This window comes from Lacerta agilis, chromosome 11 (assembly GCF_009819535.1).
Source record: "Lacerta agilis isolate rLacAgi1 chromosome 11, rLacAgi1.pri, whole genome shotgun sequence".
NCBI classification, from domain to species: Eukaryota; Metazoa; Chordata; class Lepidosauria; order Squamata; family Lacertidae; genus Lacerta; species Lacerta agilis.
The window spans coordinates 29,465,802-29,597,705 of NC_046322.1; the positions used below are offsets into that span (position 1 = coordinate 29,465,802).

Sequence of the window (131,904 nt, forward strand, 5' to 3'; positions counted from 1 at the left end):
TCCCTTCACCTATTTTTTTTTCTTTGCAATTTTCCTGTAAACAAAACTTCTGTTTAAAAATTCATCTATTAAAAGTTCGCACCTAGCTAAAAAAAAAAAATCTGTACATTTGTTCCCATATTCGCTCTTAAATTAACAGTCAAAATAATGTGAGGCAAGGCTCCAAAAGACTGTACAGAGTGCAGAGAACCTTTTGCAACATTCTGTATGTGTTAATTTCTGGTACCGGGCACCCTTTCTTTCACAAGGGAAAAGGGGGAGGAGGAGAAAAAACAGACTTTCCAAAAAAAAAAAAAAAAAAAAAGGCTTGCTGTTCAGGTGCACAAATGAAGTGCTCAACTTACATGCATAATTCATAGCACCAAGCTTTTTGACCAATCAGAGAGGTTTCCAGTAGCACACATGCACACGCATACTTCTGTACTGGTGTAACTATAATCCTACACAGATGTTTTATAAACTTGCTATCTTGCATTTAAAAAATAAGTGCATCAAGTATTTTTGTACATTCAAGTCACATTCTAAGGCAAATTGTCTACCATAGGTACTCCCAACTGCTTTGGTATGTTGCTTCAGTAAACTTGAGTGTGACTTGGGTGTTTCAGCATGCAAGTTTGTCGAATTTAAGAGTAGACTAGATGTATTTTTCACTGGGAGCATGCCTTAGACCAACATGTTCACATGTTAAACCGAATGGGGTTCAAACTACTTGCATATATTGCCTAGGAGAGTTCTGTGACGCGAATATGACATGTTCAAAGTGAAGTTGCCAACAGCAAGTGAGTGTTTTGTATCTTACGTCCCTTCAAAGCCACATTCAGTTTCACGTAATTTTCTAGCTAATTTGTCACTAAATTAAAAACGCCCGCTCTTGCAGTAATTCAGACTAATGCAAACCTACATCTTTCTTTTTATGTGATGACAGACTGCAGGAAGCAATATATCGATTGCTTTGAGAGTAATGCAAAACTAATGATTTTATTCTCCTCTACTCCTCTCTCTCGCTTTCTCTCCCTGTCTTTCTCTCAAGGGCAAATGCCCCCATACCTGGCAGAAGTCAGCAGTGTTTGCTAGTGCATGGTTTCCAACTGTTCAGCGGAGATGAACCGGAATCTGCAGTTTTTGCAGTAATTTGAACCCTATGGTGGGAATACTGTTATTTCCCTTAGCAATCAGCAAAAGACTGGAAAAAAAGGATTAGTGACTTGCATCACTGTGATACAGTATAGCATTTGGCAGGTATATATATATATATATATATATAGTTCGGCAGCTGAATTAGATGGGTTACATTAGAAAAGGTGTTTTCAAATTGAAGAATTTCTGGAAACAAAGTTTAAGGTTGTGATGCATTGCTTTTTTTTCGTTTTCTACAGTTCAATCTTGCATGCAGGGAAAGATTCATCTTGCATAACAACAGTGCTGCTGCTCGCCAATACCATGATGTTAAGGTCCTGTTGTTTCTCATGGGTCTCTTGATACCATTCCCTCATCACCTCCGAATCATGGGTAGGGATTAAGGTCACCTGCAATATAAGAATACGAGAACAGTGGACACATTAAGATCAAACAAAGGGCGGTATTAATGTGTGAGCAAGTCCTGAGAATACTGGCCCCCATTTTGAAAGAATACTTCTACGGCTAACACGAGTAGCAACTAGGTGCAACAAAAACAGAGACAGAGACTACTTGGGGTACATTATAGAACTTCATCCTCCACAATTGTGAAATGGGAGCCTCTGACATCTTAGGTACTAAGTTCTGCATATCCACATTTTTCAAAATACTGAACACGTGATGTGCAACACTATGGCATTTTTGTATGACTGAGGGCATCTTTAGCCCCATCCACAGAAGAGCTGCTTTTCCATAACTGGCCTCAGCCCATTGTAATTGTTAATTAATTATCTTCTGCGTGTGTGTCTTGAGGCAATCTACACAACATAGTAAAAATAGTTAAAGCAGAAAATAACAGCAAATGAACTAAAAATAAAATAACATAGAAGGAGACACTCATGGCAGAGGCCAATTAATCCAGTTGAGAAGGCTTGACCATGGTGCTGGGTGATTGAAATGTTGCCACAAAACGGTTCACAGAAAACCAGTTTCCAAGCATTTAGCACAATGTTTAAAGATGTACTTACACCATACGCAAAATCTTAGATATAGAACATGAAACCAGTAATATAAAATATATAGTAGACACACAAAATTGGGTGTGCCTTGCATTTGAAGACATGGGACTACCACATTGCATCTAGTTCTGCACTTAAAACATCATTCAAAATCTGAAAAAGGCACCTACAGTAAGGTTTTGGTAATATGCAAATAGTCAATTAAAATGTATGATCGGTAATTAACGCAAACTGTGGAAGATTAAGAGAAAAAACAATTTTCAATTGTTGTTGGGTTTTGCCCATTTAATATAGCTCTAGTTGTTGTTTTAAATCATGAGCTTATGAGAACACTTCCCCCCCCCCTGGCTGCATTCACATGCCATGGTAAACCATAATGATTTACAGTGAACACACAGACGATTGCTAACTTGATCCTCTCCTAGCAGGGTCGGAGCAGCAAAGCAGAAGTCCTGATTTAGGATTACAACTCAACCAAAGACTGCTTTGTTTTCCTCCAAATGAATTGTCATGTGAAGCCAAGGTTTGTTCTTGATTTGCCAACCATGGTTTGTTTGGGTGAAATAAATAACGATTCCTGACTCAGAAGCAATGCTAAGTCCTTGCTTGCTTTTCCATGGGAGTGCTCTTTATAGTAATGATAAACCATGCATTCTGGTTTTACCATGGTATGCAAGAGGGTGACTGTGACCAGAAAAAGCTTGAAGAAACTTGTTATCAAATATGAGGCACCTCTCAGCATCTTGGTTTAAGAGATTTCTCAAAGTTCCTTGTAGCTTTTTTATCTCTTCAGATTTTAATTCACAAATACTGGAGAACCTACCTGCATGTTGCTTCCCCACTGAGCCTTGCCCTCCAGCAGAGAATCCAGGACAGCCCTGCTCGGTTCTTCAGCAGCAGGATCATTCCCACTCACCACGTAGTAGGATGACCTCACCCTCTTGAAAAACTCTACATCAACATTCTTGCTGTTGCTGTGGTTGGGAATATAGACCAGATCCAAATACACAGGAGGTCCTGGAGGCACAGCTATAGATTTTGTTGGTTTTACATTTCCAGGTCCTTAAAAAAAGCACACAAACACACAGAAGGGTCTTGTCTGAGTTATTGATGAGAAAATGTCAATGCATCTTGCTTCTACTGTGACCTTAGAAAACGCGTAATTTAAAGTTGGACAGAGCTGGCTTGTCACACTTTGAATGTGGAACACATATTCCCCAATGAATACTACTGACTCTTAAAAGATTCGCTAAAATATGACAGTTAAAGAATCAAAGACTGCTTAGTGAGGAGAACAAGAGGGGAAAATATACCTGATCAGTTCTTGTATAGTTTTGTTTTAAACCCTCATCATCAGGTACTTTATATCAAGTAATAGGATTGGTTAAGTCAATAATTGTCATGCAGAAACTGTGATTATTAAATTGTCATTCAAAAAATAGGATTCTTCAAGAGAATTTATGGGAACATCAACAGAATTTTTGGGAAATTCCTGAAGGAGGTCCTTCTATCATACAGTTTTCAAGTTGGAAGAACTACTGTCCCAAATGCCAGCTCAAAGGTCACTCAGGTGTTGGAACCAGGAAAAGGTTGACCCAGACCATGGCAGAACAGTGGCACCTTGCAAGATATATAAGAGCAGCAATGCAATTGCTTTTAGGAACTGAAAGTAAGATATTCTAAAAAGGTGATGAAGAACTTATGGGAAAGGGGCCAGGAAGAAATCAGAAGATCAGTTGCTCAACTTGTTCAAAAGATGTAGGTTGTGTTTACATTCAGCACCTTCCAAGTTTGTGAGGTCAAGTACTCATTCTCACCAGCCACAATTCAATAATTTTGCACTTTCTCATGCTATTCATCTTTGTTTATTATTATTATTATTATTATTATTATTATTATTATTATTATTATTATATTTATACCCCGCCCATCTGGCTGGGTTTCCCCAGCCACTCTGGGCGGCTTCCAACAGAATGTTAAAATACAATAATCTATTAAACATTAAATCTTCCCTAAACAGGGCTGCCTTCAGATGTCTTCTAAAAGTCTGGTAGTTGTTTCTCTCTTTGACATCCGGTGGGAGGGTGTTCCACAGGGTGGGTGCCACTACCGAGAAGGCCCTCTTCCTGGTTCCTTGTAACTTGGCTTCTTACAGCGAGGGAACCGCCAGAAGGCCCTCGGCACTGGACCTCAGTGTCCAGGCAGAACGATGGGTGTGGAGATGCTCCTTCAGGTATACTGAAGCCCGTTTAGGGCTTTAAAGGTCAGCACCAACACTTTGAATTGTGCTCGGAAACGTACTGGGAGCCAATGTAGGTCTCACAGGACCAGTGTTATGTGGTCTTGGCGGCTGCTCCGAGTCACCAGTCTAGCTGCCGCATTCTGGATTAGTTGTAGTTTCCGGGTCACCTTCAAAGGTAGCCCCACATAGAGTGCATTGCAGTAATCCAAGGGAGAGATAACTAGAGCATGCACCACTCTGGCAAGACAGTCCGCGGGCAGGTAGGGTCTCAGCCTGCATTCCAGATGGAGCTGGTAGACAGCTGCCCTGGATACAGAATTAACCTGTGCCTCCATGGACAGCTGTGAGTCCAAAATGACTCCCAGGCTGCGCACCTGGTCCTTCAGAGGCACAGTTACCCTATTCAGGACCAGGAAGTCCTCTAAACCTGCCCTCCCCCTGTCCCCCAAGAGCAGTACTTCTGTCTTGTCAGGATTCAACCTCAATCTGTTAGCCACCATCCATCCTCCAACCGCCTCCAGACACTCACACAGGACCTTCACCGCCTTCACTGGTTCTGATTTAAATGAGAGGTAGAGCTGGGTATCATCTGCATACTGATGAACACCCAGCCCAAACCCCCTGATGATCTCTCCCGGCGGCTGCATGTAGATGTTGAAAAGCATGGGGGAGAGAACAGAACCCTGAGGTACCCCACAAGTGAACACTCATCCCCCACCACCACTTTCTGAACACAGCCCAGGAGGAAGGAGCGGAACCACTGTATAACAGTGCCCCCAGCTCCCAACCCCTTTAGATGGTCCAGAAGGATGTTATGGTCGATGGTGTCAAAAGCCGCTGAGAGATCCAGCAGAACTAGGAAACAGCTGTCACCTTTGTCCCTAGCCCGCTGGAGATCATCCACCAGTGTGACCAAGGCAGTTTCAGTCCCATGATGAGGCCTGAATCCCGACTGGAAGGGATCCAAATGGTCCACTGCTTCCAGGCGTGCCTGGAGTTGTTCAGCAAACACTCGCTCAATCACCTTGCACAAGAATGGAAGATTTGAGACTGGGCGATAGTTGGCCATATTGGCTGCATCTAAAGATGGTTTTTTAAGAAGCGGTTTAATAACTGTCTCTTTCAGCGGGTCTGGGAAGTCTCCCTCACAGAGAGAAGCATTCACCACCCCACGAAGCCCATTTCCCAGCCCTTCCCGGCTAGCTTTTATAAGCCAGCATGGGCAAGGATCAAGGGGACAGGTGGTCCCTCAGCACTGGACCTCAGTGTCCGGGCTGAATGATGGGGGTGGAGATGCTCCTTCAGGTATACAGGACCGAGGCTGTTTGGGGCTTTAAAGGTCAGCACCAACACTTTGAATTGTGCTCGGAAACGTACTGGGAGCCAATGTAGATCCCTCAGGACTGGTGTTATGTGGTCCCGGCGGCCACTCCCAGTCACCAGTCTAGCTGCCACACCTGGTCCTTCAGGAGCACAGTTACCCCATTCAGGACCAGGGAGTCCTCCACACCTGCCCTTCTCCTGTATGCATTAGGAATGTGCATTGACCACAACATTCAACTTCTATCACTATTTTGGGAAGCAGCCCTGTCTGCTTTTGAGCCACTGTGTGTCTTCCCAGTCCAACTTGTTATTCAGGACTGAATTAAAACTATTGGAAAAAAGCTATGCCCCTCCCATTTACTATAAAGGGGAATATAAAAGCGGCTATAATGTAATTCCCTTTTCACAGAGGTGGGTGTAATTTGCAAACATAGGAGCCTACACGGATGTTAAATGCAGTAGCACATTGTCCAAACTCTATGGCATTACACAATAAGTAAATAAGTAATAATAATAATAATAATAATAATAATAATAATAATAATACAAAATATCCACAGCAAGCATTTCTGCCATGTTAAATCTGGATCCATTCTCAGTCATTGTTCAATAACAAATGGATAAACAAATATCCATGAATAATTAACATTTGATCAAAATGCTGTTTTGTATAATGGATGTCATCAAAATTATGGAAAGCAAAACCAGGCACTTATGTTGGTTTATGGTTGGTTTATGGTTGCATATGTGAAATGATTGTTTTTAATAACCAATTTGTAAGCATAGGTACAAAAAAAACAGGCAACAGAATTCATTGATCTCATTCATAATTAAAACTAAGCCAAACCATAGATAACTGTGAACAATCAAGCATGTCTGGGCCCAGAGGTAAAATCCTGTAACAGTCACTTTGCTCTTCCCTGCTGCTTCACTACCTGAAATCAACCCATGGTTTCACTTAGCATTACATGCAAATCTGAGCTCATGCTATGTCTCTGCAAAACAATTCATGAATGGTAAGCAAAGAGCCAATCTTGGCTACAACTTGTGGTTTGTTCGGAGTGGATGACATATCGCTCACACATATCGCTAAGCCAAATCATGGTTTAGCTCGGGGTAACATGGCAGCAGCAGGACTGGGAGAAAAGTGAAAAAGCCATGATTTTTGCTCCAAGATGCCTCATGATTGCAGTTTGCCTTAGTTTGCCTTAGCATTACTGTATGTGCAAACTGGCCCACTATCATAGCTACATTCTCTTTAGATGATTGTTTCACAACATAGGCCAGATCCTTCTCTGCTCCTAGCTTCGCAAGGCCATATTTGACAGGTGGGGCTGCCCACCTGTCAGTCACAGTGAAAACAAACGATTGGGTGTTTTGAAGTTCTGGAGTTGAGGCTTCAAAGCACGATGCAGGGCTTGCAAAGAGCCCTGTGTCATGCTTTGAAGTATCGGAGGCTTTACCAGTGGCTGATGGGAAGAAGAGCTGAAGTCTGCTGCCTGCAGCCATCAACTGTGTCAGAGAGTTCCCCACAGGGATTGTGCTAGCACAGACGACCCATTAGCAGATGAGAAGCAGAGCCAAAGCATACTTTCTGCTTGAAAGCACACAATTAGGAGTGCACTTTGAGGCTCCTGATTTTGCACTTAGCAGCCACATCTCTGCCTGCATATGACGTCAGGTGTGGGGCAGATGGGTGGGGCTGGCTGCCCAATGTATGGCCCAAGGGCTGGAGACTCCCCCTCCCCTGCTATTTGGAATTAACCTTGCAATTTCTTCTTACCTGCAGTTGCGGTCTTTGCTGACTTCGATGTTGTAGAGTTGGCTGCATTCTTTGTTTCCTTATCTTTCTCCTCATTACGGGAAGATTTTATCTCTGGAGTAGAGACATTTTTGGCAGCTTTCTCCACGGACTCCTTCTTCTTTGGGGAAGCTGTTCTGGAAACTTTATCCAGCGAATCCTTCAAGCCAGCAGGCTTTGGTGAAGCCACCTGTTTAGATTTGCCATCACTCTTCTTGGAAGGAGAGGAAGACTTGGTCTTAGTGCCCTGCTTTTTCGTCTTTGCCTTTTCTTTTAGATCCTTCCTCAATGGTTTGCCTAAGTTCTGATCGATAGGCAAGGCTTCTGGGTCTACCATGGAGACGTCAGGGTGTCTAGGCGATGGACTGCGATCTTGCATGGGGACTGGCGGAGGGTCAATGTGTTCATATGTAATGGTTTTATCTGTTGGAATAGTTTCAGATTCATCTTCCGAGTCAATGTTAGCATCTGCTGTAATAGAAGGACACTCTTCCGTTTCGGGTGGCACGTCTGAATCCGTCTGTGATGGGGCAGATTCGCTGACGGAGGTTGGGGGAGTTTCTCCACACAGGCGTGCTTGCTGTTTCCCCCCTGAAGGCGGCTGTGCTCCTCCAGACTGAGTCAACGGCTTCTCTTGCTCTTGAGTCTGTTCTTCACTAGCAAACCATTCCAAGGGGTTAGGGTTGATAAAGGAGGGAGAAAGTTCTGTTTTGGGATGCTTGTATTCGCAAGATGTAACGAGGCACAAATCAACATCCTGACGGGTTTCTGGTTTTTCTGAAATAAAGTATTTATCAGCCTCATGGTGGTAGCTAGCAGTGTCTGGGGAACTCATGGCTTTCCCACTCACTTCGTAAGAGTAACTGACAGTCTCAGATGACTTGCTAGTTTTCCCAGGGGTCTCATAAGAATAGCTGACTGCCTCAGGAGATATGTGTGTTTTTCCAGTGGTCTCATAAGAATAGCTGACAGACTCAGATGATCTGGTGGATTTTTCATAGGAGTAATCAAAGGCTTCTGGTGACTTGGTGGCTTTCTCTGTTGTTTCATAGGAGTAACTATCAGCTTCAGGTGATCTGGTGGTTTTCCCTGTCGCAACATAGGAATAATCAAGAGCTTCAGGGGATCCAGTGGTGTGCTCTGTTTTGTCATAGGAATAACTAACAGCCTCAGGTGATCTGGTGGTTTTTCCAGTTCCATTATAAGAATATTTAAGAGCTTCAGGCGATCTGGTCGTTTCCTCAACGTCTTCCTGGTCCGTAAAGGCTAAGAGCTCTTGGCTATGTTTTGTCAGAGAGTCTTCAACTACTGAGGTATGATAACCAAATGATTTGTCGGGGGACATGTGCAATGATAATGGTGGTGAGTGGCAAGCGGCAGTAGTTGTTTTCATTACAGGAGGTGAATCTGAAAAACCAGGTGAGTATAGAGGAGAAGATTCCCGTGGTGTTAATGGAGATAAATCAGATTTTGGTGAAAGTTTTTCTCCAAGGCTGTTCACTTTTTCTGATGGAAATGCAGAATGTAAGGGCATATCACTAGGCTGAGTGACACCTGATATAGTTTCTTCTTGTAGTGGAGAACTTGCCTGTGATGGTGTATGAGCAGAGGAGGAAGAGGGTGAAGCTTCTATCTGAGATACTGAAATAATCTCAGAAATATCCTTGTCATTGCCAAAACATGCTTGTTCCACTGGTGATATTTTATTTGCAAAAGAGTGCTCCTGCATGTCTGTAGGGCTATAATCGACTTCAGTTGGACCATTTTCAGATATATGGTGCATAGTAGCACCTACTATTGGATGTTCAGGAGACTGTCTGCTGAAGTCCATTGCCAAAGACTGCTCAGGAGAATCTTGCCCAAATTCTACTGACATAGTTGATTGTTCAGGAGACCTATGATCTTGAACTGGTGTCCTTGATTTTGCTGTTTTAGGGGAGAAATCTGGGGGAGAAATGGACATAGGTCTTGGGCACTCTTCTTTAGATGGAGACATTTCAGTTTCCTGAAATGTTGTTGGTGTCTGAACAACAGATACAGAAAGAGAATCATCTACTTCAGTAGAATGTGGGGATCCAACTTCAGCATGCAGTGAAGGAGATACATCATCAGTGGTTGGTTCTGGGAATGAACTAGTAGCAACAGATGCTGTGGAAACAGAGGCAACTCCTTCAATATGTGAATAAGTGTCTTCTGCTACAACTTCATCAACAGGTGTTGCAGATTTATCAGAGACTGTACCTTCAGAGATTGACATCTTGGTGTCTTCTTTGAAACAACTAAAATGACTAATATCTACCTGTGTAGGAGAAATCTCTCCTAGTTTCCTTTCATCCAAAACCAATGAAGGCTGAGTTTCTGAAGTTTCTAAGTCATCCTTTTTCTTTTCTAGGACAAAGTCCAATTTTGTTGGTGAAAGCTGTACATCATTTTCAACTTGCTGTTCTTGGAAAAGGTTTTTAGAAGCAACATCAGAAACTGGGCTCTTCTGCGAAGGAGAACCATCTCCTTCGCTCTTCTTTTCAAAGGGACTGTCAGTTTCTCTAGCAGAAGATTTTACATCACCACTCAAAAATGCATCATAGGAAGACTCTGAACCAATCAGTGGGGGGCTCCGTAAAGGTGAGAGCACTTTTTCAGAAGGCAATTCAGAGTCAGGCACTGGTTCATCCATTGGGCTTAGTCTGTGTTTTGTAATATTATCTTTGGCATCACTAACTTCAAAGCTGAATGAAGCATCTGCTTTTCCAGTAGTTTCAGAAGGAAGTTGACTTGATTTTTCATCTGTCGGAGATTGATAATATGGTGTGTGTCCAGCACTACCAGCAGCTGATTGTGATGGGGACACCACTTCTAATGTTTTATCATCGGGGCTGGGGCAGTGCTCTTCATGGGTTTCATGTTTTTCAGAGAGTGCTGTGAGAGCTGCAGGTTCCGGTGTCACTTTAATCTCATTGGGAGTCAGTGAAAAGTTCACACTGCGTTCACTTAGGGGTGTTTTAGCAACAGGTGACAGAGGGGTTGGACTTTCATCTAGACTCTTAGTTGGGCTATGCTTGTCATCCAAAGCTTCTGAAATTTCTAGTTTAGTAGTACTCTTGACTTCACTTTCTCGTTGGCGGTACAGATCTTGGAAGGAAGATTTGCCAAATTTGTCTTCCTCTAAGGAAGAAGACGGTGAAATTGTAGAAGCTGAAACATTATAGTCTTTGCCCTCAGTAGCATCTGTTTTAGATCCTTCAGATAGCCCATTGAAAGGATCAGGAAGGGGAGAAAGTTTAGTCCTAGTAACTTCTTGAGAGTAGTGTGTTGATTCATACTTGGTAATGTTAACATATTCTTGGGAAGGGGAGTCACTTTCCTCATTATTAGTCTCATCACTCATCACATCCCTTGGAGTTGACATTTCATCCATTGGAGTTGGCTCACTGGATATTTCAATGGTGGACTGGGTATAACCTGAAGTAGCAGTAAATTCCTCAGGCTGGTCTTCTCTGTTTTCTTCATCTGAAACAGTTGCTTCACTTTCTGAACCACCAGGTAACGTTTCATCATGGATTGAAGATGCTGGTTCTTTAGCAGGAGATGAAGGTTCTGAGTACTTAGCTGGAGTGGTTAGGTGCATGCCATATTTATCATCAATCTCACCAGCTTCTGCTGCTTTGTCCACCACAGCCATAACATAATCCTCTTCAGCTTCTACTTTTTCAGTTTCATCTTCTTCATCTCTGATATCCTCAGTTTTGTCTTCCTCCTCATTCTCTTCTGTTTCTGCCTTTTCAACCATTTCATCTACATGTTCTTCATCTCGCTCTTCACCCTCTGCTCTAAATTCTGCTTTTTCGTCATATCTCAAATCTTTAGCTTTTTCATGCTCAAACGCTCCAGCCATTTCTTTTTCAGTCTCCCCAGTTTCTATTTTATCCTTCAGGTCTTGTTTTCTGAGGCCTAGTGGTGCCTCTTCTTCCTCATTGACAACTTGTTCTTCGGCTTCCTCTGTCTCAGCCTTTTCTTCATAGTCCCCTGCCTCAGAAGATTCCTCAAGACCTGTTCCTTCATCCTCAAACTTTTCATTGTCATCAACCCTGTCCTTTTCTACAGGCTCCAGCTCTTCAGGAGTTTGTTCACATTCACCCTCGGGTTCAGTGGTAGTTATGCCTTCATCAGGAGAATCAGCAGGCCCTTCTGTTTTTTCTTTCTGAACTTCATAATCCTTTTGTTCTATATCAGTCAACTTGCCTTCTTTTTCTATTATATCTACCTGAGGCTTTGTTTCCTTTACTACTTCAACTTCTTCAGCTTTTAGTTCTTCAAAGTCTCTGGTTAAATCTTCTGGTGAAGACATAAGGGACCTCTCCGCTTCGAGTTCTTTTCCAGCAGCTGCAACACCTACAGCTGCTACCGTTGCAGCGACAGCTCCCAAAGCAGCCACTGCAGCAGGCGTTTCGGTAACCTTGATCTCTTTCTTTGCTGTCTTGCTTTTAACTTTTTCTTTTGGTTTCCCAACAAGCCCACTTTCTTTTCTGACAGACTCTTCCTTCTTTTGTGGCTTTGGCTTTGTTGTAGTCTTTTTCGACTCCAGCAGAGAGGCAGATGTTTTCTTTGTTTCTTTGAGAAGCTTTTTGGGCTCCTTCTTTTCTTCTTTTTTGCTCTCCTTTTTCTCTTCCTTTTTAGATTCTTTTGGGGGAGCTTCTTTCTTTGATTCTTTTTTAGATTCTTTCTTCACATCTTTCTTGGTATCTTCCTTTTTAGGCTTTTCCTCTTTCTTAGCCACTATCCTTTCTTCTCTCTTGGGCACCTCTTTCTTTGGCTTTTCTTTCTCCTCCTGCTTTTCCTCAGATTTTCCTTTCACTTCCTTTCTCACGTGCTTCTCCTTTACTACTTTTGGTTTGACATCTGCTGCTTGTTTTTCAGTTGTTTCAGATTTTGCCAGCTGCTGTTCCTTAGCTGTCAGATCCTTTTCTGTCACAGAAAGCCTAGTCTCAGCTTTTGCTGGTTTGTCCTTTTTTGTGTTTTTTTCTTTACTTTCTACCCTTTGAGTCTTTTCAGGTGGGCTAGTCTTCCCTGTGTCAGATGCCTCCTCTCTTGATTCTTTTCTGACTGTCTTGCTAGACACGGATTTTGCAGCAGGCTTAAGACTTTCCTTACTGTCTGCTCGCTGCTTCAGTTTAGTTTGTTTTACTGGTGGGCTTACCATGTTACCAGTTAGGTCTTTCTGTGTAACTGTTGGTTGCTTAAGAAAGTCTAAATGTTTGAGCTTTTCTAGTCCATCTAGTATGCTATATTGGGTACTGTTTCCTGGGAAAAGAACTCTGATTATTTTTTCAGCAGGGTTTGCAGGATGCCATACAATCAAGGATGAGATGGAAGTCAAATAGGAAACTGGGATGTCTACCTCCTGACCATTTGGTAGCACCAGCTCAGCTTTATCTTTGCTTGTACCTGTCCACTGATGCATAAAATATTGCATCTCTTTGCTGCTTTTGACTGGGTTGAGCACATACATCTCAAGCTTCCCTACTCCCATTTTTTGAAAGAGGATAATAGGTTCAGTGCTGTTTGCCACATTTCTAAAAAGAGGCTCTGGTTTCACAGACAGCTTATTTAAGTACTGCAGGGTAAAGCAAGCCTCCTCTACACTTCTTTTTAACTGAAAATTAGGATCGGGGTTTCCTAGGCTTTCAGGGGCATTGAGGAATACAACTCCTAAATCAGGTGAAATTAGATTTTTCATCCAATCACTGTTGGTAGTGGAGCCTTGAGACTGTTCCTCTTCTAATTCAGCTATTTTCCGTTGCAACATGCTATTAATCCCTGGCAGGTTGTCATCTCCAATGTGGGTGAGCAGAATTGAATCCACTCTGTCCAAATGTCGAATGAGTTTCCAGAAACAAGATTTTCTTTCTGACCCCCCGTTGATGAGCATGTTGAATCCGTTGACTGCAAATAATGCAGAATCTCCTCTTCCACCAGGGAAAATGTAACAGCAAGGTTTTGAAAGCTTCAGGAAACCTCCTGATGTTGGTGGCTCCAAGATATCAAAAGGTGATGGCACTTCCACTGATTCTGACAGATACTCTGTGAATTCAGAAAGTCCTTCCATTTCAGGCAAGATAGAGGCAGAGTTTAGCTTAATGTTGATGAAATCTTGAAGGTTGTGTCTGTCAAGGTTTGAATTCTTCCAATCCCCTTCCTCAGGGCAGAAAAGTGTTAAGCTGGCTTTGTTGGCAGGATGAGTCGTGCTCAATAACTCTCCAATCTGGGGTTGCAAAACATAAAGGGGAATGTTATGTGTCAATTTACACTAAACTGTAGTCACTTTTCATAAAACTAAAAGGCTTCTTAGTGTACTCTATTGGCAGAAGAAAGGCAGGATCATGCTCAAATATTTTTTTAAAAATACATTTCTCTTATCCATTCAGATTCTAGTATACGTAGTGAATTCTCCCCCAACGGATTCTCCATTTACTTCAACAGAGGAAACACTTGGACATACATACCTGTGCATACACTGCTGTTCTCTTCATTTAAATGAATGAGTAAACTTGCATCTCAGGGTTGTGTGTGTAGTGCACACAAGGAACTGGATTCAAGAGACAGTTTAGAGAAGGCTATGATTCAGATGACTGGCAGGTGGCAAGAGACACAGATAGTTGCAGTTGGTGGGGCAGGGCTGTGGCACTTACCTGATCTCCTGCCACCAGTATTGCTGTGATTTAGTGGGAGAGAGAGGTACAATTGTGCAAGTAGGAATACAGGATTGGCTCTGTGTTCTTGCACCATGAAGACCTCATCACCGCCTTGCCCTTTTCTACCCCAGTAAGCCATGGTGCTGTTGACAGGTCAGGTGAGCATCGCTGCCCCATCCCAGAGGTATGCCTGTCCCAAGGCTTGCTTGCTTTTAGAGGAGCAGTAAAACTGGCATTAGTCTAGTGGGCATTGGGGGGTATTTATATTTCTTTTATTGCTGGTTGCTGCTTTTAGTATTTTTTCATAACTTTTTTTTGATCACAATAACACTCTCCCCTCTCCTGTGACGTCCAGCGACTGAAAATCAGAAGCATAATGCTTGTTTCTTTATTGCATTAAAAAATTGCTTGTTGTTTCATTGCTGTTTGATTATTGTTTTATGGTTATAAGCTGCTCTGTTTATGTGTATAGAAAGGCAGGAGACAAATGCCATAAAATAAAATAAAAATTCAGTACACTAAAGGGATGGTTTAGATCAAGGAATTAATTGGTCATGCCAAGAATCCTGGCCCACAAATTTAATTAGCTAGCAGAATGGAAAAGGACTATAAATAACCATAAGCACATATTTATTTCCTTTGGAGATTCAAGCATTTGTTATGTATTTTAATATATAAACAGTATTTTTCTATATTTGTTTTGAAAGTAACTGTTATGAAAGTCATAGAGCAGATGTTTTGCTCCTGAGAAATAATCCACCCAACATCTATATAAAAATAAAACAGTAACAAAAGAAATAAAATAAAGAAGACCGAACAGCTGTTTTGTCTTCATATGTCACTAAAACTGTGTATATTACCATCTTATGGGATATAAATAGATCTTATCCAAATGTCAAGCAGAGAAACCAAAGCACTATTATTTAATAAGGTAGCAAACACCCAGGAGAGTAATCACTGCAAGATACAAGAGAAAAGCCAATAAAAGGCACCAGGTTTTCAAGAATATAATCAAACAGAAGCGTTTATAAGACATGATCTAGGTTTTTTCTTTAAATGTTAAGAAATATTGATAATGGAAGCCATCCTCATTTTTTTGTATGCAAAACTGGGGTATCAGCAGACCAGCAACTTTATCAAATTTCATTTTCTTTCAGTGTTGTCTCTCATTTTTTCCAAAACAAATACAGGTATGTGTATGTCCTTGAGACAGAATCCTGAAGTAGCCTGCCTCAAGGACTGCAAAGTAGACATCTGATAAAAGAAATTAGCATATTAAATTAGCAAAAACTGGCCAGGCTCATAAAATGGAGGCTGAGTTGTTTGTTGCTAAGAAGAGAAACAATGCGAGATTTCATTGTCAAAGCAATCAGTTTATCTCTTTAATAAGGTATATTTTCGTGGGCAATATTCCAGTAAGTAGCAGCAGATTGTCCACTATGCATGAAAAACTGCAAGTCTAGATACATATTTATAGTCTGCATGAAGCTATTTCTTTAAAAATGTTCTAGGAACTGTTAGGAATGAAGAAGCATGATGCAACTGGTTTGTTTCTTTTAAAACTAACTTTGCAAGTTAACTTATATAGAAATCAGGCAAGGGTATTTATTTATTTATTTGGTCTGTTTCCTACAACCAAACCAGAAATCTTGAAGAGCATGCTGCCTTAGTTGAACTCATACAAACACACGGTGGGGACACAGGAGAGGGCCTTCTCGGTGGCTGCTCCCATACTTTGGAACTCCCTCTCTAGAGAAGCTAAACTAGCTCCTTCCTTGCTGTCCTTCAACTGGCAAGTGAAGACTTCCTTGTTCCAGCAGGCTATTGGGAACTTACTGCTTTTAATGAAAGGTCTGGTGCCGTGCTGTTTTTATTGTAATTATTGGTATGTTTTAAACAGATTTAATATGTGTATATAGTATTAATTCTATCAATGTTTAATTGTATTTTAATGATTGAGTTTTCTGTATTTTTAGTGGTTCTTGTTTTTATCTGCAAGCCGCCTTGAGTCCCGTCATGGAAAAAGGCAAGGTATAAATATAATTATGATTATGATCATTTCCTAAAGTACCCCATATGTTCCATAAGTATCCCAGGGACAAGATTGCTCTTAATATTGATATGACTGAGGCTTAGATCTGTTAAACTTCCCTTGGATTCATTCTGTGCCTGTGTATCAGTGCTATAAAAATACATAATTCAGCTTGACAGTCTGTTTACGATGTGTTCCTTGCCTTTCAGGAATTTGCAGACACTGTACATTAATTGCAAGCCAACATAATGTCTAGAGAAACAAAAAGAATTAAGTACAGCCCTAGTGACTCCTTGACAGATATTCCATCTCTGTGGATAGCAGATATGGATTCTGTCAGTTTTTGAATGTTGCTGTTTTGAATATTAGGCAGCAAAACTCACAAATCGTGTATACTGTTGTCCATAGAACAAGATTAACAACGATGTATAGTGGGCCCAAGGTCCAGGCCATCACCATATTAGGTGATACCCTTTTGATTTAATTTATAATGTATTTCAATCCCTCCTGGTTTCAAACAAAAACTCTGGAAATATATGTGGTGTATTTGTTGAAATCCCAGTGATTTGGGTTCAATTCCATTTTGATACATCAGTGTTTAAAGTGTAGAATAAACCTGCAATCCAATCAATTGTGAATGATGCAAATCATTTTTAAAGATAAATTTCCCTACAATATACACAGAAGTGGGGGCGGGGGGGAGGAACTGGGAAAGAATTACTTTGACATCCACCTTTTAGCTTTGTTTCAAACGACTTCCTGGGATGCCTAGAGAAAAATGCTTGAAAAAGGACCACTGTGTGTGGGTCATAGAACCTCGGTTGAGTGTCTATAAAGGGCTATGATATAACAATACCTTGGGGGAAATGCTTGGGGAAAGCACCAACATATCCTGACTCTCTCCGACTTTTTATTTATTGAACTTATTATTCCCCACCCCCTTTCCCCAGAAGTAATTCAAAGCTACTTACAATAGTAATTAAACAATATACGGTAAAACCAGCATAAAACAAAACACGGGGAAATCTAAAACGCATTCATATTTCTTAAAAGGCGGGACCAAAAGATCCCACCTACTGAAGGCCACAGATAATTAAACACCAAAGGTGTGCCAGAATAGCAATAGTTTTGTCTGGTACCTAAATATAAGTAATGATGACATCAGGTGAGTTTCCCTGGGGAGAGCATTTCAAACATAGGAGCCTACTCCTAGGGGACAAGGTCCCTTTAGCACCACCTCCGAAAATATTCGAGCCCTCCCTCACCATTGATGGGTATTGCCATTCAAATAGTATGTATGTATATGTCGCATCTTGAAATTGATTGTGCAGGTGGGGCTTACCTGGCCCTCCATATTACATTCAAGTTGGCACCCCTGATTCCACAAGAGGGGAGACACCACTGAAAAGGCCCATGTTCCTATTGCCATCCTCTAGAATTGTATTTAGTATCATATAATGAGCTGGTTCCCCTGATCACTGTGATGTGCCCCCAACAAGGGAAGGGAAATATGCGAGTCCTGGAGTAGGTAAACTCGTCTCCTCTCCGGCACCCCCTGCCCCTATTTCATGCCCTGGCCAGCGTGAGTTTGGTAGGGCACAGGAAACAACAGCTGCTATGCCCCTGACTCCTCTGCCCACCACAGGTTTGCTTTGTTAGTATGTTTGTTATTGTTATTTTATTGCCAACTTCTTTGAGAATGTTCAGCACATAAATCTACAAATTAAACGTGCAAATAACTAACATTGAAGAAGACATTAGAATAGAGAGTAGTGAAATACAAACCTCCTGGTCAGTGAAGATCTCAATAAAATTCTGAAATGAGAAGGAGCCCGATTGAAGAATGAGCTCGCCTGTATTTTCAAAACTCTGCCCAGTTAGTACCAGGAGTTTGTGTCTTGCAGCATCTGTGATCATTAAGCGCACCTGTAGAAAAGGATTAAAACAAAAAATGCCCTTAAAATATCTCCTGCTTTCTACAGGGACTATCACTTCTACTTGACCTAAATAAACACGCATGCAACTGGCTTTGCATTTTATTTATCCCCAAACAGAGGAACACTAGAGATGGGGGAAGAGGGTTTGTAAAATATGGTGCACAACAGGACAGAACTCCTTAAGCTCAGCTTTCAAGGCAGCTTAAACTTGAACAAAAATCTTAAAAATCTATCCCAAAATGAACTATAACCCAAAAAATAGAAGCAGTAGCACCGTGAAAACGACCAAGTTAAACCTATCAGGTTGAAGCAGCAGAAAAACAAATGCAGCCTATAAAATGAAATCATTTAACATTTAGAAGGCCTGGGGAAATTAAAACAAAAACATATTCAAAGCTGATTACTTAACAAGCAGAATGACTTTCTTTAGATCAAAAGCAAACACCATCAAAAATAGGTTTTCTCAGTTGCTCGTCACTATTACTATCCCACATGCTCTGCCATTATTTCTGAAGTGTATTCAACAGACTCACTTTGTCATACATGAACTATTTCTGCTAGGTGAATCAACTGAATTCTCTCAAAATACTTTCTCAGCAAGCTATCTTTATCTGTATATAAAAATCAAACAATCAAATGCTTTTTTTAAAAAAAAAAAAGCATGCCATGAAAAAAATCAGGACTGCCCTGAATTTCTGTTCAAGGACTCGCCTTCCACAGATAATTCAAGGGCATTCACTAAAACACATGGAACAGCAGAGAAAAGAAATCCCATTATGGTTTGTCACTAATTGTATTGGGATATAAAAATGTAACATTACCCTTGATGGGGTCAAGTCCATTTTCTGTATGCATTTTTTTAAACAAAAATAGATAGCACTCAACAATCAGATGAGTGCCACTTAAATCTCACCTGTTTTAATTGCATTAAAACTATTAAAAATTGAATTAGCTTGTTTTATTGTTTCCTGTGTTTGGCTGTTAGCTTTTGTACAAAGCCATTAGCTTTTTCAGCAAAAAAAAAAGGACCCCCACTTTGCTTATATTCCTGCACCCTGTTTATTTATTGATGGCTATAGATGGCATACAGGCACCATGTGTAGAAACTCTCTCTCTCTCTCTCTCTCTCTCTCTCTCTCTCTCCAGATACTGACTTAGAGAATGGTTATCTATTTGTAAACTGAAATATTTATGCTATTAGAGACAAGAAGTTGGAAATTTTGTTCAAATAAGGAGAGTGAAAGGAAACACCAATTTTGGCTAAAGAAATACAAACAGATAATACAGATGCAAAAATAAAAATTGAAAAACATGTTGCTAAAAATATTCATACAAGCTAAAAAAAACATGTTTAAATACATCAGAAGCAAAACACCTGTTCAGGAGAAAAATTAGATATTTGGATAAGAAGAGAGTCAAAAGAAGCTGAGAAGATTGCAGCAAAGTATTGACTATAGAAGGTGTACAGCCTACACTGACCTTTTCAGGAACAGAATCTGAATAGCTGATACAAATATTGGTGACAAGAGAGGAAACTAAATACCTTACTGACAAGCCAAAAATTAACAAATCACCAGGTTTGGTTGATATCCACCTGAGAGTTCTCAAATGTCCTAAGATTGGCCTCTGTACCAGCAGACATCATTTTTTTTAAAAGGGAACAGGTGGATGTGAGAAGTTATATCACCTCTTGTGGGAGTCTGTTTCATGGTCGAACAAGAGTCGGACACGACTAAACGACTAAACAACAAGTTTCAAAAAATATGTGAATAAGGAGGAACATGATAGAAGCTTATAAAATGGTGTAGAGAAAGTGATAGAAGTTTTTCTCCTTTCTCATAACACTAGAACCCAGGGTGATCCAATGAAGCTGAATGTTTGAAGATTACGGATGGACAAAAGGAGGCACGTCACACACCACATAGTTAAACTATGAAGTTCACTCCCACAAGTTCAACCATGGTTTTAATCAATTTGGATGGTTCTAAAAGGGGAATAGACCAATTCATGGAAGAGAAGGCTCTCTATGGCTCCTAATCAATTATGGTTAATATGCTATCTCTAGGATCAGAGGCCTCTGAGTAGACATAGTTTATGAGAAACAACAGGAGATGGCTATCGCCCTCACATCCTACTTGTGGGCTTCCCATAGGCTTCTGGTTGGCCACTTTAGAAAACAGAATGAAAAACTAAGTAGGCCTTTGGTCTGACCCAGCAAGGTTCTTGGTATGGTTTTGCTTCATAAAGAGGCAAACAGAACTTTGACAAGGAAAAGGTAGATAATGGGAAGCTGAGGATTCTTATATTTTATTTTATTTTCAAAATAATGTATGTTTTCAAGACATTGGTGAGCCATAAAAATGTCAGCCCAGATTTCAGAGATGGACATCAATGTCCTGGCTCTTATGAAATTTATTTATTTTATGTCCGCTGTGTACGATGCATTCATTTATACATTACTGATGAATTTACCTCAGTACTGACAGCTTCATCGGAAGGGTTGATGAGGACTACAGTTTCTAAGACATCACTTCTGTGGTGAAGGATTTTCTGACCTGCATAAACAGAAGGAAAGAAAATGAATTGTAAGGTTTGCAGTACAGGTTTTTTGTTTGTTTGTTTGTTTCCCTTTAGACAGTCTAGCTTCCTTAAGGATAGCTCTTCCAATAAACTCACTCTGCTGGAGTCCCATCTTGCTTTTCTCTGGCATATGAAATACTAGTGTTTTCAAATAAGATTGAGCAAAGATGATAACATGAAAGCTCGGGGCGGGGGGAACAAATTTGGTGTCATCTTGTGCCACGTAAGAGACTGTTGTTGTGAATACTCAATAGTTAGCATGTATCTATTTTTCAATGTAATGCTCATCAGCCTTGGAGCAGCTGCCCACAATAGGCTTCTGCCATTTTCTTCTTTCTTTGTGGTGTCTGGCAGCATTCTTATTGGTGCTCCTTTCTCTGAGAACAGAAGTGAGATTAATTAGCACTTGTATTGTGATTGTGAAGGGAATGTCATCCAGATACCCAAACGGCAATTAGTCCAGCACCCAGAAAAGAAACCAGGCACAAAATTAATTTTTAAAGAATGAATGAATGAATCAACCTTGACAAAAAGAGTGCAAAAACACACCCTACACACATACACTTTTAAAACCCATGAAAGGGAGCACAGCAATGCCGGATAACAAATGTGCCAGTGTTCAAATCAATTGGTGTAAAAGCTCTGACATTTTAATGGAATTTTTTTTACTTATAAATATTTCCTGCCACAGGAGATTCTAGTGTGAAATATGGGATTTGGGCAACTACAGAAGGGTTCTGTCAAGGAAAGCCAAAAAAAAAAAGTCTCTTGAATATAATTTACATACTTTAATATTTACACAATGCCTCAAGGACCACCTTTCCCCATATGAACCGATCTGGACCATGTGATCATCACCTGAGGTCCTTCTTCATATGCCTACTCTGTGATAGGTCCAGGAGGCAGCAACATAAAAACAGGCCTTTTCTGTGGTGGCTCCCCAACAGGGAGGCTTGCCTGGTGCAGTTTGTTACATATCTTTAGGCACCAGGCAAAAACATTCCTCTTATCTTTGGCTAATTGAACAATCTACGGTATGTCCTTTTAAACTGTGGAGGGTAGTGGTTTTATTTGCTATTATGCTATATATTTTTGTGTTTTTATATTGTAAACCAGCCTGCCATTTATGGATGAAGGGTGGCACTAGTGGTCTCCTTCTATCCCATCCCTCAGCAGCCCTGTTTGTACCCCGGTTTTTACTCTCACCTACGGTACATCCCCATGTCTATTCCTCCCTGCTCCTTTTCTGCCAACCCCTACAACTCTGGAACAGTGATGAAATACTAAACTAGATGGGGCCAATTGTTTCTGCAGACACATTATTCTACTGATGGCATTGTTGAGAGTTGGGTGTGAAGGAACAACTGAACTGCCCCTTTTGCTCAGAAAGTTAATTTCCACAGGTCAGATTTTAACACTCTAGTCAGGCAGTCAAGTGACCTTTTGCAATGTGATTGATTTTATACTGTTGTTGCTTTATGGATCATTTACTGTGAAGGCAACATCATCCATTTTGTGTAAGATTTGCATACTGAAATAAAAAATGAAGGCATAGGTAAATGAAGGAAGAATGGCCCTGACTCTTCATTGTTACCTAAAATAATGTATCTTCCATCACAGAACATGTATATTTTCAGAGAGGTCAAATGAGATGGTAACATTAGCTTTCATTGCACTGAACACTAACTCTTTACTTAAGTATTCCTAATTAAAATGGAATCCATAGAATTTTGGTAGATGTACTCTGAAAGATGCTGTTTGGTTTTAAAAAAATCATAAAAAGAGAGGAAGACATTTGGTCCCTTCTGGGAAAAGTAGAATGTTCAAGCATTTTATAATGTGCCCTTACTTGGCTATTCTGAATACTTATAACTTAAGGCTACAATTCTATACACACTCAGCTGGGATCAAGTCTGACTGAGCACAACTGGATTTACTTCTGAGTAGACATGGATAGAATTCTGCTGTAAGTATCGCTTTTGATGGAATGAACAATATGTTTACTGCAGACATTACACCACAAGGGGCTTAACGGATGTCACAGTCAGCAAAGCTCCCTAATGAATCTTCTGCTCACAACAAGTGAATAGAACTCTGAATAGTCAGCAGATTGTATTCCTCTATGTATTTGCAAATTAGCTCTGATGCATATAGACCCCCCAACTTCCTCTTGCCTTGTAGTAACATCCTTCTAATGATATATAAAAAATAAAGAGGCAAAAAATGCTTTGAAGGAAGCAAGAATTTCACATCCAAGGTTCCTGTTCATTCTCGGGTGTTTTTAAACGGCAGAAATAGTGATGTGAGGGGGCAAGGGAGAAGAGAAAGTCCTTTGAAAGAAATGCTTTGTATAACAAACGGCAGCCTGAATATATTGTGTTAATGTTTTTAGTCAGACGAGACCACTGGCCTTGAATCAATGTTACTGTTATAGAGGGAAAACAAAAATCCCATTTAGAGATTACATGCCACACCACGTGGAATTTTTTTTCTTTTCAGACTGGGTTTTAATGGAAGCTTTGATCACTTCTGAACCTTTGTGGGGCATGGGCTGCCTTAGACCTGAGGTGCGAAACAGAAATTGCACAGTTCAATTGGAACAGCAGGGGAGAAAGTTGTAGCCCTGATGTCAGTACAATCAGAATGTTCACCAAGTATTTCTCGCCATTCAAACTCTATGGTTATGGATGGCTGATCTGTGGTTTTAAGACACTGAACAAAAGCATTTTTTCCTGGTGTCCCCACAGTGCAGCTTCACAGACTTCAGCTAAAGAATTAGCTGGGGAAATCACTTGTCAGTGACAGGAAGCACTCCCTCCCTCTTAACCCCCTTCCCCACCAGTCCAAATGGACAGGTTTTCCAATACTTCAGTCCCCCAGTGAATAAAAATAGAAAGCATGTATCTCACTGAGAGCCCAGCTCTTACTGTAGGTCAGAACAAGACAACTCAAGGAAAGCACTTATGGAGCTCATGAATGGAAAAATAATGCAAGGCACTGATCAGCATAATAGGAACTAACTACCATACTGTGTCAAAACAATGAGCCATGCAGAATAGCCGCCTGTCTCCAATAACAGTCAGCCTTTTTCTGGACACATAATAGAATAGCCCAGATTATACAGACATGCAAGCAAATGGCTTAATTGATAAGAGGTGCACACAATGTGAATAGTGATGGAAGTGCTACTTGCAGAACAGAGGTTCACGTTAGGGTTTTTTTAGGTTGTGTTTTTTTTTTTAAAAAAAGGCATACATGTGGGAAGATACAGGACAATTGGCAATACAACATTCACTGAATTTCAGACCAATCTACAAGTTCATTAAATAAAAATACATGAAATGTATTGGAGATAAAATACTTAAAATGTAATTGACCTTATGCTTGCTTATCCAGCAGTAAGTTTGGCATAGCTGACTCTCAAGCTAAGTGTGCAGAGCATAACAACTTTCAGTTGGGCCAAACTATGAGGATTTTCACATTACCCAATGTATCTCCCGTGCATCTTCCTTGCAGTGGAATAATATTGAAAGGGTTCACAGACATGGGCAAAATCCAAATATACGGGTCCTGGCCTCTGAACAGGCAAGTATTGATTCCATGGGCAGAGAAGAAAGGTGACAATTCCATAGGAAGATCCACATGTCTGACCCCACCACCACTTTTAACACTTTGAGGTGTTTTTCCCCTTCTAAACAGTATATTTAAACTTTATGAAATGAAAATGAAAAAAATAAAATTGCAATGCTACCTTGTTGCACAGCATCCATTCATGTAAAACTGATTCCCATAAAACTATGTTACAGGACCCTCAAATTAGCCACCAGCTAATTTGACCCTCAAATTAGCCAACCAGACTTCTGTGAGGCTAGATCTGCTTCTACATCACATCACCCAGTTTTGTATGTTTTTCGGTAGGTCTCATAGTTCCACTTCCATGTAATCTGCAATAGTTTGTATGATTTTCACCAGCTGTCTGTTCCTCTGTTACAGATTATTAGCGATATGTTAAACAACCGTAGTACAAATATGGTGATAATCAGTCGCACTTTTTTGGTAAAGAATAAGGTGCTGGTAGTCATATATGAATATAAGTGGCATTGGTGCCAGCACAAAATGGCTGCCATGGGCAGCCAAAAGAAAGAGGAGCCAGTTCTCCATATCCAGTGAGTACTGTCACAAAAAAAGCCATGGCGATAATAAGACCATTGATATTGATTTGTTCAAATTATTTCTATCCTGCCCTTCTATACTAGAGTGTATTCAAGGCAACTTACAATAAAACAGCAAACTGCAAAATCTGTAGTTGATATGTACTATACTGTCAGGCTTCAGGGAATCTGATCTCTCCCACAGTTGGCAGCCAAGAATCAGATAAACAGGAAGAGTTCTTACCAAGTCATTTATTCAAAATTCACAGAGAGAGACAGAAGAATGCCGTCTCTCTGGGATAATGGCGTTGCTCCGAGTAAAGTCCCACCCCCTCCGTCTCTCCTATCATACGTCATCTCCGTGCAGGCTGATCTGAGCTTTCTGCCTCTGAGCTTTCTGTTCTCCTACTCTCAATGGTCTGGCATGCTGGTTTGGCATGCTTTCCAAGGACACTGAGTCTGTCAGCTGTCTCTCCCCTGGTGCTTCTTCTTCCTCCTGCTCCTCTCCCAATATTTCCCAGCTTCTCCCCTCTGCAGCCTCTGAACTATGACCTTCTACAAAGCACTGTTCTAAATCTATACTGTCTCCCTCTTCTCCGGGAAGTCTCCACCATTCCTCCTCAGTCCAGTCCCTGACATATACTATTCCCAGGGGTGGACTTTGGTCTTTCAAATTTCAACGGTGCCCTGTGCAAGGCCAAAATTTGATGCCCCGGCCTTCCTTTCTGCTCAATTCACTATGTCACAATTGAGGTACTCTGCAGTGCCCTTTAGGCTCAGCACTCAGCATGGTGGAACCATTTGTGCTGCCCTAAATCTACCTCTGGCCTAGAATTATTCTGCAATTCTACTCTGTTATCTGCCCTGGGAACACAAAAAGTATATTGACAGTGTAGAGTATAATTTATGTAAATAAAAACCCAGTCAATGTTGCTTTTACATCAATAGTTGTAACAATTCCCTGACACTGTGGTTGTTTTTCAAGAATATCTAATACTAAGCAGAATTAGAATCTATATAAAGTATATACACATGTGATTAGAAGTTATAAGGCACAACAAATGATCTGAGGAAATGTATCAATACAACAAGAAGTTACTGAACTGTGCAAGGTGTAGTGAAATTATAGGAGAAGAATAATAGATAAAACTCCCCCATGCTAGGCTGGCAAAATAACAGATATATGGTTCTTATTATTTCCCAACAAATATAATCCTGGCTAGCTCCTAAATGCATGTTTTCTCTGCATATTGAAATAAGTGATAGGCTTTGCCTTTATGAACCTGAATAAAACAAAATTAAACAAAGTTTGTGCAATGCAAACTTAAGCATTTTTAATCAGAAATAAGATCCTTTGAGTGAGGCTTAGGCTGTATACGCACTACTATCTTCAAAGTTTTATTTTTCTCCTCAAAGAATTTTGGGCACTGTGGTTTCTTAAGGGTGCTTAGAATGGCAACTCTGTGAGGGATGAGCTACAGTGCCCAGAAATTATTGAGGGAACAAATGTGCTTCAAATGTGCTTTAAAGGTATAGTATGTGTATACAGCCTTAGATTCTCATCTTCAGGTGGCAACGGGCCTGGGATACCTATTAGGTATCAAGACAGTGATTCACCTTGAGCAGTAACTATGCCAACTAGTCATCTTGTACAGTATATGATGACTGCATGTCACACAAAGTTAAAGAAACCTTTATTTGAACTTCTAAGAGTGATGTGAGCATGCCCTGATATCTGCTGCTATATTTTAATAGGTGTATAGAAGAAAGAAGGCTGATCGCCGAAGAATTGATGCTTTTGAATTATGGTGCTGGAGGAGACTCTTGAGAGTCCCATGGACTGCAAGAAGATCAAACCTATCCATTCTCAAAGAAATCAGCCCTGAGTGCTCACTAGAAGGACAGATCCTGAAGCTGAGGCTCCAGTACTTTGGCCACCTCATGAGAAGAGAAGACTCTCTAGAAAAGACCCTGATGTTGGGAAAGATGGAGGGCACAAGGAGAAGGGGACGACAGAGGATGAGATGGTTGGACAGTGTTCTCGAAGCTACTAACATGAGTTTGGCCAAACTGCGAGAGGCAGTGAAGGATAGGCGTGCCTGGCGTACTCTGGTCCATGGGGTCACGAAGAGTCGGACACGACTGAACGACTGAACAACAAAATGGCTGTCATCTACTCCTAACTTTTAACAAGGGCATCAGCTGCCTCAGCTGCTGGGGATTGTTTTTATTATTGCCTCTCGACTTGAATACATTGGGGGCTATTTTGAACACACCGAGCATTTTCCATGAAAACCCCTGTAGTAAAACTGCATGACTTAAATCAAGTTGTGGGTGTCTAATGGTGTTGATTACCAGAGTAATTGTATCAGCTTTTCTCACTAGGTATTGATTTGTTGTATCATTTGCCAATTTTATGTGACATTTAATTTGCTGTCAAACTACTGCCATTAATCAACAATGGACAAACACCTGACCTTTTACCCTCATTATTTACCATCAGGGACAAACTTCTCACAACTGCCACATCTATCACTCCTCGAAATGCACAGCTTTATTTTTTAATACAGCTGGAAGATGAAAACAACAGCAGCAACCGTTTCAACAAAAGTACACTACTGTATTTAAAAAAAAGATCCCAGCAAATGCAGTACAATGTTCTTCCAGTGATGCTTAAATAGAAAACAAGAGTCACAAGCTAAGTGAAATTAAGCACTTCGGGGTCTCGTTTCAGTGGTGACTCAAAAATACTTAACTATTGCTGAATTGTGCCCTATTCCAGTATTGTATATTTAGTTATGGCTTACTTTTTATATTCCAAATGAATGTTAAGTAATGCATTTATTAGAACATTTATCATGTAATTAGTCTTAAGAAAGGCATTTTGTTACTGTTGATTTTGATTTTTTTCCACTTAAGAAACCAAAGCCAATGTTCCACCTAAGGAACCTATGTTTTTTAGTTTACTATATTTTAAACCTATACTCACTTTTAATTCCCCCTTTTTATTGCTAATTATTTTTACTCCATGCTATGTTTTTATGATGTGCTTTATGAATTTTTTTGAAACAGAATAACTGAAAAGAAATGTTTACAAACAATACGGTCATCTTATTAAATGATGCATTCGCCAACAGATTCCTATGACGTTTCACAGAAATAATTTTGATATGACCACTGTTTTTGAAACAACAGTACTATCTCCTGAGGGACTAGCATTTCTTCCAGAAACAAGATGTTGTGGTCTGAGTGCTGGGGAAATGCAATATCCTAGCAACAGAAGTGCTTCTTCAGATGAAAACATCTGTATCTTAGGCAATCAACAAATCACAGCAGCACATTTACTCCACAACAAAGTACTTCAAAAGGCCATTAAACTCCATTTAGAGGTGCAATCCTTTTGCAAGATCTGCCAGGATGAGCTTAGAATGCAGTGGATCTCAAGGTCAGCTGGCATGAAGTCCCCAACCCCAACCCTGTTTCAGCCAAAGATAACTTTCTCATTCTGGCTCAGCTGGGTGTAAGCTCCCCAGAAGGGGTGCACCAGAGGAGGGAATGGGCAGCGGGGACTGAAATTGGATTCTGTTCAGCTCAGTCATGTCAATTGCAAAAAAGGGTGTGTGTGTAAGTCAAACATTCTTTTAAAGGCTTGTTTCCCCTCTGACAGGCTTGGGTGCAAGTTTATGCTGGTTTAATTGGCGTTGGCTTGCTTGTCTACACAACTGCTCCTTACATCTCTTCCAAATATTCTTCAGAACTTCTTCAGGTCCAAGTACACCTAGTACTTTCAACTGTAGACTGTCCTCTTATGGGCAACAGTCCATTTTGTCAATGGACACTTTGTCCATACATGACCTGACCAGCACAAAATTGAGCTGAACAATTGTTTTCCATGATATGGACACAATACTTCTGCTAATGCAGCCCAGAACTGCATTAGCTTTTTGAGAAGTTGCATCACACTGCTGGCTCATGGTCAGCTTGTGATCAGCTAAGTAAGACAACTATATTCTCTTTACACGTACTTTACACGCCAAGCCAGATCTCCCCAAACTTTTGCCTTTGTTTTACTTAGACCCAACATGTTTCCCACAGAAGCCTTCATTGGCATTCACAGGGACCCTGCCCTCTGCTGAAATTAGACTAGAAAGAAACATTAGAATACAAACCCAACAGAATAGGTTGTGGTGTGTGCTTGATATGTCTGTGTGATCCCCCAAAATTTTTCTCCAATATGAAATTTTGCCAATTAGTCCAAAAACGTTGGCAACTCCTGGTCTAAGTGAAAACCCTAAACTGGCTGGGAGAGAGTCTGTTTTAACATGTCTCTTGTCTGTTTTTTAACCTCACATAAGCAACTTACATAAATAATGCATTCTAGTTTATATTTTCAGTATTCCTTATCTAAATGCTTTTCAGAAGCCTATCTGTCCCTTGATCATAACCCTCTGCTGAAGACTGATATTCCCAAATCAAAAACATTTTCCCCCACTTTGTCTCTGAGAATGTCTTTCTTTTGGGAATCATTGCATGTCTGGATGTTTGCCCAGGATGGCTCTAGGGGATTACTTCCTTAAATGGTTTAGACTATAAGGTTTTCTGTGACAGTAGCAATAAAAGGAATAATAGCCGCCACCCCCGAACAAAGATGAGGTAGGGGGGAGTCAAAAGTCTCTGGAGGGAAAGTGATGTGAATAGCTATATATAAATTTTCAAATAAAAGACCTCATGCGGAGGCACATTTAAACAGCTGAAATAATAAGACTGATAGGGACAGATGTACAAACTGGCTTTAGTGTAATGATCTCAAAGAACTACACACAATTTTATTCATTTTCCTTACAGATTTTGCATATGTTTTGAGAGAACTTGAATTCAAAGTCCTGCAGTTTCACAAACGTCTTCTTACTGAGAAGTCATTATGACTGGAAAGTTTCAGTCAAATAACACAAACCTAGTAATTTCCCTAAAATATCAAGTATAGATAGATTTAACTCTCCTCACCCTTATTATTATATGAGAAATATCAAAATTTGTGTTTATTTATTAAATCTGTATACCACTGTATACCATCTTAAGATCTCAAGGGGAGGTTCATAACAAACATACAAAAATAAAATCATAAAATACAAAACAAGAACAAAACCAGGGATAGGCAACCTAAGGCCCGTGGGCCAGATGCGGCCCAAATGCCTTCTCAATCCGGCCCACGGACGGTCCAGGAAACAGTGTGTTTTTACATGAGTAGAATGTATCCTTTTATTTAAAATGCATCTCTGGGTTATTTGTGGGGGATAGGAATTTGTTCATCCCCCCCAAAAAAAAATATAGTCCGGCCCACCACATGGTCTGAGGGACAGTGGAGCAGCCCACGGCTGAAAAAGGTTGCTGACCCCTGAACAAAACAAATCTCACCCCCCCCCCAAAGCACATTTAAAAGGACATGGAATGTTAATCAGCCAAAGGCCTGGTTGAAGAAGAACATTTTTGCCTGGCACCTAAAGAATGCAATACTGCCCTTCATCCAAGGATCACAGAGTGGGTTTACAGTATAAAAACAGAAAAATACGTAACATGATAACAACAAAACAAAAAACAAAAAACACAATTAAACAAAAAAAAAGTCCATATAGTGTTTAAAAGTCCATATAGTGTTTAATTAGCCAAAGGTTTGGGAGAAGAAGAATGTTTTCACCTGGTGCCTAAAGAGTTTGTGATAAACAGCAATCATTGGTTTGACACAGAAGCCGCCAAAATTAGTAGGAAACTGAAAATAAATACTGGCAAAGAGGAGGACACAGCACAAGAGCCTGATTCCAAGGCACTCTGTGTATGTTCCAGAACTTGCACGTAATGCTAAACCATAGTCTTCCCCAACTGTATGCCCTCTAGGGTCTATAACTCCCATCAGCCGAGCCAATATGTTTAATTGTCAAGGATTATGGGGGAGCTGTAGTCCAAAACATCCAGATAGCACAAGGTTAAAGAAGGTTGTAGTAAACCATGGTTTAGTGTTGCAGGCAAATATGGCCAATGTAACAAAATTTATTTTCCAAATTGAGGCTCCAACAGATTGTAAAACAACAATATTGTGTGTTCATATGTGTACATAGCAATGAAGAAATATTTGTTGTTACCACAGGCTGCAATTTCCAGCCTTCCATTAATGAGGCCACATGGCTCTCATCTGATATAGACAAATAGAGGGATGGAGGGAAAGCACAGCTCAAACCAGAGTTTTCTCTTCTGAGCAGCCTATAGTGAATAGAGTATCATTATCATAGCATAATGAAAAACTTACTGGTTGTATCCAACTAAGTTCTATTCAGAGCTGACCTACTGGAATCAATGTCCAGTAATTCCAATAGAACTACTCTGAGTATGACTAGCATTGTACACAACCCTATACCTTTAAACCTAGACATAGTTCAGATTTCCTATATTTTATGCCACCAAATTCCTTGGTATCACACACAAGGTTAAACACTAAAAAGAGAAATACTTCTGATCTCAAAAAAAAAAGATTTTTTAAAAATTCCTTCTATCACTGAATTGGAAAAGCACTGGCCTGCACAAGAAATGGACTCTTTTGAAAAATCTGTTGTCTGTGCTTCTATGTATCTAGTCTGCCTTGTTCATTTTTAAATTCCACTGGCTTTAAAGAGTAGGTATATCATACAAAGGGCACCATGGATTTGATCCCTGGCTAGCACCATTTTTGCAGCAGATGTTCATTTATAATAAAAGTGAATTTTTTCTCATTTATTAATAAAGCGGTACAGATATAAAAAGTTATTTGTATGCACCCTTACCCCCTACAGTTCCTACATCTCCCAAATTATGAACCCCTTCAGGTATCCATGAGATATTGATTATTTTTGCTTTATATTTCCTTCTTCCAGAGGCTTTCTCAAAGACAGCTCTTCTGACACATATGGATCACCAGAATCCATTAACAGCCATCAGAGACAATTCTGCCTTATTAAAAATGCATTTTTCTTCTTGCAACCTGCTAACTGGAGCTCAGTTGAATTCTGCAGGTCCCCACTTCCTCTTCTGTGGGCAGAAAAACTGACAGAATATGTAATTTTATTTCTAAACTGAATTCTGAAATATCCACATGTATAAAGGACAGCAAAATCCATCTATAGATTATGTTCTTGAGAAGAATGAAGACTATCAAAAACAACATCATTTACACGGTGCTTCATAGGGAGAAATAAGTCCCCACCTCTATTTTTTAAAAAAAGGCTGAGAGAATGAATCTTATTTATAGAACTGGATTTGTGTGCCATTTACTTCAATGTCATGCATTAAATTCAGAGTTGAAGTATTCCCAGCACATGTTTGTTCAGCCTCTGCCTGAAGACCTCCAGCAAAGAAATCGGGTCCTCCCTTACGGAGGGCAAGTGTTGCGGTGCGACCTGGCAACCAGACCCTGTGTTGTGGGTGGGGATTGTTTGGATAGCCACAACACCCTATTGGTGGGTCTCTCGATGCTGGGTGCAATCTGGCCAATGGGACGCAAGGAAAGGGCATCGAGGGACCTATTTAAGCCCAGGGAAGTGTGCCTGAGCTTCCTCTGGGGCTGCTGCATCGGAACATTCCCCCCCCACTCTCCCTATATTCAGGGCTTGCGCTTGACCTTGCTATGCCGTCGTGTGTCGCCTGTAGTTGGGATAGGGGCACAGCAGGAATTTCCCCACTTGGCTGATTGGCTGTTGCCACTTGGGTTTCGCCTGCTGTGTAGCAAATCGTCACAACTTGTAAGGTTGCGGATAGGCTCTGGTTCAAGTGATAGGGGTGGCAGAACGCTCTAGCCATCCCTATGCGAAGGATATTCCGGTAAAGGAATCCAGGGACTCAATGGTTTGGTCAACCCTGAAAGGGGTTGTGCCTGTGCCCGAGTCCAGGGGACATCAGGGTGGCTGATGGGCACTCCTGTCTTCAGCTATCCCTGGTGTTCACCATTGGCTGACCTACGATTGCGCTCTGAGTCAGCGCTGCCTGAAAGGGTGCAGGTAGCTAGTCAAACCAGAGCCTATGCAACCACTCACTTGATTGTAATAATAATATTTTATTTGTACCCCGCCCATCTGGCTGTAATCAATAAAGTTGTGGCCTAAATTCTGCCAAAAAACCAAACCATATCTGAGATATGTGTGAATTTATTTCTAGGGAATGGTTAAAAGGTCTAAACATGCAAATGAAGCACTAACAAGAATTATTTGAATCTATCATGCAACAGCAAGCTATCATTTGGATTTGGAACACATTTTTAAAAGAAAAGCCTGGATAGCTTTTCAGATAACTTTTAATACATTAACTTTATAAAGAAATGCCTGAAGTAACTGATATCATAGTTTGAAGTCTTGTTTATTCTGTTAAATTTTAATGCAAGAAGACCAATTTATCCTAAATAGAACCCAATAAAGCAGGCATGTATGTAAAAAAATTTTTTTAATGCGATCCCATTGAGGTCCCAAGGTGAAATTTTGCAGGTAGCTCTTAGAAATATTAAATAATCAACACAATTTTATTGAAAATTTTAAATCAAATAAAAAAATTAAAATCACTTTTTAAGATTTTCAATTTTGTAACTTAAAGTAAAATTTAAAGTAACTCCATCATTTGACATATCATATTAAAGCCCATGAAGTTCTAGAATCATAGAATCATAGAGTTGGAAGAGACCACAAGGGCCATCCAGTCCAACCCCCTGCCAAGCAGGAAACGCCATCAAAGCATTCTAAACAGATTGGTGTTTTTAGTTTTCACATTTCTCAATTCTGGGCTGAGCATTTAAGGTTTTTGTGTAGGCTGGCAAGGCCAAAATTCTCAATAACTTAAGCCATTTACATGCAATTCTCCTGTTCCCTGGGTCAGCAGAGAACAAGTTTTTGCTCTCTTCTATGTTTTTTTTTTAACCCATAAAAAAAAATAGTCTGGCAGGATTTATTATTGACCAATTCATTCTGGTTTCTACTAATCAGCACATTGTTGTCAAGGTACTTACAAATTGAATTGCTTATAATCTATTTTATTCCCCTGTATTATACTGACCAATTTGCAGCTTCCCAAATGCTGGTTCCCTGCTTTTTGAAACCTGTCACCAATCCTGTGGTACCTCACCTGTTATCCAGAATGCTATGTATTGAAGTTCTCACCCATGGCCACTAGGGGTGTTGTGTATATAGTTTCACTCTGCCTACCGTGGCTGCAGTTCTCACTCAGGTCCGCACATGCAAATGAAGGATTGAGATTGCCGCTCACGGATTGGGTAGCTAGAGAGAGAGTCGTTACTGTTGCATGTTACTGAATACTATATAAGCAGGCTGGCTCAGCCCTTCAGTTCAGTTCTGTTCCAGCCTGAGAATAAAGAGAGCTGCTTGAAAATCACTGTGTCGTCTGCTATGTCCACCCACTATTTAATACAGAGTTTTTTGAAGATTATGGACAGAGGCCCTTAGATCACACCAGCATGTTCTCTTTTAGTATCCTCAGATGCAACTCATTTGGCCCCCGAAGAACTGAAATCTTTAAGAAAGCTAGGCATTTCCTGACCAACCCCTTAACAGATTTGGGAGCCCAGCTCCAACGAGCCAAAGGCCCATCCAACATCTTGGTCTCTCAGGGGCCAACCCAGTGCCTATGGAAAGCCTGCAAACAGGACACGACTGCAACACCACCTATCAAGTCGTATTTGCATTGCTGTACTAAGAGTTCAGACGCACCTTCTCGATTTCCTATGCTCTGCACATTAGAGAACAGACTTCAGAAGCCTTCAGTTTTCTGCTCCTATGTCCTCTGCTGTTTTCTAAGCAGTATCAGCTAGTGTGGGGGTTTAGACTCTGTTGCCTTCGAAATATAGTAGGTCGCTGCTGGATACTGAAAGGGAAAGGGAGGAGAGCAACAACATGTGGGGAGGTTGTTCAAGTGCAGTGTGTGGTGTTGGGAGCACAGGTTTGGCTCTGCTTCCAAGTACCGCAGCAGGAAAAGCTCCCAGCACCTCTCCTTTAGTGTTGAAGTATGCCAACTTTTAAGATCTCCAATTCTGACTTACAAAGAGTTTGCATAGTGCACCTGCTTGCGTAACACTACGCTAAAATATAATGGAGCAATTAAAATATGCCACCTATACGCAATGTGTTTCGCTGCAAGTGTATTATGGTTACCTGGGGAAACTATGGCTTGCGGCTCCGAATACACATTCGATAAGGTTGCATCAGTAAGTATCTGGCATGAAGAATATACTATGTAACTAAAATGGCTTGTCTCCAGAATTCCAAACAAAATTGCCTGGCAAACTTCATTTTGTGTCAATTCAGTTAAAAATGTAGGGAGGGATATTAGCTTAAAGTTATCACAATCAGAACCAGCAACACCTGCATCTTCTTCTCAACATTCCATTTAAGCGTTGTCTTTTTCTTTTTGTCAGTGGCAATCCAGTCTTTAAAAAATTCAGTTTCATATACCTCTTTGCTTCTTTCTCATACTGAAACACTTGGCTTCGTGCTGTATAAATAATACATCATAAAGCCCCAGAAGGTTTCTCATCTTTTTAATATATTTATAAAGGCTTCCTCTCTCAGTGCTTACAGAACATTATAAATTGATTTTCTGACTTGCTTAGAAATACATGGGATCACTTATTTGCATTTTCCAATATTTGGTTTCAGCCAAACAGCTCACCTAAGCAATTTCTAATACCAAAAGAGCGCTATCAGTAGACTTCTTAGAAAGAAGAGGCATACTAGTCAGTTTTAGTTAAATGCAAACTGATGTCTGAAGGAAGAAAGGCATTTTAGAATCTAAAACTGTATTATATAGACTTTAACCAATAAATTATAATAGTTCTGAACAAACTGTATGGTGTGTTTTCTATTTCATGTTTTGTGTAGACTAACACAGCAAAATGTTTTCAACATTTGACATATTTTAAAAAATGGCTGAATTTGAATAATCCATCTCTATTTATGTTAACATAGATTAGATATCTGTTTATCTGCCTTATATATATTCTTATATCTGAGTATCATATTTAGTCTTTCTTTCACTAGGTAAACGCAAAGGACCCCTGAATAGTTAAGTCCAGTTAAATTTGACTATGGGGTGCGGCGCTCATCTCACTTTTCAGGCCAAGGGAGCCAGCATTTATCCACAGATAGCTTTCTGGGTCATGTGGCCAGAATGACTAAACCGCTTCTGGCACACGTTTACCTTCCCGCCATAGCAGTATCTAGTATGCTTTTGAACTGCTAGGTTGGCAGAAGCTGGGACAGAGCAACGGAATCTCACCTCGTCACGCAGATTCAAACTGCCAACCTTCTGATTGGCAAGATGAAATGGCTCAGTGGTTTAGACCACAGCACCACCCACACCAATTCTGTGTTACAGATATGCCTGCAAACGTGACATGAAGGCTGGCAACATAACCCCTGCCATTTTCTAATGACACTGCCAACCTGGGTTGCCATACGTCCAGATTTTCCCAGACATTTCAGCGATTTCCATCCAGACACTGTTTCCAACAGCCGATTCCCAGCTATGTCCAGGAAATTCTGTATGTATGGCAACCTTATAATAAAACCACACCTAACACTTTCTATTAGGTTTAAATGTTCTATGTGACCTGGTACATAGCTGTTGTAACATCAGAACTCACGTTACCAAATATTTTATTTCAATTTTAGCACAATATGGAAGAATTATCCTGGTCATTGACGTATTTCTGCACTGATCATTCAGCATGCTCAAGAGACCAAAATGGGAAACAAGCTTTTTTTCACATGTCGTCAGTTCCAGGCTGCTGTCAGGGGTGCTCCTTGTGTCCTCTTAAATAAGTGTTCTGTTAAATAAATCCAATATAGCATTTATAGCCCATTTTACTTCCTTAGTAGCTTACCCTTTCCTTACTCTTAGAAAATGAAATACGCTAATATGTAAAGGAGGATTTTGGGCTCTAAATTGCATAGACCTAAGTATTAAACCTTTTAGTACGTTACTGTAACAATTTGCATTTCAAAGTTGACACCTAGCGTCTAAAAACCGCTGTCATAGTTTTTGTACTTTACAAAGAGGAACATTTGCCATGTTTTCTTTCCAGTTACAATCCACTGGTTCTTTCAAACCTGTGAAAGTAGTGTTCAGTCATGCAGGTTGAAAAAGCCTCTATAGTACAACTTAATCCTATTTGTTCTACTCTGGCACACAGAGATATTGCCCTCTGTGCTTTGCTGTACTTCTTAAGGAAATTACCCTTCCTGAATGCCAGAGGGGAGGAATGAAATTTCATTGAGTTATCCTATGGAATTCTGTTGTGCACTTACTACAGTACAAGCAAAATTAAGTTGCCATATTTGGCCTAGTTGTTGCAACCTAATCTCATGCAGAATGAGAGCTATTAACAGGTCTTGGCCAGTAAACAAAAACAAAAAATTGGCAAACGTTTAAATAATAAATAAATGAGCAAAGAGAAAGTGAATACAGTGGTACCTTGGTTTATGAACTTAATCTGTTCCGAAAGTCCATTCTTAAACCAAAGCAAATCTGTTGCTGTTATAGGATATCAGCACAGAAGTCCAAAAAAGGCGTGTGAACTATTTGGGGATCCTATGTGGATTGAGTTTTGAATACACACACTCACTATTTCATATAACAGAAGAAAACTGAAGCCAGGTTACACTAACCACAAAGCTCTGTGAAGATGGGGTGAGAGCACTTTCAGGCCTCCAGGATATTTGATGACGACTGAAAGAATGAAACCTGCAGCTCTTAAACCTGTAATACTCAAATTGTGTGTTGCAGCATATTAATACTCCACAGGCAATAAAATATATGCATAATTTCATTTTCCTGTTGTTGCCATCTTCCAGTTAGTCTCCACTAAGACCGACGGGCATTTTATTGAAAAAAAAGAGAAATGGGTACCATTCACAAATGGCACAAACTAAGTACGGTATACTAAGATTTCTGTACTGGCAAACCAAGTGTAGCAGCCCTAAGTTCATTTATGATTTTTTTTCTGAAAATGTCTCGAGCACAATTTTTACTGAAAGTGTCAGTTCATTCATATCAAAGGAAATACATAAGGTTTCTGAGAATTTTGTTTCAATGCTTTCTCCTTTAGGGCTACAGCTTAGTGTAAAAAGGGGGGGGGGAGATTAAATGTGCATAGATACCCTATTTAGCTATAATATCGTTTCTTGACAGCATCTTGGGGTTTAAAAAATTCCATTGAGATCCTGGATAATCTTTTACTAGAAAAGGTTCAGAGACCATCAGATGTCTATGGTATTACTGCCAAAAGCTGTAATATAGCTTCTGCATAGCCTTCTTTGTGAACTTAGCAATGTCAGGCATTGAATATATAACCGAAGAAGAAACATCAGTATTCTTTGCCGTGATGCATATATCAGAGGGAATCAGACTTGCTCATTTATAAGACAAATACTTGTATTTGTTTAAAAATTAACTTTCACAATACATTTAGCTTTATATATTTATTTATTTTAAATGTAACAGTTCATTAGTTGTTGTTTTCCATAAGCAACATTCTGAAACAAACAAGGAAGGGGGAGTTATTGTTTTGTTGTTTTGGCTAATTATTTACTTGCATTTTATTTTTTAATACTGTTTCTTATTTATTTTCATGGTACAGAAGATAAAAATTTGAGAAAACAGTTGTTACAACAGTAAACAAGTAACTTGTCCTGATAAAAAGATCTTTGAATAAGGGAAGTGTATAAATTTAATTAATTAATTAATAATCCTGTATATCCCAATCTGCTTCCCTGAGCTGCACCAAAATACTTGCACCATTGGGATCAATGACCAATCAAAATATTTGTACACATTACCATACAAATTAACTGATTTATTCTCAAACAAGTGTGCCATAGATTCTAGCCGCAGAAAGTCATTTCTCGTACCAAACTCATAGAATAGAATGCTTCCTTGTGTGAAAAAAACCCCTGTAGTAGACTGAAAGTTTTCCCTTGAGAGGCTTTAGAGAAATGAAAAAGTCCTTTTCCCCACAATACATGTGGTTACATACAACAATAGCAGCCTTTCTAACTCATGTGAAATATTACCTAGGTGCAAAGTTGGCATATCCAGGCAAAAGTGTGTGGGGATCAATAACAATAAAAAGCAATGAATAGGTGTTCACAGAAACTTCTCTAATACATTAGTTCCCTGTGGTTTTCTCTTATTTTCTCCACTTAGGACTGCCAGCTAAACACTCTAAATGATGGGTGGTGAGGTGATGCCATTTCTTGGACTTTATGATTAGAAATCTCTTGTCATCATTATCATCCAGTCAAGAGAAAAGAATGAGGGACCAACTGTTGGCTACAATTTAGAAAACAAATATTGTTTGCCCTATTTGGTCATCTAGTCTCCCACTGTGTTTAAGTAAGAAAGAGCCATTAAATTCAAAACTGTACCAAGAGGTTCCAAGATATTCCCCTTGGAATGTTTGTCAACTGAGGAAAAAGCTTGCATCAAGATATCACAAACTATCTGTTCATATTTATTCCAGCCCCCTGAGGTCAATTAACAGACAAGGCCAACAGCATGGGTGGCATTGAAGACTGTGCCCCAGAGGAATGCCGAATAATATGCCAGCATCCTACTGGAATCAAGGCAAACAAGTTATACTGGGGCTTCATTTGGCTCCTCTGTGATCTAGCAGCCACATTTGATCATGATTTTCCTAGATGTTGCTTCATTTTCATTTACCTAGATTTTAAGTACAGTACAGTACAGAGAAATTGTGTGTAGTAGTATTTTTGTCAGGTGTGATATAGCATATGTAGTGTTATTTTTCAAAGCACTGGATCATCCTGTTGAAACCAAATGGAGTGAAAATGAATCTTGCTGGTATGATAATTTCCGAGGCAAAGCAGAACCCATTTATGCCAGCATATTCAAATTCAAATTGATTTAGATATCAATCAAAGTCTGTGAAATCATGAGGACCTGTTTCATATAAACAAGGTGAGGGTGTTAGCAGTGATTTTTGTGCTTAATTCAAGAAAGAACCAAGTGACCATTCAGTAAGCTAAAATCCTGACAGAGTACAGCTGCAGTCTTCATTGTTTGCTGCCAAACAAGCATGCACAAGTGTAATTGCAGTGTTACCTGTACACATATATAGCACTATAATATAGAAATATTCAACAATCCAGGAAGGACACATTCATATCAAGAGCAGCAATGAAATGAACAACAGCAAAGGGATAATGGAACAACAAGGGAGCAATTCAAACCCAACAGCACCCAAATGTTATGACCCACAGCAAAGGCGTTCCTTTTCTGATCTACAATAGAATTATAGAATTGGAAGTGAACACAAGAGTCATCTAGTCCAACCCCCTGCAATGCCAGAATCTTTTTGCCAAACATGGAGCTCAAACCCACAACCCTGAAATTAAGATTTTTATGCTCTACCAGTTGAGCTATCCAGTTAAGATAAATAATTCAGAGAAAGGTGAAAGGTTAAGAGGAAGACAGAATTCCTTTTTTATTTCAGAGTTGGCAAAAAAAAAAAATCAGTTTCGAGATGATCTCATCGTATGAGTAATGCTCCCTTATCATACAAAAACTTTCAGACTCTGAACAACTGCTTTCAATTTCAACAAAAAAATAGCTGGAAAGGGTATAGGTGTTTCGTTACAAAACGGCAAGACGTTCAACCTGGGTTTATAAATCTGAAGCCACACATTACAGTAAAAAATACCTTTCAGGTGCTTTTGAAGTCTTACAAAGAAAATGTGAGTGTTGCTGTGGGTCTCGAAACAGTTCATTTTAAAGAGAGAAAGCAGTATTTCAAAAGCAGATGTACTGCATTAATCTGAATTTAAGCCCTTGGGCAATATTAGAATTCACATCCCTAAATGTCATGCTGAGGTACAATTACTGTATTCAAATTGTGTAGTAAGTACCTGCTATCCCTGTAGCATAATACTAGTACTCTCAGTATGGATTGGCTGAACAGGGATTGTCTTCAGTACCACATGTTTAATATAGAACTGCTTACAGCGACTTCTTCTACACCTATACTACAGACTGCCTTTATTAACACTCTGCTTATTTTAATTCCTCTTCAAAAATGAAACGTCTTGTCTTCCCTTTTCCATTTTAAATGATAATCAAGCACCATTACCCTCGATTCGTGGGCAAGGCAGAAAAAGTTATTATACTGGAGATGGAGAAGACAGTCAAACAATACTAAAACAGTATCATCTGTGGATATATTAGTCCACATGATGTTATAATACCTATGTGGGTGTCTCTTGTTGTATGAACACCCTCATTCTTCAAGGTCTTCCGCAGGGATAAAGTTGCTGAAACTGTTTCCTACATTACGTGAAATCTTGTAGCGCCCACAGGTTTGGCACCACCTTCCAAGGACGGGTTTGGTGTAGTGGGTAGAGCAGGGGTAGCCAACATGGTGCCCTTCAGATGTTTTAGACTAGAACTCCCATCATCCTCAGCGAGCAAGGCCAAAAGCCAAGGGTGATGAGAGTTGTAGTCCACAGTACCTGGAGGGCACCATGTTGGCTACCCTATGGCATGTAGCCTCTGTAAATGAAACACTGCCTAGGACAAGAGAGATCCAGGTTCAGATCCACACCCAGCCATTGGCCTAATGTACCTCACAAGGTTGTTGTGAGATTAGAACAAGAATAGAGCTATGGAAGTTGCTTTGAGCTCCCTGGAAGAAAAGGTCAGATATAAATGTAATATAACAAATGACCATCTTAGCCTTCTCAGTATCAGAATTCAAGCACAGTGTAAATTCATTTTTATTCTCTTGTGCTTTCAAACAGAAGTGTGGTTACTTTTTCTTTTTTTATGTGTGTGTGCAATTTTTCAATCAGAAAGACAATCAATCAATTTTATAGACATTCTATTAATGTGATAAGAAACAGATTTATTACAGACTCTGCTTACAGCTACCACTTCTGCCCCCAAAGTCAGAAATATTCAACTGTTACTTTGAGGAAACAGCTTTTAATCTTCTTGGGAAATATCAGATTTGATTTGATTGTATTTGTAGCATATATAAAGTGTTGTTTTAGATGTGTAACTTCCCATTTGCCAATTTATATATACACTATGTAATTAGTTTCATAAATTGTACCCCATCAGAACGACAAGGTGTCAGCACTAGCAAGACTTTAACCTACTTAGGGAAAAAAATATTCAGTAAGCTTTTAAGATCACCATCCGTCAAAAATAGCACACACAGTGGAATGACAGGTGAATGCTAATTTTTCCAAGAAACCCTTATGCTCTTTCATACAGTAAAATAACTGTATTCCATTTCATTTTGTTATTGTTATCCAGTAGGTGTGGATAACAAATGTTTTCTTCTCCAGCTAAGTAATGTCAATTCTTGGGAGCGTCTAGCATTTCCACTGGGAACTCGTCCACAGAAGAAAATATACCAGGCATAAGCAAACTTGGCCCTCCAGATGGTTTGGGACTACAAATTCCATCATCCCTAGCTAACAGGACCAGTGGTCAAGGATGATGGGAGTGGTAGTCCCAAAACATCTGGAAGGCCAAGTTTGCCTATGCCTGAACTATACTCATCCATTATAAAATTTAAGGGATGAATACTTAAATCAATGGTGAAATACATGCTTTAACAGCATTAAATATAAGTCTTACAAAAAGGGAATTGGAATGACTGCATTCAAAGTGACTGTGGTGTGACTCAAATGATTTTGTTTTCAAGCATGCATGGCATCACCATACTAGAACAGAACATCATGGCATCATGGACAAAACTATCTGGATAACCACAGTCAAACAGATAAAACTTCAGTGTGCACATACTTGACTAAGGACAACAAAGAAGAAAAATAGCAGTCAAGAGGACAGCATCAGAGCATTACAAAAAGTGCAAGAAATGGGTGGCTGTTCTCAACACTCACAAAGTTCACTGGAAACTCGAAACAAAGCAAATAATTTTTGCCCAACTCTAACAGGGAACAAAGAAAGTAATTTTGGCCCAAGCCCATGCACAGACATTGATGTTATGTAACTCTGTCCACTGAAATGTGTCACAGATCACCAAGAATTGGTCCAACTCAGTTCTTTGTGGCTGCTACAAGATCAGTAGTTGGTGGAGCCCATTTTGTCATACTGTACATCTTGACACTTCATCCTGATCAAGAGCACCATGTGCATTGCTTCACGCCCAGAGACCAGGTACCAGCAGATCAGTGCATACAAAAGACCAACACTGCTTAAGAAGAACTCCCAGTTTGGAGATGTGGGTAGGAAGCAGGAGGGATTGAGTGAGTGGGGAAAGTGGCAAGGAGTAGAATAACTTCCTTCTCCCAACCATCAGTTCTCCCCTACAAACTGTCCCCTCCCAATACCACTTTGCAGTGGCTGGATAAATTGGAAATGCAAGTTGGCTATTAATATGTGGTTCAGGTGTTTGTTTGGTTTTTGTTTTTTTGCCTTAATGTATAGCTTATTCTCCTACCATGCACACATTATCTGGGAGTAAACTACAAGGCTGTTTCCATAAGCAAATAATGTTCAGAGGACCGTGTGCAGTACCCATCCGCTGGCTACATGCGGACTGTCACATTTTATTTATTAAGTACATTAGCAAGATGTTACAATTTTGAAAGTCATCGGAACCAGCTAGATGAGAATGATGCCAAAAATGTACATTTGTTAGTTAAGATAAATGCCCATCATTTTCATAATATCCTGGTATTTATACAGTGGTTATTAGCTCAAGAAAACTAATGGCATGTAGCCTCTGTAAATAAAACACTGCCTTTATTCAAGCTTGAATATTACACTAAAGCAGCATGATGTAAGAACAGAATGGAAATGGAAATGACAATATAATGCCACAAAGCAAATCTATTCTAATACTTGGTGTTGGACAAAGAATGTTCAACTGTTGGGAAAAAAGCATATTTAGCATCTTTTTTCTTTTCTTTTTTTGTTACAAACGAGAAAACCTGTTTAGCAGGCCATACTTTCTACTTGAAAGAACCTTTGGAAGGAATATTGATTTACCATTTCATCTTGTCTCTTAAGAGATATGGTGCTCTTTCTTGCCTAATTAAATTGTGCTAATATGAAGGTGTGGGCCAGCTCTATAACACACAGCAGATCTGCCAGATTGTGATGTGCCTTCAAGTCACTTGTCATTTGAAAGATATGTATAGAAACTCTGTCTGCATGCTAATGCACCCCGCTACATCATAATCCACACAGATGGAATTTAAATCAACCTCCTCTACTTCAGCTTTACAGTGTTCTAATTAACCCACAGCCATAAAATATGCAGCAATGTTGGGTGGTGGTATGCGCGCCTGGCAAATCAGAGGTGACAAAAGGCTAATGCTAGTCAATCTCATCAACCCCAGGAGTTGAAGGTGACACCAGGCAAATAAGCCCACCTGGGCTTTTAATAAGAATACCCATCTATTTTGTCTCTGCATGGGTTTAACTTTTACCCTGTAAGCACTTCTGGGATTTTTTTTTTTTTTAAGGAAACAGATTCCAGAAACAACAAAAAAACCACATACTTCCAGAGAGACATGGCAATGCTTAAAAGCATCCAATTCCTTTGTGAAGTGAAACTTGAGTAGACAGCAGCCCATATTTCATCGTGGGGTTTGCTTTGCACAAACATTTTAGATTCTAGAGAGGAGTATCAGCATTGCAAAGGCGCTTACCAACTGCCAAGACTACTAGAACTAAAAGCAAGGGGTGGAGGAAAAATAACTGAACACAGATTCCCCCCCTTGACATAGCAGCTTAGTAAATCACGATCACTGCAGAATATGTTGTGTGCGTATTGGTTAAAAACAGATGAATATTTTTTTTAAAAAAGTAATAATAATACAGAACTGAAATAAAACCCCAAAATTACCCGTATATGGAATTAACACACTGTGGACTCAGCTCTATTCTCAGACTAGTGTGGATGCAGAGCCTTGTAACCAAGAATGAGCAAATGGGTATGAGCACATATTCAGCTAATTTTGAAACATCTGCACAACCTACCATTAGATTCTCAGTAGAAATGAAGATATAAGGGTAATTTGGTTGTTTATATTTTTTTAAAAATTGAAAATCCGTCTTTCAATACATAACACGTCTCCAAGGCAGCTTACTATTTAAAAACAAGAACAGCATAAAGCAATTTAATAGTCACACTCAAATCTAGTACAGCAGCAGTTAAAATCTGAGCACAATACACAACTACTTAGTCCTTGCATAGAGAAACTGCACATGTCAATCTAGTCATTCCCCACAGCAGGCTGGGTCCAGAGCCAACGGTTGGCCGCAAAGGAGGAGCTGTGCTGGGCCACAACCTCCGCCCACTCCTGGACCGGGTGACTGATATTTCTGATTACTTGAGTCAAGTTTAGCCTGACACATATGGGCCAAGAGTTGGGGGAGGGATGTGAAAATGGTGTATGCAAGTATAACCAAACAGAGAAAGAAGAGCCAAAATCAGAAGGAAGATGCCAAGAGCTACAGTGAATCTATTGACTCCCGTATCAGTCAAAGCTGAACATTGAGAGTTTAACTCTTCAAACCATTTTAAAATTAGGGTTTCCTCCTCCTGAAAATATTCAACCTTACAAAAACCTTTCCAAAAACTACATTTGTTCTGGCATACTGCTGTCTGAGGCCTTGTTATTCACCCCACGGCAAATTGTTTCACCACACCCCTAGTACAGAGAGCTGGCTGGGTCGGTAAGTATATTCCAGATGTCAGGGGATGTTTGGTGGATGTAGCTAGGAAATAAATATACCCACTTGGTGGCAGCAGTGAAGACAGTGAGAAAGACTGGGGTTGCACACACCTCTTCCTCTCATGATTTAGGCTAAAGCCTGCATTTTTCCTCCCGCACACAGTATTTTTCTGCACACAGGCAGGGCCGGCGCGTCCATTAAGGCGAACTAGGCAATTGCCTAGGGCGCCAAAATGGAGGGGGCGCTGGCCAGGCTTGGGTGGGGGGCGGGCTAGCAGCAGCTTCTCTGCTGTAGCGGAGAGGTGCTGCTTGCCCCCTACACCACCCCCCAGCTCCCGCTAAAGCAGGCTTTGGCGGGGGGCGGGATGGGCGAGCAGCAGCTTCTCTGCTACAGCGGAGAAACTGCAGCTTGCCTCTCCACCACCACCACCTCCCGCTAAAGCAGGCTTTGGTGGGGGGCGGGCGTTGGGGGGCACCAGAAGGTGGTCTGCCTAGGGTGCAAGAAACCCTAGCACCGGTCCTGCACACCGGATCACCCTGTATTCAACTGAATGCCACCCAAGATCTTCATGTTTGAGTAAGGTTTTGAACTGTCATCTTCCCAGACCAAGTCAAGAATTACAGGACATTTCCCCCTGTCTCCATAGGATCCCAATCTCTGAAAAGAGGCATTTCTCAGAATCTAAAGCGTTCAGGGGATTCTGCTCACAGGGACTTGGGCAGGGCCTTTTGGTTTCTGTCAAATGTCTTTCATACCTTATTTCTGGGGATATGCAGAAAAATATAGTTTTCTTATCAGAGCGCAAGGGAAGTGTTTTAGCTGATGTAATTTTTTTACATTCTAATAATAACAGCAGGGACAATAAGGATTCTAAAATTTTAGAAAGCCAGTTTTTTATTATATTTAATGACTGGTGCTTTTGTGGTCAAATGACTTACTTTTTTTAGAAAAAACAGGTGATTGTGGAAACTATTAATAAATATTTAATATGTTCAGCATTAGTAGTATTCATATGCAGAAGTTTAAGTGGGAATACAATTAAACTTTTATAAGCAAGTGGTTGTGAGTAACAACTTTTTTAGTGCCAGCTGCTGGTTAAAAAGCAGGCATAACTTCTATTGCACATTACCTTACGCACTTTTTTAATTGTAGAAGCAATCCACAATTTCAAAGCAAGCGAAAAAAAAATTCAAAGTCATAATATTAACCTATGGTTCAGTCACATTTGGAGTACTGTGGGCAATTCTGATAGGCAGCATTTCAAAAGGGTGCCACAAAGTTAGAAAAACGTACAGAAAAGGAAGATCTTCCCTTTGAGAAAAACTAGAGGGTTTTTTTGGGGGGGGGAATTAAGATAATTAAAGCAGAATATGACTGGCATTTATTAATAGTATGGAGCAAAAAGAAAGTATGGCATCCAAAAAGAAAGTACTTTTTCAGATAGCACATAATTAACTTGGGAAAATTCACTGCCACTGGCATAGATGGCTTTAAAAGGGATAAATAAAAACACAGAGAAGATGAGTTGTCAAGAGTTATTAGCCATCGTTTCCAAATTTAGAGGCTGTATGAATGCCACTTGAAGAGGGCCAAACAATGGAGGAAAGGCCTTATTATGGACTTCCCTAAATGGCCATTGTTAGAGGCATTGCTACAGGGGAGAGACTGTGCTTGAACCATATCAAGGGGTTAAGTTAATTCTACCTGCCTGGCCCATCCTGCCTGGGACCCTGAAAAAAGAGGAGTTGGTACCTAAATATTTACTCTTGCTCTCTTTGGCATCTTTGCAGGGACTGCCCTTTTAATCAGAAAACCAATGCTTTTAATATCTGGCTTTTAATGTTTCTTTTAACATTAAGACTTTGCTGTTTATTTTTTGTGATTGCTTTTTTTTTTACTTGAATTTTGTATTTGGGTGTAACCCTTTGTGAGGGGCCTTTTTGGGCTGAAAGAAAGATGCTGATTATAAGGGCCCTTGGGTCAGCATGAGCTGATCTCTCTCTCTCTCTTAAACCATCCCTAACAACCAAGTTTTATTCGAATGAAACATTGTTTTACTGTATTTTAATGTTATTTCTTGCTCCAAACATGGACAATTAGTTGTAAAATAATCAACTAACCAACAACATAAACCTAACCAATTACCTAAAATGAGGATGCCTAATTCCTATAAAGCTGTCGTGCTTTGAAATTACAGAATTTGATGAAAAAGAAAACTGAAAAGCAAATAGATTTGTTTGATGGTACAAAGCAAGCCAGCTGAGGCTCCAGTACTTTGGCCACCTCATGAGAAGAGAAGACTCGCTAGAAAAGACCCTGATGTTGGGAAAGATGGAGGGCACAAGGAGAAGGGGACGATAGAGAATGAGATGGTTGGACAGTGTTCTCGAAGCTACTAACATGAGTTTGGCCAAACTGCGAGAGGCAGTGAAGGATAGGCGTGCCTGGCGTACTCTGGTCCATGGGGTCACGAAGAGTCGGACACGACTGAGCGACTGAACAACAACAACAACAACAAAGCAAGCCATTCTGATAGCCAACTTGAAGGCAATCATCCCAAATGTGCTGCAGCTTTCTGGCAGTTCAGTGCTATGAGTGAGTGGAGGTGCTAGTTTTCTCATTAATATGTGGTAGAGATGCAAGAGTGACTTGCTTTTATTCCATCCCCTATCAGTGAAGGATTGGTAGCTCAGTAGATTGTAGCATTGGTAAGAATGGCAGGGAGCAATTGATGGAGGAGAAGAAAAGAAGAAGAAGCAGGAGTTGTGTTGGGGCAGGGAATGGCTGATGGGAAGGCAGTAGAAGAAGCACATCAAGTTTGTTGCCCATTTTAAAATGTGAATAATGATTTCTTAGGCAGGGGAAGCAAACTTTTTAAAAGAACCCTAACTCCACATTTGCAACCCTTTTTATATTCTATTTATTTATTTATTCATTCATTTGGAAAGTGGAGGATAAATGGGGCCACTGATTTTAAGCATTAGATTCCTGAATTCTCAGACTGCACCATGTAGTGTAACAGCTGAAACACAGCTACTTCTATTTATTGAACTAATGATTCTATAGAAATACTTTTGTGTCTCCTGTCTTGCTTGTAATGGGTGGTAAAGGGTTATTATATAGATGCTCCTATTAACTTGCCTAGTAAATGGCTATACTCTACTGAATCATTATGAGACGAATTAAAATCAGATTCTCCTATTTAACATAAAATGACAACGTCAGCAGGGTCTCCTTCCACTTGATAATCCCCAACTTGACATGCAATGACATTATCCCACTGAAGCCAAAGACAAATTATAATTCTTGATGTAATTACAGGGTTTAATGGGGAGGGGGGAGTTGTTAGGGGCAAGGCAGCCATTCCCACTTGGGTCTCTTTATGAATACAAATGGAATAGCCACAAACTCTATATGTGATTTTGGAATCATGCTGTGATTCACTTCCAAGGAGATACCGTAAGACTTAATTACTGTGCCATACACAAATAACCAAACTGTGCTAAGATTTTGGAATTATTGTACAAGATCTGTTTTGTTACTACATTAAGACTTCCCCCTTAAAAAAATCTTTTAAAAATAAATATAATTAGCCAAAAAATGCAGAGAGTAAAAATATTACAATTGTAAGTTTTTAATAAGTGCTAAATTTGAAGGCTCCTTATTACCTATTGAAGAATATTTAAATCTTTTTAAGTCTTAATGAACTTCCCAGAAATTGGAGCGCTGCAGCTTAAAACTGATAATGACAACTTTAAAAATTCAATAGACTAGGACAAATGATTATGAGTAATATTAAATTAGCAGACTGCTAAATCCTGTCTTCAGACACATTAGAGCAAATGGGCTTTTATGGCCCTCCTAATATATCTTTCAGATAGCTAAAACATTTAAAAGGTGTACAACAAAAATCTTCAAAAAGTTAAGGTGAAAGTTATTTAGTCAGATCTGATAAATTACCAATTCTATATAGAAAAAAATAAACAGAAGCTTCCGAGTTCCAGAAGCTACTCTTGTGGTTCTTGTGGATGCCAGTATTTAAGGCAACCACCACCCTTGGAGTGCCCAGACCCAGGGCTTTGTTTCTTTATGAGCTTTGCCTCCTCCTGCCACCTTTTAGCAGTTGCATAATCAGGGCTGGATTAACTATAAAGCAAAATAAGCACGTGCTTAGGGCATCAAGGGAAGGGGGCACCACAGAAATGTTAGTTTTTAACATGCAAGATTGCATGCTATTGGTTCTCATTATTAGTTCAGCATAGAAGTGGTTCCCAAAGTTTTACATGTTTTCTACATAGAAATTTTACATAGGTGAAATTGAAATCTGTGGGAATTCATCCCATGAATGCCACACTTTTTCCTACATCGAACTTCATTCCATACTGGAAATGCATTATATTTGCAGTGTCCTCAAGTCAATAACCTTTTTTTGGGGGGGGGGATCTTTGTTGCTCTCTTTTTCAGCATCAAATGTTTTAACTCATGTATCCAAAAAGCTATTTTACTTTAAAGGCCAGCACTGCGGTCAGAAGGTGCACAACACAGAAACCTGACTTGAAACAGCCTATATTCTACTTTGCTTCTTTAAAAACACATTCAGTTTTAACACTACTTACAGTTGGTGAAATCATAGGGCTTCCCACCCCCAAACAGAATGAACACAATCCAGGGAATTTTAGACATCTGTATTCCCCAACTCATTGTTACCGTGTAGCTAGATAGCAATGCTTTGGTACAGTTGCTAACAGCAACGCCTCCATGGAGAAAACTAAGCAAGGATCCATGGGCATGAATCAGCTAAATGAATCTAACCTCTGTCTCCTAGTCACCATTTTCTTTCTCTCCAAGAGAAAGTATAAAGATGTGCATTGAAGATTTCAGTCAATTAGGGGAGTCAGAGTGGAAAAATCCGAAGATCTGCCAAGCCATTATGATCCACTCTTGTGAGTTATTCCAGGAATAACACTCTCCTGCAATCAGAAATCTTAAGACTGCTCTTTATGAGTTTAATGAAATAGTTGCATGGCTGCTTCAGTTTTTGAAGCAGCTTTAACTTTACAAATTAGCAAAACTGTTGTTCCATGGGGTATTGAATTTTCCTCTTCACACCACTGTATATCTACTATGAGCACCTACAGGAGGAAGGGCAGGACATGAATTTAATAAATAAAGTAAATAGTATTAAAACACATTAGTTTTTTTAAATTCCCCCAAATATAAAACCTTACCTATCAATCCTAACAACTACCCCCTCAAAAGTGGGGTTCACTTACAATTACAAAATTAAACAAACCAGCATAATAAAAACAAGAGGGGTAAGAGATGTATATGCAAGTCAGCATAACAAAACAAAAACCACTGCAAAGGGAAGAGAAGTTCAGAAGCTATCAAATGAACAAAATAAGAACATCAACAATAGATCTGGTGATGGTCATAAGAGAGGGACCCAACCAAACCTCCCAGAGGAGGGTGATCCACAGTCTGGGAGCCACAAATGTTCTTGTGTACCTTACCAGTCACCCCTCTGAAACTGGCAGAACACAAAGCAGAGTCTCAAATGCTAGATGCAGTAAGTGGACAGATTCATAGCAATGTATGCTAGCTATCCTTCGAAAATGTTAAATGTTTTTTTTCCAAGGAAGATGATAAAGCTGGAATGCATTTACTGTAAACCATTATTTCACAATATTGCTTCGCAGTCCTCCAAGTTAGCTGGTAAAGAAAAACCATTCCAAGGAATGGAGGAAAAGGAAGGTAAATAACTACAGCTCTATGCTGCAGCTACTCCTTCCTATCCACTACTATAACACATAAAACCTCTTTGGAATTCACAGTTGTTCTCGCTACATTCCAGTGGTTGCAGCTCTCTATTCTGCACAGACTTCAACATGCACCTTGTGAGTATACTAATGAAACTGGATGAAAACCAGCACGGCTTGAACCACACCCAGTATTTCCCAATTATGTTAAAATACACAATGTCCAATAATCCAGTGGCATGCACATGCTATGTGATTTATTTCAAGGAGTCAAAATGAAAAGTACACAAGATCAAATGCTTAGCAGGTGAATACTAGCATGCCACAACTATCCAGCTGTGAAGCAGCACTTGAACGTCAAGTATTAAGACTGAAATGGCCATTCACTTACAACTCAGGCTTGGGCAGTCTCCATTCCTAATTGGTTCATCACTCCATGCAATATTAGAAGTAGAGAGCAAACAAAGCTTAAAGTTTAAAATGGAAATGCCTGGTGATAATTAAGAAAGTGTTCTTTGAAACATAGTGTTGTGGGATAATGAACGTGTATAAATATATTAATCAAAGAATTAATATTGGAATATTGGTGACTTTAACATATAGTCTTTTCCACGGGGCCATTAAAACCTCATTGAATTCAATAGGACTTACTCTCCAAGTAAATGTGTATAGCACTGCAATTATACCTCCTCCTTTCAAGGTATTGTGAAACAGATTGGTAAAAATATGGGGGTAGAAGCCAGTTGATGCACTTATGCTCACAGAAAGGCTTTTGTTCCTTAGGATACCTCCATTAACAGAAGAAGGGAGGCCTTTTCTTATTTCCCTTGAAACCTTCAGCACAATCTAAAAACAGACTCCAGAGAGTTGAGGAATTCACCAAACAAGGTGGAAGGGTTGTAGAGGAAAAAGTGAATTGGTAAATACCCCCTACTCCTCTTCTGTTAGTAGATATGTATGCTACATCAAAAGCCCTTCCCATGAGCATCAGCTGGATTCCACCATGAACATTGGTTTAATTCTCCATTAATCCTTCATCAGTTTTTTTCCCTTGTCGTTTCTGCTCTTGGACACTTTCAAGGATGTAATATGGCTTGGATACAGCAAGACTGCATTTATTGTGGTAGGCATTCTTTTTGCCCTTCTGCTGCAAATGGAAGCATCTCACACTGGCTCCACCCCCTGAACAAGCTGCTTACCACTGCATTATGACATTTGGGTTTCTTTGTTGTCATAGCAACCATTAATTAGACATCTCGTTTGTTTAACATAAAATACACATTGCCGACACCAGTGCAAAATTTGTTGTTTAACTTCAGTTCGTCTTAAACAGCAAGGGTACTATAATCTCATGAAGTGAAACTCTACTTTGTGTATCATGAGGCTTAGGTGCCTCCCATCTTACAGGGTTTCACTGCCTATTGTGACTACAGTCACAGAAGCATCCTTGACTTGGCATTGTAAGGAATGGAAGAACAAAGGCCCACAGAGACAATGAAATGGGCAAATGTACAAGGCAGACTGCATTTCTAACTATGCAGCTAGGATAAACACAGATGCATCCCATAATGGTAATTTTTAGTGTCTTGAAAATGAACCTTTAAAAAAAAATTCTTGGGGGTTTCAGGTTTAAGACAGATTGCTTTCCATGCCTGGAACACTGCTTTCCAGCATTTTGTTCAAATACTGCAGTTCATGCAACATATCCACAACTGCACGCCATAAAGGTGGTGATGAATTAGTCACATGCAATTAAACTGTAATCCGACACAATGACAGTTTAAGCGTACAAGTCTAGACCAAAAATATTGTTCCTGGAAAATATTTCCTAGAGTACACCAAATCTTTCCATTCAAAAGATAATATAATCCTGCTTTATTCATTTGAAAAGGAGGATTTGCATTATTTTAGTTCTTGAATGAAGCTATCAAACACACTGGCCACGTTAAGAGACTTAACAGCCTTTGATCAAAGTGAGACATTTGCTGCAGTGATTTCTCCAATATCACATCCAATCCAGTGGCTTCAATCCACACACCTGGATCCTTAGAAGTATTCACTGAGCTCCACATCTGAAGGTACTTCCCAATTCTACTATATGTGCTATACAACTAGCATGGACTCTGAAAGGAGACAAACCCTTTGTACATTAGCATCCCACTGTGCAGAAAGGCACATAGCTTTGAATCAACCACGTGGTGTTTCTTAAAACCTAATCCTAAATTTGGCGTTGTCACCATATATATCCTTAGGATGGATTTTTTTAAAAAAAAAAAATCATTACTGAGTTGAATTTTATATCCCACTCTTCCTCCCAAAGGAATATGCAAAGAGGAATGCAGATACACAAAACATCATCATGTCAGGATTAAAACAACATTGCAATAGTTCCACAAGTAGTTAAGCTGCACCAGTGTTTAAAACATTTACCTTACAGTATTATTAAATCAGATTTTATGTTAAATACTTTAGGAATAAAATCTCACCTAACCTCTCTCACTACATTAAAAAAGATGTATCTTCAAACAAATATGAAATTAACTCATAAACTCAGCACAATCTGCATAGTGTACAATACTGTAAACATACTGTTGAACTTGTGGAACAAAGCCATTTAGAAGACTACATCTACATATTTGTTTCACTGTTTTGTAGAAGCCCAAAATAAACCAGAGCCATTTCTTTTTTTCTAAATTTCGGGGGGGGGGGGGTGCAATTGCCAGTTATAGTTTCTGCTACAAAATCTGATGCAATTCTGCAAGAAAATGAATGAAACCATAGCAAAAGAAAACAGCGGTGTGATCCAGGCCAGTCCAAAATACTATGCAGTGTAAGGCAGAAAAGAATAATCAAAATGTCATTGGTGATAGCCAGTCCTAGCATTTTACAGTATCCATGAAGTAGCTCATTATAAGCTTGCCTATATTGCTGCTTATTTTTTGTAAGACAATAAATTTTTGTACAAGTTCTACAGTTATGGAGAGGCTGTTCTTCCTTCCACCAAAATATTCTGTGTTGATCCTTACCTGAACAGATCACCTCTAAGAGTGTAAGGCTATGCATACAACAGACTAAGATGATAGAATTGACTCTACCTCTTCAGACTTCAGGAGCAGACTCACACTGCTTCCCTACATTAAAGAAATCCCCTGCAAGTAGAAAGTCTACACAGCAGGAAGTATATCTAAAATAAATCTGAAGGTCATTTTAAAAGGGACAACCCCTGCCTGAAGCAATGCAGCCCATTTCTGCTGCCTAATTCTGCTGCATGTGTACATCGGGGCTAATTCATTGTGACTAGGAGAACAGTCCTAATCCAAGGCTGGGGTAGAATGGAGCAACAGGTTCCTCCATTGATAGGATCAAGCTTTGTTTTTTGCCCTGCCAGCTACAGGCTAGCAGAATTCATCTGGATTCATCTCCTCCTCAGGTATGGACCAGCTCTGAATCAAACAGAGCCAACACCACAGCACACCACCACCCTGCCCTATAATATCTGCTTTTGAGGTCTTGGGCAGGAATAACCAGCTGCACAAATATAAGATGGAGGACAACTGGCTTGCCAATAGTACATGTGTAAAGAATCTAGGAGTCTTAGCAGACCCCCAGCCTAACATGATGCAGCAGCAAAAAAATGCTAATGCCTTTTTGGAAGCTGGTGGACTCTCCTTTATTGGAGGTTTTTAGGAAAAGGTTGGATGGCCATTAAGTACTATTTGCTTATTCAAATTTCCATGTCAATCTATAACCACTTAAGCACTCTGCCCAATTATTTTAAATGTAACTAATATGCAGAGTTACAGCTTAGGCTAAAGTGCTAACCCCAGTTTCCTGAGAGTAAGCACCATTCAACTCAGTGGGGCTTTCTTTGCACTATTATTTTATTGCACAAAAGGGAACATATGATGAAAATGTAGAACTCCGCAAAAATGTTTGTCCAGAAACAGAACCCATCTGCAAAAATATGATACACAGCATAGCTGTTTACAAGGCTTTTTGCCCAACTAGGAATATTTCCAGGGAATTCAGTGAGTTCAATGAGACTTACTTCCTTGCAAGCATGTTTGAATTACAGTCTATGGCTGTGATCCCAGCCATAGCTGACTGTTCCCCCCCCCCCACTCTATCTTACATGGTGTGGTTTTTAACAGAAGAGCCACAAATAATTCTATATACATGAACACACATTATCCAGAAGGCTTATTTTGCCTTAGGGGGGAAATAATAGTTTAATGAATTAAACTGAAATCATGCTCTGTTATGCCAGCAAGTATTTTTACATTCTTTTATGCTGTTTCTAATAATAATAATAATAATAGTAATAATAATAGTAATAATAATAGTAATAATAATAGTAATAATAATAGTAATAATAATAATTTATTATTTATACCCATCTGGCTGGGTCTCCCTGGCCACTCTGGGCAGCTTCCAACAAATATTAAAATACAATATTCTGTCTTTATGGGTAAAGACAGAAAAATAAAACCTACCCCGCACATCTGGAGAGAATCGAGCTGAATGGCGAGACACAAAAAGCTTAAGTTCTTGATCCAAGTTGCATTCAATAAGGTTTGTGTCCCATGACCGGATCCCTAAAAACCAAGATAAAAATAAAATACATGTAATTATTGGATACAAACAGATTGCGTATTTCTGAATTTTATTTTAATAAAATCTGTGCCCTATCTGCATACTCTATGCTATTAAAAGCCACATGGTGATTAAAAATAAATAAATTATCTGCTCTCATTTTCCAGGACCCCATCCATTACCATGCTAAGCTCTTCTGAATACAGTACAGTAGTTGTTGAATGAATTTCTACTCAAGCCCTTGTAAACACAACTTTAAGAACTGTTACTAGTTTGGTTATTATGTAGCAGGATTACAGGGTGACAACGGATAATATTTTCAAACCTATTTACAACATAGTTAATTTGGAATGGTTGGGTTGTTGTTTTTTTTACTCATTCTGCATTGCATAAACTTCTTGTAACTTCTTCCTAGTAACTTTTTTTTTGGCAACATTTTATTTTCAGTGAATTAGTTTTGCTTATGCACCTGAAACTTTGCTTATGCACCTGAAATAACATGTAACATACTAAATACAAAACTTCCCTTATTGAAAAATACTGATTGCAGATACAATACAATGGACAAATCTGTTACTCTGATTTACTTTGAAAGCGCACATTGGATTTAGGGTATCTTGCCTCAGCCGAGACCACATTTCTTTACTCACAATCACTAACTTGAATTACATTGTCCACTTCTTTATGAATACAATGGAAGAGGGAACTTCATTTATTAGTATTTATTCATATATGAAAGTGTGGCTAAAACTCAAAAAGTGGCGACTATTTTTGAAGAAGCCACATTTAGCTGGTGTTTTTCACACTTTCATTTATTACCCGTATGATTCAAAATCCAAATCCCTGTCATGAGAAGAAACTTTATTTTTCATTTCTTCCCACAACAGCAACCTTGTCAAACTCTTGTTAACCACACTACATTTACAAATAAAAGCATGCGCCATAGTGCTATAAATAGTAGCAGTAATAGCAAGTACACCAGTGTGCCAATCTACCCTTTTGTTCTGGGCTTTCCGTCATAAATGGGATTGTTGGGTTACATAGTTTGTGCTTGAAAGAGGGCCTTCAGCTAGCCAGCAAAAGTGCCTGGGGCTGGTGGACAAGGAGTGTTTTGAATGGCTGGTCTGGCAACCAGCCTATCTCCTGCACCAGCACTGTCAGACAGACAGACAAGACCAGGCACCACAGGGCTGTAAGTAGTAGCCTGAACACTGTCCATTGGCACCACAGCCTGACAGCTACTTCTAGGCTGGTTTGGCAGTCTTAAATCATTCCATTGGGTAGCACACCTGCTTTTCCATCCTTTACACTTGCTTTGCCTCAGCCCTGCACTGCTTCGCCTTGCTTCACTCCGTCAAATGTAATATTTGACTTCCATCCTGTGTGCGACTAAAACTCCCATCCCTGACTCTGATCTGGTACCTCATCCCTAGCCCTCCATCCGTGTTTTCTGGCTTTAGCCCTCATGCCTACATTTCCATCTCAGACTCAGACTCTGTGGCAACTTGTGACAAGCCCAAAGCCTCACAACTTTTTTATGCAGGCAATCACATCAGTGGATGCTGGTCTTTGTTTGAGGCCTGTATGTATGAGGCCCTCTTTTTCTAGTGAGGAAGTCATTCACTTTTCCCTTTGTAGGACTTCAATCTCTCCTGTACACAGCATCAGGACCAGCCCATCCAGGAGGTCAGGTGAGCAGTCGTAGACCTTGGGGTTTCGAATTTCAGCGGCAACCTGTGCAATACCAAAATTCGGTGCCCCCCCCCACCGCCTCTCACCTTCCATTCTACATAACAGTTGTGGTGCCCCCCCCTATGTCACCACACCCAGTATGACCAAACATGTCATGCTCACCTAAATCCACCTATGAGGTGGGGCGGCAGGATCCAAAGGGGAAGTAGATCCCAATTTAGATCTTTATTTCCCTCTTACTCCTGATGTAGATGTTCACTCACCCCCCAGATTAATGTGCCATGCTGCACTAAAACTTTTAAACCAAAGTGCACTTTAAAAAAAATTAAAAGAACAGAATTTTACTGTTTGCTTGGGAAAGGCTTCCCTGTGGTACAGGGCTCTACAAGACACAAATACTAAATGTTAAATGCACATAATAATCCAAGACAGTTTTAGGATTGTAACTTTATATTTTAAAAAGCCTGCAAGCAGTAGTTCTACATGGCAGAATAAGCAGAGATGTTTTGAAAAGCAAGTCCAAACTAGTTGCTATGTCATATTTCAAAAGGTCACTTGCCTGTTTTCAGATGGAGTCAAAACAAAACCAAAGTGTAGCAGAAATTTAAAGAAACTCTAAACGGTCAGATTGTTTGTCTGATGTAGAAAGAAAAAAAGCAGTGGAGTTTAGAAGAGTGTGCTTATACACTTTTGTAAGCATGTGTGTGCATAAGAAGCATTTAATACGGGAATGGGGATCCTGTGAACCTACTGATATTGTTGGAGTACAACTCCCATAAAACACAACCACTGGCTATGCCAGATGGGTTGGTGGGAGTTTGGGTTCAACAGCATCTGGAGGACCACATATATGGAGCTTGAAACCACAGAATGTTTTTCTAAAAATAGGGGAGCTTTACAGCACAGTAATATTAGAATAGGTGAATACTGCTAGTTGGAACTTTACTTCTGTCCCAATGTTGAGATTTTATCATAGTTTATATTTTAAAAAATGTACCATGGTGTGGCTAAGGAGACATCGTTTCAAGGGACCTAGCTAATCATATAAAGCTTTTTAAAGTTATTTGAGAGCAGTTTTAAATTCCAGCATTTAGTAGCTTAAATTAAAAATGCTTGGAATAGCAACAAAATCTCACTGGGGGGGGGGGGGAAGAAAGTCTAGTTTTCCTCTTAATACGGTTTTTGGGAGTAGTGGTTATTTTATGTGCAGTAAAATACAGTCACTCCAGTGGTGATTCTGTACCACCAATGTCATTCACAGTTGCTTGAGCCTTCTGATGCACATGATCTTGGCAAAAAAGAGGGGGGGGTGACTTAGACAATTTTCATACAGACCTTATCTAGTTTTAAAACAATCAGCTTGTCAGACAGATTAAAAATGCCAGTTATAAATGCATATATTTTAAGTGCATATATATGTTCTAGAACTCTCCATACCATAGTTTAAAAAAACTTTGAGGCCTATTGAAATACTTACAGATGTGTTTTAGATGGAAATAAATACTTAATGAAATTTGCTGATAATCCCAGATGAGTCACTATCTGGCTATTGCCAAAACTTATGAGATTTATATAGGATGAAAAATTAATCTGCTGGATATGTTTACTAAATGTGTCAGTCATATAAGCTAAATCATGTTCCCAACCATTTAGGGCACTGGAGTTTCTGAATTCAATTTTTGCTGAAAAGCCTACATATTTTAAATTAGAATGGACCTTCATCCCTGTTCTTTGTGGAAACTTCCAAGATTCAGAAATGACTGCTAGTGTCAGAGTCCAAAAAGTGGGGGAAAGGCAGATTCACACTTTGAACTGACTCATAATATCTTCCTCAACCAAATGCAACACTGTCTCCACTGAAAAGTATAAGGAGAAAGGAAGGTTGAGCCTGCAATAGGAATAATACTAGGTCAAACTATTTGTCCTTCTAACCCAGAACTGTCTGTGTGATCACTGATCCAATTTCAACTAGAGATGCTACAGATTGGACATAGGACATTTGTTCACAAAACATCTGCTGTACCACCAAACTACAATTCTTCCCCTAAAGAAAGAAAAAAATCCCTGAAAGGTGTGGTGCGGGTGCCCACTTCTTCTGGTTATATGGATATGTCCAGGAACAGAGCCTAGGATTTCTTGCAATGAAAAAAATAATCATACTCTCCCTCCCAAAGACCAACAAGCCTGAGATCTGTGACCTGTATCACACATGCATATCACCTATTTCTTCCACACTTAGTGGGTGATGAATATGCCATGTGTAAGCTGTGCCTTACAAACACTTGAAGGTTAGAATGAAGCTGCAATCCTACACATTTATGCATATAGCCCCCATCAAAGTCAACAAGAGGATGAGAAACTTCACCAAGTACAGTAGATAGTTTTCAATGACATTTATTCTCAGTGCCACCCCCTGTATAAACAGAGTATACAGCCAGAGATTCAAAAGTAACAAAAAGAAATAGTATTACTTCTTAACAGTTCTTTGTTCAATCCAGTACAGGGAAATATCAAAGAGAGGGTGTTTTTACCCAGTTGCTTAGTGTAGAGATACAGATATGTCTGTTTTGAATGTGACCTTCGTTTCCTTGCAGATTTTTACTGTTCTTCCATTGAGTATATTCAGAATTTGTTTAATGCAACATAATAAAACAGTGTTCATATTTCATGGTTTCCAGATATCACAAGCATTTCATTGTGAGCGACATTCAGTATCATTTGTCATCTGGATAAGATAGAATTGAGGTATATATATATTTTCTTGTGGGGTCATATTTGCATTGATCATTCATGATCAGACCACTTTGGAGATGGGCTATCACAGCACAAAGCATTAGGTAGCCAAATTGAGCAATTTGCCTTCTTCTGTTTAAAAATAAACTCCAGCCATATATCATTTGTAGCTGCATATCATGCAGTATCGTTGAAGCAAATGGGGAATTGTGTGGATCAAAGCCAGGACTATGTCTTGAAAATAAAATGTGGCAACTTGTTAACAATCCATTGCCAGTCATCCTCAATACAGCTCTATGATTCAGCAGTTCTGACAGAAACATGACAGAAACACAACACAAAATTCACTAATACAGGGGAAATCTGGAAAAATATATATAGATAGTCTGCTGTTATTAATGTGAGTGACCAATGGAATTCCAATTGAGATCAAGTTGTTTTCTTCTGTGAGAAGAGAAGCAGGCCTTACAGCAGACCCCCCTCCATTAACAACCAGGGCACACCCACAAATCTTGAGTTTCGTACAGATCCTAGAGTCAGTCTTTTAAGGACTGAAAAAGGGTAGCCAGTGAATTAAAACAAATAGTTTATGGAGATTATTAAATAATGCTGGACAAAGTCCCTTTTGACAATATTTAGAACAAAGCCCAAATCTTCATCCTCCAGATCATTCAGGATAAACCTTTAATAAAGTCATCAGTACATGAAGTCTTCTCAGATTTCTCTGCAGTGAGTCTCATTAATCTCATTAATCCAGTATCTTCAAGGGTGGTGCCCAAGGCACAAAACTGAGAGCACAGGTAAGTTACCTGAAATATTGAGGCCCTTGTTGGGAATGCATACTTCAAGTGAGAACTTAGTATGTCCAGTCATTAACTATATAATCAAGCTCCACAGAAAAAGAAAAATCTGCATTCTTCCCCAAACCAGGTTCAGCATAAAATCATTAATAAGAGAGACCCTGGATTTCTAAAAATAGCATGTATTGCTCTCAATTTCTAATCCAGCTTTTTAAAAGTAGGCATTGCTTCTAACCAAACAATAAAGCAAGGGGGGGGGGAGAATGGTGCAGGAACAGAACTTATTTCTTCTGGGGGAATGTGAGCAAGTTGGCGGCAGATGCCTTGAGAGCACAACACACATCCATTTACTATATCAATTATTAATAACTTTAGGTAAGAAACGTCTAGTTCAGGCTTAAGATAAAACTTCAGATAAAGCTAAAAAGAAAATAACCAGAGCAGTCTAAAACAAAAGACTTTCATTCTGAGCAAGTGTCATGTCATTATACAATGGGACAGATAAAACAGGTCAATTTATATATAAAAAAGCCACCAATGCAGGCAGTCCCATCTTCACTACAATGTGGATTTGAGAAAAGATGCACAAAGAAATTATGGATTCGAACCACTTGTAGGGAGTGAAGCAACAATAGGAACCAACTGGAGCCCTCCATCTGCTGAACCACACCTATATAGCAAGAATGTAATCAAGGCACTGCTTAGGGGTTCTTTGAAAATGGCAGATTCCTGAAATCCCTTGTTCTCTTCCAGATAAAGCCAAAACCCACTAAAAATGAAATGCATTTGCTCAAAAACTTAATATTACTAAGGACTTGTATGAAACCTATGAATACTGCCTTTTAACACTTGTGTATCATTTATCCCATTTGCAGTGCACAACTGCATTCCCCAGAATGACACAATGCAGAGCATCATCTAAAAGAAATCCACTTGTTTCAGCCAGTATTCCAATGTGACTTTTATAAAATAAAAGTTAACAATACAGTTCTATAGCTGGGCAATGTCTGTAGCTGGGAAATGACAAGATGCAACAAGAAAAGTGCTCAACCAGAGCTTCTGTCCTTTATTGTTACTGTTGTTTTCCTTGGGGGGAAAATCTTTGTGAAGTCTCAGTTTTGTTCTAAGGTCCCTGAAACAAACCCCAGAAGACTTATGGCTTAAAGTTAGAAACAAAGGAAGCTGCAGCAGCATCTCTTGTCAGGAGCTGCACCTTTTGCAGCATAACAGATCTCCAAATCTTTTTTGCTTCAATTTGCAAGCAGCAAAGCCTATCTACTTTCCGATGCTTATTTAATGCATTTTTCTTTTTCTCCTTGACTGTGTAAACGCCCTTTGTCCGCTATGGGCTGCCATAGGGACCGCACTGCGGACTGCACCACGCCCACAAGCCGGTATCTCTGGGCAGACTCCCCAGCAGCAGCACCAAGAGGCGAGAAAGAGAAAGCAAAGGAGGGACTGTTGCTGGCTCTGCAAAAGACCTGAACGACCTCTGCTCTGCCCAGCTAGTTGGGGAGGTTGGGGAGGGTGTCTAATGGCAATGTTGGGAGCGAGAAGGCGGAATGACTCACAGAAGGAAAAAGTGGCGCAAACTCAAGATCAACTGCTATAAGAGGAGGGGAGGTGGGGGTGATGTCCCCTTCCCACCTTCCTTGTGCCAATTGGCGCAGCTAAATGCAAAAAGCCAGAATTGCAGGTCTTGGGGGGGGATCAAAGAGCCTGTCTCCCCCCCCCCTACTGTTGCTGCTGCAGGATTCTCAAGAGCCATGAGCATCTCAAGGCACCGGAATAAAGTGAGACAGAGAGGGATTCACGCAACCTTGGACACCCACCCATCTGCCCAAGAAAGAAATCCCCACTGGATTCCTGCAGTGCCTCCTTCTTCTTTCATGCTTTGCAATACAGGAGCCGATTTAGAGACTCTTGTTTGATGAGTACAATGTTGTACAAGCTTCCCCAACCACGACAGAGAAGGCGGGGGGGGGGTGTCAACTTTTCTCTGACTGTATTTCAGGGTTGTTGTTTTGTTGGTTTGCTGTCAAAGTCAGCTATGGTTAAAAACAAAGGCATTAATTATAAGGGAGCCATTTCTCCCATCTCGCCGCGTCCCCCCGTCCCCCCCCCACCCGCGCCACCTCCACCCAAGAACTGCAGCCAGCCAGTGGAGAAAACACACCCTTCCGCGATTCCAGCTGCAGCTTCTTTCATTCCATGCGCAATGCAACTCCAAGAAGAGTCTGAAACGGAGTCAGAAGAGGCTGGATAGGAAACCGAGGCTGATGGAGATTGCTGCCAACTCTAGAGCCGCAGTTCTAGACACAGGATCCTCCTCGCCCCCTCCCAAAACACACACACACGGGGGGGGGGGAGTGGAGAGGGAGTGGTTGCATCAATTTTCCCTTTCTCGACCTTCTCTCTGTCTGGACCATGATGTCAGCCCAGTAAAACCCCGCACCGATTTCAATCTCAAACCACAATGAGCAGCAGATCCGACGGGGAGGAGGCTGTGCCAAGGTTAGATGCACAGTCATGGTCTTCAATGGCGCAGAAACCCCCTCTCGCTGCGGGAGCCGGGACTTTTCGCGCCACGCAACCTGTAGGTCGCCTCTCCAGCCCTTTCCCTCCCCACCCCACCCGACTGGCCGCCCCTGGAGAGAGAGAGAGAGAGAGAGAGAGAGAGAGAGAGAGAGAGAGAGAGAGAGAGAGAGAGAGAGAGAGAGAGAGAGAGAGAGACGGAGGGCGGCAGCTGAAGTATCTCTTCGCCTGGCTCCTGAGGGAGAGGGAGGGAAGGGAGGAGGGCTGCCTGGAGGCGGCGGCGCCTTACCTCTCTCAATATTGCCTATGGCTCTCCTCAGATGCTCCTCGGTGACGAGCTCGCCTATAACGACCAGGAGGTAGAATTTGCTGTCGAGAAAGCGGTGCGACAGGCTCGGCGAAGGGGGCACCGCGTTGGGTAGGCTACAAGACGGCTCCGTCTCCGCTTCCAGCACCACCGTCGCCATCCTGGCAAAGCCCCTCTCCTCCTCCTTGCCTTTTCTCCCCTCAGGCAGCGGCGACGAGAGAGGAGAGGCGGCGGGACGAAAAGGCTTTTAGTTCCAAAGAGGCGCCTCCCTCCTTCCCTCGCGAGGGGCGGGAAAAAAAAGCCACAAAACCGCGCGCTCGAGAGGCACCACCGCGCTCCAGGCAGCCGGGCGAGTGAGGGAGGGCGGGGAGGCGGCGGCGCTTTTATACCGAGACAGTGCGGGGCTGGGACCTGGCGAGGAGGAGGAGGAGGGAGGCGTCGGCGGCGGAGGAGGAGGAGGGGACCCCGCACAGCCACGCGCGCTGCCTTGTTCGCTCGCTGCTGCTGCTGCTGCTGCTTCGCCAGCATCCAGCCCAGGCAGCTGATGTCATCTGCAGCAAATCATTCCCATCGTTGCCTCCGGAAGCAGAAAGGACGAGGTGGGCGAACAATGCCCGGGCGAATAGACCGGGGGGCAAAGAAGGCCCGGCCTTGGCGGGCCCAGCCCTCGGGTTCCAGGGTCCGAAGGTGAACTTGTCTGTCACTTTCGACGCGCAAACGACCCAAGCCGGTGCATTTGTTTACGCAGAAGTGTCCAATGAGGCTTGGAGCGCGCGCGGAGGCAATGGAGACCAACACGCCCCGCAGTCAGGGAAAGGGAAGGCCAAGCCAGCAGGCGATCCTTTTCTCCTTAGCAGACCCCGAAGAGAATAGGTCGGGGAAGAGGTCAGGCACGTTGTGTTGGATGTGCCAGGTGCCAGGCGGTTTTGGTTTTCCTTTGTAACCCAGGGACATTACATTTGCATTACATTTGCACTGTGGAGAAAGTGGCTAGAGATGTGTGTTCTTCTCCCTCCCTCTTTGGTGATGCTAGAGCCCAGGCATAATTAAACATAGCTGACTGGTGAAATATTCCCAACTCCACCCTCTCCACAGGCCACTGGAAAATTGCAGAGGGTCTTGATGGAACACTTAATGGTTTTCGCCCCTGTCTGTGCCAAATGGTATATGGTCATTCATTGTATATTTATTTTAAAAATTCCTTCCAGTAGTACCTTAGAGACCAACTAAGTTTATTATTGGTATGAGCTTTCATGTGCATGCACACTTCTTCAGATACCTTCAGATACTTACATTTATTGTTTATTTTATTTTTTAATATTTAATTCTATTGTATTGCAATTTTGAATTCCGTGGCATACTACAGAATTGAAATGGTGCAGGTTTCCCACAAAACATCCTGAATGGCCACTTGTGGTCCATGAACCTCAGTTTGGAAACCTCTGGTTTAGACAAAAAGAGGTGCTTCTTCATTTAACCAACCAGGAGATGGACTTTTCAGTAGTGGCATCCTGGTTACATATTTTTACATATTTTTTGTAAGGCTTCGAGATAACTTCATGGTATGGAACAACATACAAATACTGTTTGTTACATATGGAACAACATACAAATACTGTATCATAAATACATGAACAATTAACTTTTACCTACACTGCCTTCTATGAGTTTCAGCTGATATGCCGGCCATGCCCTTTCCTGGTCAGAGACAGCTTGACCCATACATTAGTAATCTCTAGACTGGATTGCTGCAGTGAACTCTGTGTGAGGCTGCTCTTAAGGTTGGTTCAGAAACTGCTGCTAGTGTAAAATGCAGTGGTCAGGATGCTCTGGTACATCCTACCACACATTTATAGCATTTGTGTACTAGAGGAGTTTCACTGGCTGCCTGTTTGCTACCAAGTCAAGTAAAAGGTTCTGCTGCTAAGTTCCAGTCAATCTGAGTGATCACCTTCTTCTTTACAATCCAGACTGTTCATTGAGATCACCAGAGGAAGCTCTGTTAGTCATACTGCACCCATCAGAGATTTGTCTGATGGGAAATACTTTGCAATAGCCTTTCCCTAGATATATGGTAGGCCCTTATGGTAATGATGTTCAACCAGATGGTTGTTGTTGTTCAGTCATTCAGTTGTGGCCGACTCTTCGTGGCCCCATGGACCAGAGCACGCCAGGCACCCCTATCCTGCACTGCCTCCTGCAGTTTGGCCAAACTCATGCCAGTCGCTTCGAGAACACTGTCCAGATGGTTAAAACATACCTATTCATGACAACGCCTGCTTCTTGGGAGAAAAGCAATGACGAACCTAGACAGCATCTTAAAAAGCAAAGACATCACCTTGCCGACAAAGGTCCGTATAGTTAAAGTTATGGTTTTTCCAGTAGTAATGTATGGAAGTGAGAGCTGGACCATCAAGAAGGCAGATCGCCGAAGAATTGATGCTTTTGAATTATGGTGCTGGAGGAGACTCTTGAGAGTCCCATGGACTGCAAGAAGATCAAACCTATCCATTCTCAAAGAAATCATCCCTGAGTGCTCACTAGAAGGACAGATCCTGAAGTTGAGGCTCCAGTACTTTGGCCACCTCATGAGAAGAGAAGACTCCCTAGAAAAGACCCTGATGTTGGGAAAGATGGAGGGCACAAGGAGAAGGGGACGACAGAGGATGAGATGGTTGGACAGTGTTCTCGAAGCTACTAACATGAGTTTGGCCAAACTGCGAGAGGCAGTGAAGGATAGGCGTGCCTGGCGTGCTCTGGTCCATGGGGTCACGAAGAGTCGGACACGACTGAACGACTGAACAACAACAAGAGCTTCTAAACACAGGAACGTGGACCTCAAATTTAGACCACTGGGAAGATTTTGGGTGGCTAAACATCCCAACAGAAATCTATGAATCAGGTATCTGTGGTACACATTTTTAAGCAAATCAAGCACCTGTCCTCTTGCAGAGATTGCCAAAGCCACTTGTAAGTGCTCCATCATAGCAAGGGGCCCAGGGCCCAGGCACATGTGCTCAGAAGACAGCATGTTCATTCACAAACGACCAGACAATCGACAAACGATCAGACAATCGACAAACGATCAAGCAAAAGTAAACCTACCTTCCAGATCAGCTTTCAACCAAAATGTTCTATGAGTTTCCAGCATGTAATTGCACAGCCATCATAAGAGAAGTCACCCTCAATGCCACTTGTGAAAAGGCCCTCAAAAATATACCGACCCCATGCTTATGATTAACTCGAGTATGCAAGGGGCAGAAGCCACACCGGCAATGTGATGATATTTGAGTGTCCCCAGACGGTCCAAATGTAGCAATGAAAACATACCAGTTGTTTAAACTGTAAATGTGAAGGGGGGAAAGGGGGGGAGGCTGCATAGAAAGGGGGAAAGTGAAGGGATTGTGTGTATAAATTGGGTATGCTGCATTGCAACCCTGTACCAAGGAGGAAACATATGCCCACTAATGTGGATAGACATTAGCGGAAGTCCGATTTATATGTAATTTACACCCCCCCAAGACTACATTATTCTCAAAACATGTGCTTTGTGTGTTTGTTTCCATGAGTGTGCATGCCATTCCTTTTCCTCCTGCAACTCCTTTTCCTAGCATACTTTTAGGACTGGATGTCTAAGTAAGAGACAGTCCAGAATTACATGTTCCACTCCAGACAAGGGCATGCTGTCTAATTCACACTACTCATCAGTGGTTGATTATATAATCAGTACTATCTCTCTGTCTGTCTATCTATCTATCTATAGACAAGGCATCTGCTTTTGACCCAGGAGCTTCTTAAGTGCTGATCCTGTGCCCAGAAAATATTACTCCGTCTGCACTGACCCTTGCTTAGATTTTCTTCACATGCTTCACGTGAGCTGCAAATTGCAGCAGAAGTCAGCTCTGGCAGTTAAAAAGAAACATGGGCTCCTTGCTGGAGCATCTTCTATTTGAAAAAAAAAAATCTCTGTGGTTTAAAGTTGTCACCTTGGACTGAAATATTAATCCATTTATTTTACAATGGATTTCTAGTTTCCAATATAAAGTTTGAAGGCTGCAAGTTCTAAGCCCACTAACTAGAAAAAAGTCTTGCTAAACTCAGCCATTCTTACAACTAATTTTAACCTAGGTCTGAGCTGTTTTGGACTCTTACTTCCTGCACATATGGGTATTAAACAAATTTCAATAATTAGTGTGCATTTGATTTGGCTTCATTTTCCTTCATTTATTTCCTGCCAGGTCTATTACTTGGTCTTTGGAATTGTATTATCAAGATGTCAGGAATCTCAGATTTTCATTCTTTATTTCTTTATTCTCCCATTTCTGCTTTTCTTCCCCCCCTCCCTTTTTTCTTTGGTTAATTTGATATTTTGCTTATTAAATGTCATATTATTGCTTTGGGCAACTACCAGAACATGTGGATTGCAACTTGGAGAAACTGATCTAGTAGAGAAAATGCAAGGAAATTATATATATATATATATATATATATATATATATATATATATATATATATCCAGAATACTTAGCTGATTTCCGATTAGAAAAAATGTCTTTTTTCATGGTTTTATGTACATACTGTTGTAAACTGATTTTTTTAAAAAGAATAATGATATATATGTATTTTTCTAAATAAAAAAGGGAAGTCATTTGCCTTAAAAATGAGGTCATCCTGTAAACTGCTGTAGAGGATGTATTTTTCACACATCACAGTTCTATTTTTATTGTACTGTTAAGAACTTAAAGAAAAAAGAGAAGCAAAAACAAAACAAAACAAAACAAATATATAAATATATAAATATCCCAACAAGCATTACAGTTATGAATATCCTTATCCAACAATACCCTGTAGTGCAAAAGAGTTCTTAATGCAACTCTTTTTTTATTGGTATAGCTTGGCCTCAATCATTTTCAATTTTCTCATTTTCCTATTCCTGAGCAACTTGTTAACCTGTTTGCTATAAGTTTGTTTCAAATTTTATTCCACCTACATAGCTCAGTGGGTAGAGCATGAAGCTCTTAAACTCAGGGTCATGGGTTCAAGCAAAATATGCAGTAAAACTGCAGCCACCTCACCTCAAGTATGGCTCAGTGAAGGTCCATCGCCGAGGGAAATCCTATTAACCCAATCGTGTTTTGGCTGGTCTGACCGAAAGCTGCTATCTCTTTCATGATCTGATCATTCCCAGAAACATGATTTCTGCTTCCCTCACTCCCAGGTCCCTACAGCAGACAAGTCCTCCTTCCCCAAAGTTAGAGAACCACTCATTAATCTTTTAAAAGAAACATGCAATGGAAAAGTTACTTTAATACTTGGGAATAGTCTGAAAATCACTGTCTGATGATGCCTGCTTCTGTTCCACCTGGGCACCCTTTCAAGGCTGCTGATCTTGTATGGCAGGGGGAAATTGCATGATCTTAGTCTGGCCTCTTGGAATTTAGTTAAGCAGTTTGGATTGGAACTGCAGAGAGGTTGTGAGGTTTGTTTATTTGTTTTTGAAGTGCCAGTTCTACAGTATGCAAAATGTTTTCTACCTCTTTTACTTCTTTAGGACCTATTGCAACCAACTGCATACCTGAATGTTTGATAGCTTGTCAACCTCCCTCTCTTCTTCTCTCCCTCCAGTTATCCTGCAAGTGAATTATTTGCATTTCTATATGACATCTTTTGAAACATACCACACATTTTTTTCAAGACATGTCTGCACTGGTTGGATTTTTTTTAAAAAAAAGGTATCTATGTGGCCACAGAAAAATAAATATTGTTGCAATGATGCTTTAAAGTGACAGAGGTTAGGAAGGTAAGCCATAGGAAAAAGTGGGTGGAATGAAGTTATGGGAAGATGGGAAGAAACTTCTGTATATAGCAAGAAACAGAATGTGGTGACCAGGAACCAGTTCAAATATATGAGCATGGGTTTGTTTGTTTGTTTGTTTATCATGCGTTGTTTTATTACATTTCTGTTAGCTACCCTGGGGACATGATTATATTAGAAGATACATACATACACACACACACACACGAATTAGCAGCATTTTTAATATTATTTTGCATGTAGCAATCGACCTGCTTGTTCTTAGAAGTAGAATAATTTATTTGTAAAGGCAGAGTGGAATCTGGTCCCAGGCTTTCAACTTAGCTTTTATTTGCCTCATCATTTCCTTTCATATACATGACCAGGATCTTTCCCTCATTCTTTGCTATCTTAACAAACCCCAGCTTCTCAGCCTCAGACACTCAGTGCTTTTCTTCCCAGAAATTAGCCAATCCCCAGCACCAAACATTTACCAGTCAGCCCATGATTATAGCAGTGAATGGAATTCTTTATGTGAGAGCAACATCTCAGCTGAATTGTACCCCAGAGCCCAAACATGTCATTCGGAGTCTGTCTCTGAAAATCAGTGACGTCACTGCCGCCCAAGAGACTTTCCAGGATCAGGTACACTGATCTGAACAAAACTGAACTCCAGTCCCTTGAGGAGGAAACTTCTGAAGGTCACTCACCAGAGTAGGAATTCTGAGTGACCAGACATATTGGATGTGATTGCTTGTCCATCTGATAATATGGACAGTGTGCTTCACAGGACAGCACAGAGCCTTCAGATCTTTTGACTTGATGTTTGACCTTAAGTAGGTCAGTCAAAAGTGAAGCTTTCCCCTTTAAAAGAGACATTCTGGATTTTTTTCCAGGTAGTTACCAGATTAATTTGCCTCCATTTAAAAAGTAAAACTCCCTGTGCTTCACCACCCAAGTGCCATGTCCAACCAACTCACTTGAGCCTTTGACAAAGGTTGACAGCTAAGTTAAGTTCTGTGTGATTCAGAAGTCAATACGAATAAACTGAAGGCAGAATTGTTCACCCTCTGATTATGACATTAAAAGAATCAAGAGAGCATAGCTGTCAACTTTTCCCTTTTCTTGCGAGGAATCCTATTCAGAATAAGGGAATTTCCCTTTTAAAAAAGGGAAAAGTTGGCAGCTATGCAAGAGAGCACCCTGCAGGTCATAGTCAATGCACCCACGAAACAGACAGGCAGGCATTGATCCTAGGTGCAAGTCATAGCACAATCAGCTATTTTTCTGGGTCCTGTTTGTACAATAGATGCTTTAGCTTTGACCAACAGGATTTTCCATTGGTTCTAATATTGGGCTTAAAGTGCTCTAGCCTGCAGGATAGCTTAGTTGGTAGACCATAAGAATTTTAGTCTCAGGGTTGTGGGTTTGATCCCCGCATTGGGCAAAAATATTCCTGCATTGCAGGGGGTTGGACCCTCGTGGTCCCTTCCAATTCTATGCGTCTATTGGGCCATAGAATCTGAGAAAGTGAAGCACTTCCAAATGCCTAGAATTACAAAATAACTATTTTTAGTGATGGCAAATGATAACCATGAATAATAGTACTAGAGAAACCTTTGAGGATGCAAATGAAGAAGCTGGTAAATCCACTGATATATTCCTGATCATAGTTTAATTGACCAACTTTTCGTAGCTTGCTCATTTTTATTTGTTACACTACACTATGCTTTTAATGAGTTTCTATAGGTAGTCTCTTACTTTTACAAAGATTATCTATGTTGCTCCTTTAAAGCAGCCTTCCCCAGCCTGCTGTTGTTGGACACCAGTTCCTCCAGCCAGCATAGTCTATGGTTAGAGATTATGGGAATTGTCATCTAAAATATCTGGAGGGCATCAGGTTGAAGAAGGCTGCTAAAAACATTGCATCATATCATATCATTTTATTTTATTTTATTTTTAGTATCTAATGTTTCTATAGGGAGTATGTCACCTCCTGTATTGACTAGAAAGGTGATTAATATGTTGTTGCTAAATAATAATAAGAAATAATGATTAGATTATATGAACTTCCATCAGCTGTCACTGTTGTATAGAAGAATGCACTGAAGTTCCTCACTGGATCAATGTGACTTCTGTATTAACAATACAGTCATTTAATTTAATTTATTTCTGAAGACATTTATATGTTCTGATTGTGTTGCATAGTGGCTTTTCACAATATCCCCAGTACCACATTTGATGGTTAGGAAATGGATTGCATTAATATTTTTATTCAATACACCACGTAATGGAATGATGTCTATGAACATGATGCAAAATCCATTATTACATATTTAGGCCATTTATTGAGTTTACTCACATTCTGAAAGATTGCTAACGATACCTATTGATTGTCAGTGGTGTGTGTGTGTTTATGTTCAAAGTCAAAATTCCAGATCATGTGTGTATGCTGCAAAACCAATTTCTGCAAACCAACTGGAGAAATTATTTCACTACCAAGAGAAGAACCTAATTTACTTTACAGCTTCACAGCCATCATCTTCTAGCCACCTTGCCTGGTACTCATCTGCTTAATGATGAGTCTGGTATTGATTTTGAGAATAATGACGAAGGGTAAGGTTGTGGATTAATGATGGACTGGGAGGAGTTGATAGTTAGAAGCAGAGCCAAAGGCAGTTAACCTCTTCTAGCCATTAGTCCCAAGGTACTGCTGAGTACTGACTTACTTCTTGTCATTATAAGGAATGTAATGAAGACTAAAAGCAAACTACAGCATAATGGTTTGTGATGGGGGCCTGGAAGAGCAGAGACAATAGTCAGTCAGATAAAACATTTGACAAATTTTGGCCAAACTCAGTAGTCCTGTTATATTGTATATGGGCTTTTAAAATGTTTTGATAGAATTATTTTATTGTGTATTTTAATTATGTATGGATTTTATAACTGATTTTATACTTCTAAACTGCTTAGAAGCAATTTTGGCATGTGAGCAGTATATAAATACAAAAAATATGATTAATTATTACAAATAATAAATATTATTATTATTATTTATTAATATTAATTGCATTCACGGAATTACCAAAGTGCTCCAGGAAGGAATATCTGCTTAACTATCCTCTAGAATGATCATTCTAATCACAAAGCTCTAGATTTTGGATCATGTATTGGGATCTCTTATGCCAAATATTTTGCTTGCCAAAGGCAGTGGTTCTTTTGGATTTGAGTGCAACAAGCAGTTGCTTGTTGGGTGAAGGCTGTGTGTTTTAGGCAAGCATTAGACATTAACATGCACAATATACCCTACTTAGACTAGACAAGGCAAACTACCAAGTTCTTAAACCCAGCTAGAATAAAATACATTCCAGACTGATTCATTATAATGTTCCATCTGCTGCCAAAGAACACTTAGACACAATGAATGATTCCCCTTGGAACTGGCTGATGCATAGCACCCTCTCAAGACCTCCTGGTCTATTCTGAGTTCTGCCTTGACAGCATTGACAGCATCTCCAGCTCTCATATTTACATATCCTGCTGAGTAAGGTAACTCATGCCCATGTGGGTCACAGGTCAGCGGTCCCTAGGACCCTCCCATAAATAAGTCCCTAATTAGCAATGTATGTATTTAAAGTTTTCTGTTTTACCCATCAAGCTGAAAATGTGGCAACTGCTGCTGCTTCCTTCTTTTTCTCTCCCTTTTCTTACATGTTGTTTTCAAATGACTGGCAGGGGAACACTATGGACAGAAATGCATGTTGTACTGTGTATTAATATTGGCACTTCTCTTGACCAAAGCATGTGCATTTTGCAATACAAGAGAACCAAAGAGTTTAATTGCTCTACAGCAGGTAAGGGAACCCATTCATACTTAGCTCTTTCATCATCATGCTATTCAATTAAGTGTTTCCTAGCAGACTGAACACTGTGAGAAACTTATAGATTTTCCTTGTCTGTTTTGCTTTTAGAGTCAATCAAATTGATGTGTCAAATTACCCTTTGTCCTGCATGAAATAGTAGCTAGAGTAGTTTTAATTGGTTCAAAACCTAATTTGAGAAGCCTTTTTCTATGTCTGATGCCTGTTTAAAAGTGTGCATTCCCCCCCCCCCTTTAGGAAGACAGTAAAGGGGTGAAGGTTACATATTTGGAATCCAGTGGCCACGTTCTGCAAGGCAGAGCCACTTGCTTGCTCCTGCCAAGAAGAAAAACACCAACCCCCAAAAGAATTTGTAATGTTAAGACTTTATTTACATTCATAGTCTGGTTCTACATAACAGGTTTATTGCAGCCAAAGTATCCACCTTCCAAAATGCTGGAAGTAATTTAGGCTTTCTGCAAACCCAGGTTCCTAGATGTCAACAAATGTATTTTCATACAATAAACACTTATTTTTGCCCACTTAGATTTACAAGCAGTTCAAGATGCAGGTCAAAATAATTTCTGTTATGGGAAGTGATGTGACAGTGTTGGGGAAGGTAAGATGACTGCTTATCCTTTAGATATCTGATTGCATCCATATACAGACAGTACTAGTATTCAATAACCCTAGGCATTTGGCATTCCTCCAACAGTGTATTTATATATTGCATTGACCTGCTTTTGTTCCAGCTCATTAAATATAGCTGATGTCAATGATCAGGGAGAAATGGACTGTCTGCTGTGGTCTAAAGGATTAGAGTAGCTGCAGCCACTCGCCACCTTTTCTAAACCAGTGGTATTCATTGTACAGTCTATATACCTTGCAATCCAAACTGCTTGTCTGAACACTCTCTGAGACCAATCACTCACTCAGGCTAAGCCAGCCCAAGAAAAGCATATACACTCATATGCTTTTCCACTTGTGTGACCCTTAATATCAGTTCAATGCAAGGTGTTGCTGCTGCTGAATTAAAGGACAGGTAGTGGCTGACTTGTACTAAGTCATCATCCCATGTATATAGGTGGTTTGCAAAAGAAATATAGAATAAAAATGGGTTGGTGCAAGCCAATAGAAAGGAACATTGTTCTCCCTTCCTCTCTTGCAGAATTGGAGCTTTTTTCCCAGCCAGAACTTGCCAGAACTGTGCCATTCGGTTCTAAGAGAATGAAGGAGGTGTTCATGGCGAGTTCCAGCACCTCTTTTTCTAGAAAAATAGCACTGTGCAGAATACCGGGGTGCAGATGGGAGTCCAAGGGAAGAGGAAGCCGGATGATCTCAGGGAAAACCATTCCGCCTTTCTGACCTTGTGAACTCTCTCAGCATTTTCATGCCATATCAAACCAACAGCAGCACACACAGCCTCCAGCCAACAGCATTTAACTGCCAAGGTCATGGCAGGATAATTGACAGGGCTAGCTGGCAGAGGAAGCAGGCATTTTTTGGAGTTAAAGGAGGCAGAGTTAAAGAAATACTGAGTAATATTATGATCTTAGGAGCAGAAGTGTAAAAAGGTACAACTTTTTCATGATAGAACACTTGCCGTTGCTGCTATGCCAAAGCACCACTTCACACCATTGCAATTAAATATATCTATTCAGGAACAGTATAGCTAAAATGACGGTTGAAAGAATTATGACCAGATTCTCAAGGGGTAAAGGGTCACATTACTGATGTATCACAGCTACATTGCACAACAGATTCTAGACCCAACAGTGCAGAGAATCAAACTTCCTGCTCATTTTCTACCATCCATCAACGTGGCAGACAGGGACATTTTCACACATTATCATCCTTTGCCAGTTCCCCATACCTTAGAGCAAAGCATGCTAAAGCAAAGGCAAATTGGGACTCAGGTCTCACCCTGCCTAAGAGAGATGCAGCAAAGGCCCAAGAGCAACAAAGCAGAGTATATCCCCTCAGTTAACTCCTTCCCTTCATGGCCATTTGGGTTCCCCACTGCACACCCAGTCCTTCCATGGCTTCTCCCCGCCCCACCCCATATGTGTACATCTGTGATTTCTGATGCATTTACACATCACAATTTGAAGTGAACTTCTTATGGCTTTGCAGTAAGCACATCTGCTTGCACCCGAGTGTTACCGATCCCCCTACCCACTGCTGCCCCTGTTGCCTTCCAGCTGCTCCGCAGGATTGGGGGACCTAACAGAACAGTGAGAGATAGGTCACTGGAGCTGCAGAATCAGGTGCCCCAACTTTGTTGGAACATAAGTGCTTTCTACTAGTGTTAAGTCTCTGTTGTATATGTGTGGAGGAGCAGAGTTTCAGTTGTAAACAGAAGCAACGTCTCAGTTGTAAAGCTGCTGATAATCATTCTTGCTACCCTGTTTCCTGCATCTACCTGCTGGCCTGTAAAGCATGTTGGAAGAAAAAGAGAGCTGCGACAGCAAAATCCATTACATCAGAATTCCGGCAAGCTGTGTTAATGTATTGGCTGCATTGTGAGTGCTGTACACCTGCGATGCCTCAAGGTGGGGGTTGGGTGGTGGTTTTGTTTCAGCTTGTATATGCTGCAAGATACGCTGCGGAATCCTTGACTGCTGAACTTCTCTGACAGATGACTGAACCCAAGGTGCCCATTAGCGCTTAAGTATTTCACCAATTATATGCAGACACTAACAGCATCTTAAAGGGTAAATGTATTTTCATAACTCTTTTCACATAAGCAAATCAACCTTAGGATTAACAGTGATTTATTATTGTTGGTTATTGACGATGAACTGCCAAGAGGCAGAAAGATAATTAACTCAGATATAATGATTCTGTGACCAATTATATTGGGTATATCTGAGATCATTAACTCTGCATCTACAATAGGAAGCAAAAACACTGAGCGAAATCATTTTTAGAATTACTGAGTCATAATAATAAAAAAGGAACTAATACAACATAACAGCAGGCTTGATTGGCTTCACTTGGACCTTTTGCTTAGTGCTGACATTATTTGCCAAATGTGCCTGAAAAGGAGGTCCTTCGTTTCTAACTGCTTAATAATTTGTTTTTATTAAATGTTTGAAACGGGGATTTTTACCATTACCATCTTGAGAGCATTTACCCAGTATAAGCCACATATCAAGGGTATAAATTTATGAATGCACTGTGGAGATATATAAATGCCGGTTAAATTAATAGGATGGATAAGCAGGTTTGTTCATACACTGGTTTCAAAGGAAATTAAGCATGCCTTGTTTCCCCTGGATTGGTTTATAGTACCATTTTATACAAGTTGGAGGGTGATGGGAACAGTGATGGAGGGCAGAGTTAGCGCACTAGAACCCACTGCCACCTTACACAATTACTGCACTCTTTATCAAATGTCTGAGAAGGACTTTTGTGAACCAGCCCAATCACACTAGTAAACAGCTTCCCAAGAATCAACCATTCCAGGCTATGTGCAATGAAACTCCTGGGATTGGCTCTCCACAGCCACCTGTCAACCAGAACCCACCTGAGTCAAGAGTCTTTATAAATGCTAGTATTCCTTAGTCCAGGCATAGGCAACCTTCGGCTCTCCAGATGTTTTGGCCTACAACTCCCATGATCCCTAGCTAACAGGACCAGTTGTCAGGGATGATGGGAATTGTAGTCCAAAACATCTGGAGAGCCGAAGGTTGCCTATGCCTGCCTTAGTCTCTTGGTCTCTGACTATTCAAGACGCTGTATTGCTTGTGCTTGAAGATGGCCCTAGCCTTTTGTGAGCAGCTTAGCTAATAAAATAAACACAACCTTTTAGAAAATTTAAGCATCCTTCTGCCTCACTTGTGCTTGCCCTTTCTGAAACCCTGTGTTTAGTAAACTCTCTTCAGTTTGGCTGCTGAGGTTCTTGTGTCCATTCGGGCCAAACACAAAAGGATATTCCCCTTCATGCTATGTGTGCATCAGGGGGGATTGGACAGAGAACAGCAAGCTACATTGGGCTCGGGTGAGAGATGGGTGACATCCTTGTGTTTCACTTCCACTTAGAGCAATATAAGTGTATTGGCAGCTTGCCTGAGACCCTCTTGCATGGCTGGCCTACCTAGATGGGCTTAGTCATAGCAAAAGAGGAGTAGAGCAATTTCCTTACATGGGTGACCAGATGCAAAGCAAGACAAGACTCATTCAGGCATATCGGCTGTGCAGAAGAGTGAATTTTGCCAGATGCAGCTCATCATGCATGGATCCTCTTTTTCTTATCATTCAATGGAGGCTGCAATTATTTGAGATTTATTAATGTATGCAATCAATAGGATCTTGAGTGTAACCCACTCTGAGCATCTGACTTTGATGGAAGATGCAGAATAAAAACATACAAAATCCTATACAGGTATATATGTAGTTACTCAGGAATAACTCCCATTGAACTTAGTGGGACGTGCATCCAAATAAACACGCACAGGAGTGCACCATACTGCATGGAAGGCCCAGGAACAGATAAAAAGCAGCACCTTCAAGGCAAAGAGATACAACAGAGAGCCTGTGGAGACTGTGCCCTAGTGGAAATGTATTCCTTCCAGCTTAGCTCTACCAATTATAAAGCTGTCTCAGAGAACACACGTTTCAGAATTTACTCCTGCAAACTGCTACATGCCATAAAATATGTTTCACATGTAGGGCACTGTCTCTATAGTAACACCGGCATACAATAAGCGCTGACTTTTCAGATAGGTATTGAAAAGGAAACCCGTTGCAATTTATTTTTAGTTGGCTGGTTGCAACTTATCTGCTATTTTTTGTGATTGTGCTATGTATTTTAAATTGTTTTAGGAGTAATCCTCTCCAAAATTGCACTTGTATTAAAGTGCACGCGAGAAATGTTTGAAATAAATAATACTGGCTGCAGCTAGACTAGATATTGTTACTAACTAGAAGTATTCTAAGTCATTAGGCATATATCAATGGCATAAGACATTCTGGGAAGGAAATCTTCTAAGCTAAGTTTAATTATTTCAGAAAACAAATGAAAGGAAGAGCACAAAATATATTTGAAGTAAGATGGGAGCCTTTTTAAAATAAACCATTGGAATATACAGTTTCAACATAACCTTTGGCCATACACTTTTGTAACACTAAAAGATTTGATTTAGGTTAGCATTTATATGCATTGCTGGAACAAAGATGATATATAAAATTTATGCAGTACTCCAAGGACATTTAGAACAACTTCTTAACTATAACTGAGAATTAGTTTGTATATAATTGGTTTATTCATGATAAAGCTTTCCACATGTTAATCACATACAAGATTGAAAATAGCTCATTATTTTTCTACGCATGCTATTGCATTTGCTTATACTTTTTCAGTAACTATATTGCATCTATATATATATATATTATATAATAATAATAATAATAATAATAATAATAATAATAATAATAAAACAAACAAAATGGTGGGCTTTTCTTAGTTTTATGTTGACTGATGGTACCCTTTTCAAAGACACACACACACTGCAAAAGTGCTCCTAAACTTCCTTTTCAATTCAGAAGGTTTTTGATCTGGACGTTGCAGGAGGCTGATGCCTTCCAAGGCAGCAAACTTTCACATTCTATCATTGCCCTCAAGAGCTATCAGCCAGCCTCGCCTTCAGAGAATAAATGAGCCAGGAACCTCGACTTCCATTTTCTTTTGGGATTGCAATTAAAGAAGAAGTAGGCTGCTCAGTCAGTTTGGTAGAAAAGTGTGGCTGGTGGGTAAACAAAGGCTCCTCGATCTTCTCCAGTTGTCTTTTTCTGTGACACAATGTGCCCCGGGGCTAATGTAAAACTTTTAACTCTGCAGGTGTCTGGGCAAGGCAATCACTGTAAAGCTACCGTATATACTTGAGTATAAGCCTAGTTTTTCAGCACACTTTTTGTGCTTTAAAAGCTGCCCTCGGCTTATACTCAAGTCAACCATTCCTTATAAAGTGTACAAGAATGGCGGTTCTTTACTCTCCCCAGGCAGCTTGTTCCATTCCTGAACTGCTCACATAAATGCAAACTTTAGACCCCAGAAGACAGAAAGCCTATCAGTTAAGGAAGTATTAAAAACACCCTAGATGCTCACTTTCCCTGGCTCCTGCTTAAACAGGACAAGATCCCAGCCTTCTCTGTATAACACAAGGGAATATTGTGCTGTGGGTTAAACCACAGAGCCCTAGGGCTTGCTGATCAGAAGAATGGCGGTTTGAAACCCCGCAACGGGGTGAGCTCCACAGCGGCAAAGGAGGAAGAGGAAGGAGCAGCCCAAAGGGCTGCTTTCGGGCTGCTCCTTCCTCCTCCTCCTCCACAGCGGCAAAGGTGAACCGGCTTATACTTGAGTCAATAAGCTTTCCCACATTTTTGTAGGGAAATTAGGTGCCTCGGCTTATATTTGGGTCGGCTTATACTCGAGTATATACGGTACTCTCCCAAAGACATTTTCAACTTGATTACCCAGCAGCAAGCAGGCCTGGAAGGCTTTATGATGTTTGCAACTGCTGCCAAATGTGACCCTGCTTTAGAAGTTGCAGGCTTTTATCTCCAGGATTGCATCCAGCTGGAAGCTCAGTGCAGGGATGATAAAGCAAAGCTAAAAGCAGCAATGCTACATAAAAAGTACCGGTAATCTCTATGATGCACACAAGTCAGGCCTCCTGACTGAGACAGTAGCTTTCTCCAGATTTCATCCTGGCAACACACATGAAGGATTTACCCTGAGAAATGTATGCTGAACTGCAAAATAATAATAAAAAAAAATGCTACTGTTAGCAAAACACATTATGAATCTCTTATTATGATTAATGAAATCTTGCTTACCAAATAACTCTGCACAAGGCAAGGGCACCATTGTCCAGGCTTTGCAGATGGAAAACTTTTAAAGTGAAGATGCCATTTCATCTTCTTAGGAAGAAAAAAGAAGAAAGGCACATTGGAAGGGGCAGAGGTTTATAATATATGATGAGAATGAAAAGACAGAAATTATTCCCTCCCCCCTCACTTTCACTATATTAGGAGGACTCTAGGCCATTTGTTTTAAAAGTAGCAGGTGTAATACAACTACCACAACCAATGGACATTGGACAGGATTGTCACTACAGTTAAAGGCAGTAGATTTAAAGTGTCATGAAAGAGCAGCAAATTGTTAGTTACTGCATCATTCCTGTTGTCCTTTTACTGCCAGAGAGGAAGAATTTTGAAAGCTGAGATGGAAAATCCCAGAAGCACCTCTTGCTGGAAGTAAAACAACAACAACAACTTAAATTACTAATGATTGGCTGTCTTTCCATGGCACCAAAAAATCAGCTGTCTGAAGTGGCTACCTCACTTTATCACATTGACATTAGGGTTTGTTTCTCTCTCCTCATTTAGTCTGAATGGGTATGCTAGCTTAGTAATCAGCTTGCAAAGCATAAAAATAATTTAATTCTTCAGTGCTGTTGTGCCTTTGGCAAAGTGTTGGTAGTAGCATTTTCTCTGCTCGCCTCTCAGAAAACCTCTAAACCAATTTATTAGATATTTTGATGATGGTGGTGGTGGTGGTGGTGGTGGTGGTGGTGGTGGTGGTGATATATTATTTACTCCGTTCATGAATCTCCTTCCATGAAACATCCTGAAATGATTAACAAAGGAATACATATGCATAGATTTTCTAGCCCAACAAAGTCAAGGACAAAAAATCTCTATTGGAAAAAGAAGGTATTCAACAATCGCTGTCCGTCTGATATGTAATGTGGGGAAGTTCCAAATGGTGGTTACTATCACACTAAAGGTGTGATTGCTACATGCATGGAATGGCTGTTCTGATAAGATGGTATCTGTACGAGGCCTTTTCCTGCAGACTGTAGTGATTGATTAGGTATATAAGAGTTGAGGCAATCCTTTGGGAACTTAGATAACAAACAGAGGTCTAAAGTTTAAACACTAGGTTCACTCAATAGTCTTGCACATGCCAAAATGGATATTTGTTCAATTTTAGACCACTTTATTCTTTGGACAGCAACAGGCACTAGTATCATACCTCCCATGATATATCACAAACTGCTTTTGACTTCACCCTCAGTTTCAAAAGCAATATGACATGCTGTAGGAAGAGGATATTTTGTCAGAGGAAAATATATTTGAAGATCTCTTAGGCTTACAAAACTAGTTTTATGGCTCTTTCTATCCTGGTCAAAGTCTGCAGGTCAGGATATGTATAATCTTACTTCATAATAGGGCAGCTGGAATGCGTGATATGCATCTAGGTATATGGAACCAAAGTGACCCAATATTCCTAAAATAAAATAAAAGCCACCTTATACTTGTTCAGAAGTGTAACTGCTTTTGTTTTAAAAGACAGTATTAGCCATAAACCTAATGGCTTTATATTAAATACATTTAGGATATACTTGCTGCTTTGCATTGTTTGAAAACATAGTGTTGTGAAGATATGATAGGAGGACCATTAAATGAAGAGAAAATACTGATTCATTTATAAGTTTTATATACTGCTTGATCGTAATCTGCTTTGAGGATGGTTGCTGATGCTTTATGAACAATTGAACATAAATTATTATTAAAATTTGTGTGTGTGTATGTGTGCCCTGCAGGAATGTTGATAGGAAGGAAGGGTTAGGCAGTTGCAATAATTCAGGACCATGGTCAGCTCCCTATGGAGCAAAAGTCATAGGCTGAATGCAAGCAAACTCCAAGCAGGTGGTTAAGCCCAGAGGCCTAGGAGCAAAAGGCAGACTGCCTAAACCCCAGATGGGTCATGTGAACAGGCGTGGCTGTTCATGACTTGGTGCATCGCTCACTGAACCACATGGGGAAATGAGAGCAAGACATTCAGCCAGGCTGCCAGGGCTTCAACATGCCAGCAGGGCCTCCTACTGCACTGTTCCCTGTCCTGGGATCTCCACACCAGTGAGAACCACTGCATAAATTTCCTGCAAAATCCTGTAACAATGCTATGCCATGGGTCACTGTGGGAAATTAAGGTGGCTCAAACGCAGCTGCCAGACCACTGCTAGATAAGCCCACACAGATCCAATGGCACAGGAGAAGGCCCACCAGAGGACACTATACAGAGGTGCCCCTCAAACCTGGACTGAGCCTTGAGTGCCCAACAGGTAGTAAAAACATTGCTGAAACTGTGAGGTACATGGTGTCCAACTCTGATGAAATGAGTAACGGGACTCCAGTGAGGAAATATCTCCTAGCAGTTGTCGAAAGCAAGAATCAGATTTACAAAAACAGTTTTCTCTTTCTCTCTTTAAGAGCTTATCAGTCACCTTTGCACTGAAAATTGCTCAGGGCAGCAAGGAAAAACGGAAATGACTATCTACAAATACACACTAAAATATCAAAAGCAATTTTTTTTTTTAAGACTGGAAGAAAAGTCTTCTGTTTATCCAGAGCAAGTCATTTGTCATGGCCTTGTCACAAGCATCTTCAGATCCTGATAGTTTTGCACAACTGATTGATTTTCTTTACATTAGAAATTCATGTCTTGTTTACCGTGGAAGCGTCTATCAGCAGGCCACTACATCATAAGGCAAACACCAACAAGAACTCAAGGACATATTGGCCAAACCAGTTTCACTGTTTACCTCCAGACATATTGTCAGACATTTCTGTTTAAGCAAGCCACGCGGTGCTGGTGCTGTGGGTGGATCAACTATTATTGATTGCTTTCAGCATTTTCATTGTTTTGCTGTTTTTAAGAAATGGCGCATTCTCTTCCATAAGGCTTTTTAAAGGCAACGAGTGCTCTTTAAATGATAGCAATTGATAATAGTGCGTCTTTGCAGCTCACATTAAAAATACAGTACATTTATATATGTAGAGTTGACAAAACCTGGCTACTTGCTTATAAAGTTGCACATGCTCCAGCCTTTGGCTTAACAAAGAGATCACCAACCTTTTGGCACATTTGCAAGCTGGAGGTGTGCAGCAGCTGTGAAAAAGGCAAAATCTATGCTAGGAATAATTAGGTAAATTCTATGCTAGGAATAATTAGGAAAGGAGCTGAAAATAAAACTGCCAATATCACAATGCCATCACACAGCTGTGTGATGCAACCATACAGTTGACCTCAAAAAAATATATTGTGGAATTAGTAAAGGCTCAGAAAAGGGCAACCAAAATGATCAAGTGGGTGGACCATGTGGGAGGTGATACATAAGTAGCAGTCAAGTACAACTTTCCTTGTTTTCCTAGAGTGGACATGCGAGGGGATGTTTGGTCCAGCCAGTCGAAAACTTCCTGTTTCCTCCTGGCTGGGACATACTTCCTTTGCATGTGACTAGAGGTGGGCGTGACCTTACCTGTCCAGGTAACAAAAGGACAAGGCACGCAGCACTCTTTCTCTCTTTGACTTCCTCCGTCGTCGGAGCAGCTTTTTAGCTGGAGATGCTCTGTTGGCTCTCAGCCAACAGAGGACACTGGGATCATCCCCATATGGGATAGATTCACATGTATATACTTTGTAACTAAGTCTGCCTTCAGGGATCCAACTGTGAACTGAATGTGAGTAAACTTCTTTTATATACTTTAAACAAGATTGTGGCATGTTTTTTCCTTTAAGAGGGATATAAGGGAACTTACCAGGAACCTAATAGTGAGAGGCTTACACAAGCCTGCAACCAGCTACCCGCTGAACATTCCCACAGACCAACTATCCTATGAGGAAAGGTTGTCACATTTGGAGCATCTTAGTTTAGAGAAAAGCTGAGAAGGAGGCAACATGATAGAAGTGTATGAAATTATGTGGAGTTTGCTGGTAAGAGGGATTGGTTGTTAAATCCTTCTGGCGACTCTAGCACTGCGCAGAAAACAGGGGTCTCTTAACAACCCCCAGCACCCTTAACAAACAACACTTCCCAGAATTCTTTGGAGGGAGTCATGGCTGTTTAAAGTGGTGCCAGAGTGCTTTCAGTGTATGGTGTGAATGTGGCTTTGCTTATGTCCCATGGATTTCAATTGATCTGTTCTAAGCCTAAGTCAAGATCCAACCCTGTGTTTGTCTTTCAATGCCCTTGTGTCCAAAGAGATTTGAATATAAGCATTTTTTAAAAAAGAGATATGTTTTCTGGCTTTGATTAACTAATGAAATGTTAATTAATTGTGGCAATTACCGGCATTGTTTTCTCCCAAAACAAAACATAAAATTAACAAGCCATACTGCATTTTAGGCATGCCTTCATTACGCAGCAGAATGCAGAGGAGAGGTAGCTCATCTTCAAGCAGCGTTTTGTAAGTGTCTTGCTTAACCCCCAGGTTCGGCTAAAAGCATCGTGGATGAGGTCATTCTCAGCAATGAGGTTTTGGCTTCAGTCCTAATTACATTGTTTCTAGCTCTAATACTCTATGAGATACATATTGGCGGAGGGTGTGGGGGCAGGGGAGAGAATTCCTTGTAAAATAAATGTATACCACAGACAATATGACCTTCCTTACCTTGAAATTTATATTGCAAGAGGTCCTGCCTTTTTCAATTAATGATGGCAATGCTTTTGGAGCACTGCAATATAAAGTTACTAATTCAGCCTTCTGCAAAAGGCCCAGTTCTGCAACACTGCTGTGAATGCCTGCCAGCATTCCATGTTGCAATATAAAAAATTTTATGACCACATCTAGAGTTTAAATCTGCCTTATTCTCATGATGTTATTCTCAAAATGAATATAGATTGCATTTGATCAAGTGGCAGCTGTCTGCGATGGACTGAATGTGTCCGCACAGTGATGAGCTGAATTTCTGACAGTATCTGATTTACTCAGTAGGGGAAGGGCCATAGTACAGTGGTGGAGCATCTGTCTTATGTGCAGAAGGTTTCAGGTTCAATTCCCAGCATCTCCAGGCAGGGCGGGAAGAGACTCCATTTACCTGAAACCCTGGAGAGTCACAGCCAGTCACTGCAGATGGTAATGCACTAGATCTGTGTTTCCCAAACTTGGGTCTCCAGCTGTTTTTGAACTACAGTTCCCATCATCCCTGACCACTGGTCCTGCTAGCTAGGGATGATGGGAGTTGTAATCCAAAAACAGCTGGAGTCCCAAGTTTGGGAAACTCTGCACTAGATGGACCAAGATGGACTCAGTGTAAAGCAGCTTCATAAGTTCCTATCATGCCATAGTGCGCAGATAAGCACATAATAAGCTGGCTATAATGTCCTATTGGGTGATAAGGAGCATGTTGCTACCTGCCTGCATGCAATCAGAAATCCAGGAAAGTGGGCCAGTCATAGAATTCAGTACTTTGTAGGCCAGTGCAGATGATCACAGGTGAATACAAATGACTGTTGACCAGCTGATAGTGTACTGCAGAATCCTGTGTATATTTACAGAAAAATATGCCCCACTGACTTCAATGAATCATATCCACACCATGGGAAGTATTCCACTAAGTTTTACTCAAGTTAGATCCACTGAAAGTAATGAACATGACTAAGTAGGGTCCATTAATTTCAGTAGGTTTACCTAGAGTTTTTTTTTTTTTAAGTTGAAAAAATAGTCCCCATACATTCAAATAACTCTTATACCACTTTTGCACTTGTGACTTCCCCCAAAGAATCATGGGAATTGTAGTTTGTTAAGGTGCTGATGTCATGGAGCTACAATTCCCAGCACCCTTAACAAACCACAGTTCCCAGTATTTTCCATGGCTATAAATGTGGTATAAGAATGCTTTAATGTATGTTCTAATTACCCGGGGCTGAAATCCTATCCAAACTTACCTTACAGTAAGTCCCATTGAACAAAGTGTGATTTATTTCTGAGTAAGTAAGTGAACATAAGATTGTGGCATTAGGCTGCTGCCTAAGCACATTTATTAGATCCTAAATCCTACTGGGTTCAGTGGGACTTACTGTTGACTAAATATGGTTAGGGTTGTGGGGCACATGGGATATGCATTGCATAGGGTGAATTAATCCTAATCCAGAGGATGAATTAAGTATTAAATTTATATTTCACTACCTGGCTTTATAAAAGCTTTCAGAGTGGTTTTTAAAATTTAAAGTAAATAAACAATACTTATTTACAATAAACAACACATACAATTACATGGATAAAATGCCACATGTTAAAAAGAGAAAACAGCATTTTCAAATAAAACCATTGTAGCTGTAGAATTTCCCAATAAAACCGTAAGAACTGAATTTTTTAAATAACAGATATGAGATCATATTAAAGTTAATGGCATTTCTGCTGTTTGAGCTCAGTACTGCACAGTGGCAGAGTTCTACCAACCCACAATGCATTGTGTGAGAGAGGTTTCTTTTGGCAACATTTAAACCTGCTAAGCCATTAAGTACCACTGAGTATCATTAAAAACCAAAGATTCACAAACCCATGAAAAGTCACATCCCATGTGTTTAGCTTGGGAGACTGAAGTGTGCCAAATGTTGACTTTTATGTGGCATGCTTTATAATTCTTGAAATCATCTCAGTATCATTTAATCAGATAAGGCCATAAATCCTGCACCAAGTGGGGATACTGTCACATGAACAACGAAGACTATACATATTTGACAGTAACTTGCAGGCTGAGGTGCAATTGAAGCATTCTGAAACGTCGTTTGTTAAGCCCTTACCCTTGTGTGTAAAAACCTGTTCAGCTCTCATGCACGGCAATGTAAATTTCTTCACATATAAAGAGATGAAGACATTAATTTGCATACTGGAATCATGGGCCAGAGGGAGACTTAATGACAGCCCGAATGACAGCAACATGAATGCCCAGACATAGCGATGGAGGAGAGATTCAGTTCAGTTTGCATTTTAAAGCAGGCCTATGTAATTCATATTTCCCGAAATAATGTGAAGCAAAATGCAGCTATTCTTTAAATCTAGCGCTTCTCCAAATTTGGCAGTGCGGTTCTTCAACCCAAAGAAGGTGTCTATCCGGTGAAAAAGTGTATAATATGCACATATGAGTGAAAATAACATAGAAAATGCATCATATTTAGGAAAATGTCATGAGAAGCAATGCAGACTAAAATCCTGACTTAAAAAAATAATAATTCACAAACTGATGTGGAAATGTGATGGGCTGAATTTAAGACTAAAGAAATGGGGGGGAAACCTGATAAAACTGCAATTGACACATTAGAGGTACCCAGGCAGTAACATGCCAAGAGTGATAAAGAGGTGGCAGGCACTGTGGTCTCTATTTACTGCACTTTGTGCAGATCCAAGGTGTCACTCTGCAGTAAAGGTTGGGATCTTTGTACTGACCTTGGTATCTTGATGCATCAGAATTAATTTGGGTGTAAGTCTGTGAAATGTAAGACAGCTTTAAAAGAGGATTGGGCAACTTCATGGAGGAGAGGGCTGTTGAGGACAATGAGCCACGATAGCTACAGTATGCTCTGCCTGCACAGTTGGAGGCCATAGTGCTTCTGAACGCCAGTTGCTGGAAACCACAGGAGGGGAGAGGGCTCTTGTGCCCAAATCTTGCTTGTATCTGGTTGGCCACTGTGAGAACAAAGGCTGGACCAGGTGGGCCATTGGCTTGATCCAGCGGGCGCTTCTTATGCTCTTACATTATTTTATACCTGTTAATAATCATTGTGCAAAATTGTCTTTTTAAAAAGTCAACTTCCATTTCAGTTGGAAGTGAATTTGTTGGCATCCGCCTGTGTTAAGAATCAGTGGAAGAGTGCACCATCAGAGGTAAAGCCAAACTGTTGGAGACTTACAGTGCTTGCTGTAGCTATAGAGACCAATATGGGAGAAACATATTTTATTGCAGCTGGGGCAGATGAAGGCATCTGGTTTTGCTCTTACAAATACACCATGGTGTTTCTTCTCTCTGTGTTCCTCACAGCAATCATTTCTCCTCTAGTCACTGCTGTGGGTACATGATCTGCCTCCAGGCACTGCTGTCATCTGCAAGGCATTCCCACACAGTGGGGTTAATGTTGCCAACCTTCATGTCACATTTGTAGACATCTTTATAATTGCAGAGTTGGTCTTCCTCTCATGCCAGAAGCCAGCTCACCACAAAGCACATAACTGGGGATCCTGTCACCTTCCATTCTGTGTACATGACCAAGCCAGCATAGATGCCACTGAGACAGATGTGCGAACACACTGGGAATGTGGGCTTGGGAAGAACATATATTTGTTCGACACTCTGTACTGTTACGCAATGTCCAAATCTTCCTGACACAGTACATATGGAAGGCACTGAGGAGGCATCACTCCTGGCAGGAGTGTCAACTTGGCCCCACAACCATGGGTGCCCAAAATTTGTGGGTTTCCGGACCCTTTATGGGGAATTTTGTGGGTGCTCGGGCACCCAGGGCATTGGCACATATGACTCCTGGCAGGTGTAAGTTGCCCATGACTTGCTCCCATGAAACATTTCTGCTTGGAACAGCAGTCCCTCAGTCTTATAGGGTAGGGGAATGCTGTTCTCAAAAGCTATGTTTGAAACCAGGGTGAGTTTCAAAAGAGCTTCCAATGCCAGCCAGGATGACTGGACAGCTGTTTATAAAGAAAAATTAGCAGGGCAATCTCGTACATATCTACTCAGAAGTAAGCCTCACTGAATTTACACAATGCTGCAACCCTTTATATTGGCCCCATTAAATTTGTTGAGGTTTACCTTTGAAGGGACACGGGTGGCGCTGTGGTCTAAACCACAGAGCCTAGGGCTTGCTGATTGGAAGGTTGGCGGTTCGAATCCCCGCGACGGGGTGAGCTCCCATTGTTCGGTCCCAGCTCCTGCCAACCTAGCAGTTCGAAAGCACGTCAAAGTGCAAGTAGATAAATAGGTACCGCTCCAGCAGGAAGGTAAACGGCATTTCCATGTGCTGCTCTGGTTCGCCAGAAGCGGCTTAGTCATGCTGGCCACATGACCCGGAAGCTGTACGCCGGCTCCCTCGGCCAATAAAGCGAGATGAGCGCTGCAACCTCAGAGTCGTCCGAGCCTGGACCTAACGGTCAGGGGTCCCTTTACCTTTACCTTTACCTTTGAATAGACATTGCATAGGATTTCCCTGTAGAAGACCCAGGATGTATTTGAGTCCTTCCCATCTGATGCTGTGGATCTGGTCCACAACATATACCTGTCATACATGTAAAAGTATATTTGAACAATCCAACTGAATTCAACTGAAGTGCTCTTATCAGTACATGAACACAAAAGACGATAAAATTTTACAATAAACGTCTGCAGGCTTGCTTTCAGACCCTTTCTGCTAAATTGATCACTTGGCTAATGTTGCCTCTCTCCTCCTCCTCCTCCTCCTCCTCTTCTTCCTCCTCCTCCTCCTCCTCCTCCTCCTCCCTCTCTCTCCCTTCCCCCCACCACCTATGTCTTGGTTTTTACTTGTCTCATTATTTACAGCCTCAATGGAGGACAGGAGTGGAGAAATGTAGAGAAAACCTCAGCGCTGTCCCTGGAAGGCGCAGAGATGAAAGATTTCCCTTGCAACTATGAACCTGTGCCATTATGGTTATGGAGCACTGCGATACAGCAGGGGGTGTCTGGCATCATCTTTCTTTCATGACTGTTCAGAGTTGCTAGTTGAAAAGATTCTGCTCCAGTGCTGTTGGTTGAACTTGTTCCATTGCAGTCTTTACATTAGATTACCAATTTCTGCTCTTTATACTCTCTGTCACAGCGGTAGGCCCTGCCCATTAGCCACCCTGCTTTTCTTTAAACTTACGACATTTGCAAAGAGGGATCCCATTTGTATTCAGCCTCTCAGTCGAAAGGGGTGGTTCACACGATGGGTTTGGCATTAGATGCATGTAGAAATTGCATTTGCACTTGTTGCAAAAACATAGAATCATAGAATTGTAGATGGTGCTGTATTTAAATGTTCTCCCTGTAGTTAGTGAGGTGCTTTGGGGGCAGGGCCAGGCATTGATTCCTAGAATTAAGAATTAGAAAGAAATGCATGTTTGCACATAAAAAAGCCAGACATGTTCAAAGGTGCTTGCTCCCAAGTAATTAGGCAAAGACAGAAATGGTGTCTGCTAAAGACTCTTGGTTTAGGAAGGGCTTCGGCACCTTTCTTGCTACACGAACCCCAGTTCCAGCTCTCCTTAGTGCTTGTGAATATATCATAGGTGCCATTCTGTCTTTACCATCTATTGCATATTATGCAGGTTAGGAAGGACAAGCGGAACATACAACAAAATGTTGCAGTGTGGAGGGCTCCAGTTCAGGGTTCCAGCCTGTCTGCCATGCCTTCTTTCAGGGTAGACTGCTCCATCACTCATCCATTCCTCCCTTTTTTGCTCCCTTTCCAACAGAAGACATTCTGTTCCTAAAGTTAAGAATAAGAATAATTTATTTTTATATGCCTCCCGTTTGACTGGGTTGCCCCAGCCACTCTGGGTGGCTTCCAATAATTTATAGAACTGAGCGTGTTATTATTTATTTATTTTTTAATCTATAGTTTGAATAGGGGTGTATTTTTCTGAACATGTGTGGTCAATATCTTGTTTTTATTTTTGCATAGTGCTTAGCCATCTCGGTCACTTTCTCAATAGTGTGTGGTATTCAACCAAGTCTTGCTCAAAGTAGACCAACTGACCATGACCATTAATTTGAATAGATCTACTCTGAGTAAAATTTAGTTGAATACTGCCTAATATATATTTATTACATGTCCCCCTCTTACACTCTTTTTTTTCTAAACTAAAAATCCCACCATTTGTTATTTATTACATTATATGCTTCTTCAGGTTATTTATGCTTTCTCAATTTAACCTTATATAAATAAAAAAAGCATTAAGTAAAGGTATCTCCTTTTCAGTGCTTACTGCAAGAATTATCTCAGTTAGAGAGCAATGTCTAGCTGAATGTATCACACAAAGGGCCCAGTTCTGGGGCTAGAAAAACATTCATTCACACAGGTTTTGACTTACCACTAATGAAAAACCTTGTTCTGTCTACTCTTTTTTTGACACTGCATTGCCCGTGAACTCTAGGGTAAGAATATATTGATCTAAAAAAGACACCATAAATTTTCCAGGTTTGGATTAGAACTGCATTGACTGCAAAAGGCACATCTCAGCATGACATGATACTGTGCACACACACACACACACACACACACACACACAATTTCTTTCTTTTCAAACCATAGAAATATGGAGGGGTGAGGAGAAAGCAGGCAACAGTTCTTACAGAATAAAATAAAAATGACTATATGTTCAGAGCATCCAGCAGGATTGCTTCAGTCCTTGGCAATATGCCTGTATGGAGAGTCCTCTTGTAAGGACAGGGGCAATGTTGTTGTTGTTGTTGTTCTTGTTCTTGTTGTTGCTGCTGCTGCTACTGTTATACATTTAATTTTTTTTGTATCTCTTTTCATTTTTACAACCCATATCATCAAATAAATAACAACAACAATAATATCCACGAACTCAAACCACACATTTCTTGGTATTTAACTGTAATATCCAACTCTGTAAATCATTTCCATATACAACAATTCTCTTGAATTTCCTTACATGGAAATGCAATCCAACATGAAATAGTTTCATGTCAAAGCCCCCACTAGTTTTGTTCAGTTAAGATTCCATTTTTTTTAAAGGCCCAGTTCTTAGGTCAGGGACAATATTGGCCAGTTAAGTCTCCAAGCTGTGAGGCAGCTTTTATTCACATTGTTTCATTTCTGCAGCATTTATCCCCAGGACAAATTTACATTTAGCCAGAATAGTTTCAATCAGTCTCCACGTTGTGCTAAAGAATAGGCCCCAATTAACCTCTGTGAGATTCTTGTTTACATCTGGAAAAATCGCCTATACAGTAATCACAGCTCTGAGCTAAGCTTGCAGCTACCTAGAGACAAATGCACCATCACCTCTTGATCTGGCAACCCAAAGGCAAAACATGGTGGGGGGGTGTAAGCCTTGAGAATGCATTATGCTCAGCAGCCTTAATAGAATTGAAGTGGTCCAGACCGACATCAATCACTTGTCCAATTTCCTTTAGCTCTCTCCTTTTTATTGGAACACAGTGTTAAAATTTAATGATGCATTTCAGTGTTTTCTAATTTGGAAACAAAGGGATTTCTCTTTCCAGCTCATCGAGAACAGCCACCATCAATTTGGGTCCACGTAGCTTGCTGAGCACTTGCCTATTTCACAGTTGCCACCATGGACATCTGGCCATGGCAGGTTCTCATTTTAATACTTTAAACTTGTTGCAGGATGTTCTGGCAGTTGCAGCTGGCTGCAGACATTTCCTCCCTAGCAGCACAACCAATAATGGCACTAGGATTTATTGCTTCCAGTCCCCGGCGCCCCCTCCCCTTTCATCACAGGCAGCTCTCCATTCATTACAGATGACCGTGTTTTATATCACTTAACATTCTGCAGTGCTTCATCATAGCAGCAGACTGATGCTGTGAAATGTCAAACAGCGAGGTTTTATAGTGCCTTGGAATCGCATTCGAGTGCAAATATCAGAAAGGAATGTTATGCTTCCTGGATGGCTGGGCATAGGCATATAGGAAGTCTGACCTGTTGCAAAAGCAGCTATGTTGTCCACCGAATCTAGGATTGACCACTCTGCCTGACAGCAGTTCTGCCAAGGCTTGCTACCGTTGGAGTAACAGGTTAACACAGGGTTAAACCTGAAGAGGATATGACGTCCCTACAGCTGGATGTTGACATTGTTGTATTGCTATTGCTTTTCTCTGTGTGTGTCGCAGTTGTTGTTTTTTTGTGTGACCTGAAGAGCACAATGCAGGAAGAATGTGTTCCGGGCTAATCTGTATATATTTGTAATAAAGTAGTTTTTAGAAGAAAGCTACTGACTTCGGAAGCCTTATTAAGCCTAACATTCCAGGGACGAAGCTGTGCTGCTCTGCTGAGACTTCTAATTAAGTGCCTAATGGGGAAGCGCACGGACCCAAGTTGTGAGTACTCGAATGCCTGTTGGCTCGGAGACCCCCCAAAAGGTCTATAGCTACCAGATCCCTTCTGCAGGCAAAGTGTGCACTCTGCCAATGAGTCATGGTCACTTCCCAGGCCCAGAGATCAGATCAGTCAGGCACTGGCCAGGAGCCCCAGGATTCACTGGAAGGTTACCATAGCACACCAGCAGAGGCAATTTGGTGCTCCCGCCAGTGAGTTTGCACCTTCCCAACACCTCACCTCTTCCACTCTCCCTACAGGTAAGCAGCAGTGACCCATGCAATACAAGGTTAGGTAAGTACTGCTATTGGGTGCTATTGTTACACAAACAACCCACAGATCCTCCAAGTGTCCCTATTTTCCAGGGACAGAATCGGCTTTAAAGAATCCACCCCAGTTTCTGATTTGCTCCCAGAATGTCCCGCTTTCCTGTAGGATATCCCTATTTTCTTCAGAGAAATGTTGGAGGGTATGGAGTTATGCAACCCCCGAGCCAAGGAGATAAGTAACTATACAGCCTTTAGAAAATTTATGAAGGCAGCCCTGTATAGGGAAGTTTTTGAATGTTTTATTATGTTTTTATATATGTTGGAAGCCATCCAGAGTGGCTGGGGCAACCCAGTCAGAGGGGTGGGGTATAAATAATAAAATTATTATTGTTATTATTATTCTGGAATAGGACAGATTCACAGATTTGTAGAATTGGAAGGGACCAATTCTTTTGCCCTGCTTGGGGCTGGAACCCACAACCCTGGGATTATGAGTCTCATACTCTACCAACTGAGCTATCATCCCTATTTTCATTGAAGAAATGTTGGAGGGCATGAACCCAGCAGCTGTTAGTTCCCTGACTGATGAATGGGATCAGACCACCCTTCCCTTCAGTTTTGCAGGCCCAGGGCAACTGGCAGTTGGAGTTGAATACTCTTTCTGACAGGGAGTAGTGAAGCTACTCCTTTTCTGGCCAAGGGAAGGAGCCAGACTAGATTTCCTGGTCTCCTGTGACAACACAGTATGCTTCCCTTCTGCTCTAGTTTTTGAAGAACTGCTTTTAAATGGAAGACTTTAGTTGACTAAGCACATTCTTACACACACGATGGATGCAGGGTTCCTCCAAAATCAGGATTAGGACGCTGTCCATCACAGGGTAGGGCACTTGCTGAGTTAATTCGGGGAACAAGCCAGAAAACCAAACTCACTACAGCTGCGGGAAATGCTGAGGAAGTATCACTGCTCCTGAGTCGCTGTGAGCACATTGTAAAGCAGTCATGTGGACAGCATTAACAAGCTATTAGATTATTTGTCTTTTGTAATACCCTCTAGAGTTACAACAAATTATTCCCCCTAACAGAACACTGTTTCCACCCAGTGTCTTCCTTCTCCCTTTCTTCATGCACTTCCTGTTGAACTTGAATTATTTCCAAGGCTTTCCCCCTTCTGCTTCTCTGCGAATTTCACAAATACATCTGTGCTTGTGTAAACTCATCAAGGGTGGTAAATGGTCAAATGAATCATGTGGTCTCAATATAAATGTTGCACACACGATGTACACTTGATTGCCATTCAGTCAGTTCACCTTTTATTTTGGGCAGGCTTTGCAACTCTATTATGGAAGTCATGGCAAATAGGGGTGCTGTGAATAATAGAATGGTTGAAAGAGGAAGAAAGCCATTTGAGCATCTTAAACAAGACATTCTCACTTTTAAAATTGGCTCTCTTCATCATGAAATTAGCAGAGATGACCTCAGCTGGCATCAGTTGCAGCAAATCAAGATTTAAAGTAATGTCCTATCCATGTTTACTTTGAACAAAGTCCCACTCTTCAGGTAAGTGAACACAGGACTTCTGCAAAAAGATTTTTCTACTTTAAGGGCTTATATTATGCTCCGGTATAAAAACATTTGGAATACTGCTATTTAGGAGAAAGTTACACGCCGTTTCCAGACATTGCAAGGAACAGCTGCACTGGACACTTTTGGTGGGATTTTATTTTGTAGGCAATGAACCACAATTTACAACAGCTTTGTGTGAGATCCTGAATTCTTGAGTTAACTTTTCTTTGGCCACTTAATATGATGTGTGATTTGGGTTATCTTTCTTCCTTATTGGTTCCTTATTGTTTTTGGTTCCCCCCCTTTTCCCTTTTTTATATTAAAATCTTTTTAAAAAAAAACTTATCTCAGCAAAGTGAGCTCCTGATCATTCCTTTGCTGGAGCAAGGCACACTCCCACCGGCCCTCAGCTGATGGGCAGCAGGAGCGCACCTTCCTCCAAGAAAATGCCATTGAAACTGCTGCTAAAACGAAGCTTTTCCTCACTGGTTACAATGCAAACTACGTTATGCCACAGATCCCTGCAAGAAGCAGACTTGGATTTACCGCCTAACTGCTGAGTTCGAGCCCTATGGGCTGGTCCTGTCTATGTGTTTTGGTAGTTATGCAAGAAGAAGGGGGGGGGGGGAACCAACCAAAGCAGCCCGGATGCAAATGCACTACCGTATTCTAATTTTCTGTTTCCCATTGTCCTCCTTGTTGAGCATTAGCCTTCCTTCTTTCTGCTGTGTAACAAAAGCTCTTTCAGAAGGAGGAGCATATCCAATTCAAGGGCAGAAAATCCTTATAAGTAATCAGGGGAGAGAGAGAGAGAGTGCATGCTAGCCAGACAGTTATTTGGGTTTTTCTATAACTGCTTACTATGCTTTCAAATGAAAGAGAACAGTCACTATAGAAACTGCTGCATCACATGGTATTTAGTCTGCCTCTTAGGTATGAAATACCTTTCTAATGAGACTCCCCCACCCCAACATAGTCTCTCCCTCACTCCCTTTCTATTTTTTTTTTTTAAATAAATCTTTAGACAATATATCCCTTCCTGTAGCTAGCCTGGTGCTCTCCAAATGCTTTGGACTACATCTCCTATCAGCCTGGCTAATGGGAGTTTTGGACTCACCACTGTTCATGGAGACACAGGTCAATTCTCTGTCCAGGGCAGCTGTTTACCAGCTCCATCTGGTACACCAGCTGAGACCCTACTTGCCTGCGCTCAGTCTCACCAGAGTGCTACATGCTCTGGTTATCTCTCCACTTGGACTACTGTAATGAGCTCTACATGAAGCTACCTTTGAAGGTGACTTGGAAACTACAACTAATCCAGAATGCGGCAGCTAGACTGGTGACCGGGAGCAACCATTGGGACTATATAACACAGATCCTGAAAAACCTACGTTGGCTCCCAGTATGTTTTCAAGCATACATCTGAAGGCAGCCTTGTACAGTGGACCCTCGGGTTACTTCGGGTTGTGAATGCAGCAAACCCGGAAGTGTATACTTCTGGGTTTCGCTGCGCGCGCATGAACAAAAGTCCTCTATCACACCACATGTGTGCGCAGAAGCTACGCCTATAGATGCAGACTTTTTGGGGTACGTATGGAACCCCAGATTGAATTAAGTTCATATCCAGAGGGTCGACTGTATAGGGAAGTTTTTCATGTTTGATGTTTTATCATGTTTCTGTATGTTCTGGAAGTCACCCAGAGTGGCTGGGGCAACCTAGTCAGATGGGCGGTATATAAATAAATTGTTGTTGTTGCTGCTGCTGTGTCCTTATTTTGTATTTTTATGTTGTGAATTGCTCTGTGATTTTCGGATGAATGGTGGTATACCAATTAGATAGATAGATAGATAGATAGATAGATAGATAGATAGACAGATCCTTAAATGTTTGAAGTGACTAAGGGGAGCTTTGCCATGTTTGAACCTTTATCAGAAGGGGCTTCCACTAGCAAACTGAAACTGACACAGGGACAAATAGAAGACGCCTTCACCCCAATATGGTTACCCTTTATCACATACATAGCACACCAAGACAACAACAACAACAACCCACCAACAGCATATGAATCAATCTGGCTAACCTGATCCAAAAACACATGCCCCACTCACACACAAAAACAAATTTTACTACAGCCAATTAAAAAACCCTAGGCCACCCCAACCTCTCTCACCACCAAAGAAATACAAGTGAATAGTAAAGAGAACCCACACAAGTGGCACTGACACAACCCCCTCCCCACAAAGTAGAATAGAAGCATTGCCACCCGACCCCACCCCACTCACCATTCCCCCCTCCACCTCTTCCCCCCTTTTCTTCCTAATGTAACACTAATGTCTCACAACAAATGAAACTGATCTGTAGAAAACGCAACTTGAAAATTGAGACATTGCACATACATTTGTAAACTAAGAAATCTTTAATAAAAAATATATTAAAAATGAAAAAAGAAAGAAGGAGGAAGAGAAGGAGGAGAGGAAGGAGAAAGGACTAGCACTGTTGACACCCCAGAGTCGCCCAACATGTTTGTCTTACATGTGAGTATAACTTTTGAATAGGGATGGGGGATAGATTCCATTAAATTCAGTTGGCATTTAAACATGAACCTACCAAATCTGTGCTTTCTGAGACAAGATGCGAACTAGAACATTTCCATCCTTCAGCTTTTGCGCATGTCCAAATTTTGCAAAGCGTGTCGTCCATCAAAGAGGGCATGTGTTGCGGTGCGACCTGGCCACCTGACCCAATGTTGTGGGTGGGTAATCTTGGATCAGCCACAACCCCTGATAGGTGGGTCCCATGTTGCTGGGGTGCGATTTGACAAATGGGGTGCTGAGAAAGAGCAGCAACGCAGGACCTATATAAGCCCATGCGAGGCTACTGAGCTTCCTCTTTGGGGCTTTCGCATTGGAACACCCGCCCACCTCTCCCTATATTTAGGGCTTGCAATTGACCTTGCTATGCCGTCGTGTGTCATCTGTCGTTGGGACGGGCACGGCAGGAATTTTCCCCACTTGGCTGATTGGCTGGTGCCATTTGAGTTTCGCCTGCCACATAGCAAATAGTCACAACTTGTAAGTTGCGGATAGGCTCTGGTTCAGGTGATAGGCATGGCACGTGATGTGGCCACACCTATGCAAATGTAGGATATTCCGGTAAAGGAATCCAGGGACTCGCTGGTTTGGCATTCCCCGAAAGGGGTTCAGCCCGCACCCGAGTCCAGGGGACATCAGGTCGGCTGTTTGGTGCTCCTTCCATCAGCTGTCCCTGGTGTTCATCCTTGGCTGTCCTACGAACGTGGCTCTGGGATGGCGCTTCCCGCAAGGGTGCAGGGAGATAGTCGAACCAGAACCTATGCAACCACTCACTTGATTGTAATCAATAAAGTTGTGGCCTAAATTCTGCCAAAAACCAAGCCAAATATCTGTCTCCTGTCTGAATTTATTTTGTGGAAAGGTAAAAGGTCTAAACACGCAATAAGGTTTTCCAGTTAAGTAATGTGTCTAAAAATGCATATACTGGGGTAAACCCTCTTCCCCCCACTATCCTTTTAATCATCCCCAGGTGAGATGCAAACAGGAAGGTGAATCACAATACTTTACTGAAGTAGCTATAATCGGAGGTTAGTTTCATTTTGGAAAGAAAATATCAACATATTCTTATGATTAATTAATTGAAAGTGAAGGATTTATCTACTAGTACTTATTTTTCAAGCAACGGAGGTTCATCACTCTTCAGTAATTAGAGGCTCCAACATGTTTTCTAGTTACCTGAGAAAAGAGGTTCTCTCCAATAATTATGGGGTGCAGTTTACTGGTTGATTGTAAATTGGACCTTTGTGCCAATTTACACTTTCCTTCTCTGTCTTACGCTGCTGGCATTTCCCATGGGATTCTGCTGGAAAGAGGATAGCTACAATTTAGTTGGGGGGCCCTGGAGGAAAAGTTCCTGAAACATGCACTGAAAAATGGCTTTTCATGATAGCCTTGCTTCTAAAGCAACAGTGCAAAGCGCATGTAATGGGCCATCTCTGAACATCTCTCTCCCCCCCCCCAAAAAAAACCCCCAGCTGCTTCTTTAGAGTTCGAAGCATCAGGGAAGAGCATGTTGTGGTTTCTAGGCAACAGACCCATTTGCCTGGAACAAAGAGCAATGTGGGCCCTAAACCTTTTGCTGGCTTAAAAAAAAAAAACTACAACTGGGCGGTGGGGGTGGGGGGTGGAGAGAAAGTCAATTGCATCTGGAGTACCGGAGATGGCCCTGAGGGACATGAGTTCCAGCAATTCCTTGGCAGTGACTGGGGTCAGGCCTGGAAGTTGCCTTCCTGTAATTTAAGCTCATTACTTCTTGTGATATCTTCAATTAATATGCTTAGCAATTGTTTCCCCCTTGTTATTGTCTGGTTACATGATGCTTCATTCGATTTTCCCAAGGACCGCTTCATAGGACTATAACAGAGAAGCCGAAGGAAGATACTCTCCCCTCTTATTATATAGAATAGCATGCTTGGTGAAGTGGCTTTGTTTTCGCTAAAAGTATTTGTCTGCAGGGAAATGGGTGCTTTTTAATGCTGCCTGCTGCTCGGGGGCTGTGTCAAGCTATACTGTGAGTAACTGCAGAAATAGGCAAGAATATTAGGGGACCAATGGGACACATTCTCCCCCAGGTAAACTGAGGTACTTGCATACCCTCCAAAGTGTCTCTGCAGAAAACCAGGGCATGTCTCTTCCGGGATGCACCCCCGCACAAATCACGGGACCCACACAAGTTTGCAAAAGATGTGCAGTGGGGTGGTGGTGGCTGTGATATCATGGTGCCCAAAAATGTGTGTGTTTGGGTGCTGTGTTCTTGATGTCCTGATTTAATTGGGACAGTTGAAGGGTATGCATTTGCCCCACTTGTTATTTCTACTAATTAAAATATGCGAGGAGTAGGACACACAGATATTTTAAAAGCCCCGGATTCTGAACCCAGACAGTGGTGAAAGGACGGACAGAGGCTGGAAGTGCAGGTGCACACCTGCCACTTTTCTATTCATGGTAATTAATCTGGAATAACTACCACCCCCAGGTTCCTTACTCACAATCATTTCTCAAGAAAGCACAGAGAGAAACTACCCTGTAGCATCTCTTTAATCACTCTGCGCCTGCCATGTGGTGATTAAAGGCTCATCTGGGCTATGTGATATAAATAGATTTAGCCAGCAGCCCAGCTGAGTTTGCTATTGGAAGCTACCAGTAGCATACTGTAGAAGGGGGTAGGGTTGCCATATGCTACGCAGGGCAGTCCTCTGTTTGAAGAACTGTCCAGTCCAAATTCTAGTCTAAATAGAATGAGCCAAAGGAAGGGAGAGCGTTCTTTAAGTTGCCCATCACCAATGAGCACCTGGACAGCAGACGCAGGCTTTCTCGTAATTTTGAGCTACACCAGAAGTTGTCAACCTGGTCCCTACTGCCCATTAGTGGGCGTTTCAGGATTCTAAGTGGGCGGTAGGGGGTTCTACGGCATAAGCTGAATCCTCCTTCCATCAAGCCATGGTGGGCAGTAAGGAAATTTTACCATCAATAAAGATGCATTAGTGGGCGGTAGGTATAAAAAGGGTTGACTACCCCTGAGCTACACTGTATTCTACTTAAATTATATTAACTGTTTCTAAATTTGTATCTAAGTATATGAATTAGCATGTGCAAATTTTATGCAAAGCTGTGCCGTGATGCATTTCCTCTTGTTTGGCAATGCCTAAGTGGTCACCCTAAAAAAGAGGGCTTCCTTCAACATAACAAACAAACAAACATGAGAGGTCAGAGCGGGAATCCAATCTGGTCTGAGGTGTGTGTGCAATGTGTGAGGCACGGCAAGAATGAAAACATTACTGATCTATCTTTACTTCAATTCCAAGGTTATATGACTTGTTATCTGGTCAGCTGTCTTTGTTTTACAAAGTGATTGGTTAGGGTTTTGTAACTGTTACTGATCCAATAATATGACATTATTTTAAAAAGGTTTCCATTTGATTGTTAATATTTATTGCTGATTAATATTGATTATTAATATTTCATACTGTGTTTTATTTTTATTCTGCATACCGTTTTGAGATATATTTGTTTGTTGTCTTTGAGTTTTGTTGGGCATATTGTTTGATTTCCTTTGTATTGCATTTGACCTACACTTGCATATTGTTTTGAGATTCCTTTATACTGTGTTTTATTTTTGTATTGTACATATATTGGTTTGAGTGTTTGTTTGCTCGTTTGATATTTATTTCCATTTCGATCATGGTTTTGATTTATTTATTTTTTGTATAGCACTATGCCTCTGCTTCGTACAATGTCCTGAATCTCTGTTATATTGTATTTTATTTTGATTTTCAGTGCATCGCTTTGAGACTCTTTGGAATCTAAAGCATTTAGGAAATTTTCTAAATAAAAATGAGCAAGACTCCCCAGTGTGTTGTTGTGCCTGTTGGCTCATCTGGTCGGGTAAAAAGGATCCTGCCTCATAGTGCAGTGAGATGGTGTCAGTCTCCTTCCATCCTCTCTCTGCACTACAGCTTCATGACTTCATGACCAAGAGTCATATGAGGTTTGTGCCAGTGAAGGCTCAGTTCACAGTGGTAAGTTGCTGACTCAGAGGTTCCTGTATGTGACATCAGTAAGAGACTTAATGCCCCAGATACAGGGCCGGATTTAGGTTTGATGAGGCCCTAAGCTACTGCAGGTAATGGGGCCCTTTATATGTCCAGCTGTCATTTATCAACAACAAATTGTCGCTGTTTTTTTGTGTTGAATATATGCTATATGGTAATTTATTACCAGTTCATGCAGAATGTAGGCACCCTATATATAGAAATGAGCAAACCAGTGATATTTTATGGAGCAGGCTAGCAGGCAGGGCCCATTACTTACATACACAAAACACTGTTGCTGTGTGTAGGTTTTATTTTATTTGTTTTTTATCTTATATTTTGGAAATGTACATCCAGGTTTATTTTCCTTTAATTTTTTGGGGGGGAGGCAAGGGAGTGGGGCCCTAAGCTATATCTTGTTTAGCTTATACGGAAATTCGGCACTGCCTAGATAACAGTCCTCTGTAAACACTTCTGGATCAAAAATAAAGCACTTTATTCCTGTTTGCAGAAGTGAAGCTGAAAGCATTTGATGCACTTCACAGACTCCAAGTGGCAGAGATGGGAGAAGCAAAGTTACGTTTTGCAAACAAAAGAAGGAGAAGCCCTGTTTCTTTTCTCCCCCTCAATGGGGAGAAACAAGCAATTTCCCAGAGCTTCTCATAGTGCCATACAGTACATCCCTTGTGGAGTGGTTCCTGCACAAGGAATTCTGACAGGTGGGAGATTTTCCCACCTGTCAGTCATCTGGTGTCATAATGCTGTCACACAATTGACAGGTATGCAGCTCCACCCACCTGTCGCATTTGGCCCACAAGGTGATCTTGAGAAGGATTTGGCCCACAGAGCCAAAAGATTTTCCACCCCATCCTAAGGCACTCCTCTTAGCTGGTACTAGCCAGAATATATACTCATTTATATATTTAAAAAGTCCCCTCTCCCTCTTTCAACCCCCAATTAGCAACATCTACTAGGGATTCTTTTCAGATTATAGAAGGCGTGCTTAGCTTCCATTGAAAAAAACACCATGTGTCTTGAAAGACTCATCTAAATGGGATGTTGGAGATGTGTGATCAGGATTGTGTGGGGCTGCTAATTTGATCAGAGAAGCTGCACTGAAGAGGAATGGTTATTTATTTTTTTAATTTCCATGCTATTTCCCTGATCTAAATCACTCCCTGAAATTATTTGTTTCCTGAACATTTCACTCCACAGGACAAACAAAAGCTTGGGGGGGGGGCAATTTAGATCAGGAGAACGGCATAGCAAGAAGCCTTATTCCACTGACCCCAAGCACTGCTTGGGCCAGTTTTTTGACATTTTTAAGAAAAGTTGCAGATGATCTGTGATCATAGATCTCCCATCTTTGTACAGTGCAGAATCGTCATGTGGGGTCTTTCCAAACTGGATCGCTGCTGTTTTACTAATTGAAGACCTGCTGGTGTAACTTGGTTCTCTTCACTTGCCACAACCCTCATCATTTTCTTCCATATAATTAATGTAATTCATTTAATCCAGTTTTAGAGGAGGAACCAAATATAGTGTTCCTCGGGGATTACTTCAGGCATCCCTGTCTCAAAGCAATCCAAAATGCCATGGCTTCACAGAGCACATTCATATTATAGAAATGTGTATTGAATAAATAATCTGACAGATGCATATGCAGACAAGCGACTCATGTGTTATATTTATCAGACCCCACACTAGTAAATATTCCATTGTATTACCTCCTTCACAGATAAAGCAAGAATCTCACGGAAATTAGAGTGCTGATAATTCACCGAGGTGGTTTATTGCTACCTTCAAGTCATTTCCTGTCTATTAATATAATGTGCCTGAAATATATGAGGCATAAAGTGAAATATTAGCAGACCTCGGATTTAATAGGATATTGGCCTTAATACACAGCTGTGTGTACCGGCATTTGCATTTCAGTAAAGCTGGACTGCAAGCATTTTTGAGCAAGCAAAACTACAGGGAACATGGTACTGCTTTCCCTCCCATTGTTTTCACCACATTTTGAATCTTTCTTTGCTTTGGGGAAATCTGCTTCATTAGTATGTACTGCCATTCCTACCTTGCTTACCAACCCAGCATAAAATAATCTTGAATTCTTCTGTGCGGTGGCAGGAGTCAAACACTGAAGCATATTCCATTTATAAGTAAAAGCATTTAGAGTGAAGGTCAAACTGCCCAGAAAATCAAATTTCCTTCTAAAACATCTTAGGGCACCAAAGCCAAAAACATTGCAAGGGACAGCATCTTTCAGACATTACTACAGACAGTGAAACAAAAGTAGAGAAGCATTCTAATTTAATCCACCTTTCATGAACGTACACCTCCTTCGCAAATCACTTGCTATATATAAATATTTGTTTATCAGTCATTCCAGCACTTTTGAAAAAAGCCAATGGCAAGTGATATGGCCATGTTAATTTCCTGTTTGAAATAGCAGCGCATGTAGATGTCTGTGTCTTGATAAGACACATGAAACATACAGAGAATGCCATGACAGTGGCATATAATGGACAAAGTTGCAAAGATTCATACAGTAAAGTAAAATTCAACAACTAATAACTTTACTCCCATGGTAAATAATTCCAGACGCCTGACAAAAGGCAGATCTGTTTCAGCAGAAAATGTAATAATGAAAGAACTCTGGCAGGGTCCTAGAGTCTTCCCGTCTCCTTCCTAAAGCCTAGAATGGGTTTGCCCAGATTTGGGAAGGATGAGCAGATTCTAGGATCCTGCCTGAGTCCTCACACTGCCTTGCCAAAGCTCGGAAAACCGGTGCAGGTGTGTAGGGAAGAATAAATAAACGTATAGTGGGTTTGCTCTGCTCTCCATTTATTTATTTCACCACTCCTACCCCGCCCTGTGGAAAGCTGCAATCACATAAGTAAAGTAAGTGTTAGACGCATGTTAACCTGTAGTTATAAAAAGTTTCCTTAATGGAAATTTGTAAACTCTTTGGTGGCAGAGCGGAGAATAAAGATAATGAAACAACAACAAAAAGTGTCTATTGCAACTGAATAGTAAGTCTCTAGTATAAATATTAGGCACTTACCGTACTTTTCCGTGTATAAGACTAGGGTTTTTTATTTTAAAAAAGTATGTTCAAAATTGTGGGTTGTCTTATACATGGATACAATCTCTCTCTCTCTCCCCCCCCCCCCATTTTCTCAATTTGGAGTCCCCCAAAATAGGGGGCGTCTTATACATGGGGGCGTGTTATACACAGGAAAATGCGGTGTTTTGTGCATTGACAGTGCAGGCCCATGCATGGTTACTCCAAAATAAGTCCCACTGCATTCAGTAAGACTTACTCCCAGGTAAGTGGCCTAAGACTTCACCCTAAATATTTCATTTTGTGATACAGCCTATGTATTCCTGGGAACATCACTGAAACTCTACTTTATTCCTGTGATGGCCGTGTCTAAGAGCATTAAATAATGTATAAATGACATTCTTGGGAGACCTAATCTCCGCATTTGCTTTTCAATGAGGAAGTTAGCACTGGCAGGAAATGATAAATAAGTAACCATATGAAATGGTTCACTTTTACCCTGCCCTGCACACTAACCAAAGGCAAAAATATTCCTTTGTATCTCGTCCTCTCAAAGCAATTTGCAGCAACTGAAAACCTCTTCATCCAATCTCTGTGCCAATATAATGTATGTGCAATGATTGATCAAGTTGCAAAATGAATCTAGAATTACATTTCTGTTAACGCTCCGCTTGTAAGAACATTTACAGGACGGTTTTTGCATGCTCTCATCAGAACACTCCTGAAGGCGTTTCAACTACTGTACGTATAAGGCTTTGATTTCCAGATGCTATTGATTCTTCCAAATAAAATTAGGATCGATTCTTTTTTAAGCATTTAGTTCTATTATAGTTACTCGCCCTGCTATAAATGTTAGTGACATAAATTTTAGTTACAAAAAATCCAGGAATACGTATTTCCAAAGGCCAAGAGATATCATTGTTATCATCATCATCATCACCATCAATTTATTAATCACCTTCTACACAATATCTCAAGGCGATGTACAACAAAAGCAGCAAAAACCACTTAAAAACACAGAAAGCGACCAGTGCTTTAAATCGAAAAGCAATTGAAGGAAGAGGCTTAAAGAAATTTGCTGCAACTTTTCTTGTACCTCTGAGGTTATATGCTAATCAGAGGCAGATTTCGGGCGCAATGCCTGGGGGGGGGGTGTGCCACAGGGGGCACCGCAACTATGAGGCAGAATGGAAGGTGAGAGGTGGGGAGAATAGATTGTTGCTAAGGTCTATGCACATGGAAGTCCCTCCTTTTCTACCTACCATTGAGCAGCGGCTTTGCATATAAGCACAGAGGTGGAAAAGGTTAAAGCAAATATCTTAAACCTTCTTCACTCCCTAGATTTTTAAATGGAAAGATCGCCTGCCTGGCCTTTGCAAAATATGTATTCCTGGATCCCTGCAACTTAAATCCTGGCTTCAGTGAATTAAGTGGAGCCAAGATCTCAAAACATTTCGTACAAAGATTACCACAATTAAGGACAAAAGTGGAAAGGACCTAACAGAAGCAGAAGACATCAAGAAGAGGTGGCAAGAATACACAGAGGAATTATACCAGAAAGATATGGAGGTCTCATACATCCCAGGAAATGTGGTTGCTGACCTTGAGCCAGACATCCTGGAGAGTGAAGTCAAATGGGCCTTAGAAAGCCTTGCTAACAACAAGGCCAGTGGAAGTGATGATATTCCAGCTGAACTATTTAAAATTTTAAAAGAGGATGCTGTTAAGGTGCTGCACTCAATATGCCAGCAAGTTTGGAAAACTCAGCAGTGGCCAGAGGATTGGAGAAGATCAGTCTACATCCCAATCCCAAAGAAGGGCAGTGCCAAAGAATGCTCCAACTACCGCACAATTGCACTCATTTCACACGCTAGCAAGGTTATGCTTAAAATTCTACAAGGCAGGCTTAAGCAGTATGTGGACCGAGAACTCCCAGAAGTGCAAGCTGGATTTCGAAGGGGCAGAGGAACCAGAGACCAAATTGCAAACATGCGCTGGATTATGGAGAAAGCCAGAGAGTTCCAGAAAAACATCTACTTCTGCTTCATTGATTATGCAAAAGCATTTGACTGTGTCGACCACAGCAAACTATGGCAAGTTCTTAAAGAAATGGGAGTGCCGGATCACCTCATTTGCCTCCTGAGAAATCTCTATGTGGGACAAGAAGCTACAGTTAGAACTGGATATGGAACAACTGATTGGTTCAAAATTGGGAAAGGAGTACGACAAGGCTGTATATTGTCTCCCTGCTTATTTAACTTATATGCAGAATATATCATGCGAAAGGCTGGACTGGATGAATCCCCAACCGGAATTAAGATTGCCGGAAAAAATATCAACAACCTCAGATATGCTGATGATACTACCTTGATGGCAGAAAGTGAGGAAGAATTGAAGAACCTTTTAATGAGGGTGAAAGAAGAGAGCGCAAAATATGGTCTGAAGCTCAACATCAAAAAAACTAAGATCATGGCCACTGGTCCCATCACCTCCTGGCAAATAGAAGGGGAAGAAATGGAGGCAGTGAGAGATTTCACTTTCTTGGGTTCCATGATCACTGCAGATGGTGACAGCAGTCACGAAATCAGAAGACGCCTGCTTCTTGGGAGAAAAGCAATGACAAACCTAGACAGCATCTTAAAAAGCAAAGACATCACCTTGCCGACAAAAGTCCGTATAGTTAAAGCTATGGTTTTCCCAGTAGTAATGTATGGAAGTGAGAGCTGGACCATAAAGAAGGCTGATCGCCGTAGAATTGATGCTTTTGAATTATGGTGCTGGAGGAGACTCTTGAGAGTCCCGTGGACTGCAAGAAGATCAAACCTATCCATTCTCAAAGAAATCAGCCCTGAGTACTCACTAGAAGGACAGATCCTGAAGTTGAGGCTCCAGTACTTTGGCCACCTCATGAGAAGAGAAGAATCCCTAGAAAAGACCCTGATGTTGGGAAAGATGGAGGGCACAAGGAGAAGGGGACGACAGAGGATGAGATGGTTGGACAGTGTTCTTGAAGCTACTAACATGAGTTTGGCCAAACTGCGAGAGGCAGTGAAGGATAGGCGTGCCTGGCGTACTCTGGTCCATGGGGTCACGAAGAGTCGGACACGACTGAACGACTGAACAACAACAACAACAAGATCTCACTGTGTTTTGTCCCATATTTATACATCCTTGTGCCAACTGTGACTCTAAAAAAAAAATCTCTGCAATGTGGCATAAAGCCATCAATTATATTACCGTTATATGGAAGTGTGCTCTCTGAGAAAAGTACTTGGGGACAGTCCAACATGAAGAGTGAATTCTCGATTTTAGGCCATGCCTGCACTGCAGGTTAGCTTGTTTCTATTTAACGCAAGGCTGGCTTGACTCAGCACATACAATTTTCGCAATGCAGTTGTATGTGGTTGTCTATTTCTTCCAGAGTTCTCAAACTATACTTTAGACACATCCAGTGCATAAAATATCAGCTCACATTTGAATAATGGTGGGTTTGGGGAATTTTTAATCATCACCACCATCATTATTTTTTAAAAAATAATATTTCCAAATATACATAATATTCGTAGCAATTTTAATGCAGTGATGATCAAAAGAGAAGAAAACCTCGAAAATAATTTAGAGTATTATCTCAAAATCTGAACAATGTAGGGACATATTTCAATAAATTTGTTAACTGCACACCCCTGAATTTGGAAATTTTGACTTGCACTGTAGTGGATACCAGACTAACTTCATTACATCATGGGATGAGCTAGGAGTTCAGAAACTGTGAAAATCGCTTGGCTGTGTGACATGTCAGAGCACATAAATGGTCAATGCACAGCAAAAAAAAAACAAAAAACTGCAATGTCGCGGGCCCTTCGCCCTGTACAGCCCACCCCCGGACGTTTTACGGTCTATGAGTGCTGCACCAACGACAAACAGTCCCCAGCTGCAGCCCTTCAGACTACTAGCTGGATCCTGCTTACTTCATTCACCACAGACGAGGATATTGTGAACTAAAAAGATGTTTATTGCGTACAAAGCTTGTGGTTGCTGATAAATAAAGGTTGTTCAATAAGCTTATAACAGTTGTCCTATACCGGCCTAATACCTCTAAATGTTACCGGCCTAATACCTCTAATAGTTAACTAAATATCAATAACAACGCGTTTCACAATCTCTTTATCCTCTCTGCTAACATCCACCTAAGACTCTAAACTCCCAGCTCTATCTCTTGACTCACACTTCAACTCCAACTCTAACTCCCCGCACTTAACTGCCTCACTGCCCACTGGGAGGGGTGTTTTATACCCAGGCTAAGCCCGCCCCTGAGGGTCCTAACTGTCAGAAAAAATTAACCCCTACCTGGCATAAGGCTAGTTCTCCACATACCTCCCTCCTTTTTAGGTTTGTATCAGAGGAGTTACTAGCCAAAGTATCCCTCTGATACAAACAACATTTTAAACATCACTATAGACATTACATAAACAAACATTTTATAACTCTTACCTATATTACCTAACTATGGCATAATATTACATCTTCAGTAAAAGTACATATAGTTGTGAACATTATATACAATAGTTCATGCAGCATTAGGTCTTTATTGCAAGAAAACCCGTAACTGTCCATTAACCTTTGTCTTTGGGTCTTCATTATAAGGCGTCTGCGATGATATTTAGGATCCTTTCACGCTCCTTATTGTCCTTAACCGTCGCAAGAAGTATCTTTCTCGGGGCACCAGTCTTTTCTCTGCCAAACGTGATGGGATGTAAGCTGTCTTCCCCGGCCAGATGACACCGACCCATTCCGATCTCTGCACTCGAGGCGTCTGTAACGATTGTGGATCCCAAGCCGGGTAGAGTCCTTGTTTCTCAGGGTCAAAAGCTCTCTTAGTTCAACCTCTCCCTCCTTCAGGATCTCGGTTAAATGTTTAAGCTCGCAGACTTGTACACACTTCTCCAGGTCATCATAAGCTGCATAAACACTGGTTGTCTGGCTTTTAAATGCACTGGGAACTATTTGCAGAAGTTTGTGGATATCTTCTGTTTTAGTCAGCTTGCTGAAGCTTTCTAGGCAAGCGTGATCTCTTAATGAAAGTAGGCTAACAAGCTCTGATTGCTTATTGCTCATAGCAATCTCCCTTGTTGTCAGTTCATCTTTGGTCTGTAGTGATTTATTAGTTCCCACTTCGAGCAATTTTAAGATTACTTTTGTATGCCTTTGACGTGGTAGCCCTGTTAATGCTGTGTAACTACATTCATTTTGGACATTTATTTGTGTTGCATGAGCAGCAGGGTACCCATCCTCCCACCACACAATCTCTAGTGTAGGAAACACTTTCACTCTCATAGAAAGTCGATAGGCCCCCATGCCAGCTATAACTTCCAGTACGTCTTTCTTTCTATCTTTCCAACTGATGAATGGTTTATCGTAACTATGACTAGTTGTTCTAACTGACCTCACAGATAGGTCACTGGTCATATTGCGGGTAGACACTCCTTTACCAATATCACAAGCTTTTTCAACAACGTGACTACTGTAGTCTAGATTGGGTTCATGGTTTAGTGACTGGGTTGGGTTTATCATATTCTTATGCATGACCCGCCTCCCTTCACCATGCTGAATTATATAGTTTACATCATTCATTTTTGAAATGATTTTAAAAGGACCTTCCCATGTCAGTTGTAACTTATTCCCTTTTACTGGTCTGATTAATAAAATATCCTGTCCTGGCTCAAAAGATCTCACACGTGCCTTTTTGTCATACCAAACTTTCTGTTTGTGCTGAGCAACCTTGCAATGTTCTCCTGCCAGTTCTAGTGATCGTTTGAGAGTGTTTTGCAATTTAAATAGGTAATCAACTACATTCTCAGAATCCCCAACCGGCCGTCCTTCCCAATTAAATCTTAATAAATCTAGGGGACCCTTGACTTTTCTCCCAAACAATAATTCAAAGGGACTAAAACCCGTGCTTTCCTGGGGTATGGATCTATAAGCATATAATAAGGCTTGTATATTGTCATCCCAATCGTGAGGATGTTCCGTTACATATGCCCTCAGCATTCTTATCAGGCTTCCATTAAAACGTTCTACCAATCCGTTCGTCTGAGGGTGATAAGCGGTACTGGTGATATGTTTTATCCCACACCTCTCCCACAAACGCTGCATCAGTTTAGAGGTAAATGAGGCTCCAAGGTCTGTCACGATCTGTTCTGCAAACCCTAGCCGACACATATAACTTATTAGAGCTGAAGCCACTGTTTCAGTCTCTATGTTTCGTAACGGAATCGCTTCCGGATATTTAGTCGCAAAATCCACAATAGTCAATAAATAATGATGTCCCCTGCGACTGGCTTTTGGCAGTCGTCCAATAATATCTATTGCTAAACGTTGGAAGGGTTGGGAAATTATAGGCAAGGGGCATAATTGTGCTTTCGTTTTATCTTGCCCATGTCCTTGTAATTGGCAAGTATGGCACGTTCGACAAAATAACTTTATTTGCTTGCCCATCCCAGGCCAAAAGAAATTTTGGGACACCCTTTGTTTGGTTCTGGTGATTCCCAAGTGACCTCCAAAGATACTGCCATGTGCATGTTGTATTATCTTGGTTCTAAATTCAGTAGGTACTATCAGTTGCCTGTGGATTTCATTACCCCCTCTATTAGGCTTTAAAAGAATCTCTCGGTATAGCAACCCATTGTTGACTATAAACCGCTCCGGGCTTTCCGGGGTTAATACTGTATTCAAGGCTGTGGCTTGAAAATATTTCTGTAAATCTGTATCTAGTTTCTGCTTGGCTGCAAAACTAGCTGCTTGACTATTTGTAACTGGCACTAAACTTGTATCTTGTGTCAGTTCAACAATTGTATCAGGCCTTTCCTCCTGAGGTAACTGTCGCAGTTTTTGTGCCCTAGTAATCACAAATGCACTCTGTACATGGTCAAGTAGATCCCACCCAATTAACATTGGAGCTGGGATTTCTGGTGAAACTGCTACTTGCCATTCTCCAGACCATTGTTTATATGTCAGATTAACTAATGCGACTGGCAAGGTTTCTGGCTGTTTTGATATTCCTTTTAAACTGATTGTTTTGCCTTTAATAAAGTCTTCTGGCTTTAATAAATCAGGATGTACAATACTAATCTGAGACCCTGTGTCTTTTAAGCCTTTATATTGTTTACCATTCACCCAAATTTCTTCTCCTGTTTTGTGTAATAGCATGTCATCTTGTTGAATGATATAGCACCTCACAACTTGGGCCTCTGGTAACTCATCAGCCTGTTCTCTAGACTGGGTCTCGGTTGCCGTGGCAACCATGTTGGCAGTTGGCTCTGTCTCCACAGTTTGGACACAATATGTCTGCTTCTGAGGGATAGTATTTGCACTCCTAGTTCTGAGTTCAGTTCTACAGTCCACCTGTCGATGGCCTTTTCTCCCACATTGCCAACAGATTAATTCAGGCCTTTTACCCTCACTATATTTATTTACTTTTCCCTCAGTCCCCCCCGTTGTCATAGGCGTGTTATGGGGAACATTTGCATTGGCGGGAAAAATTTTCTTGGCAGTTTCTGTGGTAAACTTTGTGGGCTGTTGCATTCTCTTAAACTTATTTGTTTCCCACTGTTTGTCCTTATATTTTGGGGCATCATAAGCGTGTTCTCGGATTTCATTTATTTCATCTGCCAGATTAGCAGCTTCCAGGATGGTTTTAGGTCGTCTTTCTTTAATTAAATACTTCAGATGGCTATTAATCGTGTCATAAAATTGTTCTAATGCGAACACCTCTTTTATTTTCGCCACAGAATCCGCACCCTCCTGTTCTAGCCACTTGTTTAAATAATTTGTAGTTTTAGCTCCTAGTTGAGCAAATGTTTCCTCTCGCACTTTTTTATTGTTCTAAACTTTTGTCTCAGTTGCTCTGCAGTAATTCCGAACCTGACATAAACCAACTGTTTAAATGCTTCAAAATCTTTGGATTGATCAGATGGCATTTGAGAATAAATCTCTGTTAATGTTCCACTAATACGCGCTCTCAGTATTTGCATTTTCTCCTCATCTTTTACTTCAAAATCTTCGCAAGCCCTCTCAAAAGAAATGATAAACGCTTCAGGATCGTCTTTATCTCTGAAGTCAGGGAATCTTTTTAAATCCACCCTGCTAGGATTTTGTGTGGAACTATTGTTGTTGTTTCTATTTTCTACAGCTGATAATTCAAGTCTTTTCATTTCTAATAAATATTCTCTTTCCTCCCTTTCTCTTTCTCTCTCAATAGTTAAGGTCATTTCTTTCTCTTTTAGTTTCATTTCTTTCTCTTGTAGTTCTCTTGCCTCTCTCTCTCTCTCTCTCTCAATATTTAATTCTCTCTCTTTTGCTTCAGCTTGTAATTTTAATTCTCTCTCTTTTGCTTCAGCTTGTAATTTTAATTCTCTCTCTTTTGCTTCAGCTTGTAACTTTAATTCTCTCTCTTTCAGTGCCATTGCCTCCCTTTCTCTTTCAATATCTAGCTTTGCTAGTTCGATTTTCAAATTAAATTCCTTCTCAAGTTTCCATTTTTCAAATTCCTCTGAGGCTTTAAAACTAGTCCCCTCAGCAGGATTTTTGTTAACTGTTTCAGTACTGGTTTCCTCAATCTGGGAAACCCCATTTTCTTATTCAGAGCTTTCTACTTGTGAGTCCCTAAGAGCTGTTTTAGTCTTTCTAGGTGGCATTTTCTATTTACTTGGTGGTATTATTTCTGTACTTAAATCAAGGATGTTTCAGTTAAACTATTTCTTCAGGCTCAGTTTCCACAGTTTAGGTCCAAAGTCACGCCTAAAGTTACCTCAGTGCACTTTGTCCAGCGTACTTTTCCGACCTCTCACTATAAACCTTTCTGCCTGAAATAGTTTCAAACGCAAAGTATCTTTGTAACTCTCTCACAATCTCACAGTCTTAGGCGCTATCACACCACACCCTAGGGCCAGGTAATTCCTCTCTGAATTCCCCTTCTCCCTTTCCAGGTGTATGCGATCCCCTTCCTGACTAGATTGTAGAGTCTCACTGAAGTTTGCTTAAATCCTCTTTAAGCCTCACACTTCACACAATGCGTCACCCTTAAATCCTTCTTGTACCTTGGCACTTCTTGCCAACACTTTAGATCTTTGATCTCAATGTGACCACCACTTTTTGACAATCTTTCATCCCGACGCTGCCACCACTTTAATGTCGCGGGCCCTTCGCCCTGTACAGCCCACCCCCGGACGTTTTACGGTCTATGAGTGCTGCACCAACGACAAACAGTCCCCAGCTGCAGCCCTTCAGACTACTAGCTGGATCCTGCTTACTTCATTCACCACAGACGAGGATATTGTGAACTAAAAAGATGTTTATTGCGTACAAAGCTTGTGGTTGCTGATAAATAAAGGTTGTTCAATAAGCTTATAACAGTTGTCCTATACCGGCCTAATACCTCTAAATGTTACCGGCCTAATACCTCTAATAGTTAACTAAATATCAATAACAACGCGTTTCACAATCTCTTTATCCTCTCTGCTAACATCCACCTAAGACTCTAAACTCCCAGCTCTATCTCTTGACTCACACTTCAACTCCAACTCTAACTCCCCGCACTTAACTGCCTCACTGCCCACTGGGAGGGGTGTTTTATACCCAGGCTAAGCCCGCCCCTGAGGGTCCTAACTGTCAGAAAAAATTAACCCCTACCTGGCATAAGGCTAGTTCTCCACATGCAACTCCAGAGAAAAGCTGCTGGAGAGCAGATGACAGAGCGGGGAAGTAGAAGCAGACTACTTAACCCTTTCTCCACCCACCATTTTTCTGCTCCAAATAACTCCACTAAGCTGCTTCTTCCCATCCCCTCATGGCTCTAAACTGTTCATACATTACTCTGAACACAAACATATGTAGAGAAAGGGGAAGAATCATAGCCAATTGCATTTATTAGCCCTGCTTCTACATTGTAATGTCTGAAAGAGCCTACACACATAGAAACGTCACACCATTAAGCTTGGTCTATGCAACCTATTTGGACAGAGCCTGCAGTCCCCAAAAGTAATTATCATTGTGCAAGGAAGAGAGCAGGGATTAGCCTGTTGGCATTGTCCCTCCATTGCATCCTCACTGCCAGTTACATCACTTCATCACTTTCCATGTACTGAGACGGGAAATGTCTCCTGCAAGGGAGAGGCCTTCTCCACTCATGGAGACTCACACATGCAGACTATAATATTTAACCTGGCATTTCAGGGCTCATCCCCACTGTCCTCTTTGCATGATGGCAATCACACAGTGGTGGTGGTAAGGATACCTGAATGGGGATTCTGAGCTCACCATTTGTAAGTGCGTAGACTTTCTTGAATATTACTTAAGCGGAATGTCTATGCCTGATATGGACCAACTGAATGAAGCTTTGGGAACCCCTGTCTTAGGGGATGCACTTTTAGCAAGAAGCCTTCGTAGGTGCTTGCAATCATCACCCATCAGTTTAGATATGGCTATCAGGTGCCATCAGGGCAGGATTTGGGGGCAGAAACCAATTCAGCAGGATGAGCAGGAGATCCCCAAGGGCAACAGGGCTGCCTCACTACATTTTGAAGTAAGTGAATTAAGAAACATGGCCATTTCAGGAGCATACGGCCATTAAACCCAGAGTCTAAAATTACTTAAGTGCACAACGGATGACTTGAAGAAGCAGGGATGGCTGAAATTGGAAACAAACCTAAGGGCATAAAATTAAGGGAAACATTATAACTTGTAGTGGGAGACAAGAATGCCTGGATGTGGAGCAGCAAGAAGCAGAGCAACAAATGAACCAAGCTGGCAAGACAGTAAAAGGGAAGACGTATTCTTTTTCCATTCTTCTTAGTATTCACTCTGTTTTCTTATGCCTCTGTTGTTTGCCCTTCGTTTGGCCTCCCAGCATTTGCGGAGCAGTTCCTCGGTGTTATTTAATACAAGAGCCAGACTGCAGCTCCCTCCCACTGTCTGTTGGATTCCACATTCATTGCCTCAGGAGAGTCCTTTCTGTTTCCCCATATGTTTTACCACCTTGGGCCTCAGTGAGTGACATCTGGCACAGGTTGCACCATACATATGCCCAGGTTGGACTTCTGTTCATTTGCCTCTTATTCTTCATATTCTGTGGACAATTCAGCGTGGGTGTTGAGGATGGAGAGACTCCCCTGTAAAGAAAGGTGTTTGGGACATTTTAGTTTCAAGAAACGGCAAGTAAAAGGTGACATAATAGACATTTATAAAATCGTGCATGGCATGAAGAAAGAGGAAATAGAAATGCCCCCCCCTTGTAACCCTAGAACTCATGGACAACCAGTGAAGCTGAATCTTGGATATTTTGGGACAGAGAAAGGCAAATACTACTTCACATAGCTCATGGTTAAATTATGGAGCTCCCCCCCCCCCAGGAGGCAGTGATGGGTACCAACCTAGATGACTTTAAAAGAGAATTAGACAAATGAATGGAGGAGAGGGCGACTGATGGCTACTAGCCATGATGGCTAAGCTCTGTCTCCACAGTTGAAAGCAGAAATGCTTCTGAGTACCCTGTTTCTGAAAACCATGGGAAAGGAGAGTGCCTCTTGAGCTCAGATCCTGATGGTGGGTTTCCCACAGGCATTGGGGCATCTACTGTGAGAACAGGCTGCTGGACTAGATAATCCAGCAGGCCCTTATGTTCTCAAACTGCTGTTGGCAGCATACAAACTGTAGCAGAGCTGTGTTCCCTGGGAAGAGAGTTTGATGGTTAAACCCAGGCATAGGCAAACTCCGGCCCTCCAGATGTTTGGGACTACAATTTCCATCATCCTTAGCTAACAGGACCAGTGGTCAGGGATGATGGGAATTGTAGTCCCAAACATCTGGAGGGCCGGAGTTTGCCTATGCCTGGTTAAACCACTCTGAGAACTGTAGATCTGCAAAGGGGAAATAGGAGTCTCCCAACAACTCTCAATATCATCAACAAACTATTGTCCCCAGAATTCTTTGGGGGAAGCCATAACTGTTTATAAAGTGGTATAATACTGCTTTAAATGTATAGTGCAGTCGGGTCCTGGCAGAATGTGAGCCCTACCTTTTTAGGGTACAAGGGTCTGCATTTCATCTTTATAAGGCTCCTGTTTATATTTGTGGTTCATGGCTCTTCCTCTCCCTTCCAATCAAGTGTGTTGAAGGACTTGGCTAATTAACCATATAGAGTGCTTTTTCCTCTCACAGCTGCTTGGAGAGCATTCCCTAGGGCACCTTTTCAGGATTTCTTCTCACTGGATCCTGCCTGGGAGCCAGCTGTACCCAACTCATTTACCCATCTGCTTTGCTAACACACACACACCCTTCATTTCTGGAACTCTTCAGAATTGCTTCACTTGGGCAGGCTCGGAATTTACATGTACCTATATCAATAAACGAAAGCTAGAAGAAGAGAAATTAATTAATTATATAGGAATTATTGGAATTAAGGGTGGTGACATAGCCAAAAAAAGAGAAAACATATCACTAAAAAAGAAGGGAAAGTAAAATAGTTTTTGCATATGCTAGTATTATATATAGTCTGCTTCTTCACCTGGACTATCACCTCATTTGTACCAAAAATATCATTATGACTTTTCATATATTTATTGTGGATTTGAAAAATGAAGTTTAACATTTCTTGTAAGCCACCTTGGACAAATGCGTAACCTTGAAAAATGGGGCACAAATAATTGTAAGAAACAAATGAAAACAAATGAAACAGAAATTATTACCAATGCTGCATTGGCTCAAGTAATGAGGCAGAGGCTTCACGTCAGGTCAGGCCCTTAGCTCTCCTAAATAAAGATAGGGACTGCAGTAGCAAAGGAATAACTGTCCATGAACAAGCTGCAAGCATAAGGGTTATGCCATTGACTGACATATCCACTAGCATTTCTCCTCTTTAAAACATTGCTGTCTATAGCCATCTTCCATTTCATTCTGGAGCAGTTTAGGCCAGTGGCCGCCAACCTTCTTGAACCAGTAGGCCATTTGGAATTTTGAGAAAGTGTTGTGGCCATCAGACACAAAATAGCTGCCATGGGGTCATGGAGTAACATATAATGGACGTTGTGTGAGTGTGGCATAATGCAAATGAGGCCACATCACAATTGCTGCCATGTCTAAGAGAGCACAAGAAAAGAGACAAGACCACAAAATGTTTTGGACATGCCCTTCCATCTGTCACCCCATAAATGGGGAAGAAAGGCACCTAAATCAGCCACTTCTGCACATGCTTACAGAGAGCAGCTATTTGTGCCCCTGCTATGTTCATCAAAGCTATGGTGTTCCCAGTAGTGATGTATGGGAGTGAGAGCTGGACCATAAAGAAGTTGTGATCGCTGAAGAATTGATGCTTTTGAATTATGGTGCTGGAGGAGACTCTTCAAAGTCCCATGGACTGCAAGAAGATCAAACTTATCCATTCTGAAGGAAATCAGCCCTGAGTGCTCACTGGAAGGACAGATCCTGAAGCTGAGGCTCCAATACTTTGGCCACCTTGTGAGAATAGAAGACTCCCTGGAAAAGACCCTGATGTTGGGAAAGATTGAGGGCACAAGGAGAAGGGGATGACAGAGGACGAGATGGTTGGACAACGTTCTCGAAGCGACTAGCATGAGTTTGGCCAAACTGCGGGAGGCAGTGGAGGATAGGGGTGCCTGGCGTGTTCTGGTCCATGGGGTCATGAAGAGTCAGACACGACTAAACAACAAAATGTTCATCAAATCCTGACATCTGGTGAAATGTAGGCATGTTTAAGAGTGTGTTTCAGTGTAAGAGAGGCCGACCTGGTGCAAACGGTTATTGAGCATGGACAGTAGAAAGTCTCTCATATCTTGTGTTTTTGAGGGAATATTTACTGAGACATTTTGTGGGTGCCATAGCAGATATTGATGGGCATACTGGAAGCAATGAGTGGCAGCACCAGAAAAAAAATATGGGGCACACAAGCAGCAAAATATATGCCTAGGTAAGAAAGGAAGGAAGGAAGGAAGGAAGGAAGGAAGGAAGGAAGGAAGGAAGGAAGGAAGGTAGGTTAATAATAGGAGTTCAGAAATGGGGGGGGCAAGTGGAGGACAGCCTCCTTTGAGGGCGGTGCTTGACTCTCCTGACCCCCCCTGGTGCCACCAGCATCTTGATCAGCCCTGTTTTAGGCAATGAATTATGTAAATACTCCAGGACTTTGCTGCAGAGAATAGATTTATCTATCTTCAAATTCTTTCAGCTAAAGAAAAAGTATGCCTGAGAGAAACAAATGGCAGTTATCTGAATGAAGTATTTGACCTTGCTTCCGGTTCCTCAGCTCAGACTTATCTAATTCTGACATCATTGCCAAACAAACAAACAAAATGTGATTAAGAGTCCTGTCTTATAAAATGCTCCTTGAAGAAATTTACTGGAGAATCAGCAGAGACCAATGTCCATCATGACAACATGCCAAGGCATACTCATCCCTTCTGAAGTGACAGACTGTGAATATCAATTAGCTTTTCGACCAATTCCTTTTTATTTTGACAATACCCAACAAATAATGGATTAAATTGTTAGACCCGTAAATAACCGGATAAGCAAATCTGAAGGAAGAACTAAGGAAACCAGTGTGGTGTAGGAGAGCTAGTGTGGTGTAGTGGTTAAGAGCGGTAGACTCGTAATCTGGTGAACTGGGTTCGCATCTCTGCTCCTCCACATGCTGGGTGACCTTGGGCTAGTCACACTTCTCTGAAGTCTCTCAGCTTCACTCACCTCACAGAGTGTTTGTTGTGGTGGAGGAAGGGAAAGGAGATTGTTAGCCACTTTGAGACTCCTTAGGGTAGTGATAAAGCGGGATATCAAATCTAAACTCTTCTTCTTCTAGCCCCCACACATAAAAAAGCTAAGTCACCTTTAAATTTTGGTCAATTTACATGTTGGCCTATATATAAAACTGTATTAAGAGGATAATAAATACATAAATATGAATTTATTCCATATTTTAGCTATCTTTAGGGCTCAGTCAACATGTTGTTGTTGTTGTTCAGTCATTCAGTTGTGTCCGACTCTTTGTGACCCCATGGACCAGAGCACGCCAGGCACACCTATCCTTCACTGCCTCTCGCAGTTTGGCCAAACTCATGTTAGTAGCTTCGAGAACACTGTCCAACCATCTCATCCTCTGTCGCCCTCTTCTCCTTGTGCCCTCCATCTTTCCCAACATCAGGGTCTTTTCCAGGGAGTCTTCTCTTCTCATGAACATACATGTACACAAAGCCAGGGTTTAGGAACAGAGATCGGTGTGCTGGATTATGTGAACCCTCTGAGATGCTTCTTCTCCACCCTATATTCTCTCTTTATCAAAAGAGTTTTTATTCTTCCTCTACCCATGTGTTCCATGGATGTGTGGAGGGGAACCATGCTCATGGATTATGTACTTAACCTACGCACTTCCACTTAAATACATATGGGTTGGGGTCATGGCCCACACTCCTGTGTCACACAGTCACTCAATATGTGAGTGAATGAATAACAAGAGTTAGAATCTGACACTAACCTAAGGTGGCAATTACCCACATATAAAGTCAAAGATTGAGACCCTATTTAATATCCCAAAAGATCATGCTCAAAATATCCATATTCAGTTATTGTATATGTATTTTAGTAGATGTCAAGTTAACCTGTTTCACACGCATTCTACCAGAAAATAGTAGCTCAGGGACAGGTAAGTAAACAGCATATGCTAAACAAAGGAGGTTTAGTCTCATTGTCTTGAAAAAGTTACAGTATTTCTTCTAAGAACATAAAAAGTGGCAACATGAGCATATTAAAAAACAGTAGGTTGGTTCATTTGACATTATTTGTGCATTTATAATTCTTATTTTGTTTACTACATGATGTTGAGCATTTTCCACAGCAATTGTGGATCCCTGCATTTTTGTGGATCTGAGCAGAAATGGCTTTTGATCAAACTTTCATACCAGAAGGCTCATTGTGTGTTTTCTCTTCCCCTCCCTTTCCCCCCATTGTTTGCTTGTTTCTAAAGCTTGTCATTCTGACAGGGAGCAGAAACAATACCATGTGATTTGGGTGATCAATCACACACACTATAAAGGCTGAAGGGCTGGAATAAACAATTTTCAGGCATCCCTGGTTTTGCTTAAACACGTATGGGGCCTCGACAAATCCCTTGACTAGATCTCACATCAAGATCAAAAGTACGACTTTTGCTATTCCCTTCCCAAGCTATGTATTTATTTAGCTCTATAGCTTGCCTTAACCATCTGGTGCATACAAAGCATCTAATTACTGATAATTTAGATAATAGATCCTTGTATTTGTGGGATCCGCTATCCTCCCTCTTTATCATCTAATTGACTGAGTGTACTTTCTAGAGCAGGGCGGTCCAAACAAGACCTTCAAGACCTTTTTTGGCGGCCCTGGCCAATATTTGATGCCTCCACCCCAGCCCTCCCACTGGCATCCCAAAGCTGGGTGAGGCGCTGGACTTTGGGAAGAAGGTGGGAGGGCTCTGACAGGGTCCTAGAGTCCTTCCTCCACCTCCCTAAAACCTAGTTAGTGCTTTCCCAGCTTTGGGAAGGAGGTGGGAGGGCTCTAAGACCCTGCCAGAGCCTTGTGCCTTCTTCCCAAAGCCTGGCACCTTGCTAAGGCAGCTTCAGGAAGGAAGTTTAAAGGCTGGGGGGTAAATTTTGGCCTCGCTCCCCCCCCCCAATGCAACAAGTCGGTGTGCAGCCCATGGGTTCCATGTCAAAATACACTTGTGGCCCACTTGGTATGAAAAGTTGGATCAGCCTGTTCAAGAGAGGCAGAACATAAAAGATTATTTCATGGTGGGTCTCATAGAAGTCCAAAATCATGAGACCCAGAGGTAGGCTGAAGTAAGTGCTACAGAACTCTGTCCACCAGTCACTGCTCCTGCTCCTTTTCTCTTCCTCTGAACTGGGCCAGACAGACCACCTGCCAATCCTCCATTTAATTGGGTGGGGCTATGCAGCAGTAGTATGCAGCAGACTGCATCTGTACCTCACTTGCAATAAGGGGTTAACACATTTTTTAGGCCCCGCAGCTATAAGGCTCCTTATCTCCCTGCTGATGTGAGATCTATTACAAGAGCATGTCGTTCCATCAATTTTATAATCATGTGCACTTCATATGACCTACTTTAGGCATGCCTTTCTGAAGCGTCTTGATATGTTCTAGCTTTAGGACAATATTTCACTGTCATTTGAAGGGCACTGAAATATAGCCCCCTCCCTCAGTGACAGCCCAAACCTGTGAAGGATAGAGAGGGGGGGACTCCTACAGAGATATCTAATTCATACAGAGAATGTTCGTCGCAGTGATACACAATGATTACATTCAGAACATTCAGCTTCCTTCAAAGCAGGGCCTCTTCTTTTTTCTTTGTCCAACATTGCTTCATTTTGAAGAGAAGGTATGGAATGTGTTTATTAATAACTAGAGCCACAGGACACTGAATAATAAGAGTAATGTTGCTCCTTGAGAGTGCAATGACGGAACAGCCATTTAATAACCCTACAAGGAAGCAGTACAACTGGTAGAGTGGAAAGCAGGGAGACCTACAGTAGGTTGGGCCAGAGCCAATGACAGGCCAAGTCAACTAATTCTAGTTTTGTCCCCATCCTCTTCCCTTCCAAGTTCTATGGAGGCAACATGGGGACTAAGGAAGAGGTAGATGACAGGCAGTGCCACCCGCTGGTCGGGTTGGCTGAGGTTGGTGGGACAGTGTCTCACTGGTCTAAATGGACCAGCCTCTGCCAATAAGAACTGGCTAGAAAAGAAGTCAAATAACCAAAAGCTGCATCAATTAAACTGCGCAAATAATGACATTCTGGGAAGTTATATTGCTATTCTTAGAACTAAAATAAGAATTCTAGATGTTTATAATTATATTGAAAAGGGAGCTGGTGGTTTCTTTGCAACTTACTCTATTGAACAAATAGCTACATACCAGTGTCCTGCATTATGCTGCTAGTTAATCTTGGGGTACAGTGGGGTACAGTGTGGGTAGTAAGCTACTCCCTCATTATGGTCAGCTTTATTTTAGTTTAGTTTAGCTCAGGGCTGTGTGTGTTGCTTTCGACCAATTTTTTTGGTCAGCTGAATTGCTTTACATTACAGGTGATGGGGGGATGCGGGTGGCACTGTGGTCTAAACCACAGAGCCTAGGGCTTGCCAATCAGAAGGTTGGTGATTCGAATCCCCGTGACAGGGTGAGCTCCCGTTGCTCTGTCCCAGCTCCTGCCAACCTAGCAGTTCAAAAGCAAGTCAAAGTGCAAGTAGATAAATAGGAGGGAAGGTAAACAGCGTTTCCGTGCGCTGCTCTGGTTCACCAGAAGCGGGTTAGTCATGCTGGCCACATGACCTGGAAGCTGTACGTCGGCTCCCTCAGCCAGTAACGCGAGATGAGCGCCGCAACCCCGGAGTCGGACACGACTGGACCTAATGGTCAGGGGTCCCTTTGCCTTTACTTTACAGGTGATGGGACGATGACTGATTTTGTTCCATCATACCCTGCATTGTTAAAGTAGATAATAATTCATAAGATGTCATTATCTTAGTAACTTCCAATTAATAGTTTTTGTAGCCCTTCCTTATTACTTGGTATCCCTTGCTTTATTTTTCTAGTACGAAAAGAAAAGGATATCATAGTAAGAAAAATCTCCCCAGAGTTCCTCTTTTGCTCAGTTTTCCTACCTGCAGAAAATTGGAACAATTCCCAAAGGGGTGGGAGAAATAAAGGAGACCTGCACATTGCTACTTGTTCATTTTAAGCTTAAAAGGTTCAAATGAATAAAACCTGGCACAGGAATAGAATCAAGTGATGCAATTTACAGTAAGTGCTTCTTTTTACTGCTCCAAAGGGACATAAATGTATTGTCATTTGAATTATAAATGTGATCAAAAAGTGAAAAATTATCACTTATTTAATATAGAGGGTGAAGTAATATACATAATATAAATGTCCCTCGTTGGAAATGGCTCCAGAGAAAACAGCAGAGCTATGACTCTGCAGAAGCATTAGGGATATCTTCTTTCATGTTCCTAATGAAGGGGAGAAGATGATATGGAAGTTAAGTAGCAAAAGAGTGAGACAGAATAAGGCACCAAGTGATTGGATACATAAATTTCTATCATGTTCTGTCAAAAGCCAAATTAGGCTGCAGTCCTACCTATGACTAAGTGCCATTGTGTACTGCGTGACTTATTTTTAATTTAATGTGCAAAGGACTGTGCTATTAATTACTCAGCTAAGAACATGTTCTATTCATTTCAGTAAAACTTCCTTCCAGTTAATCTGCCCCAACTGACCATTGTGTCATATTGTCTACCTACTGGTCTATGTCCTGAGAGCTGCTTTAATTTCTTCTCTGTAGGTCTAGCTCCAGGAGGTTGTAAATTCCTCCTTGACAGATAGGGTAGTACCAAGAGACAAGACCACACCTAAGAAAAACTGACTTAGACCCAGAAGATGTAAACAACTATAGACCAATTGCTAACATCCACTTCCTGGGCAAGAGATTCAAGCAAGTGGTTACTGACCAACTCCAGGCCGTCTTGGACGAAACTGATGTTCTAGATCCAGTTCAAACAGGCTTCAGGCCTGTTTTGGAAGGTAAACTGACTTGGAATTTTGCCATGAGAGGGACAGGAAAAGTGTGACCTTATTGATACTTTTGGACTTCTTCTGATATCCTCAACCATGGTATCTTTCTGGATAGGCTTGCTGGGTAGGGTGCTGAAAGCACTGTTCCACAGTGATGCCACACTTACTTGAGTGGTCAGTTTCAGAAGGTAGCATCCCAGTTGCACATTGACATCCCTGAAGAGGGTTACCTGGGCCCTACACTGTTGTATTTCTGTGCCAAGTGAAGACTTTTTATATTTCCCCAGGCTTTTCAGTCATAATTTTTAAAAATGCTTTTTAGATCCCTTTGTTCTGATGCTGTTCAGTTGCTGGTTTTGTAATTTGTTGCATTTAATTTGTATATCTTGTGGTTTTAATTTTTACTTGAAAAACCTCCCAGAGGACCTTTGGTCTTGGGTAAAATTCAGTATCTATAAATATACTTAATTTTCCATAGATGACACCACTAAAGGCAAGTAGTGTCTATTCTGTGAATATCTACAGATGACACAGTGGAAGCATTACTGAAATGCGCTTTCTCTTGACAGGTTCCAAATCATGAAATTGACTTGGGGACGGGGGACGGGGAGCAAAGTGAGTGCATACAGAACAAGTACATTTGCAATTTTTTTTTAATCCTGTTGTGTGTCAGAATCAAATATCTGCCAGTCAAGGAATCAGCAAACACAGTCCGTTTCATTTTTTGCATGTCCATATAATTATAACTTGATGTGCCACGCTTTGTAGCCATTCCTTCATTGCTAATAGTATTTTGTTTACATACATAAAAATCTACATCTGCCTTATCAGCGCTGTATAATTCCATTGTTATTCTTCTTTTTAATCATTTAGAAGATCAGAGTGGTGTGTAATAAAAATAAAATAAAATGTAATATAAAATAAAGCAGGCTGTATAAAAGCTAGTAAGCATTTTTCTTTGAGTTTGCATCCAGCAAGTGCCTGAACCCTTCCTTATAGATAAGCCCAAAGTGAGCACTCCCTCATGACATGTGGCTGGAGGAATCTTGGATTAACTACTGGTTCCAAATCTGTCATCATGGAAACTACACAAGGAAGAGTGGGGAAACCCAGCAACATGGAGGCAGAGAGAACAGACCATCTTCTGGTACATGTCAGGATCTGAATCTACCAGCCAAGAAATCAGTAAATGTCATCCTTTGACTGCCTTTTGATTTTTTTCCCTGATGCATCTGCTTGGTGGCCTGTTCTTTGCACAGGCTGTCATCTCATCTCTGAAGGCTCTGTCAGATGTTCAGCAGGAACGTCAGGTGCCGAGCACAAGGGAGACATTGAACTCAGTTTGCTTTTGTGAAAAGAGTGGATGGCAGCCTAAAAGCAAAGGATGCAGTTGAGGTGACTTGTAATGAGTGCATTCCAGACAATTTTGAGAACAATACAAAACTCTGTGAAGAGAAGCACTGATTATTTGCTCTTGTTTGATTTGGGTCTTTTTAACAGAGATATGACAGGACCACATAGTACAGTTTTCTGCATTCCTTAAAACCCTTTCTCATTATTACTCATTTGTCCATGTAAATCTGCATATTGCAAAATGGCATTAAGGCCCAAAATAAGCCCATAAAACAACATTTTAAACAATAATTACAGTGCCTGTAGATTCACAGTTTAAGCACAGTGGATGAATATATTGACAAATATTTATTTTCCTGCTCTCCAAATGGTTGAAAGTGTTCTTTTGATTAGAAATGTGGTACTTCAATGGTAGGGACACAGGTGGCGCTGTGGGTTAAACCACTGTGCTGCTTGGGCTTGCTGATCGAAAGGTCAGCGGTTCGAATCCCCATGACAGGTTGAGCTCCCATTGTTCGGTCCCAGCTCCTAACCTAGCAGTTCGAAAGCACACAGTGCAAGTAGATAAATAGGTACTGCTCTGGCAGGAAGGTAAACAGTGTTTCCGTGCACTGCTCTGGTTCGCCAGAAGCGGCTTATTCATGCTGGCCACATGACCCAGAAAAACTGTCTGTGGAAGCGGACAAACACCAGCTCCCTCGGCCTTTAAAGTGAGATGAGTGCCACAACCTCAGAGTCATTCGCGACTGGACTTAATTGTCAGGGGTCCTTTTACCTTTACCTTTACTTCAATGGTAGACTTTGACATGTGTTGTCTAATTGTAGAAAAAGCTAATTGTAGAAAAAAACAAACAAAAAACAAACAAAAAGAAGCTACAGCATAGCTGTGTTTGGATTCTGAATACCGCAATAACTCAACTGATATAAAGATTGGAATCTTAGGTGATGGAACTTATGCACCCTGTTCTATCCATTCTATCTGACATAACTTCAAACAGGAGTTGGCTCTGGGTTTCCTGCTGCAGGATGAGTTCTGCTTCTCTCCACCTTCTCTCTCATTCATGTGCAAGCTCTGGGTCCAACTCTGTCCCCTCTCTACAAAGCTCTGGGGATAGGTATCTTCATGATTGACATATGAGCCAATTAGTTCTATATACATTACCCCTAATTACCCTATGGATGAGCAGAAGTGGCTTTGTGACTGAAACAAAGGATGACCAATCAGAAGAACAATAAACTTCTGCTTATTGTATTTCATTTATTCTGTGGTTTAAAGGATGCTTCACAGCAAGAGACAAACCCTCACTTCCCTGCCTTAACAATATGAAACTAACATGCATTTTGGAATTTTAGCTGGCCTAATAAATTATTGCCGCAATGAGGGTTGTGGAGGAAGGTGAATCCCTTTTACTTTCTCCATTAAAACAAAAACAAAAACCTGGACCTATCTGCCTGCAATTTGGCAGGCTTAATTCATACTGGAGGGGGTGGGGTTTCTCTACCTACAAATTTCATCTACTTCTGTTCAAATGGGAAAATGTTATCGCCATTTATAGATTTCACACAAGAATGAATGGGGAATATGCAGCTTCATTTTATACAGAGTTTCTTGGAACCCAAGTCACAGACTAAAGCAAACAGAAACAGACTGATTTAAGGTAGAGAGGGGAACACACAAGTACAAAGTGAATCTTGAGCTTGTACACACACTCAGTATGTCCCCACATAATAACTGTGATTTATATGGAGAGCTCCATTCAAGGATCAACTCTACTAATAATTTCAATGCTGAGGGATACTCTGTGGATGTAGATGGATAACTATCCTAATATTTTCAGAATGTCACAGTGCAATTATTTCCTTTCCTTTCTCTGTTGCTCATGAAATTGGTCATTTCCCATGTTAATCCATGCTTTGTGTTTCAATTCTCAGCACTACAGAACAGCAATGAGTCAACAATTCCCTCTTCACTTATCAGGCACCAATCCCAGGAAAGTGGGTGTATTTCTGGCTGAGAAGAACACTTTGCTCTTCTTCAAGGAAAGGAGATCGCCCACACATTATCCATTTAAACTATAAGTAATATGCTACACTATCAAAGTATCAAGGCAGCCAGCAAAAATATATTAAATGACAAGTAGGCAGCCTTTCTTATCCGTCTCGTCTGTGGCATTCAGATTGGTAAATGCCGAAACCTTTCTAAACTCCACCCACACTGCATTCCAATATTTGCTCTTTTGCTCTTCCCTTCCTCTCATTTTAGCATTGTCCACCTACAGAAAATTCTGCCAAGTCATTTCCTCTTCCCACAGTGCCACAGAGGATAAATACAAATGGGAACAGTTAAAAAGAAAAAAGAAAACACAATAAAGCTACAGTAAAAGTACAATAGATCAATAAACTGAGAGCCAGTGTGGTGTAGTGGTTAAGAGCGGTAGACTCGTAATCTGGGGAACCGGGTTCGTGTCTCCACTCCTCCACATGCAGCTGCTGGGTGACCTTGGGCTAGTCACACTTCTCTGAAGTCTCTCAGCCCCACTGACCTCACAGAGTGTTTGTTGTGGGGGAGGAAGGGAAAGGAGAATGTTAGCCGCTTTGAGACTCCTTCGGGTAGTGAAAAGCGGGATATCAAATCCAAACTCTTCTTCTTCTAAACAGAGCAAAAAAACCCGGAACACCAAGTACCACACTTTATACATTCAGGGGCTGCATTGGCGCTCTCACCACAAATGCAACTGCCATCACAAACACACCTGATTCCACCACAGGGTTCGGTTCTCCAGGTGCAAAAACAGGAGTTGGGCAGAAGCTGCCAATCAGCATTTCTGCTCCCTGCCACTATCAGGCTTAACTTCTCCTTCTCAAGGGATCTCTCAAGGAAATCTAGCATAACCCTCCCCTTACACCAGGAGTAGGGAATCCCTGGCCTCCCAGATGCTGTTGGACTCCAACTCCCCCCAATTCCCTAGCCCTGCCTTACACCAAACTGCTTACCACACCCATTTACTGCAGACACATAGCCAGACCAGGTTCTTTAGATGATGGCGTTTTGTGTATGTGTGCCAGTTTATAACTACTGCGGGACTTGTAACTTCCGTCTAATCCATGTCTCTTTGCAAATATGGACATGTGGCTTGCATTTAACCATGAATGTGCCTCTCATATTTAAACTCATGCAGAAAAGAAATAAATACAATATTTTCCTTATAGCCACTGCTTTTTCCCTGCAACTGAGCAGAAGAACCCAGAAGCCTTGGGCTGTCAGCATATTGCACTCAGGACTTCACTTATATATGGCCCAGTCTAGGTGTACTGGAAAGGTTTCATTAGCCTGATGCCACTTTGGCATTATGTGAATTATTTACAGGAGATGTTGCAGAGTGATTAAGATATCTGCTGAAGGGTTGGCTCTTCCCAGAGACAGTCTGCAGGTTTGGTTTGACTACTACTGGAAAACTGATGTAAAACATGATCAAGGGGTCAATGGCTGCTTGTTGTGAGTAGAATTGATTGCTGGCGTTTTCTTGGTAAAGTAATATCTCAGCAATTCTATACACTTCTCATTGCTCAGGCAAGCCTAGCTACAAGCCCAAAGTCATAAATTTTGTTCTGTTCCTCTTGCATTGGGGAAACTGCCAAGTGCACATATAGGATCTGCTGTGAAACATCTTGTTATCAGCCCCTGGCTGTGAAAATTTGGACTTTTCATCACTTTGTGTTAGGCTGATTCAGCTGACACTGTGATTTTCATATTAATTCGATGCCATCCTAAGGCAAATAGGGAAGCTTCTATGACCATGAACTTTGCAGACCTCCCATAGTATCTTCCTGGGCTTACAAACAACAGACGTATAGCAAAGATTAGCTGCATAGCAACTATGTGCCGAAGTCATGCATCCAACTTTACCGCTAGCACAAAGAAACCATTAGTATTACTATAAAAATGCCTTTTCATTTTGCAGTAAAAAGAATGTTTTGAGTACACACGAAGAAATGTAAGAACACTCTTGGAATAGAGCCAACCACATTTCCATCTACGCCTAGAACTTTGCCTTAGAAGGGTCACTCATGGTCCCCAAAATAAGGTGAGCCCACTCTCTGAATGCTTAGGCAGAAAAATGAGTCTGCTGTTGTAGTCAAGGCTAATTAATATAGAAAAGAAAGAGATGAAGCCTGTTTACTAGGATCCAGCAACTAGATTCATCTTGTTTGGAAGCACTCTAAGAAGAGATCAGCTGAGTTGAAAGCTAATGTATGGTAAAAGGTAAAGATAAAGGACCCCTGGACAGTTAAGTCCAGTCAAAGGCAACAATGGGGTTGCGGCGCTCATGTCGCTTTCAGACCAAGGGAGTCAGTATTTGTCCACAGACAGCTTTCCAGATCATGTGGCCAGCATGACTAAATTGCTTCTGGCACAACGGAAACCGTGACAGAACCCAGAGTGCACAGAAACGCTGTTTACCTTCCCACCATAGTGGTACCTATTTATCTACTTGCACTGTGTGCTTTCGAAGTGCTAGGTTGCCAGGAGCTGGGACAAAGCAATGGGAGCTCACTCCATTGTGGGGTTTCGAACCTCTGACCTTCCGAGTGCAGAGGGAACAGAAGAGGAAGCTTCTGATCTTCTACCATTCTAGTACAGTCCTCCTTCCCCCAGTACCACTTCTGAATTTAATATTTCATATAATATTGGATCAACTTGAGGTCTCCCATTTTAGGGGGGGACACTTCTGAGTGCTCCAGGGCCACCAAATTACAATGTAGATAGGTTACATTTCTTTTTCTTTCATTTTTTAAATGAAGTTGCAGTTGACAGTTTAGTAGTCCTGGCTCTTCCTATCACCTCCGTCCCCTGGCTCCTGCCCCTGACCCCCTTCCCCAGCTGCTAAGGGCATACCTGGGGTTCTTCTTGCAACAGCAGGTGAGGAAGGTGAGGCGGTGGCACAACGGACTGATATAAACAATTCTTCTGGAGCCTGACTACAGGAGAGAGTTGATAATAGTTAAAAAAAATCCACCAATCTTTAAAAATGTGTATACATCTTAAGCCTTTAAACATTAGCAAATGCTAACGAATGTGCCACAAAAACTTGTTGCCCATGGTTCTGTGAACAAGCATTAGCAGATGGAGTTAGGAGAGCTTGCTGGTCCAACATGTGTGGGATTCTAGCAGGAAATAGCAGAGATTATCACCCTATTCACACATTTTAGGCCCACAGACAAAACTTCTTATATTTCATTTTAATTATTGTCTGTATATTGGAAGCAAGGATGAGATGGCAGACAAATGACTCTGGGCAACAAATAATAGAGGCATTTTTACTTTGTTTAGTGAGTTCATATTGGCAAATATCCTCATTTGCCAGAACATGGAGACATGACGGGAACTGAATGTTGACAATTGGTCCTCCACCATCTGCAAATGAGTCAGCCTGACACAGATTTTTCTGAAGACTACAACATGGTCAATGTATAAAACAGTCGATGGGGATCAGCATGATTTGGCCAGGAATTAGAACACATTTTTTTAAAATATTTTCAGATTTTTCTTAACTGGCAGCAAAGTACAAGGTGTCCAGCTCAGTACCTTCCAGTGTGTAGCTCACAAGCTCCTGATCCAACTGATTAATTTGAGATGTGGCTCACTGGAAATCAGTCACAATCACCAGTCACATGACTTCTCCATGGGCTGCACATGACTTCTTCACATGGGCTGCATTCTCTTAGACAACTGCTAGACTACAAAATTGATATTGGCTGCTGTGGAAGACATCATATTTAAGTTGGTACCCAAG

The 131,904-nt window shown here is 41.0% G+C and overlaps 1 protein-coding gene across 1 annotated transcript; it reads right to left on the reverse strand.

The window, feature by feature from the left end:
- Positions 1-301: 301 nt before the first annotated feature.
- On the reverse strand, positions 302-64,491 carry MAP1B (microtubule associated protein 1B). The gene is made up of 7 exons (XM_033164069.1): positions 64,046-64,491; positions 55,897-55,998; positions 20,632-20,714; positions 18,008-18,148; positions 7,484-13,760; positions 2,959-3,197; positions 302-1,526 (listed from the first exon to the last, which is right to left on the reverse strand). The coding sequence occupies exons 1-7, from the start codon at positions 64,221-64,223 to the stop codon at positions 1,371-1,373; spliced, it is 7,176 nt and encodes a 2,391-aa protein (XP_033019960.1). The 5' UTR covers positions 64,224-64,491; the 3' UTR covers positions 302-1,370.
- Positions 64,492-131,904: the final 67,413 nt, after the last annotated feature.

Bases quoted from the DNA above. Each gene is read 5' to 3' on its own strand.
- MAP1B (XM_033164069.1), bottom strand. From the start codon at position 64,223: ATGGCGACGGTGGTGCTGGAAGCGGAGACGGAGCCGTCTTGTAGCCTA. The intron at 20,715-55,896 runs GTAGGTTTTATT...CTGTTTATGCAG, and splicing joins ATTCTCTCCAGATGTGCGGG to GTCAGAAAATCCTTCACCAC. The intron at 13,761-18,007 runs GTTTGTATTTCA...TTGCAACCCCAG, and splicing joins AGATCTTCACTGACCAGGAG to ATTGGAGAGTTATTGAGCAC.